This window comes from Hylobates moloch, unplaced genomic scaffold (genome assembly GCF_009828535.3).
Source record: "Hylobates moloch isolate HMO894 unplaced genomic scaffold, HMol_V3 SCAFFOLD_5, whole genome shotgun sequence".
Taxonomy (NCBI): Eukaryota; Metazoa; Chordata; class Mammalia; order Primates; family Hylobatidae; genus Hylobates; species Hylobates moloch.
The window spans coordinates 18,910,473-19,054,651 of NW_026652280.1; the positions used below are offsets into that span (position 1 = coordinate 18,910,473).

The following is a 144,179-nucleotide window of genomic DNA, read 5'->3' on the forward strand; positions in this document are numbered from 1 at the left end:
AGTTCATGTCATTTACAGGGACATGGATGAATCTAGAAACCATCATTCTCAGCAAACTAACACAGGAACATAAAACCAAACACCGCATGTCCTCACTCATAAGTAGGAGTTGAACAATGAGAACACATGGATATAGGGAGGGGAACATCACACACTGGGGCCTGTCAGGGGGTGGGGGCTTAGAGGAGGGCTAGCATTAGGAGAAATACCTAATGTAGATGTCAGGTTACTGGGTACAGCAAACCACTATGGCATGTGTATATCTATGTAAAAAAACTGCACGTTATGCACATATATCCCAGAACTTTAATAAAAATAAAAATTATTGTGGATTAGCTATTGTTAAGTGCAACACCATTTAAGTAAATGAGTGTGTCTAAAGGGCTTGTAAATACAATATTGTCTCAAGCATTTAGTCTATACACTTAACTCTATGAAGATTTATCAAAATTAAACAGTAATTCAAATAATAATGCATTCTGAAGATTATGACCAAATTAATGAGGTTTTGATGGTGTTGTATGTTTGCTTGTGTTCAAGTAATCCTTTCCACGTCTGTTAATGTTAGAATTATTGGTCTCAGATGAACACCTACCAGGGGACTCAGAGTCATTAATTGATTTATTTTTATGTTACCAAGAACATCACCCTCTGCAGATAGGAATATAATAGATGCAAATCAACATCAATAGCAATAAATACCATCATAATGAGAATTCTGAAATAGACATAACCTTTATAAATACCACATTGTGGCTTCTTTTATTCAAACAATATTCCAAAATCCATGCTTTAGTAAAGATGGTTCCTTGGTGCTTTTTTAAAGGAGAATGGGAATTCATATTACTATGAGGATGAGCACCAAATTTTATACTTTGAAATGTTATAGGGGCAGCCTCCTTACTGCTCAGTACACAAGGCTTTTATCTAACCAATCTTGTATTGATCAGTATGTTTTTGTTGTTAAAAAATATTAAAATTCTGTAGTGTTTAGATCATGGAGTTTATTTTCCAAAATGCCACTTTCTAGATTATTTAGTCAAAGGAAATTTTTGCTTCAGTGGTAAAACCTTTAAATGTCTGCTAGTTCTGTATTCATACTGTTACAACTTAAGAGGGTGAAGGTTGTTCTTAACAAGGACAGGCTAGGTGTAGAATTTTTACAAAATTAAATTTTTAAAAAGCATGTTGAATCACCCCAGACCCTAGCTTGAATTAACATGCATATCAGTTTCAGTTTCTAGTCCAGATATATTCTCCAAACATTCTAAAGATATTTCCCATCTCCAGTTCTAGATATACTAGGACTCTATTCCCTTCCAAAATTAATTCAATTCAAATCCTAATCTTGCCTTTGATGGACTTTTCAGTAACCTTTTCAGCTAGTCATAATCTGTCACCCTTTAGGTTTATCATCTAACATAGGAAGTATTTCTAATATTTTCATTAAGTAAAGAAATTATTATTCTTAGGAGGAAAAGAATAACTTGACCATTAATTTGCCAAGTTATATTCATGCTTATGAGCTGTGAATGATATTAGATTCAAATGAGATATACATTTACAAACATGAGTAGGTCAGCATATTTGGAAAAAACTAACTAGAAATGGTTTTGTTTAATATCCTAACAAAATCCCCTCATCTTTGATACAGACTTTTATCTGGTTATCTGGTCATTTCTCATTTCAATTTTTTTCACAGATTAAAGAGTATAAAATAAAATGCAAATCATAGGGAAGCACTCACAGTTGGAAAAATGTGCTTCGTGATTGATAAATTAGATATCAAATTCCAAAATAATTACCAGTAACTTTGGGTATAACAATTAAGAAATATAAGTGATAATGATATCCACATAAAACATTATCTTTTCTAAGATTTCTATATATTTAAAGTGCATGCTTGTGTAATTGACATGAATAATACTTTGAATGCAAATGGAAAAAGCAGTAAACATAATTAATATCTTTGCTTGGCTATTCAAATTTTAAAAGATACATCCGAATAAATTCCACGGATTATTTCTCATTCATACTACAACATTTCCCTTAAATGTTCATTAGCACTGTCTTGATTTAACTTTGTTAATTGATAACTTGACACCACTGTAGAAAAATAAAATGAAAAAGAGAACTAAACAGTAAATTATTAACAAAATCAGGAAGTCATTATGTTAACTTACTATATTTCGGCAGCAGATTTGTTTGTTTGTTTGTTTACTGTAGATCACCGAATCAGCATACACAAAAAGATGGAAAAATAAATACCTATGTCTATGTGGCACACACTTGGTGGAACCTAATTTAATAATGCTACATAGAACTGTATATTAAAAGATTAGCCTAGCCCAAAGAAAGATTTGGCCCTTTACCCCAAGCTGAGTTTATTTATTTATTTATTTATTTTTATTTTTTTAATTTTTTTTTGAGTCGGAGTCTCGCTCTGTCACCCAGGTTGGAGTGTAGTGGCATGATCTCGGCTCACTGCAAGCTCCACCTCCTGGGTTCACGCCTTTCTCCTGCCTGAGCCTCCCAAGTAGCTGGGACTACAGGCGTCCGCTACCACGCCCGGCTAATTTTTTGTATTTTTAGTAGAGATGGGGTTTCACCGTGTTAGCCAGGGTGGTCTCGATCTCCTGAGCTCGTGATCCGCCCGCCTCAGGCTCCCAAAGTGCTGGGATTACAGGCGTGAGCCAATGCACCCGGCTCCGAGCTGAGTTTTGATAAAAACTGCAGAGAAATAAGGAAATTATAATCTTTTCAATAAATGCTATTAAATCAATTGGATATGTACGTAGAAAATATCCTTGACCTCTCCCTCAAACTGTACGTATAAATCAATTCTAAATGGAATGCAGATGCAAATATAAAAGATAAAACAATAAAGTTTGTAGAAGAAACCAGAGAAAATCATGCAATGTCTGTGCCTAAGCAGCAGCTGATCACCCCTGCATATCTGTGCCACCAAAGGAGGTCTCTTCAGGCTCCTTTCATGCCCCTACACTCCCTCATGAGCATCTACAGGTGTCCTGTGCAAGACAGATAGTAAGAGGATATTAACCCTCCCTTTGTCCAGGGATTCTAGCTATTCTAACCTGACTTGCCAGCCCACATTAGTTCTTTCAAAGTGTGTTACAATTTCAGTCACTTTTTTCCCTTACTTCTTTGTATGGCATCCACATCTATTCTCTGTCTCAGGTGAAACAAAATTTCCTTTGTCCCATTTCTCACTGGAGAGGATTTTTTCTCTCTCTCTCTCTCAAATTCAGTTTACTTCGTTGACTTGTAATGTTAGCTTTCTCATGGGTTCAATAAAAAGTTATGATTTTGAAGATTATCTGGCTTTTTCTTTCACTGTTGTTAGTTTCAAAGTAATTTTCTTTTGAAGCTTTCTGCATCCTAAGCAGCAGCAGAACACCAGGGCATTTTTATATGTTTACTTATTCTAGAGGAAATAGCAATCTGTTGAGATGTTGTACAATCAAAGTGTATACATTCTCCTTTTCCCTGCTCATGTCCACTTGGGTGTTGCTAGAATTGAGCAAGCATTTCATAACAAAAAGAAGGGTGGTTGTGCACCTGGTCTAATCTGTATTTGTAAATAGTAGAGATAGATTCTGCAGCCCAGGTTCGTAATACATCACAAGGCCAAATTAGACTAGCAAGCATATACTTTCTTAAACTTTGCTGGACAGAAATATTATCTCCTATTTAATTGCATGTTTTTGTCATGATATGAAATAGCAGAGAATAAAAACAAAATGAAGAATGCCAAGCTCTTTCTTCTGCTTTCACTCACTTCTGTATTTTGACTTCCATGTTAAGATTAGTGCCCATCTCTCCTCTGCCCCTACAATGCGTGTGGACAGGTAACAATAACTACAGTTTTTGCCCTCTGTTTTTAGATTGCTGCAGTCTCTGGGAAGGTGAATATGACTCTATTACTATTGACCATCTCAGAAAGAACGACAAACTGCCCAGTTTTCTGCTTGACATAGACACTGTGCTTTGTAAGCCAAAGGCAGAAGAGTAGGGATAAAAACCTGAATCGTATTTCTACCTTTCTTTCAAGAAAGAACAAAATATCTGGCTTACAGTAAACATTTAATAATAAATGAATGAATGAATGATAACTTCTGATTATGATGGCTAATTGGGATCCACACATTATAATTAATGAATTTCTCCTCTAGCTCCAGATGTTAGTGATCACTAATTGCCACTCTCAGATTAATGTTAATCTCTTTTCCCTTTCCTAATTGTTTCTTTGGTGGGGAATTGGGAGAGGCTGCATTAGCAATCATTATCTCGATAGAATTTTTAACTAAAAATTCTCACTACTTTATTCTATTTTTAACTAAGAATCTGTAACTCATTCTGATTTTTTAACTTAAGTGTTTTTTGTTGAACTTTGTGATATCCTACAACCTATGGCCACCTAGTCTACCTCTATAATTTACAAAATTCTTAGAAGGGAAATCAGGTAACTTTTACTTTTAAAATTAATGCAATAACAATTCCTTTCCTATTTAACTTGTATCTTTTTCAGGATCAAATGAGATTATAAGCACAAAAGTTTTTGCTGAACCATGTATCTATTCATTATGTGTCTGACTCTAAATTGTGGGCTCCTGTCTTACCATGTAATATGTGCTTTCTAATTGTTGACAAAATACATTAAATATTTATAAAATAAGGACAATCATAATAATAAAACAATGTACAGAATAGATTTGTAACTTATTTGTTATTTCTTATTAAACTTAATAGGGAACCATGCATATAGTGAGAATTCCATCCACGTAGCTGACTGCTTAAGTAGAAATGGATGATGGGTCTTCATTTCCTTAGTCCTGTTTACTCCAGTTCCTAGCTATGAGATCTATGTAAAGTTATTTAATTTCCCTGATTCTTTTTTTTTTTTTTGAGACGGAATCTCGCTCTGTCGCCCAGGCTGGAGTGCAGTGGCGCAATCTCGGCTCACTGCAAGCTTCACCTCCCGGGTTCACGCCATTCTCCTGCCTCAGCCTCTCTGAGTAGCTGGGACTACAGGCGCCCACCACCACGCCCGGCTAATTTTTTGTATTTTTAGTAGAGACGGGGTTTCACGGTGGTCTCGATCTCCTGACCTCGTGATCCGCCCGCCTCGGCCTCCCAAAGTGCTGGGATTACAAGCGTGAGCCACCGCGCCCGGCCTCCCTGATTCTTTAAAATAGAAATAATATTCGTATTCTATAATACATTAATTTTATAATTTATAATCTACAGAAATTACATGTAAATATTTATATGTTTATGAAAATAATAATATTTGTTATTGTACTATTTTATCTTGATTCTATAGTTCCTAAGATAGGCTTGCTGTAGATCTTTACCTTTTAAATGTTTTTTCCTTTCCTTTTTCTACAGATACTTGAAATTAGTGAAAACTTTGTGCAATACACATGCTGTTTAGAAAGCTTATCAGGCCGAGCGCGGTGGCTCACACCTGTAATCCCAGCACTTTGAGAGTCTGAGGCGGGCCGAGCACATGAGGCCAGGAGTTCAAGAAAAGCCTGACCAACATGGCGAAACCCCGTCTTTACTAAAAATGCAAAAATTAACCAGTTGTGGTGGTGCGTGCCTGTAATCCCAGCTAATGGGGTGTCTGAGGCAGGAGAATCACTCCAACCTGGGAAGCGGAGCTGGCAGTGAGCTGAGATCGTGCCACTGCACTATAGCCTGGGTAACAGAACAAGACTCTGTTAAAAAAAAAAAAAAAAAAGTATATCAAACTTCAAATATTAAAGACATGTTTGACCAGGAGTGGTGGCTCATGCCTGTAATCCTAGCATTTTGGGAGGCTAAGATGGGCCAATCAATTGAACCCAGGAGTTTGAGACCAGCCTCAGCAACATGACGAAACCCCATCTCTACAAAAAATGCAAAAATCAGCAGGTCATAGTGGTGTGAGAATAAGTACCTATACTCCCAGCTACTCAGGAGGCTGAGGTGGGAGGACCACTTAAGCTGGGGAGGTTGAGGCTATAGTGAGTCAAGATTGTACCACTGCACTCCAGCTTGGTGTCACAGTGAGACCCTGTCTCAAAACAAAAACAAAAATGAACAAACAAAAATACATGACTATCATGTTTAATAATGAATTCAAATAATCCAAATGTATTACTAAGCTATTAGTATTAAGCAAGCTAAATGGTAATTTAACCCATAGATAACATAATTTAACATTTAATGTTAAACATTTGAAATAACCCACTAAACCAAGGAAAGGAAGAATAAAATAAATCTCTTCAACTTCTATTCATTCTTCAGGCTTCAGGTTATATTTAATATCTTCAGAGAAAATCCAGAGGACTTCTGGACAAACCCAGCTCGTCATACTAGCTATTTTCAAGCTACCCTATTCGACACATAGCAAATGATTTATGAATTTTTGGTCATCTCTTCCTCGTAAGCTTTGTAAGGGAAATGATCATTTTGGTCTTATCACTGGCTTTTCAGTCCTTAGTGTAGTATCTGAAATACAGGCCAGTGCCCATGCATTTATTCAACAAGTATTTATTGATTTTAAATGTAATTGAATTCACATTTTTTTATTTTAAATAGCACTCATTTAAAATGTTATGCTATTTTAACTCGAAGCCAAAAAATTATCATTCTTGATTCTAAGGTCATGCTACCAAATCTAATTTCCTATAATGAACTTGCTTTCCCAAGTTCCACAAGGAAAAAATCACTGGTGTCAATGATTTGAAGTTCCAATTCCTTGGTAAATAAGTGTATATAATTATAATTTTAAAAATTGCCATATTTTAAAAGGTACACAACATATTTCTTCTGGGAAAGCAGTTGATTGAGGAAGAATTACTATTCGCAAGATTCCGGTCAACAGAAAATGATATGATGTTTGAAAAAACAGATAAATTATATATAGACAACTAAATTAAGCCTTCTCTTTTATGTTTTTTTTTCCCATAAGTTCAGTATATTTTTTCTGCTGTTCTTCAAAATATTTTAATAATGGTGCAATTCCAGTGTCAGTGAAGAAAAAAAATTTTTTTTTTTGAGGAGTCTCGCTCTGTCGCCCCGATTGGAGTGCAGTGGCATAATCTTGGCTCACTGCAACCTCTGCCTCCCAGGTTCAAGTGATTCTTCTGCCTTAGCCTCCAGAACAGCTGGAACTACAAGCATGTGCCACCATGATTTTTGTATTTTTAATAGAGATGAGGTTTCTCCATGTTGGCCAGGCTGGTCTTGAACTCCTGACCTCAGGTGATCCGCCCGCCTTGGCTTTTGAAAGTGCTGGGATTACAGGTGTGAACCACCACGCCCAGCCCAAATCTTTTAAATAGTGTAGTTTCATATCACTTGAAAAGAACTAGTTAAGGATGTGTCAATTGTATTACTGTGTTAAAAAAAGAACATTTTATTTTTGTCCTTTATTAGAAAAAAATAAAGTATTTCCATATATACATTTTATGCATAATATTTTTATTTTTAAAAATTTTATTAATCACAAAACATTACTAGTGAAATTTATTTTCAATGTACTCATTTAAAAATTATTTTTATCTATAAGCATAAATATAATAATTATGAGTAAAGCAGCTCTGGATAGGATAATGGTGTATCTTCTCTGAAAGCACACTATTTTGCTATAAAAACATGACAACAGTATGGTTCTAATTACCTCCCATATTTTAGAGGGTGGCAGCTGGCCAATGAATTGCATTTTTTTCTCCTGAAAAGATATAATCAAATAAATAGTAGACGAAGCTTTTGTTGACTCTTGGATATGTAAATTAGGCATGCTATTTAACAAGTTATTTTGTCATCCTGATGAGTGGAAACATTGATTTGCAAGACTAATTATACTCACTATTTTTAGAACAAGCAAAGGGCTTTGCATTATGTAGTTCTGTAGGCCATCAGAATTAGACAGTCAGGTTCCCTGCAGGTCAGGCCTCTCCAGCAGACGCTGGAGATGTTTACAGAAAACTCATTTTAGTGAAGGAGGTGAGGTTTATAATTCAGTAACTCACTGTGGGTCCATTCTGCATCTTGAAGTCCATCGGCGCTGTCTGCTTAGACACAACTTCCCAAATGTCAACGAGGGTCTGTATCTGTAAATAAGCTTCTCATTACTAATATATCTTTAGTGATAAAATAAGTCTAGACCTTTATTAGACCTCCAAAAAGCACAGTGTACAAATATTTCTTTTTTGAGTTAGTAAAATGTCCTGTGAGTCTGTTGAGACTCATCGAACAAATTTGTTTTGTGCTATCGGGCTTCAAAAAGAGTCCCACAGGAGGAGTTAGCACGACGGTTTTGCAATTATCCAAAGAAATATTTAAAAAACTCTCCTTACCAGGGAAAGAATTATATAACTACTTTAACAAAAAATTATATTTTAGGCTTCTGATTTTCAACCACAGTGAAACTCAGCTTTTTCATGGAATGGAGAACAGATTTTCTGGACTAAAACTTTTGAAGTTTTAGTCTCTTAAACAAGTTTTGGGTGGAAATCTGTGAATTGGAATTTCGAGTCAAGAATAAGTGGAAAATATACATAACATAGAGACATGTGTTCAAGTTTCATATTTGTTTGTCAGGGCCTGCTTAGAGAACTAAATGTATTATCCAAAAGAAAACAGAATCTCCCTTCTTTGTCCCTTACTGAGATGTTTGCCAAGAAAAACAGTTTTTGACTATATAGCAACAAGAAGGGGGCATGCTACTAGAATTAATTCTGGACAAGGGCTATCACAATGCTGTTCAAATGAACTCTCTTCCTGATAAATCAACGTGTCTCTACAGTAGTTGATACATTGCTACTGGAGAAGAAGTAAAATCATGGAAGGAATTGCATGTTCGCATAAGCGCTTGCACAGTATTTTAGGGACTCAATGTCAGTCAAGGCACAGTTTGGAGTTGATAGTACTGTTCTTGCTAGTGGCAATAGCTATATTTGCAAGATTCAAATCTGCATCATTTATATTAAGCTATAGTGTCAAATCTAACCCTCCATCCCCTCGCTCCCACAGTGTGGGAATATATGTGGACAGTTAGCCACTAAATTAAAGATCACATTTGAAGAAGTAAAACTCTAGTTTGACAGCATTTATATATTTTTTAAAATTCTAGCCTCAATACTAGTTAAAGGCCTATTTTACCTGTAACTTTTAAAAGATGAATTAAGCATGACCTCAACTACATGTTATATAACTACAGATAGAGGTGAAGTAACCTTTGTTGAAGATCAGTTACATGGGCTAGGCACGATGATAGGAACTTGATACATGCTCTTTTCTTTAATCTCACAGCAATGCTGTGAGATAGTAATTATTGTTCTTGCTTCACAGAAGCTGAGGGCCACAGATGTTACTAACTCAGTCTTTTCCTTTGGTGTTTGAATGATCTCTAAAACAATTATTTTAATTAGTCATCAGCTAATACTTAAAGATTGCTAATAATGAAAAATTGCAGACAGTTTATCTAGCTCAAACATTTCTATAGTTGTCCTATCCAACATCTTAGAAACTAGCCCCAAGTGCACAAATGGCTATTTAAATTAAAATTAAATAAAACTAAAACTTCAGTTCCTCAATCTTGCCACATTTCAAGGATACAATAATCACATGTGGCTAGTGGTTATCATATTATATAGAACAAATTATGAAACATTTTCAATAATACAAAAAATTATATTTGAAAGTGCTGGTCTATAGTTTTACATACACATATAAACATACATACATATGTGTGTGTATATATATGCATACATATATACATATATGTCTATATATTGTGTTAGGCTGTTTTTGCATTGCTATAAGGAAATACCTGCAGCTGACTAATTTTTAAAGAAAAGAGGTTTAATTGGCTTATGGTTTTGCAGATTTTACAGGAAACATTCTGCCCGCATCTGCTTCTGATGAGGGCCTCAGGAAGCTTACAATCATGGTGGAAGGCAAAGTGGGAGCAGGCACATCACATGGTGAGGGCAGGAGCAAGAGAGTGCTGGGAGGAAGTGTCACGCTCTTTTAAACAACCAGATCTCATGTGAACAGAGTGTGGTTCATGGGAACTCATCACCCAGGGGATGGTGCAAAACCATTCATGAGAAATCCATCCCCATGATCCAATTATGGAGGCCCCACTCCAACTTCGGGAATCACATTTCATCGTGAGATTTGGAGGAGACAAATATCCAAACCATATCATAGATACGTATATCCATATTCTTTAAATGAATTCACACGCAGATGCCTAATATATAAAAGAAATCCAAGAAGACCTGCTCTCTGTAGGGTCTGAGCAGTCTTAAATCCAGCTTATTGATTAGCACCCTTCACTCTCCACATGATGGCTCTTAAGTACCTTGTAATACCCCTATGGCTTAAGAGCACAGTATGAAGATTTATTTTTAGATAAATTATTGTCATTATCATTGTAATTGTTACATGTAATTACAGAATGTCAGAGGTGGAATAGATTCCAAGATCATCTCATTCAATCACCTCATTTTGCCAAAGAGGAAACTGAGGTGCAGGCAGTTGAAGTCATTATCACCATTCTAACTTAATATCTCACTTGTTTTTGCTGTTTGCTTATTTCCATTCACTACACATAGAGGAGAAAAATAAACTAGAGTTTCTTAATTGAAGTCCATGAACTCAGTTAAAAGGGCACAGTTCCCCTGAAATTGTGTATATTATTTTTGTCATTTATTGTACCTAATCAAGGGGAATTATCTATAGATCTTTATAGACCTATAGAGATTCAATCAGCACCTCTAAGTATCTTGGGATGTTCAAAATTGTAATCATCTACTGTAACCTGAATAATATATGCAATTTAAATTACCTACAGAATGATTGCACCTCTGATTTTAAAAGACTTGCCTTATAGTACATATTGAGATCAAAAATAATAAGAAATGGGGAGGCATCAGAATTGATTCGCCCTTACAGGGATCACTTAATTGAATTAGAGCCACCACATTAAATTAAAATAAACATTTGCATATTTGATAAAGAGACTAAATATTTTGTTGCAAACAGTGTAGAGGAGATATAGTTGAGAACAACTTTAAATTTTAAGAAATAGAATAAATTCTTTTTATTTGCTTAAAATGAAAACAAGAAAACCAGAAACTCTAAAGCAATTATTGCCAATGATCAGAAACATTTTTGACTTCATTTATTCTGATTTTGATGATGTATAAAGCCCAGAGAACAAATAATGTCGTGTGAAAAATATGTAGGCTGGTCCTCATTTTAATTTCCATCCTTGTGGACATACAATAATTCCCTTCATATTTTTTAAGCTTAAGTTTTCATAATTTGTTATTTTGATTCTTGTAATCTTTTTTTGAATTTTGAAATATTGATACAACAAAAAATGTTATGGCAACCACAAAAGTGTTTTATTATTTCTAATGCTATTTAGCTCCTGTCCATCTATTTAATATCAAAAGATTGAGGCCTGTTAATGGTTGCTGGGTTTTTTTCTGTGTTTTAGATAATTACGATGTTTGAGCAATTATTCTGTAGGAAGTTAAATGCTGTTTACAAAGCATTCACATTCTTTTTAAATGCTGCTATAAAATAACTTCTCATTATACAACTCCTCTTGAAAAAATAAAGCTAATAAGGTGCAAAAAGGGACATTTCTGACCCAATGTCATTGGTGAAACTCTGTGTCTAGCAATGTGCAGCAACTGGGAAAGCAATGACAAGCACGCTGGTATTCAGGGATACGTGCTCCATAGCCCGAGACAGAAGTGCTGCCAAATGGTCAGCATCCAGAATGGCTTATGCCCTACTTCCCTTCACAGGGTTCTTTGATGTGGCTTTCTGTCTCAGAAAAATTAAAAAATGAGCAATTATCAAATTTTATACCCAGATGGAAGAAGACGTGAGCCTGGTCAGAATGATTATCGCATGTTGGGTTGAGCAAAGGACAGGCTTTTTATTAGCTTGATGGAATCAGGACCCTCTTGTGTCTGGCAGGGATGGACAAATGAGACAGTCCACAGGTCAGTAGCATAATAGTAATAATATATCTATTCTTGGCTAAAATTTGGGACTTGGATATTTTATCCATCCATCTATCTAACTATATAATCTGATCATACAGTAGAAATAGAATATGTGCATGTAGGTACCTACATATTTGTATGTGTGTGTTTATACAACCTAAAGTTTGCTTACATATTAAAAACATAGATTTCTTTAAATAACTAAGCAAACTGTGGAACATTTTTTCCCAAAGAGGTTAAACAGACTCACTGTCTTGATAAAGGTTTCAATGCAAATTCTTAGGGCCGACTGTTGGATTAAAAAACACATTACGGTTTTATACAGTCTACTTAATCTCTCACTCCAGCACTTAATGTTAATAAAGACTCAATACTTGCAACAGGATAGCTCCAAGAGACACAGACGCCAACTAGAGGTTGGCAAAGATATCTTACAAATCTCACACAGTGTCTTATATTAGCTGGTGTCTTTTAGTGACATCTGGATAGATACAATGTTCATAAAAGTTGCCATCCAAAATGTAATTTCCCTTTTCTGGCTCCTCGTTTTTTAATTTTTGTTTTTATTAACAAATATTAAATTTTTATGTCATTGTGACTGTATTAAATTTCTTGAATCGATAAGTATTCAGTCAACAAACATGTTATACCTAATGGCTTGAATGCTTGATTTATAACTTTTGAATATTTAGAGCCATTATACATGGACTTCTGTACTCTTCCTCAACCTGTAAATGCTACGCAGCAGGCTGCAGAAGACAATCATCAGAGCTTGTCACTAAGGAAATAATTACCATGTGTATCAAACTGTGTGTTTATACTCTACTTCTAAAATAGCCCTGAAAATTAAGAGTTTAATTTTTTTTCATTTTTAATGTAAAAGCAGTACCTACATATTTAAGGAAATACAAGAAGTAAAGTACTGAAAAATAAAAGGAAATGTAATATTCTAATAAAAGATGAATTTTTGCTGTATTTTCTTCCTTGATTTTCCTATATAGATTTTACCATTGTTACAAACCTATTATATATGTAATATGCATATACCATCCAGATTGTACATTAAAATTTTTATGCAATAAACATTTTCATATTAATACATAATCCATAGATATCACTAATATGGTAGCTTTATAATGCTTGATTTGTCATTCTATACATACTGTAATTTAACTAGTCATAATACAGAAGCAACCTAAAACCAAATAGTAAAGAAACATTGTTAAAAATATGAGTCAGGTCTCCACCCATATCCTTTAACGCTATTGTTGGTGTACATGTCACCACTGAATAGTCATAGAGGCATTCTCTTTGGTGTCCAGATCCTGTGGAACGTCTTTGCTAGGCTTTTCAACACATCAGAGAGTTAACATACCGTAGGAACAGGTCTCACCCCATGACTCACGGAAGTTGGTGATATATGTCCCAGTTCCTTTGCCCCTTGGGCAGGCTAGCTCGGAGGCACATGTTCTACTCTGCCTCCAGAGTTCTCAAGTTGTAGCTGGCTTAGAATGTCATTGTTATTGATCCTTTTCTGTCAATCATTTCCTCACTCTCCTACCAGCATTTCCTAGCACCATGTCCCAAATAATGAATGTGTCCTGAAAATCTGAAGTTTTTACTCTCCTATCATTAGAGTAACTGGACAATCAACAACTTTCTTTCTTTCTTTGTGTTGTTGTTGTGGTTGTTGTTTTGAGACGGAGTCTCGCTCTGTCGCCCAGGCTGGAGTGCAGTGGCGCGATCTTGGCTCCCTGCAAGCTCCGCCTCCTGGGTTCACGCCATTCTTCTGCCTCAGCCTCCCGAGTAGCTGGGACTGCAGGCATCCGCCACTACCCCTGGCTCATTTTTTTTGTATTTTTAGTAGAGATGGGGTTTCACTTTGTTAGCCAGGATGGTCTCGATTTTCTGACCTCGTGATCCGCCCGCCTCGGCCTCCCAAAGTGCTGGGATTACAGGCGTGAGCCACCGCGTCCGGCCCAATCAACAACTTTCATATCCTACTCTGTTTAGTACTGATCAAAGAATGATGTCTATAAATTATTTTAGGAAAATGTTCTCAGATTTGTTAGTCATCAAAGAAAATTAGACAAAACTAAAGAGGATACCAGGTTTTAGAAATTCTATTATTTGATACTCTACCAGTGTTTTCAAAACATAAACCAAGGCTATTAAACGAGGTATGTTGTTGAATCTGCTGTCATTTGAGGACAAATCGAGTGGAGAAATATACCAATTAGAGTTCATAAAAAAAGTATTTATAATTTGATAAATGAAAATAATCTCATTTAAAATAATTTTATTAATAAGAAGACTAAGCATCTCACCTTACATATGTGTGTCTTGGCTGAATCCTCTTTCTTAACCACCCTTTAATCGGGGCAGGCCGGTAGAGGGGGAGGCTTTCGAGTCAGGTCTAGTTTCAGCTTCCTCTAGGGGCTCTCACTCACTGGTCTTGTGACCTGAGGCACTTAACCTCTTGAAATCAGCTTCCTTACTCATAAAACTGAGATACTAATATCAACTAAACATTAAGATTTAGGTAATACGTCTAAAGCACTGAGCCCATTGACATATGATAAACATTCAGAAAATAGTAGATATGTTCAAATTATGCCCCCTTAAGGCATTTTACACTAACTTAAAAAAAAAACCACTATCATTTATTTACTACATAATGAGTTCACATACAGTTAACCATCTATCTTTTATTTGCATTTACTGTGTTTATCAAACATGAGTGTCATGGAGAATGCTTATGTACATGTAATCAAATTGGCCTATTTTATCCTTTCATCTAACATTTCTAAACTTATTTTTTTCTCTCATCCTCTGAGGTTAGACAGATGTTTAAACCATTTAATTACAAATATTTTGGATTAATATTTTCTCCTGAGGTTATTATCTCACTTTGGAGGAAAAAAACACAAATTATCCAATGAGCTTCTCCTTATATATCTTAACAAATATTTTTATTTGCAAATATTCCCTTTCTGTGCTTAAGAGTCTGTAGGAAACACAACTACGTTTCTCTGATACAAATTTGTGGAATTCATATTTTCTTGCTGGGGCAAAAGGACTCCCTATAGACTGACTCCACCTCGTGTTTGAAATTCACTTTCCCTTAAGCCTGTCTCCAAGCAGGGTAGTCTCACTTCTGTTCTTCCGTCATTTTTCGTCCGCTTCCATTTCAAGCCTTTGTTTGCTCTGTACACCCTCATAGATTTTGATCTCTTTCATACTCCTAAATTAGATTTATTTCAATGTCTTGCACATGATAGTTTGTTTCCATGAAAAGATTACTGACTAGTAGAGCCAATATTAAACCTTTTATTAATACCTTTGTCACTCAAGCAAAATTCCGGTAGGCGGAACTCTAAGATAGCCCCCAAGTTGCCTGCTACCCATATAATCCTCTCCCCGAGTGCAAATAGAAGCTATAGATATGGTGGAAATTTACTCCCTTGATGATAGTATGTAATATGGCAAAATAGACTTTTCAGATAACATTAAAGTTCCTAATCTGTTGGCTTTGAGTTCTCGAAAGATAAATTATCTTGGATGAGACCTAATCAGGTGAGCGCTTAAAAGATACAAGATGCAGCAGCAGACACTCTTGCTGGCCTGGAAGAAAGCAGACAATGATGTTGTGAACTGCTTCTGGATGACACTACAGGGGTGTCCCTGAGTCTTTCTACTGGCCATCCTGCTCATAGCCAGCAAAACAAACAAACAAAAAACCCAGGTACATTAGTTCTGCACCACAAGGAACTCAATTCAGTCAACAATCTGAAAGAGCTTGGGAGAAAACACTGAATTCCAGAACAGAACACAGCCCTAGCCAAAACCTTGATTTCAGCTTTTAAAATCCTAAGCAGGCTGGGCACAGTGGCTCATGCCTGTAATACCAGCACTTTAGGAGGCGGAGGTGGGCGGATCACCTGAGGTCAGGAGTTCAAGACCAGCCTGGCCAATATGGTGAAACCCTGTTTCTACTAAAACTACAACAATTAGCCAGACGTGGTGGCACATGCCTGTGGTCCCAGCTACTCAGGAGGCTAAAGCAGGAGAATCGCTTGAACTCAGGACACGGAGGTTGCAGTTAGCCGATTTCGCACCACTGCACTCCAGCCTAGGCGACAGAGAGAGAGAGACTCTGTAAAATCCTAAGCAGAGGCCTTACCTTTGCTGTGCCTGGACTTGACCTGCAGAAGCTGTAAGATGGTAAATGGTGGTGGTTTTAAGTTCCTAAATTTGTGGTAATGCAGCAATAGAAAATGAATACATCCTATATTATTCTCTGGCTCATGTAAAATTGTACAATCTTCCTCTAGGTCATTTTTGTTTTGCTCTGATGCACTTATGAAGACTTGCTCATTTCAATACTCTGTGTAAATTTCAGAAAATTTGCACAGAGAAAATAAGGCAGAATAATTTGGAACACGAACGTACCTGAGAGTTAAAAAATATATACATATATCAAATTGTAAGACTTATAGCCAACTTCTAGTGTTGAATCACAATTTGGTGAAATGAGGTAATAACAATAGTAAAGATAGCAATAAAATTATTAATGACAAACAGCTCACACTTAAAATGTGGTGGACTTAATATGTAAAAATTTTAAACTTCATAATTTTTCAATTATCCTGTTTCAACAGATGAGACAATACCCTTAGAAAAATTGAGTGACTTGCCAAAATTCACAGTCACTAAGTGGTGGAATTGGGTATTAAAGAAGGCTGCCTAACTCCATAGACAGAGTTTTGATCAATGCCTTCACATTTTGTGAACAAAAACAAACAAACAAATCAAAGGTCATTTTTTAAAAGGATGACTATTACATTTGGGATATACAGAGTGAAGATCATCCAAGAACAACCACATTCAATAGTCTTTAATATTTGAGAACATGATGCATTAAGATTCAGACCAAACTCAAATATTTATCAACCAGGTACCTAAATGCTTCAGAGATACCAAATTGTCTGCAACCACAAGCCTGAGAATCCTAATTCATGATGAAATATATTGAACTACTAATAATATTAAGTAGGGGTTACACAATATAGTATAACTTAATAGAACTTTACAGATTATTTAAATCAAGACCATCGTACAAATTAGTGATATGAATCTGAGAAAGACTTACTCAAGATCACCCCATTTTCCTTCTTAATTAACATTTTTCCCAAGAAACAAGAAAATCATAGGTGCAACGTAAATAAAGCCGTAAGAGTTGAAGTCCACTCATTGCCCTGGAATCACCCTTAGGTGATTTCTTGAATATGAAATGTGTGTTTTTCTTCTTTTTCCTGTGTAGAATCACTGGAGGTTGTAAAATCAGGTTTGGGGCCTGATTTTTAGGCAGGTTCAGGGCATCAGGCAGGTGATAACTGGGAGAAGGCCTGTAATATTTACAGAATTAACAACACAAAATAATGGCACACCAAAAAATGTGAGTTAGCTCCAAGGCCATAGAATATAAGCTTTCAGATGTATGTCAGTTGAATTTTCAAACTTAGTCATATTTTCAGAACCTCTTATAATTGTCATTAGTTCTATTGTTGTGTGTGGAAATCCAGAGAGTCCCTTATACTCTAATTCTCTTAGTGTCCTGGAAACTTTCTAACAAATTACAGCAACTTCCACAGTACTATCTCATATGCCACAGCTTTTGCTAAATATACTCTACAATACACCCCCACACCTATGCACAATTTCTATTCAGCCTCCCTGGAAATCCATCAGAAAATAACCACCAAAGATAGGTGGCTACAAGCCACTTCGAATATGCCCATCCACTGTATCTTCTTGCATGTACTTTGATGGGTATGCATTAAGTGCAATATTATGCATGTCTATTCAATAGGTCAGATATTGACTACAAGTCATAGCAAGCAAGTGCTAAATCCTTCCCAATATTTTTTCTGCTCAAATCAATGGGCATTGGCTTTAAAGCAAAAATCAGTAATAGTGACAGATTTCAATGCTCTTGCTAGAAATTTATGTGAATGCAAACAGCCTCTACATTATACATGACCCAGTGGCATAGGAGGCAGATAATCAATATCTTTGTATCCCTTCTTGGATTAAATTCTCTTCTTGGAATATGCTAATTAAAAGGGAACCATAGTGCAAATATTTTCTGCATAATTAAGATAATTTTATAAGGCAAAATGAATTATAATATAGTAACCATTTTTGTTTGAAAATTAGTACCAAATAGAATAACACATAAAAACCCAACTGCCAAAAGCATTTCTGACCATAAAAATTAGTTATTATAACCCCCAAAACCAAAACTGTGAATCACATTTGTTCCATTTTGCGTTGCTATTGTATCTTAATAATAAAGTTGTGTGTGTGTGCGTGTGTGTGTGTTTCCTGTGTTCAGAGATATCAGCTCAAAATGTGAAATATTGTGAGGTGTTTTTGTACCAGGATAATGTGTAGGTAAGGAAGCAATTTAAAGCAATAGAATGCTTTCTTTAATGTCAGTACAGCTTTCAATGGGACTAAAACTTAGTGATTTTTTGAGGGGAGAAATAAATGGGTTGAGCTCCATCACATGTCTACTCAATTTCACACTGTAGATAGTGTTTTAAGAGAACATTTGTGGTGGAAGTTGCAAAAGTAATTACTCTGCAATTACAGAACTATTGTTCTTTAAAAGATGCATCTATAATTTGGTCTTGACCTCGCAGTGGAGGAAAGATCTGCTAGCACAGAAATATCCAAATCTAAAGGAATGAGAAAAACAGACATTTGACATATACTGAATGAAGAATAAAATATTGCCATAGGTGCTATAAGAAATCCAAGGAATTTATGACATGAATTTGAAATACAAACAATCCATCTTACTCTTTCTTGGATTTCCAAGTGACAAATACCCTTGAAATGTCATTTATTATTTTAAAATATGCTCATTGATAAACCAGTCTTTTTCTCTTCCTTCCATCACTAGCCTCATGCTGTTTCTTCTTTGCCAATGAGTTCCAAATCATGAGCTCAATTGTTTATTTTCAGAACAGTGTGTTCTATCTCTCCTTAGGATAAGATAGAGATGGGAAGGACCTCGGCTGTCTATTTGCAATATGTGTGCAACCTCTGGAACATCCATCCCTAATCTCCTTGAAGCCATTCATTCATTATTAATTGAAGATAATTAAATAAAAAATGTAAAATAAAAATCTCCACCAGAAGCAAAATATATAAATGTAATAATAGTAACCTGTTTTATATGATAGATGACTTTATATTTTTAATATTTAACTGTAAATTGTGAAATATAACTAAAAAGTGAAGGTGAGAAAATATTAGAAATAAAATAGAAATCTACACTTAAAAGTAAATGTACAAAAAGAGACTATCAATGAATTCTTCTCTATGTGTTCTTTGTACGTCTTTTACTCCTGGGAGATTTGGGCACTCTGGTAAAATTTCTCTTATGTTTATGTTTCACAAGACAATTAATTCCACTCTAATTTCAGTGTAATGATTTCACTGTTCTGTTAAATAAAAGGAAACTCTACTTTTTGATATTTTAAACTACTTATTCTTGGCTATTCTTTCCTGTTCATTTTTTTCCTAGTAAAAATCAGTTATAAAACTCTGGGACAGAGTATTGTAATGGCCAGGGTCATATTTTTCACAATGATAAGTCTACATAAATATTTTATCCAATTCCCATTTCTTCACCTAGAATATCAAAATATGAATTTTCGTTCATTCATTTAACATATGTTAATTGCCCAGTGTAAGCCATGGAATGTGCCCAGGCCTTGGGGAACAAAAATGATAAAGAAAACAGTATATTAGGAGTTGATAACCTAGTGGAGAGCTTAGTCATAGAAACATGTATTTATAATAAAATATAATAATTTTACTAGAGGTAAATAAAGGTAGAGAGTCAGGGAAAAGTGGATTTTAGATTCAATATAAAAAATAAGAGAGGTGTTAACAAAATGAGGGTTTCAAAATTGTCAGCATAATTTGAAAGCTTAGGTGTGCTGTAAATAAATGTTGAAATACAAAAAAATACAAATCTACTCAATTTCTCACCGAATGAGTTATTCTACCTGTTAAACGTGGAAAGTTTAACTTAGAGAAGAATAAATTTTGATTTCATTTTTGTCGAAAACAAAAAAAGGAATATGAATGTTATAGTAACAATGGTAGTAAAGCTTAGCATTTTGCATTTTGTAATATATTTCCCGATGCCTTTAGTTTACTCCTGAACCTGGTCGAGCAATTTATTCTACTTAGGCTCATCTTGCTGCTTCTGTACCACCTTTCTCTTTGTAAGTTGTGATAACGCTTCCTCGCTTTCCCTGGTATCTCCCAGTATAATACTATCTCTAAAATACTCTTTCTAGCCTTCCTTTTCTATTCATGTTGGATTCACCAATTAGCCTGTCTGGCTGATACGCCTCGCTCCTTGCCACAGACAAATCTACCAGTGGTATTCCTGAGGGCTGCTGTGGAAACAGCCTCCCTGGGCACCATCACTGAGATCTTGCCCGGCCAAATTCATGGGTGGAAAAAGTGTGAATGCCCCACTTCAGGACCTCTCAAATGGAGAGCTCCCAGAGTAGAACTGTTTACCAGACGATTTATTCTGCATCGGAGTAGGGTCCCTTTCTGATTTTGGAAGTCCTGGGGGTATGATATAGACTTCGGCTACTGCTTCTGGGGCTTCAAATTTCAAGTTTTAATATATGTTCTCCTCTTTACCTGAACTTCTTATCTTTTCATTTGAATTTTTATGTCCCTTTGCGCTCTGAGTTTTTAATCATTTCGCTATCAGGATCCACAATATTTGCTTTTTATGATATATTACATAATCAAATCATTTCTGCTAACTATGCCATGATGGGTGTATTTGCCCGCCATTTTTCCAGGCTCTTCTTTAAAGTTTCATGAATCAAATATCATGACTTAAAGGAGCAAATCTTCACTATCTAGTTCAGCCTTTTAATTTTCTTCACAAGGAAGATAAGAGGCAGAGGAAAATGGTCCACACTGAACGGGTACAAATCCAACACCTAGGAACAGAAACTACCCAGACTTACCCTTCTCAGTCCCAAAATACTGCTTGACAAAAGTGGCTTTGTAGTCTCTGTCACAATTCCTTCATGAATATTTAGGGATGAACGGAAAGAGACTCAATTTCCAATAAGATAGAAAGCTCTGAGTGACCTTCATTTGTATGAAATATGAACAGTCTTGACACAAAACATAAATGATATCTACACAATATAGGGTTTTTGTTATTGTTCTTTTGTCTTTTGTTGATTGGTTGTTTTGTGTGGTCTTGTCTCAGTTTTGAGGTCCTGGCTAGAAGCTAGTCAGTTCCTTTCTTGAGCAGGCGACCTCCCTTGCTTTCTCACAGCCAGGTTCCAGATGTCAGGGGACAGGCCCTATGCCCCAGCGCACTGAATTATTTAAATTAGCCAACCTGAAACCTGTCTGTCCTGCCTTGCCCTTGCCTCTGGCAGAAACCATAATAACAGCTCTTGCCCACAACCCCTTCCTGCCCCTGCCTTGAGGCCAACCCAGCACCTCTCTGGAGTGGCCTGGGGTAGCTGTCTGTGCTCTCCCAGGAAGCTGGGTGCGACACAACTGTAAAACTGGTTAGTCTTTCTGGATCCCTGTGGAGTCTCACCATGCCACACCCAAGGTAATGTGGTTAAAACAACATGTTGCATTTTTTCAGTAATATTTCACTTGAGAATGGTAAAAGAAATATCAACACATATGGAAGCAAATGCAGTTAAGGCCTAAGTTTACTTCACTCACCTTGGATAAAAGATGTCAATGTTTTAGAACTCTTACAAGAGTATTTGACACCGTATGGACTCATAATGCCATCTAGTGGAACAATTATATAAATGCAAGGAAGGTCTGTGTGTGAGGGGTTTTTTTTTTTATTACTATACTTTAGGTTTTAGGGTACATGTGCACAATGTGCAGGTTTCTTACATATGTATCCATGTGCCATGTTGGTGTGCTGCACCCATTAACTCGTCATTTAGCATTAGGTATATCACCTAATGCTGTCCCTCCCCCTCCCCCCACCCCACAACAGTCCCCGGAGTGTGATGTTCCCCTTCCTGTGTCCATGTGTTCTCATTGTTCAATTCCCACCTGTGAGTGAGAACATGCGGTGTTTGGTTTTTTGTCCTTGCGATAGTTTACTGAGAATGATGTTTTCCAGTTTCATCCATGTCCCTACAAAGGACATGAACTCATCATTTTTTATGGCTGCATAGTATTCCATGGTGTATATGTGCCACATTTTCTTAATCCAGTCTGTCGTTGTTGGACATTTGGGTTGGTTCCAAGTCTTTGCTATTGTGAATAGTGCCGCAATAAACATACGTGTGCATATGTCTTTATAGCAGCATGACTTATAGTCTTTTGGGTATATACCCAGTAATGGGATGGCTGGGTCAAATGGTATTTCTAGTTCTAGATCCCTGAGGAATCGCCACACTGACTTCCACAATGGTTGAACTAGTTTACAGTCCCACCAACAGTGTGTGTGTGTTTTATATTAGGAAAATTGTAAAAGGATTGTTAATTTTATTTTGTGAAGTCACAGTAAAGTAACTTATGCTATTGAAGCTACAAAATTTTGTTCTAAGAGTCATGCTATCCAACACTTTTCCACATACAGCTAACAAGGTCTACTAATGATCAGTAAAATGGCCCTCATCTGTCATTTATTCAGGATAAATTTAAGAAAATTGCTTAATTTGTCTAAGCCTCAGATAATTTATATATATAATATCAGTTAATATTCTTATAAGAGAACACTGCAAGGAGTGTATTACTATTCTCATTTTTAAATGAGAAGTCGAATTCTTTTGATAGAAACCAATTAGGTACTTTACAGAAGCTAATTCTCTCCGCTTATCAACCCTTTAAATAATATTTTATTTATTAGAATTTTGGCTAAATGGCACACAAAAGTCCATGGTCTCCTGTTTACTTTGAAATTTTCACAGAAATAGAAAATGATTTCTATTTCGTTTAGTTTTATATATACAAAGTGTGTTACATATACACAAAGTGTGTATATGTAAAACCAAATGAAATATCTTTGTCTATAAACAAAAACATTGCCAAGTCAGATTTGAATTTCCTTTGGATATACTAGAAAATTTGTAAGACAGTAGGAAGGTACTCTAGAGAAAACATAAAATCTTGTTAAAATAAAAAACGATAAAAGGATGAGTGGGAAACAATTATTTGTTCTGGCTTAAGCAAGGCATTTGACACTATTTAAGTCAGTCAGTGAAACCCACATGGTGGACTGAGGGACTTCATCCCTTGAGTTGTGTATCTAACTGCTCTGTAGAAGGGCAAACATACCACCCCAGCTAGGTCACCATGAGTCATCCCTTAAACCCTACAGTGACATTTCAGCAAAGGATACGTTTCTTCATAGAATTTTTCTTCAGTAACTTCTTAAATTTAGATTTGTTGAGATATAATTCACCACTGTACAATTCACCCTTTAAATGTATGTTTCTATCCATTTTAGCAATTATATAGAACTGTGTAACCACAATTACAAATGAGAAATAGAGTATTTCCATTATCCCAAAATTTTCCTTGTGCCTCTTGTAGTCAGTCCCTTTCCCTCAACTTGCAGGCTCTGGTAACCATTTCTATTTTTGTGTGTTTTTATCATTTGGCTTTTCTAAAATGTCACACAAACAGAATTAGATGACATGTAGCCTTTTGTGTCTGGCTTCTTTCACTTATGATAATCCTTAACAGATTTATTCATATTGCTACATGTATCTGTGGTATGCCATTTTTATTGTTGAATAGTATTCCACTGTATGAATATCTCACAATTTATTTGTCCAGTCAAAACTTGATGTTTATTTTCAGTTAGGGACTGTTATAAATGAAACTGCTATAAACTTTTCCATATATGCTTGTTGTGGACATACAGTTTCATTTGACTTAGGTAGATATCTAGAGGTAGGATTGCTAAATCTTATGATATGGTTTGGCTCTGTGTACCCACCCAAATCTCATTTCAAATTATAATCCTCAGGTGTCAAGGGAGGGAGGTGATTGGATCATGGGCGCAGTTTCCCCCATGCTGTTATTGTGATAGTGAGTGAGTTCTCATGAGATCTGGTGGTTTTGTTAGGCAGTTTTCCATGCTCTTGCTTGCTTCTCTCTCCTGCTGCCTTGTGAAGAACGTGCTTGCTTCCCCTTCACCTTCAACCATGTTTGTAAGTTTCCTGAGGTCTCTTCAGCTATGTGGAACTGTGAGTCAATTAAACCTCTTTTCTGTACTTATAAACTCAGTCTCCGGGAAGTTCTTTATAGCAGTGTGAAAATTGACTAATGTATCATGTTTGATATTTTTTAATGGAAGGTTTGGGTGCAGGGGATCACGCCTATAATCCCAACGCTTTGGGAGGCTGAAACTGGAGGATCACTTGAGCTCAGGAGTTTGAGACCAGCCTGGGCAACACCATGAGACCTTGTCTCTATAAAATTCAAAAAAATTAGCTGGGGATGGTGACATGCACCTGTAGTCCCAGCCTCTTGGGGAGCTGAGGTGGGAGGACCACTTGAGCCCAGGAAGTAGAGGCTGCAGTGAGCCCTGATAGTGGCATTGCACCTCCAGCTTGGGCTACAGAGTAAGACTCCATCCCAAAACAAACAAACAAACAAACAAACAAACAAACAGAAACAAACAAAATAGAAAAATCCTGTGCAACCGTTTGCCAAAGTGATTGCTCTACTTTCATTACTACTAGCAATCTCTGAGAGTTCCTGTTGCTTTACATCTTCATCAGCACTTGATATTGTCAGTTTTTATTTTTAGTTATTCTAGTAAGTGTGTAGCTGTTCTTCATTATGTTTAATTTGCGTTTTTCTAATGACTAATGATAGTGACAGTCTTTTCATATGCATATTTGCTATCTATGTCTGTTCTTTTGGCATGGAGGACACCTCTGTTGTCAAGTGCATCAAATTGATTGCATGGTCTTTATTCTTGTTGATATTCTATCCATTCTCTCCATTTCTGGTATAAATTACTGAGAGAAAATTGAAGTCTTAACCTCTGGTTGTATATAGATTTAATTCTTTTTTAAATTTTATTATTTTTAGTGAAGGTGAATACACATAGGAAAGTGATATTTTCTTGATGAATTGAGTCCTTTATAATTGACTCACTCTTTCCTTTTTTTAACTTTCAACTTAAAATTGTCACATCTGTTTATTCCAGCATCATATTCTCTTACTTTCAATTGACTCCTTGAGAACATTGACGTTTCATGTAATTATCCATATGGTTGGCTTTAAAATGACCATCTTAATAGTATTTGCTCCATGTGGTCTATCTCCTATACCTTTTTGCTTCTATTTTCTTAATTGAGGGTTGTGGGCTGTTTCCAAAATTCCACCAATGGCTATTAGTTATATGTCTTTTTAAATTTTTAGTGGTTACTGTAGGATTTACAGCATAAACCTTTTTTGAGTGTCTCTCTTTCAACTCGTTGCTTTTCTTCAGTATCGTATTGGCTATTATGTGTCTTTTATCTTTTCATATAAACATTATCATCAGGTTTTGATATCCACAAAATAGTTTGCTGGAATTTTTATTGGAATTGCATTGAATCTGTAGATCAAATTAGGGAGAACTAACATCTTAATGTTGACTATTTCTATGCATTAAAGTAGAGTATCTCCTCATTTAATTAGATATTCTTTCTTTCATCAAAATTTTTTTTCCTCCCATAGATCTTGTATACTTTTGTTACATTTGTACCTACGTATTACTTTATTGTGCTAATGTAAAGAAAATTGTGTTTTTCATTTCAAATCCCAAGAGTTTTTACTGGTATACAGCACCTAGACATTAACAAAGTCAAACCATTGAGGCCTTGAAAACATTGACATTTCATGTAATTATCTTTTATGTAGTAAATTATCTCTTATATAGTAAGATTTTATATAGACTTTCATATAGTAAGATTGTATGCTGCAAACCTGCTATAATCACTTAGCATCTCCAGGAGTTTGTCTTTTGTTTGCTGTTGTTGTTTTTATCAATTGGTTTGGATTTTCTATATGCACATTTAGTTTGCAAACAAAGGAAGTTGTAAATCAGCATGCCTTTTATTTCCTTTTCTTGTCTTATTGTTCTATCTTGGATTTGCAGTATGATAGTGAACAATAGTAGTGAGAAGAGATCCTTGCCTTGTTCCCCATCTTAGGGAAAAAGCATTCAGTTTTATGATTAAGTATAGTGTTAGCTGTATTTTGTTTTGTTTTGTTTTGTTTAGATTTTTTTTTATGTTTTATGTTCACAGCAAAATTGAGTGGAAAATAGTGAGTTCCCATATACTCCCTGTGTTCACACATGCGCAGTCTTCCCCACTATCCATATCCTATGCAAGATTGATACATTTGTTACAATTGATGAAACTACATTAACAAGTGCCAATATCACCCAGTCCATAGTTTACGTAGGTTTCACTCTTGGTGTTGTATATTCTATGAGTTTTGACAAAACTATAATGACATTTATCTACCATTATAGTATCATATGGTACAGGTTCACTGTCCTAAACATTCCCTGTGCTTGGCCTATTCATCTCTCTCTCCTTCCCCACTAATCCCTGGCAACCACTGATCCTTTTATTATATACATAGTTTTGTCTTTTCCAGAATGTCACATAGTTGGAATCATGCGGTATGTATTTTTTTCAGATTGTGTTTTTCTTTAGTTTCCTGCATGTCTTTTTGTGACTTGATAACTTACTTTTTTAGTGCTGAATATTATTCCACTGTCTGGATGTAATACAGTATATTTATCCATTTACCTAGTAAAGGACATTTTGGTTACTTTCAAATGTTGGCAATTATAAATAAAGCTGCTGTAAACGTCTGTTTTCAGGTTTTGTTTCAACTCATTTGGGTAAATACCAAAAAGCATGATTGCGGGGTCGTATGGTAAAAATATATTTCGTTTTGTTAAAAACAAAAAAAGCCAAACTGTCTTCCAAATGACTGTATCATTTTGTATCCCCGCCAGCAGTGAATGAGAGTTCTTGTCGTTCCACATCCTTGCCAGGACTTGGTGTTATCAGTGTTTTGGATTTTGGCCCTCCAATAGGTGATAGCGCAATGGCATGGATAAACCTGGAGGACATTATCTTAAGCAAAATAAGCCAGGCACAGAAAGATACATACTGTATTATCTCATTAATACGTGGAATCTAAAACAGCTGAACTCCTAGAAGTACAGAGTGTCACAGGTGTGTGAATCAGAACAACCCCATCTTGAGTAGGGGCTGGGTAAAATAAGTCTGAGACCTGCTGGGCTGCATTCCCAGATGCGTAGGCATTCTAAGTAGCAGGATGAACTAGGAGGTCGACACAAGATACAGCTCATAAAAACCTTGCTGGTAAAACAGTTCGTAGTAAAGAAACCAACCAAAACCCACCAAAACCAAGACAGCGATGAGAGTGACCTCTGGTCATCCTCACTGCTACAGTCCCACAAGCGCCACGACAGTTTACAAATGCCATGGCAATGTCAGGAAGTTACCTATGTGGTCTAAAACGTGAAGGCATAAATAATTCACCGTTTGTTTAGCATATAATCAAGAAGTAACCATCAAAATGGGCAACCAGCAGCCCTCAGGGAGGCTGTGCCAATGGAATAACCATTCTTTATTCCTTTACTTTCTTATTAAATTTGCCTTCACTCTATGGATTTGCCTCAGATTCTTTCTTGTGCGAGGTCCAAGAACCCTCTCCTGGGGTCTGGATCAATACCCCTTTCCGGTAACAAGAGTAGAATTGTGGTTCTCAGGGGTTGGGGGTGGGATGGAGGTGAGGAGATGTTAGTCAAAGGAGACAAAATTTCAGTTAGATAGGAGGTAAATTCAAGAGAGCTATTGTACAGCATAACTATAGTTCATAACAATGCATTGTATTCTTTGAAAATTGTGCGGAGAAAAAGTAGAGTCTAAGTGTTCACACCACAAAAAACGAAAACTTATGCAAGGGAATGCATATGTTAACTAGCTGTATTGAGCCACTCCGCAATGTATACATATTTTAAAACATCATATTGTGCATGATATGTACAATCTTTAATTTGTCCATTTAAAATAAATTTTTAGAAAGTTGCCCTAATTGCCCCCCAAAATATCTCTTTTAGTCGGATTCTTTTATTTCCAATTAAAATTTGCACATCGTATTTAATCATTACATTTCTTAGTCTAGGATGAACAGTTTATGCATATTTATTTTCTTTCTTGCCATTGAAAGACTATATGTTCCTGGACTATCTTGAGTCCCCGGGATCTCAAAAAATTTTACCTAGGTCTCTTAGCTGGAGTGTTCTACTTGGCCCCAAGTTAATGCCAAGTTACTGAGAAATAACTATTCATACGTTTATCAGAGAAGTGACAGGGAATACTTTTTATTTTATTTTATTTTATTTTATTTTATTTTATTTTATTTTCTCATGGTTACCATATCCTATTTGGAAATGTTCAGTCCAGAATGTTTGGGAATTTGGAATTTGCTCTGGGTCTTATACTCATTGTCTCTGCTACTTGGTTACCTGGGACTGTCACAGGGATTCCATCCTCAAAACCTTATAAAAACCTTTGCCTGCTTAATTGCCTCAAAGCAATTTTTGAAGGCTGTTTACCTGCTGTGAAGAAGTAATAAAGAGAAGGCTTCCATTCCTTCCAAACTTCTTTATTTTAACAACGTTGACAAAAAAAAAAAAAAAAAAAGAGAGTCTAGGTCAGTTGCCTTACTCAATGTTTGACACTCTTATTAAGTGGTTTGTTTCTTAGAAGCTTGCAAACCCCACAAAGTGGGGTGGATGTCCCTGCAGCAGAATGTCTTATTGGGAGGAAGTTGATTAGAATCCACAACGTAGTTAGACATTCTGGTCACTAAACATTGCGTGCTGTGCTGCTGGTCTCTTATATACTAGTGATTACTTTCTCTTCTTTCCCTGCCCCAGATTCCACTAACCAAAGCTTTTGTTTTTACCAGACTTTAGTTGGAAGTATTTTGAATAGTTGCATTACAGAATAGAATGATTTTTAAATTTAAGGTCACATATTGCGATTCCTGTAAATTCATTGACCAGTGCCCACCACAGGAATTCAGTTGATAAGTTCTTCAGTAGGATGCAGCCTTCTCATAAGTACCTGGTTTTCCTAGCTCCCTAGACCCTTCCTTTTCCCTTCCATTTAGCTTCTGCTATCCCATCTCTAGAGGCATGAGCAGAGCACCACGCCACAGCCTCTTTTACTCTATTTCAGAGGAAACTGTACCTTTTATTTAAACCTATCTAAACTAAGTTACACATCTGGAAATCCCACCTTTAGTAGTCAAACAAGTATGCTAACTTATTTTCCAAGACAAAGAAGAGGTTGTCTCTTCTATTCTTTCAGGCTAATGGCACAAATTGAGTAGCTTTTAATTTATGTTTCTCCCTGGTGTAGTCTCAGAGTAAATATGTTGCAGACATAAATTGGACTTAGAGAAACCAATGCATTCTAAAGATATTTTACAACATCCAAAGCAAACTGTAATCTCCCAAATAACTAACAAAGCAAATCCTGATGAGCTTGAGGAGGCAGGGCTCATGAGTTCAGGTTCAGAGCCCAGCCTGGAGACAATGACCCCCAACTCTGCCAACACCCTGATGCTCACAGAATGTGCTATTTGCTGGACCACTCAGAGGGACTCTGCAGCATGTTGCTAACCTGACAGCATAGCTTCACCATTTACTTGGACATTCCTTCCCCAACAACAACATTCTTTACCAAGAAGAGAAAGACGAAGCTTTGGAGATAAGCTGCAAGCGGTGGAGCAACTTCATGTCAAATGGGAAATACATTGATGTTATGTGATCAGCTTTTGCAGAACTTAAAAAAAAATAAAATCCAAATATTCTGTTAAACAAACTTGCTTTTTACTCTGCTACAGAAGAGTAAGAAAAATAGCATTAGAATTTTTTTAAGCATCAACTGGGCACAGTGGCTCACACCTATAATCCCAGCACTCTGGGAGGACAAGGCGGGTGGATCACTTGGGGCCAGGACTTTGGCACCAGCCTGGCCAACGTGGTGAAAATCTAGCTCTACTAAAAATACAAAAATTCACTGGGCATTGTGGTGCCCACCTGTAATCTTAGCTACTCGGGAGGCTGAGGCATGAGAATGGCTTGAACCTGGGAGGTAGAGGTTGCAGTGAGCTGAGATTGCTCCACTGCACTCTAGCCTGTGTGACAGAACAAGACTCTGTCAAAAAAAAAAAAAAAAAAAAGGAACTTTTTGTAGGCATCAGAAGCTGGTGTAGGCTCATCAGTTAAATATACTGCAGTAGGTGCCGTCAATGTTCCACTTAAGCCCCCTCCTAATCTTCCCTTCCGCATACCCTGGCCTGACTCCTTGTGGCGAGTGCTTACATTTCTTTGCCTGAGGGCTTTATCTGCTGTCAGAGCCTGGTTCCTTGTGTGCACAGCAGACCAGAGCTACTGAGGAATTAACATCCTCCAGAGAAGCCTTCAACTAATGACTGCTGACTTTCCTAGAATCCCAGAGGGTTTAAGAGCTGTTCACCCACGGGGCCAGCTGGCTTGTCAAGACACCCTTTACCTGCCACCTGCCCTTTCTTGTCTTACTCCTCCCACCTCCTTACAGATGTTCCTTTCACCTTCCATATAAACTCAAATACTGTTCTCAGGGTTTGTTTCTGGGAGCCTTACATATGTTATATGCTCTCTAGTACTGTCTGATGACTTTAAATAGATTTACACCTGTATAGTACAAACATGAGTCTTCTCAGATTTTGTAAACCATTATTCAAAGCAGTTAATAAAATAAAAATTAGATATTCTTATTATATCTTTAGAAACCCTAAATAAATTCTCTCTTGTAAGTAATTGATATACTTTTTTAATTTCATTTTCCTGGAAGGAAAAGTAACACGAACCAAATTGTTCTTGTTATTACAATATTAAAATATGATTAAAAGTGTCATATTTTATACTCGTCCTAGGATAAACAACCAAAATCCAATTTATGTCTTCTGTATTATTTAATATTAATGTAGAAGAACACAGGGGATGACACTGCTGAATAGTGTAATTTGAGTATGGAAAACAGGGTATTAAATAGCATCATAAAAAGCCGGAAGCTAGCAAACCAGCTGGAAAGATTAGAAAACTCATTAGTTAACCATATTAAGGCACAAATTATATTTGCTCTTTTACATTTAAAAAATCAATAATACTGGCTCCCTGTTAATTTGTGACCTTGGGTATAGGAGAAGAAATGTTCATACAACTTTGGGACAACTCTAATAAACTTTACCCGGATCATATGTTTTGACCTTAGTCTAGAAAACAAGTTGGCAAACTCTGGCCCTTGGGCCAAATCCAGCTTACTACCTGTTTGGTAAATACAGTTTTATTGGAACACAACCATATCCATTTGTTTACATACTTTCTATAACTGTTCTCATATTACAACAGCACGCTGGAATATTTGAGACAGAGAACTTGTGGGCCTCGAAGCCTAAAATATTTACCAATTGCCCTTTACACAAAGCAGTTTGCTGATCATTGGTTTAGAACACTAGAGTATAAAGTATTTCTAAACATAAGCATCAAAAAACTCATGAATACATTGCATCACTATACACCCTGTGGCATGTTATTTTAAAATTTTTATTTAGAAAATGTAATTTTTATTTATAAAATTTTAATAGATAATTTGCAAAAAATAATATGGAGAGTTCTCCTGTATATATCATCAAGCTTCCCCTAATGCTAACATCTTACATAACTATAGTATAATTATTGAAATTATCTAATTAGTATTGATATAAAATAATCTATATGCTTTATTTGTATTTTACCACTTTCCGAATAACGTCCATTTTTTGTACTTTTTCAATCCAGGATCATTGCATGTGGGTGTCTTCTTGCTCTCCTCCAATACTGGACAGGCATTCAGTCTTCTGTTGTTTTTCACGTCCTTGGTTTGCTTGGAGAATACTACTCGGTTATTAAGTGCCTCCCAATTTGGGTTTGCTTGATGTTTTCTTATGATAAGATTGAGGTTATAAACATTTGGCAAGAATACCACAGCAAACAGAATATACCTTTCCAGTGAATCATATTATATTGTTGATATGTCCTATTGCTGCAATGTTAACTTTGATCCCATCACTAAGGTGGCATCTGCCAGGTTTCTTCACAGCAAAGTAACACATGAGAAATACTTTGAGACCACGAAATATCCTGTTTTTCTTCATACTTTTGTCCCCTAATTTTAGTATCCACTGATGTTACCTGCAACAACTATTATTTTGGTGTTTGTTTAATGATGACTTTATAGTTCCCTCATTTTTTCTAATGTAAGTAAAGTCCTTTTTCCCATTTAATTATTCACTTATATCAGAAGGGACTCATGTGGGTTTATCTTATTTTACAGGTTATAAACTAATACTACCAATGTTTATTTTGTTACCCAGACTGTCTCAGCTTTGGCCATTGGGAAGTCCTTCCAGTGGATTATTGGATCCTGTGCCCTTTTGACATGCTTTCTTCCCTTATTAATTTTTTGTTTGTTTTGGGTCTTACTTCTGGGCTTTCTGTCATCACAAGTTGTTCCAGGCTTGTATCGTACATTTCCTCTTCAAGCCCTAAAACCGGACATTTCTCTAAGCATTCATCATTCCTTTTATTGGAGACCGGTATTTAAAATCAAGCTTTGAGTACTAGGTATACCTTGTGCTATTAAGCTATCATTGTTTCTAGGAAGACAGAGCTAGGAAATATATTTATGTATTCTACTGTTTCCTTAACTATTTGTTTGACTTCTTAACCTTTTGCCTGAAGAGTAACTTCTGTGACAGGGAAACTTCCAGGTGTTGGGCTCCCTTCTCTATGCCTCCCTGTTTTCAGGCAGCTTGGCTCCTCCAGTAAGGATTTAAGCCCTAAGATCCTTGAACTCCAATTTTTGCATATTACTGCAGTGTGATTTGCTCAAAACTCTGATGACAAGTTAGCCATTCAATCCATTCCAAGAATCACCAAATGGTCCAAGGGTAAAAGTGGATTGCTAATTTTAATATCATTTCAGTGAGATTCTGTTCTCTCCTGAAGCGTGACTTCTGAATTTCAGGCTGCCTTAGCAGCTCCACAATGCCTCCAAAAATATGTTTTGTTGTATTTTACCCAGGTTTTCTTATTGCTCCTGGTAGATGTGTAGCATTGTTAGGCTGATATAAACTACTACATAATAGCTGAAAATAGTATTTTTTCTTATTTTTTAATGGAGGTAAAGCAATCATATAGAAAAGTGCACACAATAGAAGCCTATAGTTCAATGAATTACCACAAATGGAACACAAGCTTATATCTATCTCTCATGTCAATAAATAGATCTCTTAACATTTTAACAGTTTGTGAAAAGTGAGCCCTTTTAAGTTAAATATTCAAAAAACTTGTACCATTCATGTAGAAAAGGCAATAATATAAGATATAAAAGCAAGTTATAGTCTCCTGTGCATGCAGGTCCCCAGATGCTGCAATGTTAAAATGCTATTACTACAGGTTATTTTCATATGCTCTGCTATAGATATCAGAGAAATTTAAGCAAAGTGATGTACAAGGAACATATGTTAGTATGAAGTAAACTAAATCCCCTTTTATATTTTTATTTTTTATTTTACTTTAAGTTCTGGGATACATGTGCAGAACATGCAGGTTTGTCACATAGGTATACATGTGCCATGGTGGTTTGCTGCACCTATCAACCCGTCATCTAGGTTTTAAGCCCCACTTGCATCAGGTATTTGTCCTAATGCTCTCCCTCCCCTTGCCTTTTACCCCGTGATAGGCCTCTGTGTGTGATGTTCCCCTCCCTGTGTCCATTTGTTCCAACTGTTTAATTCCCACTCCTTTTTAAAGCAGGTGTTCAGCTCTACACCAGTGAATTTCATAAAATTTCCTCTACTCATCACAGGAATTTCAAGGACTGTCAGAGATGATATTCTTTTAATTTATTTAGATGTAGGAAAATGCTTTTTGAAAAGTTAAATTTGCCTCCTTCATGGAAGAAATAAATGTTGAAAAATTTGAGAATTTGTAGAAGTCAGGTTCAGATCTATTTAACAGACACAAAAGATTGCAAAAAAAAATTACATCTAATTAAAGTAGAGGTTGCCATTTTCTCAGGGCAAAATTTGGAAAACAGATTGTACCTCATTTAAAGCTTTGTCCAGTATATATGCAGATAATTAATGAAAGTGTACGTATTGACCTGGAGAACGCCAGAGAAGAAAATGTGTTTCTGATGCAAGAACTATATATAAGGTTCAGCTAATTAACAAATCTGAAGAAGAAAACCAAATTTGCTCCTCAATCTGATAGATGAAAAACGAACTAAAGAATGGGAAGCTAACCAAAGAATGAAAGAAATATCTACTGTTCAAACACACCAGTAATAGTAAGAATGGGTAGAGTCCATGATAGCCAGAGTCTCCTGATGCCAACTGGAAGGATCTCTAGAAAGGCTTTGAGAAGGGTCGGATGATAGGATGTTTATGCATGTGTCTCTCCGTGAGGGCTTTAATGAACAAAAAGGTGAGCGCCACAGACCAAAGAGACTTTGAGAGAGTTGGTAGAATGGGAGTAGAGATCATTGGTTATAAGAATGTTGGATAACTTGTGGGTCAAACTAAGTCTTAAATTTAGTTGAAACTGAGGTAATCATACAAACTTTTTAAGCTTATGTGCCAAATGACAGAAAATTATACATATACCATATACATTAATGTTGCATTTGGAGTGTTTGAGTTTTCATGTTTTTTAGATGTGCCAATAGTCAGCAGTCAGCTTACCATCACTCTGAATAAATGCCAACAGGCAGAGTGGCTGGAAACAATGCCCAACTTTGGAGTAAAATTAATCTTGACACAATTGAGTGGGAGAGTGCTAAACTATTTTGTAATTATCATTTCAACCTAAATATCAGTCAGAATTTTGAATACAACCTAGCAGGTTATTTTCATGGTTTATCTTCAAGCTATTATTAGAAACCTATAAGCATTTAAACCTGCATCACATTTCTTATTTTTTATGTTAATCTAAATAATCAACTTACTTTCATATATAATGTACATATTTCATATGTTAATACATAAGGTAAAGTGGTTTTGTGGAAGTTGATTAAACCTGGATTTGCAATGTATATGAAGTAGCAGAATTTTCTCCTTTTATTTAGAGTTACCTACCACCTGCCCTTAAAACGTCAACTGCCTTACACAATATCAACACATTGTTTTTTTAATTTTTTCTCTAATACAATATTTTATTTCAATAAAATGCACTTTTGAAATTTTAAAATGTTTTATAGCCCTTGAGACATTAAATGAACATGGCTTTTAATAGCTGGTTATATGGAATTGACTATTGGAAATTTAAAGAACAGCCTTTATCAAGTTGTAGTTAATATTTTTATTCTCACATTCTTTTACTATTTGTACAAATGACTGGTAGAACTGTCGTCTTCATCCAAACAGAATCAGTTGTCCTCTTTAAGTAGTAATTGTCCACTAGCTTGTTCAACACAGTTCTCAAAGTCAATTTGTCAGTTTTGTGACCCTGAGAATAGAACTCAGTATGGATGAAAAGAGAATATTTTGGTTTTATTTATTTAAATAGATGGTTACATCATTGTAACTGATTTAAGGAAATATCGTGTTCTTAAACTCATATTGTTTTCAAGTATGATTTCATTAACTGCTTAGGTATTTATGGGAAGATATTAAAATCTTAAAGTTTTGTGCTTAAGATAGGTATATATTTTCTATGGATTAGCAGTTTTATATCTAGAGTCTTTATCCTTAAGTGTTCTGTAACAAAACATTAATAATTATTTTTTAAAGATTTTAAATAGAAAAATTCCTTAAGAACAATTTAGCCACATTTTATTCATCATGATTAGGTAACAAACAAATGAGTCGACAAAAAGTAGTCATAGAAAGATGTATCTAAGTTAAGGTACATACATATGTTTATATTTAAATGTATATCTGGATATATATGCATATATATTTATATACACTGCATATTTATGCATGTATATACATACACACATATATACGTGTGTGTGTGTATATATATATTTGTATTCGTAAAAAATCACAAGAGTACTGTCTTTACTTACAATTAGAAAAAGGAATATAATAAATTCATCCAGATTCATTTTATGGCATAAGTGTTACATGGTTAAGGTGGTGAAAATCATTTTAGAATACTATTCAGTTCAAAGTAAAATAGTAACACAATAGCTTCTGCTGTACACAGGGTTTAGTGAATAAATTAATATATAACCATTAAAACTTTGATTTCAAAGTAAAAATTTAAGAGCAATTTCACATATGATAGACTCACTGCACACTTTTGCTTTTTTCCAGTTGCTTTTAACAAATACTTTATAAGAAAATAGCTATATTTTGGTTTTATTACACATGGAGGAATGCTGTATTATAAGGTGGTTATTATGAAATCTTGTGTATAACAAATGATTTCTACTACTAGACTCACAGTGTACAATAACACTGCTTTCACAGCATGGAGTCAATGAAATGTCCATAGCTTTTAGCAAAGATATATTTTAAAGCCACATACATCTAGCAATTATTAAGAAGAAAATATAATTTTTGCTCAAGTTGATCAGTGGTTCTGGGGAGTTCAAGAATCCTGTTGAGAAGCTGCTAAAGTTATGACTTTTTTTCAGTTTTTAAAAACACAATGTACTTTAAAGAATTGCTTAGTAAGCAAACTTCCTTAGCATGCATAATTAATTTAATTTTAGTCATTTTTAATTTTCACAAACCACTGTTTTATGAGTTGTATAATTATCTAAACAATGTTTTGAAAGCATTTGAAACATCTAAAAGACAAAGGAATCCTTTAATGTGTGAAATAACAACACAAACTATGAATTTTATTACCACTAAAAAAATTCCTTCTTTGCATTTTGTAGGCTTTAGTTTAGCTAACAATCACCACACTTCTTAAACGCTTCATGTTTCGGATACAACTGGCAGGGGCCAGCACTGTGGGCAGTAAAAGAATTTACCAAGACAGTTATGTGTAAAGAAAGGCAGGTTTATTAGAGAAAGTATCAAGATATGTTGTGAGAGTGCAATGGGCAGCACAGCAGAGAAGGGGCTGTCTGCAAGGAGACGGGCTGGAGGGAAGTTTTATAGGGTCATGCTGGAAGGGTTCATACAGATCAGTTAGTGCTGCTGAGGCTGTATGTGGAGTGAGATATTTGGGAACAGGATGTGCCAGCAAGTTGTTTGTGTTAGCCATCTCTCAGAACAATTGTTCACCACCTGGCTCCACTTCCTTTTTGTTGCTTACTTATTTTACCAGGACTCTACACTTTCTACCATTCTTTATTTTTTATTTTTTTGGCACTCTGTCACCAGGCTGGAGTGCAGTGGTGCGATCTTGGCTCACCGCAATCTCCGCCTCCTGGGCTCAAGTGATTCTCCTGACTTGGCCTCCAGAGTAACTGGGACCATAGGCATGCACCACCACACCCAGCTAATTTTTGTATTTTCAGTAGAGACGGGGTTTCACCATGTTGGCCAGGATGGTCTTGATCTCTTGACCTCGTGATCCACCCACCTTGGCCTCCCAAAGTGCTGGGGTTACAGGCAAGACGGATTCATTGAGATATAATTCACATATCATATTGTAACCCAGGGTCCCCATTTTCGGTTACACCGTATGAAGAATAACCCATTTGTAACTGTTGCACCTTAAGTTTTTGTTGTTTCAAAAATTCCTAGGAAGAAGCCCAACCTCAGCAAAACAAAAACCAGTTGGATTCAGAGATGCCTAAGTAGGAGATAAACCTTTGATGAATCCTCCTCATTACCATTTTAAAAACTCAGCCCAAGGAGGAGCTTATTTACCATGTCTATCCACAGGACATATGTAGAAGCATGATCAGCAACTGCTGCACCTGCACTGTCTTTACTGTACCTCTACATGCAATGATTCAGCTATTAGCCCAGTAAAAGCCCAGCTTCCACCTTTGTTTGGAGAGGTACTGCTTTGGGGAATTATTTCCATGTCCTCCTTACTTGTTGCAAGTAATAAATTCTTGTTACATCTTTCTTGGGTGTGGTAATTGGGTGGATGAACCCACCCATTGTGTGAGTTATAGTACAATTTACCATTTAAAGTGTACAATTTAATAGCTTTTAGTATATTCACTGGTCTGATCAACCATTATTATAGTCACAGAAATTTTTTGCAGGAACAAGGAATTCATACATTTTCACATACACAAATACTTCGCATTCAAAAACTCAGAGCCTATCTTGAACACCTGCGTAATATTAAGTATGCTGAATACCACACTTTTTTTTGCAAAGGATAACTTAAAGATTTTTAAATCCAGTTTTGTATGCTAGAGCCAAAGTTGCACAAACAGGTAAAGGAAGACTATTCAAGGCTATGGCAATACGAGAGAAAGTCCAAAACTCAGTTTGAGCTCACTTCTGCTGAAACAAAGGGCTGGAGACTCTTTAAGAGGTGGAGTAGGAAGATTATAGGGCATCTATGTTTGCTAATTGGTGTTACTCAAATGAAAAATAAACATTTCCATATCTTCATGGCAGAAGGCAGTTTTACAGCTTGGTGTCCACTGAAGTTAGGCTTCTCTCCTCTGACAGAAACTGGGAGATGAAGGAGCTATCTTCCCTTATGATTACATTTCAAAGGAATGGTCCCAAGTTTTTGAGAAAGTCCTGCAATATAAAACTGGCAAGAAAATTTTTAAAAGATTTATATCTCAAAGGGGCAGAAAAAGAACTCACATGTTTCATAAATTAAATGTAAGCAAGAGAAGGTCAGGCTAGAGACAGGAACATGCCTGTCTAAGGTTTAGTCAGTCTTGGGGGCACAGCTGCAGGCCACCACTTTATTCAGAAATCTGGTGTAATAGGGTACTGTCCCCTTCAAGATGGAACTAAAGAAATCACTGCTTAGCATTTTTTTTTTTTTTTCTGTGAATAGTCCTCTGGGTTTGAATTCACAGGGCCCGGTGCGACAGGTCAGAGCAATTGAGTGACTTGCAGGTCAATTGTTAATCTGGCAGATCAGATTCTTCTTTTCACTTCCAGCTATCCAACCCCACCCACCACCCCCTAAACAGAATTATAGGTGGAGTCATTACATGTAGAAAATTGAGATGTTTGACTGAACTCTGACTTTGCTAATTGAAGTTTTGACATCCACTACAAAAAGTTCATGTATCACTGCCTTGCCTTTTGCTGACATCTACTGGCACTTTCATGAAAATATACTGAATTTGGGCTACTTAAAAAAAATCACACTGGAAAAAGACGGTCAGATGTCCACTTCTAGCCTGACAGAGTGACAGGTACTGTTCTTGCCCTCCCGTCACGAGGGACTATAAAACTGGATAACATATGAGACAACGGTTTTCTCGCATCGAACAAAAGGCAGTGCAAAACCATGCTCTTTAAGAGAAAACAATGTATGAACCACATTGATCACCCTTTCTGCCTGGGCACTTTCAGGGCACATTGCCAGGAGGTGCAGCTCAAGTCAATGGGGTCTTGCTGAACTGAGATGACACAGTTGAAGCACTGACTGCTGAAGGAGCTGGGATTTGGGAAACCGGTATATCAGAGAAGAGGCAGTTGCACAGAGGGAGACTGGGGAAGTCTGAGTGTGGATTCTCAGCAGGTCTCCTGGGCTGGGTTGTGGTCTGCTGGCAGAGATCCTGTGAGGCTTAACAGTGAGCTATTGCTGTGAGGCTCCCAGGGTCTGTGACTCCCAGCCCAGGAAGAGTGAAGCAGCCCGGCTGAGCACCTTGGACATTCTATTGAGACTCCACAAAGGAAAGGTGTTAAAACGAAGGATCAAGCTCCAAAATAAGGATATATGCCTAAGGATTAAGTTAGAAACCGAAATTGATTACCATAGTGAAGAATAAAACCAAGCCTGACAAGCTCAAATGTAACCCCAGTAACTGAAGAGCCTGCCAGAAAAAAACTCAGCACCCTTAAATGGAGATGACATGATCCATTCTCCTTACACTCCAAGGCCTTGAGGAATTCAAGTTAATTTGTAAGGATTGAGGTTTAGAATGAAAAAAATATTTGAACCAGGGCTGATTTTACCCTCAATTAAAGTAATAGAATCTGTAAAGGATTGAGAGCCCATGATATGCTCACCCAGTTGTCCAGTTCCTGGTGGGGAATCTTGGGTCTTAAGTAACAATTTGAGTGAAGTGGAAAGTGAGTGGTATGCAAAGCACTTTAATTCTGCAAGGTATGGTACAGCTCAAGGTACAGTAATCCATGGGGGAATAAGGATGGTGCTATGAAAGGCCCAATGACGAAAGGAGCTTATGGAAATGCTGTATAGGAGGAGGTTAAAGAATGGGTTGACTTCCAAATTGGGTTGCATTACAAATAACTGGAGTGATTACCCTGAAGTCTCAGCAGCTTTACTAAAATGCAATACTGGAATGGATATAATGAGTGAATGGTCATGTTGTCTTTATTCTTTACATCAGGGATATTGTCTAAGCCTGTCCTTTTCCTAGTTTTAATTGATCATGCTAAGTAACAACTTACCTGGATGGCAACAAGAGATCACTCCTCTGGTTAAGAGAATGGTTATAGTAGGAGTATTATTTCCCACTAAATCCCCTTTTAATAGTCCTAACTGGTCATTATGCAAAGCAGACACTCTGGAAGTTGAGTAGAGGGTTAAACAAGATGGTATCCTCATTTGCTTCAGCTGTATTGTATATAGAAAAGACTGTACAGGAAGGGTGAGAGAATCAAGGAGGGACTGGCATGTCTTTACAGGCCTAGCTAATGCTTTCCTTTCAATATAGAATTGCAGTCTAGCCAGGCTCTGTTTGCAATGTTTTGAATGGAATCCAGTATACATTTGCTGTTTTCCCAAAGGGATATGTGAAGTTATGGGCATGTTGCTGTAATTAGATGAGGATAAACTTGGAAATGATAACCATTAAGGACCAGTTAGTGCATTACATTGAAGACGGCATGATAATTGCCTCCTTCTTGGAGGAATAAGCAAGGGGAGTTAACTGTAGTTACTTATTCGACAAATAAAGGCTGACTGATAAATACAGCTAAAAGTCAAGGCCCATTGAAATTCCTGGAAATTACATAGGTTGGAACAAACAGGAACATTGTCATTTGTGATTCAGGGCATGGACCATGGTTTTAAACTACAGATCTATTCTGACAGCTGTATTTTATAAATGATAAAAGTAATATTTAGACAGTGAAGTTTACAGAGATACTTGAAGGCCGAGGAGAGTCTAAAATTCAATTTCTGTTACTACCAGTGTAATAAATGAGTTTTTAATTTGTATTGTGAAATATTTCAATATCATGAAGAAAATATTTAACAAATATCCATTCACCCATCATGCAGATAAATAATCCTTAATTTTTTCATATTTACTTAAGATTACTTAAAGAAATATAACATTCCATATGCTATTAAAAATATCCTTTGAAATATTTACCCACTACTCACCTTCCTTCTCAAGAAGGAAATTGTTAATCCTAAAACTTATGTGTATCTTGCCTGTCCACATTTTCACTTTATTATATATGTGCATTCTCACTTTCAGTTCTAGTCATCTAGAGATTTATTGATCTACTATTGTGCCAATATCCCAGTATCTGGATTATTTGAGTTTTATGGTAAATTTTATTATTCTATAGGGCAAGTTATTCTTCTTTATACTTCAAAATGACTTGACTATTTCTGGTAGCTCCCTTGTAAGAAGTTTGAAATAAAATTGTAAAGTTTCAAAAAGTAAACTAAGAACACCTGTTGATAATTTGATTGAAATTGCTTTGAATTCCTAGGTTGATTAAAGGAACACTCTATTATAGATATTGAGTCTTGTTTGAGTGTAATCTGCTAACTATGATTTGAATTATATGCCTCAATGTCCACACAGGAGTGCGGTATTAAATATAATTTAATATTACTGTTTTTATTTTTATTTTATTTTATTTTTTTTGACATAGTCTCACTCTGTCACCAAGGTTGCAGTGCAGTGGTGCCATCTCGGCTTACTGCAACCTCCGTCTCTGGGTTTCAAGCAATTCTCCTGTCACAGCCTCCCGAGTAGCTGGGACTATGGGCACCTGCCACCACGCCTTGCTAATTTTTGTATTTTTTTTCAGTAGAAATGGGGTTTCACCCTGTTGGTCAGGCTGGTCTCAAACTCCTGACCTTGGGTGATCCACCTGCCTTGGCCTCCCAAAGTGCTGGAATTAAAGGCGTGAGCCACTGTGCCTGGCCTTATTCTGGTTTTATTGAAACAGAATACATACATAAAATGGATTGCAAGCTTTTCTTTTTTTACATGCTGTTTTAAAGTATAGTTTCTATCAAGTTGGGATTATCTTTTCCTTCAGGGTGTATAAAACCCATCTGTAAAACCACCAGGACCTGATGCATGTTCCTCTTGGCAGGGCAATAAAGTTACTTAACCAACTTCAGTTATTTTTTATTGAAAACTGCACTGAGTGCTAAATGTCCACCTATAAAATAAACAAGTATAGTAATGGTAACTCACACTAAAACAAAACATACTTCTGATAGCCATTATTTTTCTGTTTCGAACAATTTTAAAGTTTTTCTTTTGTCGCTAATATAGGAATGTACCTATACAAAGGCTCAAAATAGGCCATCTTTTTAAATAAAAAGACAGTGATCCACGAAGGACCTTGAATCGAACATGTAACTAGTTGATACAAATCTAATAGGATTTGTTAAAATCAATCACATCTAATACCTCCGAAGTGTTCTTGTGTAAAATACCACGTGAAGAAAAGAAGGCTTTATTAATGTCTAAAAAAAAGTGGGTTTATTTATAGATAACCTGACAAGTTACCATAAAAAGTGTTTCCTGAGACAAGGAAATGCAATATTATTCTTCTTGAACCCTTTTAGCTCAAGACTTTCCACTCAGTAAAATAGCAGAGGATCTGAAACTGAGAAAGTATATCTGAGTACAAACAGCTTGTGAAACTTAATACTTTTTTTTCACATCATCAGAAGGTTTTACTGAACTTAAACCAACTTGCCTGCTCAGTATGCAGTTCAGGTGTGAGAGACTTCTCTGTACAGAAGCCTGTACTGTCTTCAATCCTATGCTGCAGGTGTCTACCACGGGCAGTTTTCTCCCCATTTTGTAGTCATGTGATCTTCCTCTTAGCAAAAAGAGGTAACCAGCTCCTGTAGACGGATGGGGATTTCCTCTTAGTATTTTTTATTTTCATGTTTGAACTCTTGATGCAGCATTCTAGAGCAGGGTGTTCAGGACCTGCTGTGGCCAAAGGACTGATGAAGGAAAAAGCTCTGTGTATTCTTGGTGATTAAGGTGAAAAACTTAACACACAATGACAGAAGTAGGTCGTCAATAAATCACATCCTATTCTTTCAGCGCTTCCGTAAGCAGACGACATCCAATTTTCTAGCTCTTGTAGTTTTAACACTGCAACATCAATAATGCATATGTCCAGAATCAGTTAAAAAGACCGTCAGATTTGTTTTCTGAGTTCATCAATTTTTCACTGTCTCTTGGCCGCAAGTGGATCTGAATGATTACCTTCCGGCATTCTCTGCTTTTGCTCGTTGGGGTGCTCTCGATTGTCCCCGTGTTTTGTGGGCTGGTTGGGAGTGGGAGCTTGGGAAGGATGTGCCACTGTGGGAAGGTTGTGAGTCACTGAGATGCCTCCAGGGATGATCCCTTCCATGGCTGCGGGAAGTCCTCCTGGAGCCACGCCCATGATGCCTGGAGCCACGCCCACGATGCCTGGCAGATATCTGTATGTGGCACCATTGAGCTCGGGATGAATTGCTTGCTGGTCTATTACTGACCAAGGCGCTGATGTGACAAAGAATTCCCTGTTCACACAGTTTCTTAAGCTTTCTGGGATGCGACCTGTGATGGTTTCGTGGATCTTGGTGGCCGTCACCTCCCTCATCTCCAGCGACGCCTGGATGGGGGGGCAGTGTGAGGAGTGCAGATGACATTCCAGGCATCCTTCAAGGAACCATGAGCAAAGCTAAAGGGCTCCGACTGGTGCACGTCGAAAGCTGCCCTCTTATCTTGCCATCATTGAGGGCCTATGCTAAGGCTTTCTCGTCCACCAGGGCACCACGGGCTGCATTCACAAAGAATGCTTCCTGACTTATCTGGTTTATAGTCATAGTCACTGATGAGGTGGTGGTTATGTCTGTTGAGCTTGCAGTGCAAAGAGATGCAGTCACTTTGACACAGCAAATCCTGCAGGGTGTAGACCCTCTGCACGCCCAGGGACCGCTCTATCCCATCCTGCAAGTAAGGATCATAATATATGACGCTGAATCCAAAGGCCTTGGCTCCAACTGCAACCGCCTGCCCCGTGCTAGCAAAGCCGATGAGGCCCCAGCGTCTCCCCACCGATGTGAGCCCCTCCCGAGGCCACCTCTCGAATCTGCCCCATGCTCTAACACACGTGCCTTCCGGCCATGCCAGGTACAGCCACGTGTTCCTCCGGGACAGAATGAGGATGTGGCAGATGGTTGAGTTGGCTGTCTCTTCCACAGCTGCGGACGGGATGTTGCACACAGTAATCTCAAGCTCGCTGGCAACCTTGATGTCCATGTTGTCGTAGCCACTGCCTATCCCCACGATCACTCCCAGGGCCTTGAACTTCTTCAGGTCCTCCCTGGCGAGGGTGATGGTGTGGTACCTCATGGCGCCATGGCTTCATGTAAAATCTTCTCGTGGATCTCCTGCGTGGAGTGCGTATCACAGAAGGCCATGGTGGCCAGGTCCTTTGGGATGGGCATCTCCACGGTGCAGTTGCACAGTCCAGCAGCGCCACCCGGGGCAGGAGTGGAGGGCAGGGGGCCGTTCGTGACCTGGTGGCGGATACCTTCACAAATTCGGTGCACTCGCTGTCTCTTAACTTTGTGCTTATCCACACGGGCCATTCTTTATGGAACTTTGCAACTACCAGATCAAAAGGCAAGGCAGTCCTCTAAGAACTTGGGGAACTCGCAGGAGTCTGCGTGCATGAGGCCACTATGAACCCAGTATAAATCTGTCCACAAACTCTATAGTTCACACGATGGGTTGTCCTTCTTTTAAAGCAAATACGGCTTCATTTGTTCGAAATTTTGTTCGAAACCGTTTAAGGTGATGAAACCCGTTTGCTTGCAACTCGGCCACCATCACTCAATCAATGAACCTCACCACCACCCCAGGTCTGGAGTGCCCAGAGTCCGTGAGGGCTGGGGGTGGAGGCGGCTCAGGCCCGGTGCTGCCAGATCCCTGCCCCTGTTCCAAGCCTTGGGCACGGGCTGGGGGCCCACTCCAGTGTCCAGTGTTGTCTCGCAGCTCCTCCCCTGCTGGGACCCCGCTGACCAGAGGGGCGCCAGAGATCCCACTGGCATTAGGGGGTGGTCCGGCTGGACCCCTGCCACCCTGGGTCCGACCTGGCCAGCCCAGTACCACGTTTTTTACTTCTAATTTTATTTTCTTCTTGAGAAAAATTATGGTAAGATACTTTAAAAAATTACCGGCATTCGTTTTTTCTTTGAATTTTATTATAAAAAATAACGGCCAGGCGCGGTGACTCACAGCCTGTAATCCTAGCACTTTGGGACATTGAGGCGGGTGGATCACCTGCGGTCAGGAGTTGGAGACCAGCATGACCAAAATGGAGAAACCCCGTCTCTACTAAAAAATACAGAATTAGCCGGGCACGGTGGCAGATGCCTGTAATCCCAGCTACTCAGGAGGCTGAAGCTGGAGAATCACTTGAACCCGGGAGGTTGAGGTTGCAGTGAGCCGTGATCGCAGCATTGCACTCCAGCCTGGGCAAAAAAAAAAAAAAAAAAAAAAAAAAAAAAAAAAATTTAATTTTTTGAGTCTGTTTTGAGGACCTTTTTTTTGCCAGTTACCTTATTTTCTATGTTTTATGGGTGAAGGTGCAGACCTTCGCAGTGAGTGTTACAGCTCATAAAGGTAGTGCAGACCCAAAGAGTGAGCAACAGCAAGATTTATTGTGAAGAGAGAAAGAACAAAACTTCCACAGCATGGAAGGAGACCCCAGTGGGTTGTCGCTATTGGCTCCGGTGGCCAGCTTTTATTCCCTTATTTGGCCCTGCCCACATCCTGCAGATTGGTCCATTTTACAGAGCGCTGATTGGTCCATTTTACAGACTGCTGATTGGTCCATTTTACAGCATGCTGATTGGTCTGTTTTTATAGAGTGCTGATTGGTACATTTACAAACCTTTAGCTAGACACAGAGCCCTGATTGGTGCATTTACACTCCTTTAGCTAGACAGAAAAGTTCTCCAAGTCCCCTACCCAATTAGCTAGACACAGAGCGCCGACTGGTGCATTTACAAACCTTTAGCTAGACACAGAGCACTGGTGCATTTACAATACTTTAGCTAGACAGAAAAGTTCTCCAAGTCCCCACCCGACCCAGAAGCCCAGCCAGCTTCACCTCTCAATCCTCCTCTAAACAGGACACTCCAACTGCTGTTGGGAATTTGGCTGATGACCGCTCTAGCTACTTCCTGCTGGATAAGGGTGAAGAAGGGGCCCTGCAGTTGTATTGTCCTCCAGAGGGGAACTCTTTAGGCCAGTGGAAGGGCCAGCGGGTTGGTCCAGGGGTCCTTGGTAGAAGTTGTTAGTTGAACTCATTTGGGTTTCCATTTGCAAGACCATCTGTAGCTTGATGGCCTCAATTCTAGAGGAAACAAATTTGACAAGAAGGTTAAAAATACAAGGCCCAAAGGTGAGTAATAGCAAAATGGCTGTTACGGGACCTAGAAAGGGGAGAAGCCATGTTGCCCAACTCCAGAGGTTGGTATAAGAGTTTGAAAGGTGTTATCTGATTTCAGAAGCCTTTTCCTCTAAACGCTGGGGGCATCTTGTACTATCCCTGACTGGTTAGTGTAAAAACAACACTCTTCCCCTAAGAAGGTGCAGAGTACTCCTTTCTCAGTAGTGAGGAGGTCTAGGCCTCAGCGGTTTTGGAGAGTCATTGCTGCCAAAGAGTCTATTTGGGATTCTAGAGTAAGGGTAGATTTTGTTATTTCTTGCAAACTGTCTGAGAAATCCTTTGAGAATGTGTGGTAGTAGGATAATGAAGTAGATAAACTGGCTATTCCAGTTCCTGTAGCAGTAGCCATTCCTAACCCTATAAGTAGGCATATTAGTTGTATGGCTCTGCGCTGACGGACTTGAGCTTTGAGGGGTACTGATAGGGTCTGATTTCCACCAGATTAGAAGTTAAGATAATATATGTTTACACAGTTAATTTTTAGCAAACTTTACTTTTGTTGAAAACCTTGTAAGTTTGGGATTTCAATTATTCTTTGCTATTAATAAGACTTCGTTCAGTCCATGTTAACTTAGATTTGGTATAGATGGCTCCTTCCTGATTCTGTAAGTACTTTAAGGTTTGGCTGAGTGCATACAGCTCGCACATTTGAGCAGACCAATTATTAGGCAATTTTCCTTACTCTGCTTTTACAAGAGTTTCCTTATCATTTACTGAATACCCATTGTGTCTTTTTTCCTAATCGCCGGGGGAACCATCTATGGTCCTGTCCTGAAGGGAGTTCCTCCTAGATCTGGTCAGACCTTTGTATGGTAATTAATTAAGGTTTAGATCCCCTGTTAGGAAACCTGCTGGGTTAAGGATTTTTGATAGGAAGGCTGAGGGTTGTCAGTGGCCTCAGTGCTTTTGGGCTCCGCTCTGTTTACACTGACAACAAGGTGGTATTGGAGTGTTATAGAGTTACAGAGAAGACCTTCAATTATCAATTACAGGTTTTAAATTTACCCTAACTTTTAAAAGAATAGGGTACACTGTTTTTTTCTTTACTACTTCTGTCCCTTTCTCTTTGACTCCTTTGTCTCTTCCTCTCTTTCCTTGTCTTTTGACTTTCTGTCTCTCTCTCTCTCTCTTTCCTTTCTGCCGGTCTTTCTCTGCCTCTGCCACCCTCTTATGCTGCTGTTCTCCCCTCTCCTTCCCCTTTTTGATGGCTTCGGCAGTGTGAGACTGCCATCTCCTTGGGTTTTTGCATGAGTGCAATAACTCCATGGTTTCCATGTGGTATTTAATGGGGGTTCCTCCAGAGGTTAAGAACTCCCTTTCTTTCCATATTGCAGCATGGGCATATAGAATTAGATAAGCATACTTGCTATCTGTATACATATTTATTCTTTTTCCCTTTCCCAGTTCTAAGGCTCTGATAAGTGCCATTGGTTCTGCCAATTGGGCGCTGGTCCCTGGGGGAAGAGGCTTACTTTCAAGTATGTTTACATCATTAACTATGGCATAACCTGCCCTTCATATCCCATTCTCCACAACTGAACTTCCATCGGTATATAGGTTAAGGTCAGGATTAGCTAAGGGGACTTCTAAGAGATCATGTCGGGCGGCATAAGTCTGGACTATAATTTGGTGGCAGTCATGCTTGAGTGGTTCCCCATCCTCTGGGAGAAAAGTGGCAGGGTTGAGGGCCACGCATGTATGTATTTGAAGTACCAGTCCCTCAAGTAGTAGCACCTGGTATCTAAGTAGGTGGTTGTCTGATAGCCATAAACTTCCTTTGGCACCTAGTATGCCACTTACATCATGTGTAGTTCAGACAGTGAGATCCTTTCCTTGTATTATTTTGACAGCCTCTGACACTAAGACAGCCACAGCCGCAACCACCCTTAAACAGTGAGGCCAGCCTTTCACTACTACATCAATTTCCTTACTTAGGTATGCCACTGGTAGTGGGGTTGTCCCACAAGTCTGAGTAAGGACCCCAAGAGCTCTTCCTGCTCTCTCTGTGACATATAAAGAAAAGTTTCGTCCTGTGGGAAGGCTTAAGGCTGGAGCTTGAGTTTGTTCCTTCCAATGCCCAGACTTCAGGGTTGATTCCCTCCTAAAACAGGGGACAACAAATGGGTAACTTGCTCCCTATATTCATGTAGATAACAGCTCCAGCTTTGGCTAATATATCCCTCCCTAATAAGGGTATGGACTTTCAGGCATAACAAGAAAGGCATGTGAAAAGAGCAAAGTCTCCCAGTTACAACTGAGGAAGTGGGAGAAATACCTGGTTATAGGCTGTCCTGGGATTCCTCAGATGGTAATGGACCTTGAGGACAGTAGTCCAGGACAGGAGATTAACACTGAGAAGGCTGTGCCAGTGTCCAGGAGGAAGTCAACTTCCTGGCCTTCAATGGTTAAGCATACCCGGGGCTCAGTGAGGGTGATGACATGAACTGGCACTTGCCTTGGGCACCCTCACTCCTTTTGTTGGGTCATCTGGTTGGGGGCTTCTGGCCCAGAGAACCATTGCATTCTGGGGCAGTGTGCCTTTCAATGATTGCCTCGGCATAGTGGACATGGACGAGGGGGTGGCCTGTTTCTCATTGGACAATCTTTTCTAAAGTGTCTTTGTAAACCGCACTGATAACAAGCCCTGCTGGGCTATTGGCCTGCTCCATTTTCTGTCCTCTCTGAACCACAAGGTTTGTTTGTCCGAGGGCCATGACTAAGGCTGCGGCCTTTCTCTGATCTCACTTTTCCTTTTGGGCCTGTTCTTCTTGGTCCCTATTATGGAACAGCAAAGTTGCCAGGTTTAATAATGCCTCCAGATTTTGTTCAGGGCCCAGGGCTCACTTTTGGAGCTTTATTCTGAGATATGCAGCTGACTGGGTAATAAACTTATCTTTTAGGATCAATTGACCCTCAAGTGAGTCAGGCGACAAGGGACTATATTTTCTTAAGTGCTCCCATAGCCGCTCAAGGAAGGCAGAAGGATTTTCTTCCTTTCCCTGAGTTATGGTGGACATCATTGAATAATTCATGGGCTTTTTCCTAATTCTCCTTAGTCTTTCTAGAGCACAGGTCAGCAGATGTTTACTACTCCAGTCCCCATGATCTGAGTCGAGGTCCTAGTGGGGATCCATACTGGGGATGGCTTGCTGACTGGTAGGGAATTTGTCCCTTTCTTTGGCTGTCATCTTATCATTTACTTTACTAAGATACCACATATCTCCAAACTCTTGGGCTGCAGCTAAAGCCACATTCTTTTCATTAAAGGCCAAGGCTTGATCTACGAATAGCATGACATCTCTCCAAGTGAGATCAAAGGTTTTCCCTAGACCCTGTAGGACATCTATGTACCTATCAGGATCATCTGAAAACTTCCCCAGGTCTGCCTTGATCTGCTTTAAATCAGAGAGGGAGAAAGGGACATTCATCGGGTTGGGCCAAATTCCCCTCCCCCTACAGCTGGAAGGGGACGTAACCGATAGCCCCGGGGGTTTTTGTGGTCCTTTGGAGATTTCTTTGCTTATTTCCTTCTGGGCAGGGGAGATTAGAGGAGGCTTATCATTAATAGGAAGGGGAGCTATAGGGAGGCTAGGATATGGGGGTAAGCTGAAAGGTCCTCTTGTAGGATGTAAACTGCAAGCTTTGCATAGTTGTGTATTCTCCGTCAATTAAAAGAAAGCTTGGACATAAGGTATTTCACTCCATTTGCCCTCCCTCTTACAGAAAAGGTCAATCTGCAGGATAGTATTGTAATTTATATTTCCCTCAGGTGGCCATTTTTCCCCATCAGAGAGAGAATATTGGGACCAGGCCGTGGTGCAGAAAAAAAAATGAGCTGCCTCCTTTTCAGGGTTTGTGGGTCAAATTGGTCACAATGGCTTAGGATGCATTTCAAGGGTGAGCCTGTTGATGCCTGAGTGTTTCCTATCTGAAAGACAAAACTGCCTGCAGTTTTGCTTTGTTTGTTTTTCCCCCTGCCCAAGAACCCGCAATGGTCCATGGACCCTGCTGATTGGAATAGTTGCACTCACTGATGCGGCAGCAGAAACACCTCTTGCCCAAGAACCCGCAATGGTCCCTGGACCCTGCTGATCAGAATAGTTGCACTCACTGATGAAGCAGCAGAAACACCAGTTTTCCCCCTAGACCACATGGAGGACTGAGGAAGGTCAGATTTAGTGGCCCTTACCGACACATTCTCGAAAACCTGTACCCTTGCCTGTCCTCCTAGACCACAAAGAGGATCGAGAAAAATTGGATTTAGTGGCCCTTACCAATGCATCCTCGAAAACCTGTTAGAGTCCTAAGCATTCTCCTGTTAGTACTGGGACCTTATCTGTGTCCTATAAAGATGTTATACCCCAAAAATGAAGTGGAGGGCCATACCCTGAGGGAGGGAAGGGATCTCCAGAGTTGGAAGAGTGGTGCCTTTTCATATAAGTCCTCACTTATATGAATAGGAAGGATACAATTTCTGAAGATCCCCATATCCTAGCTTCAGAAATAGCTTTTGTTAGGCCTGCTCCTGCTTGTCTGAGGAGGGAAAATAAAATTCCAGATAGTTCTCCCCTACGATGGGGATTTGGGCAAAAATTATGTCTTTCTGATTGGTGACTCTGGATGCCAAAAGAAGGGAATAGAGTCCTGGAGTTTATACTAGAAATCATTCTTATAGGAGAAACTAGAAAAGCACCAAAGACAGGGAGTGGTTTTTAGAAGTGGGACTAGCCTTGGAAAAGAGAGGCAAGAGGAAGTTTGTCTGACAGGTATTAGGACCCAGGAGGCAAGGGTCAGGATAGATAGGATAGATAGGCGAGTCTCGCTTGGGCGACATGACTTTGAGAGTTCTGCTCATGGCCGTGGGGTCAACCAACTTGCCATCAGGACCCTGGAGCTGAATGGCTTTCCTCTCTGTTGACCCTTGGCTCAGCCCAGAAGTACAGGAAAAGCGGAAGCTAGTTCCAGGCAAACCAATGCTCCCAACTCTGAAGAGTCAGGGCTTGTTAGAGATGTCTCTCCCAGAAAGCCTGACACCTGTGTCTTTAGTCCGGTGGCCGCAGTAGTCGCTTTTAACTGGCTGACAGGTCCCCAGTGTTTATCTCCTGAATTCTAAGGAAAAATAGGACAGAATAGCAAGCAAAAGGGGTCCGATGGTACTCACCACTTGGCGATAAGGGATAGTCTCATCTGGATCACCAAAATCTGTCCGGAATTCATTCCTTCTGGTGGGTCCTTGGTCTTAATGACTTCAAGAATGAAGCCGCGGACCCTTGCTCTGAGTGCTACAGTTCTTAAAGATGGTTTGTCCAGAGTTGTTCATTCCTCCCAGTGGGTTCATGGTCTTGCTGGCTTCAGGAGTGAAGCTGCAGACCTTCGCAGTGAGTGTTACAGCTCTTAAAGGTGGTGCGTCCAGAGTCGTTCATTCCTCCTGGTGGGTTCCTGGTCTCGCTGGCTTCAGGAGTGAAGCTGCAGACTTTTGTGGTGAGTGTTACAGCTCATAAAAGTAGTGTGGACCCAAAGAGTGAGCAGCAGCAAGATTTATCGTGAAGAGCAAAAGAACAAAGCTTCCATAGTATGGAAGGGGACTTGAGTGCGTTGCCACTGCTGGCTTGGGTGGCCAGCTTTTATTCCCTTATTTGGCCCTGCCCACATCCTGTGGCTTGGTCCATTTTACAGGGCACTGATTGGTCCATTTTACAGAGTACTGATTGGTCCATTTTACAGAATGCTGATTGGTCCGTTTTTACAGAGTGCTGATTGGTGTGTTTACAAACCTTTAGCTAGAAACAGAGCACTGATTGGTGCATTTACAATTCTTTAGCTAGACAGAAAATTTCTCCACCCCACCTGATTAGCTAGACACAGAGTGCTGATTGGTGCATTTACAAACTTTTAGCTAGACACAGAGCGCTGATTGGAGCATTTACAATCCTTTAGCTAGACAGAAAAGTTCTCCAAGTCCCCTACCCAATTAGCTAGACACAGAGTGCTGACTGGTGTGTTTATTAACCTTTAGCTAGACACAGAAAACTGATTGGTGCATTTACAATCCTTTAGCTAGACAGAAAAGTTCTCCAAGTCCCCACCCGACTCAGAAGCCTGGCCGGCTTCACCTCTCAAGACTATCTGGGAAATACTCAATTTGGTAAGAGGATTTCAATTTCTTAAAATTAAATATTAATATAAATTTGATATTAAACTTATGTCAGCAACATAATAGTTGTATATTTTTGGAGGTCAGAAATTTCATACAAGTATTTCTTTTATCAGTGCATGATATTAAATTGTTACAACGTTTTTTCTTTTTAAAAATTTTATGTGTATAATCTTAAGGGATAAATGGTCAGTTTTGTTACATGGATATATTGTATAGTGGTAAGGTCTTGGCTTTTAGTGTAACTATCACCAAATAATGTTCTGTTAGGTAATCTCAGAAAACCTCACACCACTTCTTCCTCTTAACAGACAAGAAAGTTGATTCCATTACAGCTGAGTCCTGGTCTAGGAAAAGTTATTAACTCTTTGGTTGTTTTCCTTGTCCGTGGAGAGGGAGAGAAAACTCAATCCCAAGTTTACCCATTGAATGGAGTTCTAGAGAGAAGGGGCTGTTACCAGTTTCTTATTCTTTCTCTGAACTCAAATAGATCAATCTCTTGTGGGTTCTTTTAAGTAGCTAACTTTATGTTTTGTCAATTTAGTTGATGCCATCTTTAGACTATGGAGAAATAAAATAAGCTATGGAGAAATAAAATAAGCTCTTTAACTAAAATATAAGTCATTTACATTAGCTCTTTAAGTATCCTTAAAACAATTTTTGCTTATATAGTCAGCCCTCTGTATCTGCAAAGCATGCTCAGATTCAACCGACCGTGGACTGAAAACATTTTTTTAAAATGAAAAATAAAACAACAACAAAAAAATTAAAAAACAACAGAGTATAACAACTATTTATGTAACATTTACATTGCTTTACGTATCATAAGTGTCATGGTGTCCTGGAATCAATCCTCCTCACATACTGAGGAATGATTGTATCATAAGTATCATCATATTGTATCATCAGTATCATAAGTATCATAAGTATCATCATATTGTATAATAAGTATCATGGGTGTCCTGGAATCAATCCTCCTCACATACTGAGGAATGATTGTATTCTGTAGTTCTAAATTACATGTTTTTTTGCTCAGGGAGGGATATGATTAAAACAGATTCAGAAATTTTCATTCAGGAATGAATACAGATGTTCCTTGATATGGTTTGGCTATGTCCACACCCAAATCTCATCTTGAATTGTAGTTCCCATACTCCCCACGTGTCCTGGGAGGGATCTGGCAGTGGAAGGTAATTGAATCATGGGGCAGTTACTCCTATGCTACTGTTCTCATGATTGTGAATGAGTTCTCACGAGATCTAATGGTTCTATAAGGGGCTTTTCTCCCGTTTGCTCAGCACTTCTCCTTGCTGCCACAATGGGAAGAAGGACGTGTTTGCTTTCCCTTCTACCATAATTGTAAGTTTCCTGAGGCCTCCCCCACCAATTAACTGTGAGTCAGTTAAACCTCTTTCCTTTATAAATTACCCAGTCTCGATTATGTCTTTATTAGCAGCATGAGAATGAACTAATACATTCCTCTACTTATGATGGGGTTGTATCCCAATAAATCCATGGTAAATTGAAAATATCATAATTGGAAATTAGATTGAATATACCTAGACTACTGAACATCATAGTGCTGCACAGTCTACCTTAAAAGTGCTAGGAGTGCTTATATTAGCCTATAATTGGGCGAAATCATCTGGCAACACAGTACCCAGCAGAGTATTGATTATTGACCCTGCTGATTGTGGGGCTGACTGGGAGCTGTGGCTTTGTTGCCCAGCATTGAACAAAAGGATGGCATTGCATATCGCTAGCACAGCAAAAGAACAAAATTCAAACTTTGAAGTTTGTTTTTTTTCTGAATTTGTATTATTTTTGTACTATCATAGAGTCAAAAAATTATAAGCAGAAACTTCATAAGTCAGAGATCATCTGTAATTGCTTCTCTAAACATTAGATGGCTTTCTTCAACAGCATATTTTTCTATCTAAAACCTATATCCAAATTTCATAGATCATAGCGTTAATGTATTCATTGCTCAGACAACAACCTCTTTCGGTCATTTGGATACTTTACTCAAGCTCAAAGTAAATATTTAATCTTTCACCAGTTGTTGTGGTAGAACAAAATGTTGTATCCAATAAATGTGTAGTATGGTGACTTCTCTTGATCTAAATATGTACATTCTTTGAAAATGTTTACTTATATGTTATATTATTGTATTTGCATTTCAATTCTTCATTTATATTTATGTTAAACTACTTTAATTTTCATTTATCTACAAAATTATAATATGGAAGGAGTGGTTCATTGAAATATCCATTAAAGTTTAAGCCTATGTAATTTGATTATTATATTTAATTTTTACAACATAACATTTACTAAAATAGTGAAGACACACACACATGTATATGTATATGTATATATAAAACTAAATTTATTGTCTCTAGAAAGTAGTCAATTCCTTGATGGCTATTCCAGGGATAAAATTCAATGAGGCCAGGCTTTACTATTTAATTTTATTGGCATATAAACCAATGATTCAAGTTTTTGAATCAATAGCAATACTTTAAAAAATAATATTATGATCACACTCTTAAAAATTCTGACTTAATTTGTCTTTGGGGAGTCCATGAATTTGTACTTTTAACAACTGCCCTAGAAAAAAACACTGGACTCGACCAATATACAAGTATCATGACCCAGAGTTAAATAACTACCAATAGAAAAACAAGGTCAGAACACCCAAAGCACTGAACCTCAGCCAAGTAATCTTTGTCTAATTGAATACAGCAGAAAACTGCTAAATAATTGAGGAAAATGTCATTAAAACCTTGGCACTATAATGTGCTAAAGGTAATCAAAGTAGTTATATTTTAAAATTCTGGTTTTGCTTTCTAATTATACAACCACTTAAAACCTTGGAATTTAGTATATTACATGACTTCTTTAGGGCCATAGCCAATTAATGAAAGAACCACAATTTGCCTCCGATTACATGTAATTATGCTATAAGTGTAGTTTATGTACTGTATGTTCTTTGTATTAGACTATCATGCATTCTTTACCATTTATCTTCTTTACCATGAACAGGAGATGAGAAATGTCACCTGTTGTATAAAGAAATGCAAATAATAACAATTCTCTACAATTCTAAATTTTAACATCCTATATTATTATCAAAACCTTGAAGCATTACCTTTATATAACTGAGCACATAATATTCATGGATATACTAGGCATCACTATACTCCTGTTATTACCAGAAATAGAGTAAAACACCATCCCCAACCCAGAAGCAATTATTGTCTAGTTAGAGAAGCAGATAGCCAAGCATATCATTTCAATGCAATGTATTCACTACTATCAGTGAACATATGTGAATTATATTTTTGATGGTCATGTTATTGGCACTAGTTACAAAGTGAAATTCCAGAAATAGTCTCTGCCATTGTAGAGTGGAATATAAGAAATATATTAAAAGAGGAATTATGATTTGGGAGGAAATTCTTATGAGTGGTCTAAACCAGTAGTGGGAATATATACGTAAAGACGGGAGTCATAGCTCAGATGACTGCCTCCAAAAGCCAACTGAGCAAGAGCTTTCTCTTCTGCTTCAGGTAAACAAACCATCAAACTGGTAATAATTGTGTACTGAGCATGACAGTAGCTTCTCAGTGAAGAACATGGTAGGAATTTTTGTAGCCCGAAGAAACAAGAGCCTAGGAGGATCATTGGATCAAGGTCAAGTTGTTCACTAGGGTTTGATATCATAACACTTGATGGGATGATTTGAAAGACAACATACTTTAAAGGAGCACTCAAATTGAGTCTTTTGGGGCAACATGTTGCACTGCCATTTTCTGTTAGGTACATCTTATTACAAAATATGTAATTGTGTTTCTTAAAAGCCATGGTTATTAGTTTCTCTCTTTCCACTTTTTTGTTGTCATGGCAACAACCATAGAAGGCCCAATGATTGACCAGTCATTTGAAATTAAGGAAAGAGGCACTTATATGAGCTTGTCTATTTTCCCTTGCCTGAGAAGAATCAGTCAGAAGTCCATGAAATGAGATCCTATTAACACTAATTTCTCCCAGATTTTTGTAACTCAGTTATTTTCATACTTCAAGATCTTCTGCCAAAACAGTTGTGAAATTTTCCATGTGGCTCTTGTTTGTAAAATATCAGATCCTTTTCATCATATCTGTAAAATCACTTTTCTCTTACTCTCTCTCCTTCATTTATGTCTAACGAGCAGCTTCATGTATTGCTTTCCATATATTTTATCATTAATGATTCTACTGTGATGGAATATCTGTAGATCAATAGATCATTGTAAATTTCATGCTCAGCAGTATAAGTAATTACAAACAGCTATGCCTTGAACACAATGGAAACAGCATCTAAACCCCATTCTTGGATAACTTCCTGGAGAAATCCATCATGAATTTTTGGATTCTAACATGTTAGTCATCTTGGAGTTTCTGCCTATGGTACATGGTAAACACAAAGTCTGTTTATGTTATAAGCCACGACAATGGAAACGTATGGTGTAATAACTATAACAACTGTACTTTCCTCTAATTTGATGTTGGGGTCTCTGTCTCTGGAGAGTGGCTATGATCTCTATCCCTGCCTTGATGGGGCTCCAGGGATTTGGTCATGGGTGCTTCCAGTATGCCTTTCACTGGATACTTATTATCCAGGCAGGTGGCCCAATGCCTATGTGTCTGACCTGTGACCAGGTGCTCCTCTCAAAGGAAACTTGTATACATTGGCAGGGATCTTCGTGGGTCTTGTCTGATCTATGTCCAGTTTATTCCTACTGAAATATCCACTCTCCAGGAGAGCCCTAACCAGGAAAGAAGTTAGCTTCTCTTTATGTCAGTCAGGTGAGACAAGGAAGAGGCAACTCAGCACAACACTTAAAACAACAGAAGCAGCTTATTATTTACAGCTCCCAGAAAGTAAAGGACAGCATAACTCGTAGGACCAATGGGGCACAGGGAGGGCCATCAGGGACATGCCTGCTGAACCACCAGGTGGAAAGTGAAAGAGAAAGAGCAAGGGTCCTGTGGGCTAAAGCCTTTTTTGGGGTCCTGAGCATTACCCAAGCAGGTTTCCCTCAGGGACTTCTAATTGGTGGGTTTATAACAAGCAGGCATGAGTGCTCTGGAGTCATGCTGTGACTGAGACGTGGTCACTGTGGCATATCTGTGCAACCCTTGCTGAGCGTGGGGGTCAGTGAGGTTGTATCTTGCTGTCCCATAGGGAAGTGGTCACCAGGAGGCAATTGTGTAAGGTAGATATCTGTTATCAGTCACATTGAGGAACTGGGAGGTGGTGGAGAACTAGAAATTGTCAAGGGTGGAGAAGTCCTGCCTCTGGCATGAGAAAGTGAAACTTTATTTAAAATCGATGCTGAGGCAATATAAAATTACAGAAATGCACTGTAAGCATGGCGAATCCCCACACTTCAGTAACATAGCAGCAAGATAATATATTTGAAATATTTACCGGTATATGTTATTTTGTAAATTTTGGTGTCTCTAGTTAACCCTCTAACCACTGAATTAAGTCATTATATTACTTCAGAGAGACGGAGAGTACAGCCTAGGACAAAGTAGTCACTACTTTGAATTTTCCAAAGTGCTTTTTATTTAATTTTAAAAATTAAAACAATGAAATTTACTTTGTGGAGTACAGTTTCATGGGTTTGACAAAGACATCGAGTAACATATCTGTCGCCCCAGTCCTGATACAGAACAGTTCCATCAACCTCCAAATTCCTTCAGCCTGCCCCTTTAGATACAACCGTTTACCCTCAACCCCTAGCCCCCAGAATCCACTTATCTGATACCTGTCCCTATAACTTTGCCTTTTCCAGAATTTCATATAATATAATCAGACAGTATGTAATTGTTCACATCTAATTCTTTCACTTAGCAAAATGCATTTGGGAGTCATCCATGTTGTTCCAGGAATCAATAGTCTGTCCTGCTGAGAGTATACAATGGCATATGTACCACAATTTGTTTATCCTTTTACTGGTTGAAGAATATTTGGGTTGTTTCCACGTTTTCTGTGATAAGAAATAAAGCTATGATAAACTAACATTTGTGTGCAGGATTTACATAAACATAGCTGTTTATTCTAATTAGCTAAATATCAAAAATGGGATTTCCGGGTCATATAGTAAGCATATGATTAACTTTATAAGAAAAGGTCGAACTGCTTTCCAATAGAGCTGCACTATTTTGCACTCCTACCAGCAGCATGTGAGAGTTACAACTGGTCTGCATTCTTGTCAGTTCTTAGTATTGCCAATTTATTTTTTATTCTACTAACTATGCAGTGACATCTCATTGCGATTTTAATGTTTTGAGCTAATTAATATGTTGAGCATATTTTCATACTTTATTGCTATCCATACATCTTCTTTGATGAATCTGTTAAAAATAAGCATATTTTCATACTCTTATTCCTATCCATACATCTTCTTTGATGAATCTGTTAAAAATAAGCATATTTTCATACTCTTATTCCTATCCATATGTCATCTTGGATGAATTGGGTCAAAATCTTTTGCTTATTTTTAAACATCAGGTTGCTTCTTTTCTTATTGTTGAGTTTTGAAAGCTCTTACATAATCTGTAAACAAGTTTTTGTCAAAAACAGTATTTGCAAAATATTTTCTCCAGTTAAGTGGCTTGTCTTCTCATTCTGACAGTATTTTCTTACTTTTTTCTTTTTTCTTTTTTTTTTCTAACAGTGTTTTCACAGAACTGAAGTTTTTAATTGTTATGAAGCCTAAATCTGGGGGAGATTCTACTAAGAATTTTTTTTTGTCTGACCTAGTCTTTTTTCTAGATTTTCTTCTAAAAGTTTTATAACTTTTTATTTTTCACTTAGATTTATGACTCATTTCAGTTTGTTTTTGCATACATTGTGAGATATGGATCAAGATCCCTTTTCAGGCACCTCTTATTTCTCAGTTAATATATCTTTGAATCTTTGTCAAAAATTAATTTACTATACTTGTGTAGGTTTATTTCTAGACTGTATATTCTTCTCCAGTGATCTAAGTGCCTATCCTTTTGAATGTATCGTTTTGCTTGATTAGTGTAGCTTTATGGCAAGTCTTGCAATGGGATACCATGAATTCAGTCAAAGCAGTTTCAATTGGCAGTAATTATACAATTCAGAGAAGTCTGGAGTACTCAGGGTATAGAATTGATAGTATGGACCAAAAAGTCTGAAATAAAGTTAGGTCATGTGATAAAAAAGGGCAGGAACAAACCTCTTCTGGGCCAGAGGATGGGCTGTAAAAGGGATTGAAAATGAGTAAAGCTCAGACACAGAAGAATCACCCAATACCTTATCCATTCCTCCACCACAAACTAGGATAACACTGAAGGCAGAATGGCAAATGGAGAGAACAGAAAAATCCCACCTGGCCTAGGGGAGGGCCCGAAAACCAAAGCTGTTGCGTATTTTGTTATGTTGTAAATCTTGGTTTTAAAACCAGCACCCCTAGTGTGGTGCGGGGAAAGCAGCTGAGACTTCCAAAGAGGTCTATGAAGTGTTGAGTGACACAAGGACACAGCATGAGGGGTTCTTCAGTAATAGGAGGCACACCCAAGTGAAGGTATTCACATTACTTACCAATGCAAAACAGAGGGGTTCAGGTTATGCAGAATGAGCAGAGCCTGAATTATTTGCTTTCTACCGCCCCCCGTAGCAGTGTGATTAAATATTATTTCTACCTCTGTCGAGATTACCCTCAGAATAAATACGCAAAGAAGAACGAAAATGGATGTAGAATCCCAGGATAATCAGTTTTTACTTGGAAGAGGCAAAATTAAATTTTCAAGCTTACATTATTTGCTAATGTAAAAAATAAGATACCAAAGAAAGTTAAAATATAAGAATGTTAAACAAATTACATCATGCAACACAAATTTCTGACTATTAAATTTCATACTTAATAAAATATTATGTCTGGATAATCCATGATAATAATAGGAAAGGAGTGGTTAACATGGAATATGTCCATTTTTTTTTTTTTGAGACAAGTTTCCTCTGTCACCCAGGCTGGAATTCCGTGGTGTAATCAAAGCTCATTGTAACCTCAAATTTCTGGGATCAAGTAATCCTTCTGCCTCAGTGTCTCCAGTGGCTGAGGGCTGAGACTTTTTTTTTTTTTAACTATTATTACTTTTTGTAGAGACAGGATATCATTATGTTGCTCAGGTTGGTCTCAAACTCCTGGCCTCAAGCAGTCCTCCTGCCTCAGCCTCCCAAAGCACAATATGTCCATGTTTACGGTCGTGGTATGCATGGAAAAAGCAGCTCTGTGTTGGTTAAGATATGGTTCTGCTTGGAAGTAGAAATTCTGATAATTTGAGGTTACAGAAATTATAAATTATGGCCATGATGAGGACTTTATGATGGTTCTTATTTCTCTATTGGTGTCAGACCACCTGAAAATAAGATTTTCTTTCTTCCATTTTGTAAAGGAGTAAAGAAAACACCATCAAAGTTGCATTTCTGCTTAATTTCATCAAGCATTTGGCAAATTAAATAAAATTCACATTCTATTTTCATATTCATTTAGAGTTATTTATACAATTATGTAGCATGCAGATGAGTGACAACTTGGGCAATGAATGAAGGACTATAAGAACACATAGGCATCCCTCTTAACAGAGAAGGAGATTCTATGTAGGTTACCCAGTGTTCAGTTGTCACGGTGGTTGGAGGCAGGAGGAGTTTGCATTGGCCTAGGTAGTGATTATGTCGGAGACCCTCTTGGACTCCAGACCTGCTGAATCCTGGCTAGTGTTCCCAATCCTGCCTCTGCAATGGGGGTCTGCAAAAACATCAAGCATGGCAAAGCCCCGGAGAACCCATGTCAGTAGATCCTGGACTGATCCCAGCAGCTCAGTCACTTAAAATCTTCACAGATTATTTCATTTGAGCCAAGACTGGAAAGGATTATGCCAAATTCTAGGATGTGTCAGCAAACTTTAATTGCAGCGATGGATTGTAATGGGAGCTAAAGAAAGCACAAATTGAAACTTGTCTTGACATTGATGTATATGCTATATCCTATTATCTGCTCAAGAACCTTCTATTGTTCCCAATATTCCATAAATAAAAATGTTCAGTCTTCTCTAGTTCTTGAAAAATTTTTAAAAAGGCCATTAGGTAAATTCAGATTAAAGCCACAATGGGATACCACCTTACACATATTAGAAGAACTGAAATAAAAAGGACTGAAAATTCCAAGTGTCAGAAAAGATATAAAGCAATGGGAATGCTCATGCTTTGCTGTGGGAATTTAAAATCGTACAGCCACTGTAAAATGGCTTGGCAATTTTTTATAAACTTAAACATGTATTTATTAGATGACCCAGGAAACCCACTTCTTAATTACCCTATAAAAGATAACATTTTTGTTAATAGGAAATCTGTACACTAGTGTTCATATATAGGCATGGTAAAGTGCTTTTATATTTGTTTTGTCATTTTTACATAGTTTTAAGTAGTTGGTCTATGTTCTGTACTGCCATTTTAGCTAACTACAAAACTGGGCTGTCTTTCATAAGAAAATTTTTGAAGTTTTTTTTCTTAAATAACAGTTGTGTTGCAGTATAATTTACTGTTATAACACTCACCTTTTTAAAGTGCACAATTATTGGTTTCTAGTTTATTCAAAGAGCTGTGCAACCATCATCACTATCTAATTTTACAGCACTTTCTTCATCACCAAAAGAACCTCTGTACTTATTAGCAGCTATTCCCAATTCTCCCCTAACCCCAAGCACTTGAATACACTAATCCTCTTCCTGTATTTATGGATTTGCCTATTCTGGACATTTGGAAATCATATAAGATGTGAACTTTTGTGCTTCGCTTTTATCACTTAGCATATTGCTTTCAAGGTTTATACACGTTGTAACATGTATCAATACTCTATTCCTTTCTACCGCCAAGTATAATCCACATTACTATACCACATTTTGCTTGTTCATCAGTTGATGGAAACTTGTTTTTTTTTCCACTGTTTGGCCATTACGAATAATGCTGGTATAAACATTCATGTCCATGTTTTTATGTGGACATAAGTTTTTATTTTGGAAGTGGAATACCTAAGAGTGGAATTTCTGGGTCATATGGCAACTCTATGTTTAACATTTTGGTGAAATGCCAACTGATTTTCAAAGTCATTGTACCATTTTATTTCTCTGCCCCAAATATAGGAGGATTCCAGTTTCTTCTACATTATCATAAACACTTGATACTGTTTGTCTTTTTATTTTAGTTATCCTAATGTGTGTGAAGTGATATCTCATTGTGGTTTTGATTTACATTTCCTTAACGGTAATGATATTGATCATCTTTTCCTGTGCTTATCTTGTGTATCTTCTTTGGAGAAATGTTTGGTCAAATAACTTTCAAATCCTTGTCAAATTTCACCCAAAAAACATAGCTGAACGGCCGGGCGCGGTGGCTCACGCTTGTAATCCCAGCACTTTGGGAGGCCGAGGCGGGCGGATCACGAGGTCAGGAGATCGAGACCATGGTGAAACCCCGTCTCTACTAAAAAATACAAAAAAAATTAGCCGGGCGTAGTGGCGGGCGCCTGTAGTCCCAGCTACTCGGTGAGGCTGAGGCAGGAGAATGGCGTGAACCCGGGAGGCGGAGCTTGCAGTGAGCCGAGAGCGCGCCACTGCACTCCAGCCTGGGCGACAGAGCGAGACTCCGTCTCAAAAAAAAAAAAAAAAAAAAAAACATAGCTGGGATTTTGATGGAAACTCTGTTGTGTCTGTAGATTAATTTGGGGAGTACAGAATTTTCAAGAAATTTGTCTTCTGATAATGAACATGGATTTATTTCTGTTTCCTTAGGTCTTTAATTTCTTTCAGTGATGTCTTGCAGTTTATTGTGTGCCTGTTTTGAACTTCTTTTGTTAAATTTACTGTAATTAATTTTATTGTTTTTGGTGCTATTGTAAATAGAAAAAAATTCTTAATTTCATTTTCAGATTGCTAACTATGAGTGTTTAGAAATAAAATTGATTTTTGTATTTTGATTTTGTATTGTCTTTAAATACTTTTAAGTCTTTAGTCTTTATTTGAACAAGTATTGCCTTCGTTAGGTCTGAATCCCAAGCTTCTGTTTGAACTAATATTATACAAAGAATTATGAGGAAATTAAGAAAACAATAAATAAACATTAGTTCTTTTGACTATGATGCCTGCAATACTTTGACAGTTTTCCTGTGCCAATTTTAGATTCCCTAAGTCTATAACACATGTATTGTTCCAAAGAAGGAGAAACAGCTTAAATTTCTATGATTTTTACAGTAAGTTCTAAATGTAACAAGTAAGTAATAACATTTAGCCAGGTCCTTAAAGCTACTCTTACTTAGACACAATCACATTTATTTGTGTGCATTTTTGTGAGGTCTCGTAAATGTGTGAATGAATCAACAAGTAATATAGCTTCACTTGTTCCCTGCTGTATTTTAGGTCCTAGCCTGAGTCCTTCCTTGCTCAATGAAGAGTCTAAAGACCTTTCATGGCTTTGGAGTTAAGAGGGTGAAAGGTAAGCATAAAATCAAAAGCAAAGTGATGCAAAATTGTGCCTCTTTTATGAGGGACAAAATCACAGAACTATAAATCATTTTGGAAATCAAGAAATGTATAGGCCGCATTTAATAAAGCTATAAAATATCCTTCTATAATTGGCATTTTCATATATTTTCATCTTATTTCTTGGTAGCATTTAGTTGTTCAATACAGTTATGGTAACAAAAATTCAGCACTGTTGAACTATCACAGTAAATCATCTGTTCAAAGGAAAATTTAATTTATAACACAGTTATTGAATGTACTTGCTGTAATTATGCAATAATCAATCCATAGGATTTGAAAGGGGCTGAATCATGTTGATTTTCAAAGTTATCCATAAATCACTGAAGTGGAGTGCATGTGCTAAAGTTAACGATGTTGAATGAGGTTATTGCACTTTTAATTATGTCAATTTTTCCCTGAGATGTGTGATCTGGGCAAAGAGAATTAACATAAAGTCTGCACTATGTCCCTCCAGCTCTTGACTAAAGCAAAGGATAATTTGGATACAGCTCTACTTCCATTTCTATTTACCTCTAAATGATTTGAGGGACGAGAATAAGAGAACTGAGACTTGGAACTGCTGAGTGTACTATCTGTGAAAGATTGAACGTGTCATAAAATGCTACCAAGGCACAGCAGCGGTAACATGGCCCCAAACAGAATTTCAGGGTTGCCAGGAGAAAATTTCAAAGCTAATAGTTCAATTACTGTTTGTATTGTGAGCTCTCTGCTGCAGCCAAGATGATTTGGTCTGCCTGGGAACACAGGACCCAGCTCCGCAAATGTAACATCCATTGTTTTGATCCAAATGTATTTCTTGCTGTCTCCAAAATCTTCCAGTCTCTCATAGATTTCTCCAAATATATCTTTATATTGGTAAATACAAGGAGTAGGATGCACAAAACATGACCTTTATTTTTGCTGTTAGAAAGGTAGACACTGAGTTTACAGGATATGTTAATGTAGTCAGGCAACTTGACTCTGAATCAAAAATAATTCATGGCTAAAATTCTTATAAAATTTCTTTACTTGACAAAAATACGTCTCTTCCTCCTAGATTAATATCACATTTTCTGATAAACTCTGGTCATTTTATCAGAGAACTGACATTTTTTACACTTTAGAAACAAAATTATAGAACCAAAGTATAATTTTAAAATGTCTCTTTTTCGAGTTTTGTTGAATTATTTTAAATATGTTTCATTCTAGTGACAAATTCATAATCTTTACGTTTTGCTTCTTTAAAGAGCTCCAGATCTTACGTTTCTTACGTTTCTTGACATTGTCACCAAACAAATGTCTAACCATCCTTCCAGGTCCAGCTGCTGTCTCTGTTCTCCATTGTGCCTCTAACACAAGTATTTGCCCTCAGAAGAGCAGAAAGACAAACTAGAAAGCACATGAGCTTTGAAACAGAACAGTGAATTCAAAACCCTACCACGAAAAACAAAACAAAAACCACCTTTAAAGCGCGTGTTCACAGTTTGTCAAATTGTGATATTAATAACGCCAACATGTACTGTGGGCTTACTATGTGCCAGACACTGTTTTAAGAACTTAAAATATATAAACCAATTCACTGAATTTTCATACAACCTGTGAATAAGTACCATTATTATTCATTATAGTGATGGGGAAAGTGAATACAGAGAGAAATTCTTAGTAAGGAGCAAAGCTAGGATTTGATCCCAGGAAGGCTGATTCCAGAATTTGTGTTCTTAACCTCTTTGTTATATTTTTTTGTCTTTTTTTATTTTTATGTACATCTTCACTCTTTTATTATACTTTAAGTTTTAAGGTACATGTGCACAACGTGCAGGTTTGTTACATATGTATACCTGTGCCATGTTGGTGTGCTGCACCCATTAACTCGTCATTTAACATTAGGTATATCTCCTAATGCTATCCCTCTTCCCTCCCCCAACCCCACAACAGGTGTGTGATGTTCCCCTTCCTGTGTCCATGTGTTCTCATTGTTCAATTCTCACCTATGAGTGAGAACATGCAGTGTTTGGTTTTTTTGTCCTTGTGATAGTTTGCTGAGAATGATGGTTTCCAGCTTCATCCATGTCCCTACAAAGGACATGAACTCATCATTTTTATGGCTACATAGTATTCTATGGTGTATATGTGCCACATTTTCTTAATCCGGTCTATCATTGATGGACATTTGGGTAGGTTCCAAGTCTGCTATTGTGAATAGTGCCACAATAAACATACATGTGCATGTGTCTTTATAACAGCATGATTCATAATCTTTTGGGTATATATCCAGTAATGGGATGGCTGGGTCAAACGGTATTTCTAGTTCTAGATCCCTGAGGAATTGCCACACTGACTTCCACAATGGTTGAACTAGTTTACAGTCCCACCAACAGTGTAAAAGTGTTCCTATTTCTCCACATCCTCTCCAGCACCTGTTGTTCCCTGACTTTTTAATGATGGCCATTCTAACTGGTGTGAGATGGTATCTCATTGTGGTTTTGATTTGCATTTCTCTGATGGCCAGTGATGATGAACATTTTTTCATGTGTCTTTTGGCTGCATAAATGTCTTATTTTGAGAAGTGTCTGTTCATATCCTTCGTCCACTTTTTGATGGGGTTTTTTCTCGTAAATTTGTTTGAGTTCATTGTAGATTCTGGATATTAGCCCTTTGTCAGATGAGTAGGTTGCAAAAATTTTCTCCCATTCTGTAGGTTGCCTGTTCACTCTGATGGTAGTTTCTTTTGCTGTGCAGAAGCTCTTTAGTTTAATTAGATCCCATTTGTCAATTTTGGCTTTTGTTGCCATTGCTTTTGGTGTTTTAGACATGAAGTCCTTGCCCACGCCTATGTCCTGAATGGTATTGCCTAGGTTTTCTTCTAGGGTTTTTATGGTTTTAGGTCTAACATGTAAGTCTTTAATCCATCTTAAATTAATTTTTGTATAAGGTGTAAGGAAGGGATCCAGTTTCAGCTTTCTATGTGTGGCTAGCCAGTTTTCCCAGCACCATTTATTAAATAGGGAATCCTTTCCCCATTTCTTATTTTTGTCAGGTTTGTCAAAGATCAGATGGTTGTAGAAGTGTGGTGTTATTTCTGAGGGCTCTGTTCTGTTCCATTGGTCTACGTCTCTGTTTTGGTACCAGTACCATGCTGTTTTGGTTACTGTAGCCTTGTAGTACAGTTTGAAGTCAGGTAGGGTGATGACTCCAACTTTGTTCTTTTGGCTTAGGATTGACTTGGCAATGCGGGCTCTTTTTTGGTTCCACATGAACTTTAAAGTAGTTTTTTCCAATTCTGTGAAGAAAGTCATTGGTAGCTTGATGGGGATGGCATTGAATCTATAAATTACCTTGGGCAGTATGGCCATTTTCACAATATTGATTCTTCCTACCCATGAGCATGGAATTGTGACTATCTATTCTTTAGAAAAAATAATCAGCTAAAATAAAATGAATTATGTCAAGGTGATTTTGAACTGGAAAATGGCTGTTAACAATGAAGTATTTTTAGCTACAATCAGATTATCAACAAACATTTAAGTAGGAGTTTCATAATGAAGCTTACCAGCAGTTTAAACTTAGAAGGTTTAAAACCCAATTATTCATTTTCTTCAAAGTGAAAATAGCAAAAATATTCATAGCCATTAAAGGACCTGTAGTTTTATAAAGGATCCGCTAGAATTTATTGAGCAAAGCTGTCCATGAATTGCAGCAAAGCAAAGCATTTGGCAGAATTTTGAAATCCACACTTGAGAAGAAACCTAGCTAGCTTCAGATTTTGATTGTATTACTTATCAACAGCATGATGTGAGACACATTATTTAAACTTTAAGCCTTAGTCTTCACATTCATGAAATGGAGACAATGTCAATCGAGAATTAAATGAGACCATGCAAGTTAGCAAACTATGTGATACATGAGAAGTGTTCATGTAATGTTGGTTATGGTTAATGTATTTTTGGATAATTACAAAAGGGTGTCACTGCAGTTGATCTTTAGGGACATTAAAAGGATGTTGCGGAAAAAAATGAGTTAAATTAGGAGCTTGATGCAAGCTATAGTCACTTCTAAATAAATATGCAAGGATCAAAAGGCAAATATGTCAGCCCAGTTATTCCCTTCCCTCTATACATCGTAATTGTTTAAAAAAGAGAAACATCTTTCTTATATATTTTATTCTTGACAGAGATGAAATACTACAAGAGAATACTGAAACTGATTACAGGAAGTCTTTATTCAGTTAATTCAAGCACATAAAATACATGTAAAGGTATTAAATGTCCACAATGGAATTTCTCTTCTCTTCACAAGAGGACAGGTTTTTGTCTCTTATTTACTGGTGTATCCTAAGCACACCAAGAAAGTACCTAACATTTAACAGGTGCTAAGTATTTAAACAAGCGTGTGTGTGTGTGTGTGTGTGTGTGTGTGTATAAGTTTGATTCCCTTTCATCTTACGTAGTATAGAATAAGAATTAAAAGTCTTATTCATAGTATTTTTATAACATTTTCAGTATTCCTTTCTTATTATCTTTAGGAATAGAATTGTTTACCAAGCCTTTCAACTTCATCAATAAGATAGTCAACATCTTTTTTGTCTTGCGGCAGGATTAGAAAAAACCATTCGAAAAAAATTTACTTTTCCTCCACATGGCTGGTAGCTTATGATGACTGTGCCTTAATCTTTGGAGCAATCTGTGTGTAAATGTAAATATTATTATAAAGAAGTTTTACAAGTAAATACTCTTCCATATTCCAGATGGCTACATAACTATCATTAGCTTCAAGTAAATTGTAGGCAATTTAAGACCATCAGGGATAATTTTTAAGTAGCAGCTTAGTACAAAAAAGCAGCAAATTCTGTATTCATATTGCAGCTGTCATTACCCCGTGATTTACAATTATCAACCATAAAGTAATATAAATTTGCTAGACTGCATTAAAGAAAGGCATGTGCCATTTCCTCATATTTATATGGCAATTCAAATAGAAGTACCTGGGAAAGAGGTAAAATGAAATAGAGAATGGAAAAATAGTATCATGTTTCAGTAGTATTTGCATGATTTGACTCATCATTGTATATCTTGAGTTTTTCTACAAGGTCACTATTTTGCAGCAAATATAGTTCTTTGTAAATTTCACAGAGACAAGCTCTGTTTAATTATCTTGTTCAGCTCCTAAAATGGCATCATGCAGGTGGCGTTAGAGCACGTTAAAGCAACTTTGGCTACTGTTATAGGGCAAAGTGACACCAACACTCAGAAAAGCCAAAGATGGCATTCTATAACTACTCAATCTGCACCTATTCATGGCCTATTTCTGCAAACAATTTACCTTTAAATGCTACAAATGCTATCCATATTTAACTTTCCTATAAGACTGTCTGATGGCAGTACAGAAGCGAATATACGTTTATACATATATATTTATGCATATGTAAATATATACGCACATATAATTATATATATACCCACACACAATACAATCTCATATATATATGTATACACACACAATTCTATCATTCAATAGTCAGGATTTTTATTTTGTGTCGTTCTCTAATATTTTATTCAATATAACAATACTATATTGGGTATTTTTTATTATCTGCAATATTGTGAGAAATTGTTTGTTTAATAGTCTTGGCTTGTCCTCCAGTCAGGAACATGTGTAGAACTCTAAGAGGTTGAGTGGTTTTGGTGTACCTCTAGAAGCTTTCTTGCTTCTGACTAACTCAGTTGGTAGTAGCTACCCTCGTGGAGGGTGACATTTATATGCTTAGAAAAAAAAATAAGAGTTTCACTTAGTCCTTGCCTCAAACCATAGCATATTTACATAAGAGTACTGTGAAAAGCAAAAAGGAAAACAATTTTCTCTTACAGGCCCAGTGAAATTTACTAATGATGATAGAAAAAGTTGAAGGCCTTAAACATTAATGTCAGACAATTTTTGTTCAACTTACTTTAGGGCAACTCAAATTATGTAAAATACGTGGTTGAACTGTCAGCATAATTCAGAAAGGGGTGGTAATATTATAAAATTGCTGTCCCTACAATTATTAAACTCTTTTTCTATTGCAATACCACTGTCTCAGTGCATTGGTTTTATCTGTGAAGCAAGAAAGAAGTGCCTGCTGGGCAATTACAATACGTATCCAACAGAACTATTGGAAAAAAAAGCGAGATAACACACATAAAGGTCCTAGCGCAATAGATGTTCAATAAGTGGTAGGTCCATTTTGGTGAGTTAATGTATTAATGTTTTCAATCCTTATTACCAAAAGTATTCAAAGTGAGTTACCAGTGTATATATATATACATATATATGTATGTACATATATGTACATATATGTGTATATATTTGTACATATATGCATATATTTGTACATATGTATGTATATATTTAGGTATATACACTGCTATTTAAGCTAAGTCAAGCTGCCTGCTTTGATTAGCAGCTAAACTATTATATAGGAGAACTGGTGACCTCTTACAAAGTTGAAAAACTTTATAAAAATATTTACAAAATATAATCTGTACAGAAGTGGCTTGAGAAATACTGGGATTATCAGTGTCTGAAATTTATACAAGGCTGCATGGGTGCAAAAATTTGAGCTTTAAACTGTTATAAGTTTACCCAAAATTCTAAATTGTCCATTTAAAAATCTTCAGGAAAAGAATTTACAGAATGCATATCTTAGAATAATAAAAATTATCTACGAAACTTCAAAGTTTATATAATTGCTAAGTGTAATCCTGTGTTACTGATTATATAGATATCTGTATCAGAACATTGGCTACCTAATAGGCTGTTGATGGATGATTTCTATGAAAAGCATTGTCTTTGCTTTGGGAATACCAAACTTCTAACAAAAGAAATGACTTCAAATCAAATAGTAGAGCTAATAATATATCAAAGATGCTTTTAGTTCATGTCAAACCTTTGATCTACACAGAACCTAATGTCCATCTTTCTATAGAGGAGTAGGAAGGGGGTGAAAGAAATCGCTTTATAAAATCTTGTTGGTTATTTCAGTTAAACATAAATAATGGGCAAGAGGAAGGTGCAGAACATACAATTTTTGTTGTATAATATTTGGAGAAACTGTATCTTCAGACTCTGACCCTGATTGATCTTTCAGGCAATAAGTAAGTATTCACATCTGAGATTCAATATTGACTTCAGGTAGCTTGACCCATTATCACTTTCTATTAATAAAGGTGAAAAAGAGGCCTAAAAAGGTACTAACACGTTTTTATGTTTCTAACATGTTTTTTATTCCTGAAATTTCATAGAGTACATGATAATGGTGGGACTGCCAAATATTCTTGTCACCTCAGTTAGAATTTTGACTTGAGAAACCACTTGCAATTTGCAGTTAGAAAGGCGGCAGTTTTCTTGAGAGGTATTTAGGAAAATAATGGAACTATAATTTGGGATTCATAGAGTTCTAAAAATCAGTGGAATCATCTAAACATTGGATGCAAATAACGAGGACCTAAATAACTACAGATTGAATAAAGGTAAACACACTGGCAATGGAAGTAGCTTACATTTGGAACAGTTCTTAAAAATTCAAGAGCCAAAAAATCTTCTGCAGAATTTAGATTATATTCCTTCACTTAGTCGTTTATATTTTCCTTGTGACCAGAATCATGAAATGTGAGACGAGTTAAAAGATCAGTCTGTGGCTTTGGCCATTTTCATATGATTCACATCATATGACAATGACCATAATCATAGATAATCATGATTGAATTCTTGACTCCACCATAAGCTTTTATATAATAGGTGTGAGACATGAATATGCAATGACTATCTTCATACTGATCCTATAATTGTGAGAAAATAATTATGCTGGACATTTGACCACATTCTGATGATTTTCATAAATGTCTCCTTTCATATTATTTTCTCTATTGTCCTTTAAAAATAGCATTACATAATAAACTTTAATACCATTAAAATCATTATTAGTAATTTTGACTCAGTATTTACTGTCACCTTTTCTGATAGATTTGGTACAGTTTCTGAAATGATTTCGTCTTTAAATTCTGAGTTGTTTTCTCTTAGCATTTACGAATGAAAACCATGCATGCTTTCATTATGTTGATTTGTTTTTTTCAGCTTGTAAAGCTAAAATTTATAAAGCTTGTGAAGCTACAATGTGTCATAAAAAAGTATCAAGATGCTCCAAACTCAATAATCTAAAAAATTGTATTTTATCTTAATTGAAATTGTGACAATAACTCTTTAGATTATATGGTGAATTATAGCAATGTAGTTAAGTTTATATGTAATATTTTATTTAAACTCAACTATATCTGTATAAAGAGGTAGGTACAACGTAATTGTACAAACGAGGAGCCTGAATCTGAGAGAATTTAAATTACTTGTTTAGGTTCTTTGCATATTACAATATTCTTGTGATATTTCTCAAATTTCCCCTGCTATTAGAGTCAATGAAGAGTCAAAGACACCTAAGCTCTACTTATTTTAAATATAACATCATACGTTTATGTTCATTAGGACTATAGAATATTAAATATGAGTCTATAATGTGTTTATACTTAGTCAAAGTTACATGTTGAAAGTGTTAATAGAAAAAGGAAGTGTTGTGTAAATCTCTTTAAGTACCAAGGAAAGGTCACTAATTGACTGTTTCCTAGCCTTATTAAATCAATATTCTGTCTACTCCGTTTTTGTATTGGGCAGGTGAATACAGATGGGGAAAAGCAAGTTGGAGAATTGGTGTTAATGTAAAGTTACAACCACAAATCTCAACTGGACCTTCAGCACCTCTCCACAGTCTGACTAGAGTTCCCTGGCCAATCCTCCATTGCCTAGATGATTTTTCATTCAACTCACTAAATCTCCAGTTTCCCTTCACTCCTCACAATTTCAGTAGATGATCTTGTTTCTTGCTCTTTAACAAAATAGGAAAACTCAGCAAATAACATTGCAGAACCAAGTCTACCATCCTGCCTATTTGTATACGGTCTTTCCTCTAGTTATTATGTTGGTGCAAAAGTAACTGTGGTTTCTGCCATTTTTAGTGGTAAAAAAATTAATAGCAAAAACTGAAATTTCTTTTGCACCAATATAATACAACAGATGGATTGCACCTGACTCCAGATAGGATGAGCCCATCTAATTGTAAACTACATCACTTGCTCACCTTTTGCCTAAAACAAAGCACCCATTCCAGTTTTTCACTTTCTTCTTGCATAATGATATTTTCCATCTATTAGACTATGACAAAAAGTATATTCGTATGCTATAACAAAGCTCATCTATAACAACAAAAACAAAAATTCCTTTGGATGTGAATTTCCCTCCAGCTACCACTGTGTCTCTCTCGCCCTTTATAGTCAATCTCCTCAAAACACTTTTCTACATTCGCTTTTTTCATTTCCTTACTTTCTATTCTCACACAACTGTTCTGAGATCACTACTAAACAATAATGAAGTATTTAATTTTCAATTTCCAGTTCTCATTTTAGTCAAGGAATACACAGAATTTGATATAGTATCATTCTTTGTTTTCTGAAATTCTTTCTTCCCATGGATTTGGTGACACCTCACCATCTTTTTTTTTCTCTTTTTTTTGGCGGGGGGGTGTTTGTTTGTTTTGCTCTGTTGCCAGGCTGGAGTGCAGTGGCACAATCTCGGCTCACTGCAACCTCTGCCTCCAGGGTTCAAGCAATTCTCCTGCCTCAGTCTCCCAAATTGCTGGGATTACAGGCATGCACCACCACGCCCAGCTAATTTTTGTATTTTTAGTAGAGACGAGGTTTCACCATGTTGGCCAGGATGGTCTCAATCTCTTGACCTCAGGTGATCTGCCTGCCTTGGCCTCTGAAAGTGCTGGGATTACAGGCATAAGCCACGGCGCCTGACTGATACCTCACCTTCTTAGTTATCCTTTTATATGCTTGGCTACACTTCACAGTGCCCTTGGTTGGATCTTTTCTGCTTCTCCCTGATTTCCATGTTTTAAGTTTCATTTCCCTGGCTTCTCTTGTTTCTACCTACAGTCAGTCCCATGACTTCAAATACTATCTACATGTAAATAATTTTTAAATGTATATTATCTTCCACAACTTCCAAATTGAACCTCAATTCACTATCCAACATCTTCACTTTATTATCTGTCAGTCTTAACTTAAAAAAAATGATATTTCCATGATACAAATCAGTTCTTTCCATCACCTTCTTAAATTCAGGATATAACTCTTTTCTCCTAGTTGCTCAGATCAAAATGGTTGGACTGTTCTTTCACTCCCTTCTTCTCATACCCTACATCCAATCCATTAGTAAATCCTATTTATTTTACCATAGAACTACTCTAGGATCCAACTACTTTTCACTAGTTTCACCGCTACCACTTTAGGCCAATCCACTGTCATGTCTTGCCTAGACCACTGGAAGAACCTCCTAACTAATCTTATTGTTTCTCTTCTCTTCCCTGCCATGTATTTATCATAAGAAGCCAAAACAATTCCCTTTAAAACATAAATCTGATTCTGTCTCTCCTTGGATCAAACCAGTTAGTGATTTTACGTAACACTGAAAACAATATCCAAAGTCCTTGTTTTTAATGATGACCTGTCATCACTCTACATTCTCTAAGCTCCCTTAGTTTTTTTAGATATCATTTCTAGATAACTTATTAATTATTGTCTATAGCACCCGAACCCTCCACAACCCTCCCAAATGTAACTGACATGAGAAAAGGAAATTTGGTTTCTTTGCTCACTGCATTCCCCGGCACCTAGACTGCTGCTTGGTTAAATAGTGCTCAACGAATCGTGAGAAAATTGTTAAACTTCATCAATATAGATGGTGCATTGCTACAGAGTAATTTAAATGTGAATGAGTCAGACTGGTCCTATAGTCTCCAGTTTCATTGTTCCCTCTTTTCTTAACAACCTGTGCATTTCAGACACTTATACATCTGTTTGGTGCCTGACAACATTGAGAGGTTCTCATCTTAGGAACACACCTGAGGTTCATATATTCTCTACTCTCTCATGGTGTAAAATGTCAAAATCCCAAATAAATAATGAAAATCATTAGATTGATTAGTTAAATTTGTTCTTGTTAAAAACCAGATTATTATAGCCCTAAAACTTTAAAATTTTGGTGTTTTTTTCCAAATATGTATATTAATATGACCCTTACCCCCTTTCTTTTCTACTCCAATAAAAAGTAAGATGAGTGAAAGATGACAAATTCCTACCTTTGCTTTCCACATTAACCATAGCTTGAAGATATCAACAAACATGTCGGCCACGCTGAATAGTTTTATCCCCAGTGTCAAAGTCAACATTGTAGAGTTTATCTGACCGGAAAAGATATTCAGCTTGCATCTGAGTACATGCATCTAGAAGACCCTAAAAAAGGAAAAACATATCTAATATGTCAGTCATATACATTTCAATAAGAAACCACCATTATTTATTTCACTTAACTATTACCACTTTGAATGCAAATTTAAGTAGAATTTTGCATATTTAATGTAGAAATATATCCTTTTTTGAAAATGAGCATATTCAGTTTTTTGGATTTATCTGGAATATGGTACAATTTGGTGAATACTTGTCTATTTTTTAATACTTTTCTTAAATGCCTTGAAGTCTTGCTGCTCTTTTGAAATTATGTGACTGTCATTTAATAATGTTAATGAGAACTGACTGCCTAGTCCACTTTAACTAAACTCTCCTGTGAACCAACGGTGTAGATGCCAAATAAACAGCTCTGATGACCATAGTAGATGAAGAATAAAATAATCCACACATTTAATCCATTCGTTTAATTTTGTCTTTTTCTAGCCTTTTGTCTCATATAAAAATGTGGAAAACATTCCTCCTCAGTGTTAAAGACTTCAGGAAGCTTTACTTTGGAAGATTAAGAAATAATCACTAGAAAAGGACATGTTACCCATCATTGTGACAGAAATGCTTTTCTCAGTATGTATGTTGCTTCAGCACAACAAAACCTAAATTTATGTGCATTGATGGGGTATGATTTAAATGTTAATTAAGCAGAACTATTTGTACAAGAGGTAAATAACATTATATGTATTTATGTGTTTGCTATATGCTTTCCATTTCATCATTTAATCCTCATGGAAAACTGATGGTGTAGGTACTATAATGACAACATTTTTATAGATTGAAGAAACTAAAAATGTTAACATGTTAAGTAATTTTCAAGAACATATATCTATATAATGATGAATTTGGGAGCTGACAAAAGGGCAGTTTGACTTGAGGTTTGTGGAAACACAACATCCTAAGGAAGATAACTCGCTTGTGGATCTATAGGAAGGACCACAATGTGATGGTGAGTGTTGAAGTATTTGAGGGAAATAGAATAGAAATTATAAGTCAAAAATGAAAATATTTTATGAATCTGTATTTTGGGTGTCCTATTTACACATGTAAATATTTTCTTCTTAGGCTCTTTTGAACCTAAGAGTAGATAACTCTACTCTTAATCTTTTGTTAGAGCTGACCTAGAGACTATTGAAAACACTTTAAGACAGTATCATCAGGATGAGCTTCTGCATGGCAAAACAAACTACCATCAGAGTGAGCAGACAATCTACAGAATGGGAGAAAATTTTTGCAACCTACTCATCTGACAAAGGGCTAATATCCAGAATCTATAATGAACTCAAACAAATTTACAAGAAGAAAACAACCCCATCAACGAGTGGGCGAAGGATGTGAACAGACACTTCTCAAAAGAAGACATTTAGGCAGCCAACAAACATATGAAAAAAAGCTCATCATCACTGGCCACCAGAGAAATGCAAATCAAAACCACAATGAGATACCATCTCACACCAGTTAGAATGACGATCATTAAAAAGTCAAGAAACAACAGGTGCTAGAGAGGATGTGGAGAAATAGGAACACTTTTATACTGCTGGTGGGACTATAAACTAGTTCAACCATTGTGGAAGACAGTGTGGCGATTCCTCAGGGATCTAGAACTAGAAATACCATTTGACCCAGCCATCCCATTACTGGGTATATACCCAAAGGATTATAAATCATGCTGCAATAAAGACACATCCATACACGTTTATTGCAGCACTATTCACAATAGCAAAGACCTGGAACCAACCCAAATGTCCAACAATGATAGACTGGATTAAGAAAATGTGGCACATATACACCACGGAATACTATGCAGCCATAAAAAATGATGACTTCTTCATGTCCTTTGTAGGGACATGGATGAAGCTGGAAACTATCATTCTCAGCAAACTATCGCAAGGAAAAAAACCAAACATTGCATGTTCTCACTCATAGGTGGGAATTGAACAATGAGAACACTTGGACACAGGAAGGGGGACATCACACACCAGGGTCTGTTGTGGGGTGGGGTAGGGGGGAGGGATAGCATTAGGAGATATACCTAATGTAAATGATGAGTTAATGGGTGCAGCACACCAACATGGCACATGTATACATATGTAACAAACCTGCACGTTGTACACATGTACCCTAAAACTTAAAGTATAATAAAAAAAAGATGAGCTTTATCTGGTGTGATGATTGAGCTACACTTAGTCATTAAGCAGCATATATTTATAGCACCTGTCATACATGGTGCTGAGACAGTGGATTTGTGGTGAGAAAAAGGGTAGAGAGACTCTGCCTTCATAGAACTTATAGTCTGAGTGGCAGGAGGCTGGGTAGGTAAGGGCGGGGCTGGACACTAATCACAATGTCACAGATATGAGTGTCAAATTATACCCATGATAAATGTCATGAAAGAGTTTTCATGGTGCTATAGAATATTCTGGTCTAAGGGTCAAAGATTCCATGTAGCCTGGAAGTCAAGGAAGGCTTCTGAGTAAAAAACATTTTTGAATTCAGCAGTTTAGCAAGAAAGATGCTGGGGGAGAGAGCTGTGGGAGTGAAAGTTGAGTCAGACCATGACAGGTGGAAGGAGAAAGAAAGATGTACTGAGATCATAACGGAGAGAGCTGCACTACATCTTTTTGGAACTAAAAGGAAGCCAATTGATGTGAATAAAACAAAAGGAAACACAAGAGGAAGTAAGAGTTCAGAGAAAGCCACAGACTATACCTCCTGGGCCTTTGTGCATTGTCAAGGATTTCAATCCCCATCTTAGCGACAAGGAGAAGCTACTTAATGAGTTTATATTTTGCATTATGAAAAGCTTCTTCTGAATAAATGAAATTGATGTGGTTGGCATTTTGTTTGAAAAACATATGGTATTTTCATTCCCTTGAGTGTAAAAATGAAGAATATTTAAAATCAGTTTAAATATATTTTATGTACAATTATACAAAAATGTATATATTTACTTCCTTATACTCAATTCCTTGTCGGCATTGAAAAATATGTTAAATATTGATATACTCAATTTGTTCTACTCATTAAGACATGAATTAAAATTGTCTGCCTGCAGCCCTGGACATTCAAATGGTTAATAGATTAGATAAGAATCAAACATTCCTCTTAATTCAAGGCTACACCAAGATAGACTTGTTTTCCAGAAATGACCTTAAAAATAGTAAATGCTTATTGGTTTGGCAATTCTGCTGTACTTCCATTGACCATCCATCTACCTTTAGGAAAAGATAAAGTACAAGACAAAATATAAAAAACAATTTATTTGAAAACTCATGATAGGTACTTATGTAGAATAAAGTGTATTACTTCAACATACTCATGGTGGGCTGAGAAATCAGAGAAGACTGCAGAAAATTTGTATTTGAGCCATAAAAAGAAAGGTATCTGAAGTCTGAAAGTTAAATAGAGACCTGTTAGCAAGGTAGGGGTTGGAGACAAATTTGAAAACTTCTCAAAAAAAAAATACGGTCAAACAATAATGTCTAGGTTCTGGCCACACACCAACGCTGAAGAAGGATCAGTCTGCTAACCTGCAGGCTTCGAGCATGAGGTATCTGCCATTTTCTGGACGGGATATTGCTGCCATGCAGGCAACTTAGCAGGAGCTGAAGCAGAGCTCATGTTACTAGTTCCAGTCAGCAGAGCTGATAATGCACTAGGTATGAGAGAATGAATAAAGATTCCCTCAGAACTAGGGAAGATGAAGTGAGCATTAAGTACTCAAAGAGTAGGCACGAAGGCTATAGTAGGAAGACAGATTATTTTTATACCCAAAGCCTCTGGATTGCTTGCAAATAAGAGAAGATAGAAAATGATGTCCCCAAAGGTAGAAATTAAAGTTAGGTAAAATGTGTTTGCAACTTGACACCTCAATAAAGAATATGCAAACTTTATAATTGTATTTCTACTTGGAGGAGATTATGACCTTAAGTCCTTATATACTGTCACATTTACTATGAAGGGAAATAAATATACATGTAAACAGAAAATAATGTCATACTACACATACATTTATGCCTTTTTTTTTGAGATGAAGTCTCACCCTGTCACCCAGGCTGGAGTGCAGTGGCATGATCTTGACTCACTGCAACCCCCACCTCCCAGGTTCAAGCGATTCTCCTGCCTCAGCCTCTTGAGTAGCTTGACTCCAGGCACACACCACCACACTGGGCTAATTTTTTGTATTTTTAGTAGAGATGGGTTTTCACCATATTGGCCAGGCTGGTCTCAAACTCCTGACCTCGTAATCCACCCGCCTCAGCCTCTCAAAGTGCTGGGATTACAGGCGTGAGCCACCACACCTGGCCACATTTATGTTTTTTGTGCCAAAAATATATTGCAGTTACTCATTGTCTTCCACGTGAAAATATGCCCTATTTTTGGCTCTATACTCTAAGATTACAAATTGGCCAGTGGGCCAAATTGATCTCTAAGAGATATTTTGCTTGGTGGCTTTTTTAAATTATTATTTCCTTTTATTTGTAAATTGACAAATAGAATTTTATTTATTGTGTGTACAACTTGATGCTTTGGTATATATGTATGAAGTATTGCATATATGCATGTTTCACACACACTATACATTGTGGAATGACTAAATACAGTTAATTAACATGCATTTCCTACATAGGCATTGTGGAATGTGTATATATATGATGTATATATGCATTGTGGAATGACTATATCTAGTTTATTAACATATGCATTGCCTCATATAGTTTTCACTTTTGTGGTGAGATCATGTAACATCCACTCTTTTGACAATTTTCAAGAATACAATCTGTTGTTATTAACTGTAGTTTCCAGGTCCTACAATAGATCTCCTGAACTTACTTCTTTTACCTAAATGACATTTTGTATCCTTTGATCAACTTTCCCTTGAACTCCCTTCCCCAACTGCTTCAACCCCTGGTAGCCACCATTCTGCTCTCTAGTTCTGTAAGATCAATGTTTTTAGATTTACTTATGAGTGAGATCATGAGGTATTTGTCTTTTTTGTGTCTGGCTTATTTTACTTAACATAACGACTTCCAGGTTCATCCATGTGGTCACAAATGGTAGGATTTCCTTTTTTTTTCTTTAAATGGACGAATAGTATTCCACTGCATATATACACCTCATTTTCTTTATCCATTCATCCATGAATGGACACTTAGATTGATTCCATAATGTGACTATTGTGAATAATGCTGCAGTTAGCTTGGGAGTATAGCTATCTCTTAGGCATTCTCATTTCATTTCCTCTCCTTTAGATATATACCCAGTAGTGGGACTGCGGGATTGTATAGTAGTTCTATTTTTAGTTTTTGGAGAAATCTTCATACTTTTTACCCATACTCTTTTCACTAATTTACATTCCCATCAAAAGTATACAAGGGTTCCATTTTTTCTGCATTGTCACCAATGCTCATCTTTGTGTGTGTGTGTGTGTGTGTGTGTATAATAGGCATCCTAAAGTTGTGAGGTTATATCTTACTGAAGTTTTAATTTGCATTTTCCTGGTGATTAATGATGTTGCACATTGTTTTCATATATCTATGGCCATTATGTTTTGTTTTTTGAGACAGGGTCTCTCACTCTGTCACCTAGGCTGGAGTGCAGTGGCAAGATCTTGGCTCATTCCAACCTCCTCCTGGGCTCAAGCTATCCTTTCACCTCAGGCTCCCGAATAACTGGGACCACAGACATGCACCAACATGTCTGGCTAATTTTTTGTATTTTGGGTGGAGATGGGGTTTCACCAAGTTGCCTAGGCTGGTCTTGAACTTCTGGGGTCAAGCAATCCGCCTGCCTCAGCATCCCAAAATGCAGAGATTACAGGTGTGAGCCACCGTGCCTGGCTGGTCATTATGTTTTTAATAACTGGGTTATAAATAATCAGGTTTTCTATAGATCTTCTCACAATCTTTCATCTATACCACATCTTTCCACCCACAGGTAGCTGGTTTACTACCTATGCACTATACTCACTTGATTTTGTCAAATGACTGCTACTTAAAGATCAAGGGAGGAGAACAAGTTCTCCTCCATAGGGCAAATTGCGCTGCAGTATGTTTAATTCAGTGATGTCATATTTTTGTTAATTTAAAACATTCACAATGAAGCTAGTCATTGTTAAGCCATCCATTATGTCAGTAATTAAGAACAGAAATCATTTACTTTTTCCCAGATCAAGATAGCAGAGCATTGAAGAGGGACACCCATTAGTTTGTGTGGATTCCAGGTCACAGAGTTGGCCCTAGGTGATAAAGCAGCTCTGGTCAGCACTCACAGTCACTGGAAAAGGAGTCTAAATGGGTTCTTTTGCTTTCACAAGCAATGCCCCAGGTCTTACCTTTCAATGCCACTGAGTTTATAGGAATCGTTTCTGGATAGCAGCAGTCCACCTCCCCAAGCTGCCTACGACAAACACAAAGAACATGTGCTCTTATACTAATTACTTTTTTTTTTTAATTACACTGACTACTTTTTCTATGTTAAATTTATTTTAAAACATGATGAAGATTTAATTATTATGCTAGATAATTATCAAGCTGGCTATAATTATTCTACTTAAAGAAACAATGCATTAAAAAATTTCCTACCATGAATTTTCATTGTCTATTCATGACACAGTGAAGTTGTAAGTTCCTAATTAATTCAAGAAGGAACTTTCTTTATAATTTCCAAAGACAGATTTTAAAAGTTGGCATCAAATTAGGCTATACTACAGAAAAATTAAAATCTCCATGGTATGCTATAACTTTAATTTTATTCAACTCTAATCAAAGCCAAAGGAATTTCTGTTAAAAGTTATTGTACTAAATTAATAGCATCAAAAGTTATTATTTATTTAATAGATATTAATAAAGAAATGTATATTAGAGTAATGGGCTAAGTCTTCTTTCAATTTCAAATCATGTTTGACTTTAACATTCATATTCTAAATTTGGGGTTGAATATTAATAGAGATTAAGGTTTTTAAATATAATTTGGTATATTTTTAGCCCTTTTCATGATGTATTAAGTCTATTTAAAAATAAACTTAGGTAGGCCAAGTGCAGTGACTCATGCCTATAATCCCAACTCTTTGGGAGGCCAAGGTGGGCAGATCACTTGAGGTCAGGAGTTCAAGACCAGCCTGGCCAACATGGTGAAACTCTGTCTCTACTAAAAATACAAAAAAAAAAAAGCGAGGTTTGGGCTGGGCATGGTGGCTCATGCTTGCAAGCCCAGATACTCAGGAGACTGAGGCATGAGAATGGCTTGAACCGGGAGGCAGAAGTTGCAGTGAGCTGAGATCATGTCACTACACTCCAGCCTGGGCAATAGGGTGAGTCTCTGTCCAAAAAAAAAAAAAAAAAAAAAAGGAAAGAAAAAAGAAAAATAGATGTAAATAAGATTATTCTTTATCTGTATTTTCTGTATTTATTCATTATAAAATCTAGGTACAGAGAAATTTTTGACTTGCCTGAAATGCCTGTTAGGAATCTTTAAGGATTGTAGGATTTTTTTTCTTAAACAAGAGACATTATAAGCCAGACTAAAGGAGATGACTTACATCCACATGCATCCAGAGTTTGTGCTTCTCACAAATATCAGTGATGTCAGGGAGAGGGTCGAAGGCTCCGTATGGAGTTTGGCCCTGGTGATGAAAAAACGGAATCATTCTTACAATCTCATGAAGTCCACAGGAACTATATACAATACTGGTACCCATTACGCTTCGGGATATCAGAAATCTGGATACCTTTGATTAGGGATATTGAATAGCTAATGATTTCAAATATTCTGAGGTACATAATCACTAGAGGTAGTAACATAACTGTAAGGTGGATTTATACCTTTCCCTCTCAATTTTATTTATTGTTATTTCTGTTTACACTTATTTTAAAGAAAGTAACACCACAAACATGGAAATGGCCAAATTCCATTATACGAGGAAGACCCTGATAAATTTGCCTTTCATATTTAACAGAACCAATAATATTAGAAATACTGCAATGCTACTTCATTACACCACTTCAGTTTTATAAGAAATTTCCCACATTTTGTGTTTATTCTATTTTTTTAAGCAATTCTCTTATCAATTATTTTTCACTAATAAAAATATATAAAGATATTTGCATGTTAAATATAGAACCGTAGAACATACCTTCTTTTTAGCTTGTAATATATTTTTCTCTAACTCAGCTGGAATCATCTTTCCCCACAAAAATGCAAATACGCATTGATTTATTATAAGTATATAAACATACAAATTCTACCAATTAGAATAAGAAGTGTTGTGCAAGATTTTAAAACAATCAGTTTTTAGTGTCTCCTAAAGACATGTATAAGTGTATGAATAAGTAATAAATGTTCAGTTAATGTAAGCCACGTTTAAGTTAGAGAATGCTTCATCTACTATTCAGTCACCTTAAAATCTGCACGCTTACTAATCAGAAGATTTTGATCATTGTAAGGAAGATACAAAATAATAAACTCCCTTTCGATCATTCTTTGTTTTTCTTTCCTTATTTTGTTAAAGTAATCAAACTTTATTTATTTATTTATTTATTTAATTTATTTAGAGAAGGAGTCTCGCTCTGTCGCCCAGGCTGGAGTGCAGTGGCGCGATCTCGGCTCACTGCAAGCTCCGCCTGCCAGGTTCACGCCATTCTCCTGCCTCAGCCTTGGGAGTAGCTGGGACTACAGGCGCCGCCTGCCACCGCGCCCGGCTAATTTTTGGTATTTTTCATAGAAATAGGGTTTCACCGTGTTAGCCAGGATGGTCTCGATCTCCTGACCTCGTGATCCGCTCTCCTCGGCCTCCCAAAGTGCTGGGATTACAGGCATGAGCAACCGTGCCCAGCCCTTAAAACTTTAGTTATTAAGATCTCTTGATATCAAGATTAAAAATATCAGGCATTCAAATTTGAGGGGGGACGGGGGTGGCATAAATTAAGGTGGCCTCACATTTCTTCACAGCATGTTTCCATGAAATAAATTAAAGCCAATATTTTTCTACTCCTTTCAGCTATGAGACTAACTGCCAGCAGGCTTAGAGATAATTCATTGGAAACATTTTGATTAAAGTTAGTACCAAGATAATAATGCTCACTATCTTCAATATTCTATTTTCTTTTTGAAAAAAAAAAGAGACAGATAATAAAATAAGAAACCTAATTGGAGTACATATGTTTGTATACCTAGAATACCTAAGGTTGTTTATAAAAATAAAAATGTTGAGGAAGTTACATAAGTAAACTATGGCTCAATTTCGTAATACTAATTATTGAAAATAAATAGTAGAAAAATCCTATTAATAATAGTAGAAGTGATGTAAAATATCTTTAGAGTGGTAATTCTCAGGAAACGTGCAGGGACAAACAACCTGTGATAAAGTTTATTGGATAATAAACTTATGAAAATATTTGCAAGATATATTTACATATTTCAGAATTTCATAATATATAAATGTTTCTTATAAGGCAATAAGAAGTAATAAACTACCACTAAAAGCATAGGCAAAGGACATGTACAGTCAATTCACAGTAATATACAATTGACAGGTCAGTATATTAAAAGATTTCTATTGTTTTGAACAACAATAGACATCATTTCTGTCAGATTTTCTAAGTATAAAAATATTGATAATATTTTAATATTACGTTTCAGATAAGAATATAATTAACTAAAATGTTTAAAGGGCAAATGGAAAATTTATATTGAGTTATAAATTCACACATAATTTGAACCTATGGGCATTCATATGAGAGATATTCATACAAGACAACTCAAAGGTGTTTATTAAACTCAAATATGTTTATTACATTCATTTAAGCATGCTCTTAAGTACTAAAATCAAAGGGAAAACCTATAAATGTCTTTTTAAATAGGACTTGTAAAATTATGCTGCATTTATAAAATTGGAAACTGATGTAACTTAAAAAAAAGTCTGTGAATTCACGAGACAAGATTTCGAAGCTATACCATAAAGCCAAAGGAAATAAAGCAAATAACAGAACATAACACAGAATTGATGTATGAATAAGTTTGATATTAATAAAAATTATATCCAGAATCTGTATAAAGTTTGTAATATTGCTTATTTCTGAAGAATTGGATCCAAAGAAAATATATTTTCACCTTCTACTCTAACACGGTTGAATTTTTAATTTCCAAACATCACTATGTTGATAATTTAATGTATTTAATAAATATAAAATAGGGAACAAATATATGGCAATAGAATTTTCATAAGGCCATAGTTAGTAAATAAATGTCAACAATAGGGTAAATAATTTTGGTGCTTCTTTCATAATGACTCATCTTTAAAACATAAATAAAATGAATCTGGGAGAGGATTCTTGCCAAAGAATGGAACCACAGGCAAATGAAATCTTAATCTGTGAAGCATAGTAATAATAAAACTTTGAGAATGTATTAAGAAACGTACCTTTCATCACACTTTACTTCAATTACATTATCAATTCCAATACCCAGAATTGCTGCAGCTTTTTTTTATTGAGTAATGACCCTTGGGCAAAAATAAGACAAGACAAGACATTACTTCTCCTACATGAAATCCCCATTTACACACAAGTGCACTTGGGGCATGTATGCATAGCTTTGAATGGGTCTGTGGATGTATATGCACACAGGTATCAAGGCATATTTCCAGGCCCCCATCTTGACATTTGTTGGGATCTAGAATGTTGTAGCACCTCTTTCCAGAAGGCACTGTCACAGAATAGAACTCTACATGCTTGAGTGGGAGCTTGAATATTTTAGTTCCCTGCATACACACGAAGATACATCATTTATAAAGTTAGTGACAGTATCCTCCAGGAAAATCTTTTTCTGTTCTGGACAGCTCTAGCTCCTGCATTTGAGATTTTTTTTTTTTTTTTTTTTTTTAAGGCATGAGGTCTTACGAATGTACTGAATATTCCAGTGCCTGTAATTCTTAATTCTGACTTTGACACCCACTTTGATCTCTTGCCTGCTAGTTTACTTTGTCCTTGTATCATCCTGCCTTATGTAAATAATACCAGCAAGACAGAGGTGATAGCAGCTCTAAAGATAAACTTGGCCCGGATTATTTTTAATCGCCAGGAAAAGACCAGATATATGAGATTAAAAAATACAGAAATTAAAACCTTAACCATGTTTCTATTTCAATAAAGAATACACAGATTAAATAAAAAACTGATTTCTTAAAGATCAACATTATGGAATTTCAGCTTATTTACTTATTATATATATTTTCAAATTATATTTCAAACGATGACAATTGCATTTGTAAACAAGCATGTTCAGTTGTATAAAGTTCTGTAATACATTGCATTGAATATAAAGTAGTAGTTTCCAACTTGATAATATATAGTAAGTACTTACTTAACGTAGCCATAGGTTCTTGGAAACTGACTTTAGCCGAAAAGATGTCTAACGAAACCAGTATTTTTTTTCTCTTTGACATTATAATAAAGCAACTGATGTAATCCAATGATCTATTGTATATTGCTTCTCTTAAAGTCACAGTTTCCAAGAACCTGTGACGTTAAGTGAGGACTTACTATATAGACGTGTAATGCCAATTTGAGTGTGGCAAAGGGAGTGCACTGCAAAAACAGGAATATTTCAATAAAAACTCTTTGTTTCTAGGTACTTTTAGGTAGAACTCTCAAACTGGGATGGCTACTACATTTTAAGATCATAAATGTTGCCATGACAGATAAGAAGAAATCAGATTACAGGTTTAAACAGTTTTGATTCTATGCACGAGAGTGGAATACTCAATGTAAAGGAGATATCAGTGGAGATACTGTCAATATCAGAAGAGCTTGGCTGAGGACCTAGTCGATAAAAAATACAGTTTTCTTTTAACTGATTCCTTTGGTCCGAACTGGAAAGAAGAAACAGTAATTGCATTCTTTTTCTTTTTATTCAGTGTGAAAAAGAACTATGAAATCTTTGAAATTTTTAAAACAATTATTTTGGTAAAGTTAGCAGAATGTTTTATATTTATAATCACATCTGCTTTCTGTTTGTCATGCTGAAATTAAATTTTAATCCTGAATTATTTGTATTGCTTACCTATAGAGCCTATATTTCCTGGAAAGTTTTTTCCTTTTCAATATCAATATGTAGATCCAGACTCAGAGATTATCTGAACATATTTGATATAAGCATAATGCCAATATTCTTAGTCTATATTTTATCAGGTTATCTTTGATGATTCTTAAAAGTCAGAAAAAACCTACACTTGGTACTTACTTGCTCAGAAACAAATAATACAATGCATGGGAGTGCAGTCATGCCTTTTGTTTTTATCTCTGGATATTGTTTGTAGCGAGCTACTAAAATACCATAGAGGTTTGATATACTGCCACCTGTGGAAGAGAAATAATGACCGTTAAGCTAATTTCAATCCCAATAAATGTTTATTGAAATAACAATTTGACAGTTTCTGAAACTAATGAGGTGCTAAATCATTGTTATTTTAAAATTATCCTTCCTTGAAATTGGTGAAAGGTCAAAGAATGAAATTCCCACCTTTAGATTTCTGGAAATTTCATTTGCAATGATAGCACAATGGCTTACAAATGTCTGTCAAAAATAACAATATTAGTTGGAATACATTTTGAGTGTCTCCCGATAGGTATTTTATTTAGCTTACAGAAAGTTGCTTTTTCTTACCAGGTGAAAATATTCCATCTGCTTCTGTTTCTCCCCAGCCAATAATTTCATACATCTTCTTGAGAAGAATTGTCTCCATGACAGTAAAAACTGGGGCTATTTCATATGTAAACCTATAATACATATAGATAAATTCAGCTGTGACTTATATTACACAGAAGAGGCAAAGTCAAGTCATGTGTTAACAAGATCATATACTTTTTAATTCTATATTAGACTATGCAAGAAATGGTTACCTTTTATATATTCTAAATTGCTTATTCCAGATTGAGTATATTAGTTCTACAAAGAAAGCGCCATGACTTCCATTGTTTTGGGCAATATCTGAAAATTTCTTTCCCACCTGGAGGAATTTTGAAAGCAGCTCCCATCCCTTCAGAACACACAACATAGTTTAGGATCAGAAAATGCCCAGTTATTAAGAAAAAAGCCTATGTATTTCTTAATAGGCAAGTTAAAAAGGCACAGATCTGGAGTTGCAGACAATGTTTTGCAGAACATGAAAAGGGTAGAAAATGCCTTTTCTAGAAATTGATTGGTCAATATCCTTTGTGTAAGGATTGTACTTTGAGGAAACACACCAAAAAACAACTAAGAGTTATTATGTTTTCAATAATAACAGCTGTAAAGCAAGAAGATAGCACAAGACAAGAATAATGTGGGAACCCAGGGAAAAGGATTCAGAGATGACCGTGATGGGAACTCTCCCTCTGTTGTCACACCGTGCAATTAGAGTCAGCTCTTCAAAAACCGAAAGTTGGAATTCAAGGCTATAAGCTTTCCTTAGTGCACACTCTGTATAATAAACAGTGAAATATTTACAGTGGGTTCTGAAACCTGAAGGTGGCTTTCGTTAGTCTCAAGAAATCCTTTTATTTGTCATCGAAAATGTTTAAAGTCTCCTTTAAGTGTCCTTAAACATAGATATTGACATCAGGCACTATTTATATGCTGCTTTGGATGCTCTCAGCTTGCTCTGCCTCTAAGGCCTTTGGACAATATTCAGGCCCAGCCACTCACACACAGCCCCTAACAGTGAGTCACCTCCTCTCTTGACAGCAGTCACTGGCCTCCTGCCCAGAAGTTTCCTTTTCAGCCTGAAACCAAGAATGCCCATCCATCAGGTAGGGGGAAGTCAATATATCCTATGGTACAATCCTTTGGCCCTAGGAGACCTGGTGGAGTGTAAATTCTTTTCCCTTCCTCCCCACAGATGAACTGTCCTGAGAAGCACAAACCCCGGGGGATCAAGCACTCACTGTACTTATATTCATGCTTAGACCCAGGTCTCTAATGATTCCTTATACTGTTCTTCTGTCCTTTCCTGACTCACTTCATTTCTTCTCAACCTTGCCCTTTCGCATGGCATACCCTAAAAATAAAGTAAGACAGAAGCTCTTGCCTCCAGCTCTGTTCAGAGATGCAGACTAAGAAAACCCACTGACTATTAGAATTAAGATTTTAGTTCTAAGAGGAACAGAGTAGGAAGCAAGCCTTATTCACTTCTATTTCAACAGGGCTTAATTCCGCCAGAATGTAATGTGTCAATTTCAGCTTCCACATATGACCTTTGTGATCCTATTTCACCTTTGTGTAATAGGTATTACTATTTTCAGGAAACAGTGACTTACTAATCTTCACAGCATTGTAGAGTGGTAGAATTAGGAATCCAATTTGATTTTCTCTAATTCCATCTTACATGCTTTTGTACCATCTAAAGATTATGGTAAGAGATATCCAGTCATTAAGAATGAGGAAACTTTTTGAAAATAAAAAACCATCTATCTCTTAAATTATTTCTCTTTGCATCTACCACCTATGCTTTCCACCATTCCTCTATTTAAGCTCAATAATATGTATTTTCTTCACATAGAGAATGATTAAGTCTCATAATAATGGGATTCCAAACTATGGAATATAGTTTATAAATTTATTTTGTATAATATATAACATATAAAATATAGCCTATTGTCTGGAAAGACAGTATTGCTCTATACAGGTTTAACTAAAGAGCCATTACAAAGCAAAAAAAAAAAATTAAAAATAGCAGTAAGCGAAGTACACTATTTTTATTTGCATTTCATATTTACAAAATACTAATTACCACAATGGACTATGCATCATTAAAATCTCAATGATAACTAAACAGTTAAAATAAACCTCAGTTTTCCCACATAACAGAGCAGGCTCTTATAAATATTTAGTTCTTGGTTTTAAAGTTTGAAGTTCTACCAGCTATCTCTTTTGATTGCTAAATTATATTAACATCTGACACAGACTATTCCTTTCAATTTAATATCCAATCATCTCTCTATTCTTTTTTACTTTGAAAAATATTGCCCTAAAATTAACTTTACTTCAAAACACATCAGCAGTATATCTAATTTTCTTATGGCCACAAGTTTTGCCATGGCAAAAGTCAATATTTTAAAATAATATGTCAAAGTTAAATCTAACCTTTCTTTAAAAGTGTATTCAATACGATTGAGGTTCTAATTTATATTCAGAGAACTTTTCATATATATGTGTATGTGCTTTTTTTGTTTGTTTGTTTTGTTTTGTTTGTTTGTTTGTTTTGAGACGGAGCCTCCCTCTGTCTCCCAGGCTGGAGTACAGTGGTGCAATCTTGGGTCACTGCAACCTCCATCTCCAAGGTTCAAGCAATTCTTGTGCCTCAGCCTCCTGAGTAGCTGGAATTACAGGGTTGAACCACCACACCCAGCTAATTTTTTTGTTTTTAATAGAGGCGGGGTTTCACCATGTTGGCCAGGCTGGTCTCGAACTCCTGACCTCAAGTGATCCACCTGCCACGGCCTCTCAAAGTGCTGGGATTACAGGTGTGAGGCACCGTGCCTGGCCTCTATGTGTGTGTATTTTTAAACAACTACATACTGTGGGCTGTTTTGAGTAGTGTTGAAATGATTCCACTCCTAGAACTTGACTCCCAGTCCACACCCTAACATCTGAGGCTAATCAAGTAAATTCAGGCCCTGAACACTGCCAGAGAATTTTCAGACAACCATGTAAACTTCACACATGTCACACAGGAAACACATAGCAGCTTCTTTGCATTTCTCCCAAGTTTCAACTATTTGTTTTTGACACAGCAAGCATCGTATCCAGCAAAATGGAACTTCCACTACCTACATCTTCACTCTTGCTTACGTGTGTCTAATAATCTCACATTTCCTAGGTACAGAGGGCTACTCACAGGTTGGTATTTGCAGTGGCTGTCAACCATTACCCTGCAAGTCCAATCATATCTAACCCACTGGACAGCTGGTTAAAATAGCGAGGACGTCTTGGAGACAAAAACAAAATTGCAATAGGCCAAAATAAAAACTAGAGTTAAAAAATACTGAAATTTGATAAGTTTTTCACTTACCAGGTACTCATGTATCAAGCACACTTAAATTATGTTATTCAGTAAACATTATTGAGGAGCTATCCTATACAGAGACATTCCTAAGTATTGGAGATATGGTGGTAAACCAATGGGCATAGTTGCTGTCATGCGGATTTTACAGGCTGGTCGCAAAGAAAGAGATTAAACAGATAATGACAGAAATGTGTTTGATTACAATTGTAAAAAGTGCTACATAGGAAAACAGTGGTTGTGGTAAGTGCATTCCTAGGGGAGTGAAAGTAGCCAGGGGAGTGGGCCGAGGAAATCTCCAGAGAAGTCTTCTTGGAGGAAGTGATTTTTAAGGTAAGATCTAAACTTCAGCATTGCCAGACAAAAAGATTTGGAAAAGGAGCAAACTGAAACAGATCTCAATATGCTCAAGGGTGAGAAAGGTCCTGCATCTGAGGAAGGAAGGTCAAGGATGGGGGTGTGTATAACTACTTCCATGGACCACTTGGGCAAAGTGGGGAGAAGCCATCTAAAACATTAAATTTTCACTGAAAAGCTGCTTATATGTTTTTGGGGGCATAATATTAGATCCTTTTACAATGATTTTTAAAGATTTATATTAGTAAGTAATCTTTATTAGTTGTCAAATTGAAAAATCTGTATTTGATATAGTTTGGGTATTTGTCCCCTCCAGATTTTGTGTTGAAATGTCATCCCCAATGATGGAGATGGGGCCTAATGGGAGGTGTTTGGGTCATGGGGGCAAATGCTTCATGAATGGCTTGGTGACATCTCTGCTGTAATGAGTGAGTTCTGGTTCTATTAGTTACTGGGAGATCTGACTTTTAAAAAGGCTTGCACCTGTCCTCCTCTTTCTCTTGTTCATTCTCTCACCATGTGGCATGCTGGCTTCCCTTGGCCTTCTGCCATGAGTAAAAGCTCCCTGAAGCCCTCACTGGAAGCAGAGGCTGGCGTGTTTCTCGTACAGCCTGCAGAAATGTGAGCCAAATAAAACTCTTTTCTTTATAAGTAATTATCAGATGTAGGTATTCCTTTATAGCAAGACAAATATATTCACACAATATCCAACTTAGTTTAAAGTAATCTTCCCTGGGATTCCTGGCTTAATGCGTGCAATCCCAGCACTTTGGAATATAATTTATAAATTTATTTTGTATAATAATGTATACAACATATGAAACAAACCATATTGTCTGGAAATACAGTATTGCTCTATACAGGTTTAACTAAAGAGCCATTATTAAGCAAAAAAAAAAAATTAAAAATAGCAATAAGCTAAGTAGGCTATTTTTATTTACATTTCATGTCTACAAAATACTAATTACTATCACGGGCTATGCATCGTTAAAATCTCAGTGATAACTAAACAGTTAAAACAAACCTCAGTTTTTCCGCAGGGCAGGGGGCCGAGGAGGGCAGATCTCTTGATCTCAGGAGTTTGAGACCAGCCTGGGCAACATAGTGAGACCCCTGTCTCTACAAATGATACAAAAATTAGCCAGGTGTGGTGGTGTGTGCCTATACTCCCAGCTACTTGGGAGGCTGAGGTGGGAGGATCGCTTGAGTGTGGGATGTCAAAGCTGCAGTGAGCCGTGATCACCCCACTGCACTCCAGCCTGAGTAACAAAGCAAGACCCTGTCTCAAATAAGTAAGTAAATAAAAATTAATCTTCCCCTTCTTATCCCCTAGATTATCTTTTGCACTTCTTTCATATTTTACAGACGACTTGTGTCACAGCTCTTTGTGAGTCCCTCTCTTTTTTCCTCTAGTATGTTACATTATCCACGTTTCAACAGTGTCCTCTCCTAGAGCACCTTTGTGGGTTCTTAACAAACAGGAACTCAATACGTACTTATCACGTGGATGAAATGTAATGTCTGGAAGGTGTGAGCTGTGTTAGCCAAGTGTTCCTTTCTGTTATTTATCACTTTCTTAGCATCTTTATTTTTTCTCTCTGCTCTTCAGATGTACAGAAATGGAAATGGAAAAGTGGAGGGTGGGTCTACAGATTTACCCTACATTTGCAATGCTAGATAAAGTAAAAAAAAAGGAATTTAATTTATGTAAGTCAGAAATGCTTCCCAATTGCCCCACTATTTTTCAGAAATACCATTTGCTATTTTTATTTCTAAGCTGAATTTATTTTAATTTCACATTTACTTTATACGGTTAAATTTGAGTCTACAACAGGGTATTTTTTTTCTAATCTTATAAAGGCTTTCTTTTTATTTTGTTTAAAAATGGTTTTCTAGTTATAAATATACTACACGTTTTAGAAATACACAAAATACAAACTATACATACAGAATAGTGATTTTTTATGCATGTATAGGAGACAACCTGCCTACTTATCAATTCAACTACCTATTTATAATAAATACATTCTACAAATGATATTTACAGATATCCTAAAATTATACAAAGATAGTTTACAAATGTGTTTATTATAAATAGGTAGATATAGACACATATATTGTGTATGCATACACACATGGAATTAACAATATAATTAAATATAACTGAGATATTGAACATATTATTTCGTGGCATACCTTTTTATAACGATCAATATCCTATGAGAAATTCCCCATGACTTCTCTAAAACTTTAAATGGTAATATTGCATAGTATTTATCTCAAAGGATATTCTCTGTTTATTTAAGATAAATTTAAAGACAAGCATCCTTTGTTTTCTGTTATTAAAATACAGGCAGCAATGAGCATTCTCAAATGTAAATCATCTTTGTGCATTAGCATGGCAGATCAGTTTGGTCTGAAAATAAAATATTAGTGATATTTAAAGTGCTGGGGTGTAACAAATGTCATAACAATGTCCATATATTTGATATTTATCAAATATAAGGTATCCATTCACAAACGATTTCTAATTATTAAAATTATACATATTTTTCAAGATAATATAATAAAAAATTAATAAGCCCAAGTAGGGATAATGTATTTAGAGCCACTTTGTTGGTCCTTTTTTTCAAAGACTATGTTCATTCCAACACACTATTTAGTTTAAGATTTTAGAAAAAGGGTTCCATAGACCCTATTCAAACTTCACTTGCCCCTGAAATTATGATCACTTTAAATGGCTAAGAATCTAGTTACAGTAACTGGGTGTGGTGACTCACACCTGTAAAGCCAGCACTTTGGGAGGCCAAGGAGGGTGGATCACCTGAGGTCAGGAGTTCGAGACTAGCCTGGCTAACATGGTGAAACTGTGTATCTACTAAAATTACAAAACATTAGCCTGGCATGATAGTGGGCACCTGTAATCCCAGCTACTTGGGAGGCTGAAGCAGGAGAATCACTTGAAGCCGGGAGGTGGAGGTTACAGTGAGCCGAGGTCGCGTCATTGCACTCTAGCCTGGGCAACAAGACGGAAACTCACTCTCAAGAAAAAAAAAAGAATCTAGTTACAGTAAAGCTAATTTAATCAAAAAACACAATTTCAGAAATGTAAGATATATATATATATATGGTAATTTTGATGCTATGTATTTTACTGGTACAAAGGGTAATCAATTTGGCATCAATATTGAACATTATAAAACTAAATGAAAACTGATAAAAATTACACATTTACTTGCCATTAAAATGTAATTTCCTGAATCAAAACCATTTACTTTCTTTTATTAATTTTTAGAATTTTAATTTTAAAATAATTTTGTTAATTTGAAAACAATTTATAGATGATAATCGAATCTGAAAAAATCAAAGTTAAATATTTTAAATAAGAATAAATAAAACTATGATCATTTTTCAACACAAATGTAAACTCAAAGCTATTCATCCAATTTACATTTCAAAAACATCAATCTGAAAAATCACCTGTTTTAACACTGTATTTTAAGGTATCTGTGCAATCAACAAGTAACTGTTCCAGAGATTCAGGGTGGTCAGGCAGTTCTAAGGTAAACCCATCCAAACCTTCAAGTAGTTGATGAGGATGATGGGAGTCCAATATTTTACTCTTACCATCAAAGGTTTTTTTTTACATACTGCAAAAGAATATCTACCACTTGCAGCAGAAAATATTTTGTTAAGTCTTTGTCATTCTTGGATGGCAACAAATCTAGAGAACAGAGATAAACTACAAAGTCAGTAGCTAAATGGCAAAGAAAATTTCCAAGAGATATAATTGTAAACTAAAGATCATCATTGTAAACTAAAGATATTAAAGTGCCATGTCAAATAGCAAGTAAAGTAGCATTTTCCCAAATCTTATCAACAATCTTCATTCAATGTCCCATTGGACAACCTTTATTTTTCACCAAAAATTAACCATTTAAAATTAATGCCATTGGAGCAGGTGTCCCTTCAAGATCTCCTAGAGATGTACTTTACTTTATTTGACTGTACTGCCACAAAATGATCTGGTCATTCTACTTCTAAAAGTAAATTAAATGGTCAGATCTTAAAGAACATTGCTATAAAGACACACGCACACGTATGTTTATTGCGGCGCTATTCACAATAGCAAAGACTTGGAACCAAGCCAAATGTCCAACAATGATAGACTGGATTAAGAAAATGTGGCACATATACACCATGGAATACTATGCAGCCATAAAAAATGATGAGTTCATGTCCTTTGTAGGGACATGGATGAAGCTGGAAACCATCATTCTCAGCAAACTATCGCAAGGACAAAAAACCAAACACCCCATGTTCTCACTCATAGGTGGGAATTGAACAATGAGAACAACATGGACATGGGAAGGGGAACATCACACACCGGGGACTGTTACAGGGTAGGGGGAGGGGGAGGGATAGCATTAGGAGATATACCTAATGCTAAATGACGAGTTAATGGGTGCAGCACACCAACACGGCATATGTATACATATGTAACAAACCTGCACATTGTGCACATGTACCCTAAAACTTAAAGTATAATAATAAAATTTTTTAAAAAAGAACATTGTAATTGCTTTGATAAACATGTAAAGCACATGAGATTTATGTATTAAAAATAACAAAGGGATACATTTGTTAATGGCATTCGTACCTGAAGCATAAGCATTTGATAAATTAGTCATTACATTCCCAGTGTGAGCTTCTTTTTTTCTCGTCTTTCTCAGTTGACTGAAAAGTACAGATAGACATTTTTCCCATCTGGTTCTTACCTAAGTTAAAAAAGTTAATATTTTGGGCTTATTAAAATGTGTTGATAATGTGTATTTCCTTCCTTATCTGTTATTAAATAGATGCTTCTAACAAATCCATAGTAATTGCAACTCCTATTTCCTTTCTCATGTAATCTCTGGAAGACAGATATGAACTGGAGAGAAAATTCAATTTTATTACAACAATATAAAGAACAAATGATACACTTATTGTTAGTTTTGTATAAGTTTAGAGTATAGCATTAGGAATATAATAATGAAAAAATATGTTATCCATAAATTACAATGCCCACTACAGAATAAGATTGTTATATTAACACTTAACTTCTTATGACAGTATCTACTGTATCTTAAGTGGGCCCCAAATGCCTTGCACACATTTTGATCCTCACAATAAACTTTAAAGGATTTTTTATGCAAATAACAAAATAGATAAAGAAGTTAGATAATAGTAACAGCTTTCTGAGCACTTACTATGGCTCAGGCGTGTTTCTAACCATTTCATATGTATTATTCAATCCTCATAACATACAGTTAGTTAGGATGTAGGCACTACTATTGTTAACATGAATAGTGATATATGGTTGATTTTGGATTTATAGGTAGATCAGATTAAATCCAAGGGCCATTGCAAATTAATAGTTTAAAATATTAAGTTCTAAAATTCTCTTTAATAAAACCATTGAGCCAAACTTCCACTCAAACACGTCATTCTTAAGTGTCTTTTCGTGTTCTGGGAAATGCAGTGGGGGAAAGGAAGTACAAACTATCGTTCCTGAAATCAAGGTAATTACCCATAGCTATATGTAGAAAATATAAGGTAGCTAGAAAATGATGTATGACTACATTTTGTACTTTTGATTTTCATAAACTTGTAGTATTGTTTCCAGGTTTAACGAGATTTTTCTTAAATAAAATGAACTATTTTCCTTTCCAAATATTGCATTTGTTAAGACTATAGCAAGATTAACTTGGTTTAATTTTTGAAACTGATACAATGTTTAGGCACCTTGAAATGTTTATTCATTGTAAATGAAATTTTTTATTATAGTATTTTGATAAATACAAATCCAATATATTAAGAAATTGTGCATAAATTGTACAGATTACAGTAACGAGATGATTTACGCATCATGAAATATATTTAAAAATAAATTTTCATATTACACATTGACCCTATAGACATATATTAGGTTAATTCTACGTATTTTTTTTCTAGAAGATACGGGTAGTTTTACATTTCCCTGCTATAAACAATAAATTCTGAAGTGACTAAGAGTGTCACTTCTTTTAAATAATCAATGGAAACAAATTCACAAGTAAAATTTTTTTAAAAACCCTTTACATGAAGCAATATTGCAGGAAGTTTGTATATAAATTATGTAGAAGCCAACAAATTTTGTATATTGGTGTAAGAATTACACTCCACTAATAGCTTCACTACATATTGGATCTACAATCTAAACCTATGTTAAACTTTATATTTAATAACAAAATAGTTAAGTGCACAAGTAATATGAAGATTGCTAATATACTTCTGTCAAAATATTTTAATAATAATTATATAAAATTAGACTGTCATTTTACAGTCTTCAGTTTTTAACAAGTTGCAAAATATTACTCAATGTTTTTATAAAAATGTGCTCTCTCACCTACTAGTAATTTCCATGTCTTCTTACAAAATTTCAACGTACTTGCCAGGCTATATCCACATTTCTTGAAATCCATGTGCAGTGAAAAAAATTGCTGTCTGCTTTAAGAGAACATTTGGAGCCAGAGAGTGTTTTCTTGCAGTGAAAAATAACTCAACCATTGAAGATTTTTTACTGCTGTAATTTGTAATACAGACTCTTTTAAAGTCTTTTCTTTGAGTTCATAGGAATAATTCTATTATTTGTAAAATGGATGGGGATTCAATGCTTGTATTTCATTAGAGAATTAATTGACAGATGGTTGTAATGTATTTGTATTTAAACATCACTTGCTTTAGTGCTTTTTAAAAATATAATTTAATGTTAAAAAAAAGGAATGGGCTTCAACTTCCTTTAGACAATTACAACTTTTATCTGCAAGATTGTGTTAGTTACGTAACATTCTAGGGTAGAAATTTAAAAAAATGCATGGGACTATTAATAGCATGAGTCAAATCCTTGTAACACAAGAATCACTTTTTACTTTTGTATTAAAACTCTAATATTTAAAATAATCCATAATGATTATCACTTTGAGCCCCATTACCAGGTGTCTATTTTCTCAAGAATTTATCAAGTATCAGCTTATCTCTGTCGAGTAATGTGCAGGTCAACATTATTCGTATTTATTAAATAAGTTTTACATATGTTCCTAAAGGAACATGAAAATATTGATAATTCACATAACAAAAACTTCTGAAAATATGTTAGTCTCTACCCTAGGCATCTAGGTGCAATTTATAAACAGATTAAGTAACTCTTAATTCACTCTAATAATGATAGAAAAATATTGTAAATTGTAAAAATCTGTTGACAACTTTCAAACATGATTTGGGCCCATTGTTACAACTTTTTTTCTTTTTTATTAAGGAGTTCACTAGAGCCTCTAACAGAAAACAAAGCCAAAAAACCCCACTGTATTTGATGATTTAAAAAACCACTTCCTCCTTTGCTTTCTTCCTGCTTTCCGTGGAGTTGATCCATGATTGTGGAAATGGATAGAACTAGGAAAATAGGGAACAAAAGCTCCATGTCCACAACTATGTTCTCTTTTCTTCAATGACCTACTTCTTTGCTCTAATAGTGTCACTATGTCTCTTTTGAAAGATTATCGCATTATCTTCATTCAGAAAAGAGGAGCTCAGCCTCATGACTCCTGGACATCTACTCATCTCTGTTAATAAACTCACCCATGTTATTCTAGCATATGTACTACCTGTGAGTTAACCCTCCACTCTCCTAGGCACTGATAGGATTCTATCCTGCAAGGTTTCCTCCTTCCCTCCTCTATTCTCATCCTTACCTGTTCCTTGCCCCCCAACATTATAACCACCAGCAACCTAGCTTCAAAATGACTCAAATAATCCCACTTCAAAGGAAATGGATTTTGAGCCATAAAGTCTCTTGAGCTATTATTCCACTTATTTCCCTTTATGTCCTAGCACTTGGTAATTAGATCTTTGTTTATAGACATCCTGAGCATGAAACTAACCCTCTCAAGCCTCAAAGGGAAAGTAGTTTTTTTTTAATTTTTACTTTAGCCTAATTTTACACATTTTTAGCACACATATAAATTGAAATTGAGACCACTCAAAAATTTTCTCTGCAAAAGGCACCTAAGTGCTTTCTTACATTATGCTACATTAGATAGAACTAAAAAAAATAAAAGAGAGTAATACTTTTCTCTTAGGGTTGATAATAATAAAACCTATAGATTTCTTTTTGGTTGGTGTTTCTTCTTTTTCTTATGTATTTCTTTCATTGGCCCCCGTCTGTGTTTCATACAGTGTTAACAATTCTCCAAATGTTGAAATCTGAAAGAAGGTGTATGAATTAGGTATTACTATTGTCTTGTTCTGTATCATGTCTTCTTTTACCTCAGTTTCTCCGTCAATACAATGGACATGGTAATAATATCTACTCATGGATGTGTGCTATCAAAGGAGATAATAGCTCTAAAGTGTTTGTTACAATCTTTTCTATATATTTCTCTGGCAGTACTGACAGACAAAACAAAAGCAAAATAAACAAACAAAAAACAGTTTTGATGATGCTACCATTCTGACCAAAAACTTTTAATAATTTCCCATCTACTAATATTATAGTCTTAAAGTTGACCCTTTCCTTGCCCTACCTCCCACCACTCATCTAGAGAATGTCTGTGTCTCAAAAGTAGGACCACTCACTCTCTTGCACACTTTACCTTTTCTTACTTCCCTTTATGATATTTTGTGTAATTTCTTCTACTATAAATAACTTCTCTCTTTCTTCTAATCCAAAGCCCATATATAATATATATTTACTGAGAACTTATTATACACGAAGCACTCTTCTAAGCTAGATTCATATTTGTTCACTTAATCATCCTTGTAGTCTTGTAAGATTTACTGCCATTTCCTCTGTCCATTTTACAAATGACAAACTTAAGGCACAGGGAGATCTTATAGCTTGTCATGGATCACACAGCTAATAAGTGGCATGTCTATGATTCAATTCCAGATAGTCTGGTTCTAAAGTCCTCTCTTAACCACCAATCTGACTTCTGTCTTATAGGGTTCAAGTGATATCTTAGTAACTCTATAAATACTTCTTTATCTCTACCACTGAGATGAAGTGATATTTATTTTCCTCTGAATTATCACACCAAATATCTGTCAATTTTTGTAGCGCTTACCTGGCAGTCTAATGAATTTATTAGACACTCTGCCTTCATGTTTGAAGGAGTTACAAAATGTTCATTCAGTATTGTCCTCAAGGAAGTACAATTTGGTAGAAAAGAGAGTAGTGGGAACAGAAAAAAAATATTTTAATAATGTGAAAGGTGCTACATTTATAAGATTATAACCATTGACTCTAGTAGAGACATGGGACAGGATGGTTAGGGAGGGTGTTACCATGGTGTTCTAAAAGCATTTAGCAGAAGAGTTAAGGCAATCCGGAAGGCCATCTAAGGCTCTCTAAAGAGGTTGATATGGCACGGTAATTGGCATTTATCTAGACGATGCAGAAAGAGAAGCATACTCAAGGAAAAATAAAAGAAATGCATAAGGTCTTGAGAGACCAATTAAACAAATAAGAGAAAGCTACAGTATATGGTATGGCCTAGAAAACCAAAACCAAGAAATCATCCTACAGGGTGGGAAGGATACATGAGTGTGTTTGGTATTCATCCTCTACAGCCCAGAAAACCAAAAGGAAGAAATCATCCTACAAGGTGGAAAAGATATGTGAGTGTGTTTGGTATTCATCCTTAGAGCAACAGAAAACCAGAGAGAGGTTTGAACTATGGAGGAATGACATGATTGTGGTTTTCTTATGGTTATGGAAACAATGGTGATGGGATGATTGTTGAAAGTATTAACTAAGTGTTTCAGTAAACCTTTGTGCAGGAATTCTGCATTTACCTAAGAGATTCACAGAGACTAGAGATAGAGACACATGCTAGCTGGCAAAATTCTTTCAAGTGAATTCCAATTCAAGTACATAAAATTATGATGGCACTATATAATGTAAATTATAAAATAATATGGAATTATGGGGAAGAGAACCACACTTCAATTCAGAGAATAAGAAGGAAAATAATTGATGGGCATTGAGCCCTTAGTATGTAGCAGGCTCTATTTTAAACCCTTGATAAGCAGTAACTCATTTAATACTCTCAACAACTTAATGAAGTAGTTTAGTAGTTAAAATAGTGTACAGGTGCTTTAATAGAAACCAAAGTAATAGGGACTTCAGTCAATGTTAAGATTTATTTCTCTTCTGTATAGAAGTCTTGACTGGTAGGTGGCTAAGGGCTGTCACACTGTTGTCCTCCATAAGGTCATGCAGAGCTCTGGGTACCTTCTTTCTTGCCATTCCTTAGATCAATTCTGTCTGATAGAAATATAAGTGAACTAAATGTGTAATTTAAAATTTTTCTGTTAACCACAATTTTCAAAAGTAAAAATAAACAGATTAAATTAACATTAGGAATATATTTAATTTAACCTAATAGGTCCAAAATGTGATCATTTTAAATATGTATTACCTCTCAATTAGGATGCTAAATTTCACTGGAAATACTTGGTCATATTTAGGTTTCACAAAAATTTTGTTTGGAAAATGTTAATATACACAAATTGTTTCAACATACAATTTTTCAATAGCTAATTTGTTTTTAAATTTAAAGTAATTAAAACCAAACACAATTAAAAATTCTTTTATTCAGTCACGCCAGCCAATTTCAAGTGCTCAGTAGCCCCATGTGGCCAGTGGCCACTGTACTAGACAGCACAGGTCAAGGGTATAGCCTTCAATCCACTCTTCATCTACTAGCTCACTAGCACTGTACCTGAATTCCAGAGTAAGAAATGGGGGAAAAGGGGGATAAGAGAAATTAGCCTAAGGCTTAAGGTAGGAGGCTAGGATAGAAATCACAGTCTCATGCTCGATGGACATCTTCCTCCCTTTGTTTATAGGCAAGGAGGAAGAGAATAAGGGTAAGGATGTGCTACCAACACAAAATTGAAAAAATGGATATTGGAAAAACTAGCAGTCCACGTCACTTTTGGATACTCTTGAAGCACTATTTTTCAGACAAGAAAAGGGAGACACAAAAATTTATGTTTCTACTTTTATATATTTGTTAACTAGTAAGTTGAAAAAAATAATATTTCTACCATAATATAACGGATGTTTGAAATTTGAATCCAATGTATCAGATTTTGACAATTGTTATCTAACGTTTATTTTTTTGCTTTACCTGTGTTGATACTCTAGCTCTTAGATTGCATGAGCTTTAAGGAAATGAAAAAAAAATGTCATTCAATTCTTTTTACACTTTCACGGTGCCTAATATCATTCAATTCTTTACACATTTGCAGGATGCTTAGTTATACTGTAAAGTCTAAAAAAGAACTGTTATTCTTTCACCTAAGCCATATTTACTAGGCTTTCTTTCCACATAATTTTTGATTATCTGAGTTCAAAAGATGCATGTGAAGACAGAAAAAGTAACTACAACTAAAAAACATAAACAGCAGCTTAATAAACACTCAGAAGTCTTATTATATGTTTACTTTGTGAGGTTTGACTTCATCTGTTTTCTTAAGTCACTGATCTCTTCTGGAAGAACTGTTTTCATCTCTGGGGAATTGCTCTTAACAATATAATGAAACACAAAGTACAGAGAAGATCGTGCAGGCTTTGTGGGAAGGTCTGGTTTTTATATTCATGTGATTATTTTCATTGTTCATCTCACTGTAATTTTTTTGTAAGAATTTGTAAGCTTTTTGTTTACCTATATTGAAAGAAAAAAATGTCACGATCCTGTAATAACATCAAAACTATGTTGTTCTTTGTGGGTTTTGTGTCTAGAATGCATCTTTATTTCATTGATCTTGAAAGTGAAAAAATAGTTTTGCTATGTTTTAGTTTTTGTAAATCACATTCACATTATTCTGATATATAATTTGTACCATGTATCTACAGTGTAGAAACTCATTCACAGAAGGTGCAGAGATAGAATAAATTCATTCTACAAAATGCAACTCACAACTATCAGGGCAGAATTTTTACCCCAAACGAAAACCAGATCATCCAACCTTAATCCCTCCATTTTGCTGAAACAACGTTAACATACTAATTCTGCCGTCCCACCTAGCAGCTTTCTAAATAAACTCTAGTCATTTTTTGAGTATTTTAAATTATTTTCAGGTAAAGTATGGTTTTTACTTGAACATAAAATATCAGTATGTAAAGCAGGCCGGGCGCGGTGGCTCATGCTTGTAATCCCAGCACTTTGGGAGGCCGAGGCGGGCGGATCACGAGGTCAGGAGATCGAGACCACGGTGAAACCCCGTCTCTACTAAAAATACAAAAAATTAGCCGGGCGTGGTGGCGGGCGCCTGTAGTCCCAGCTACTCGGGAGGCTGAGGCAGGAGAATGGCGTGAAGCCGGGAGGCGGAGCTTGCAGTGAGCCGAGATCGCGCCACTGCACTCCAGCCTGGGTGACAGAGCGAGACTCCGTCTCAAAAAAATAAATAAATAAATAAAAAATAAAATAAAATAAAGCAAAATGATTTTTCAGGTTTAGTTTCATCTGAACTGAACCATACCTAGAGCATCTGTGGTAACTGGCTGATGGCAGCCAAGGCAAATGTCACGTGATCCTAGGTATGTAAACCAAGAAGACAGGGAAACAGTACCCAGTTCGCTACAGGTAACCGTTATAAGGAAACAACTTAATCCATAACTCTGAATGAAATATATTTGGAATGGATAGTAATTAAACCAATCAACTTTCTTTGTATTTTAGGATTTAAGGTTTAGCAGGATATATCAGGTCATATAACATGTGTTTTATCTGTACCTCCCAGCCTACCCAAATCCCCAAATCACTAAGATTTGCTTTGAAGATTGCAACAAGAACTGGAAGAAAAAAAATTAAAAATGGCCATTAGGTAAATTTTTTGCCAATTAAATTGGCCAAACAAAACATGTTACAGAGTTGGTAGTGTTTTTTTAAAAAGAAAGTCCTACAACCTTCACAGGAATATAAATTCATATGGCCTTTTCAAAGAGTATTTTCTTATTTAAAAGTAAAATTCTCCCTTGATCCTATAATTTTGCTTTGACAAATCTAAATTAAAAAACTGTGTTACTTGTCATTGTGAAGAGAATGAAAATAATCTAAAATATCCATCTACTGAAAAAAATTAAATAAAATATGGCATACTATTTTATTTATTGTAGAAGCACATATCTATGTAGAGTCAGAAAAAGACATCCCAATACTTTAAAATGTAATATATCCTAGGATATGTGTAAGAAAATCCCATTTTTGGTTGGGCGCGGTGGCTCACGCCTGTAATCCCATCACTTTGGGGGCCTGAGGCAGGTGGATCATGAGGTCAGAGATTGAGACCATCCTGGCTAACACGGTGAAACCCCGTCTCTACTAAAAATACAAAAATTAGCCGGGCATGGTGGCGGGCGCCTGTGGTCCCAGCTACTCAGGAGGCTGAAGCAGGAGAATGGTGTGAACCTGGGAGGCACATTTTGCAGTGAGCCGAGATGGCACCACTGCACTCCAGCCTGGGTGACAGAGCAAGACTCCATTTCAAAAGAAAAGAAAATCCCATTTTTATGAAAAAGTACACGTACACACACACAGTACATTCAGTGAACAATATGTGGTAACTTAGAGACAAAAAGAACTCGAATGAATACACCAAATTATCTATTACTAATAGGGGAATATTTGAGAATGGTAGTGGTAAAGGTAGTATTTACTTTTATGTATTTTTTTTAAGATTATGTTTCCTTAAAAACATGTAATAAAATATATGGCTGTGCACTGAACACCAAGCTGTGAGTGCTTAGAGATTTCATGAGGTTAGGCAATGAATATGTATAGAGGAAATAAAACTTACTAAGTAAGCTGAACAATACCCAGAGCTCACATGGTTGATATCCATATCCCAGTTTTGAAGTAGGAGAATGGAGAGACCAATTTGAACACATGGAACATTCAGTAGAGCTCTCAGGAAGAGCCAGAAAGGCTACAAGTTAGGAGTAGGCCTAAATTAGTTCTAGAATAAAGGCTACTCTAGGACTAACAATGCTTAAAAGTCAGAGTTGCAAGGATAATGTGAACTGCCTACCTAAGCAAAACTCATACTCTTGAAGGATGACATCTATATACAAAACAACATAAAATTCACAATGTCCAGCATCCAATAAAAAATTTAAAATATGCAAAGAAGTGGAACAATGTAACCCACAACCAGGAAAAGAAAATTAGTAAGTGGAAACAACCAAAAATAACAAAGTTGATGGAATTAGCAGAAAGGAATTTTGAAAACATGTACCACAAATATATTCAAAGATTTAAGGAAAACATAAGTATAATATAAACAGATATGGGAACAATAAAACTAAACTAAATTGAATTTCTAGGGCTGGCTGAACAAGTAAAATTTATAAAATGAAAAATTTACTAGATTGATCTAATAGAAATTTAGAGGTTACAGAAAAGGAAAAAGATAAGACTAATGAATTTGAAGGGCATTAAACATTAAAGACTACCTAAACTAAACTAAAGGGAGAAAAAATACGGTCAGAGTCTAGTGGCACATGCAGTAAAATAATAGAGTTTCATATACGTTTAAATTAAGTTCCAGAAGAAGAGGAAAAAGAAAACTATTTGAAGAAATAGTGGCTTAACCTCAAATTTGATTAAAACTATAAACCCACAGATCCCAGAAAGTTCACCAAATCCCAAGGTGGATAAACAAATGAAAAACCACACCAGAATGTATTTATCAACTTGCTGAAAGCAAATAAAAGTTTAAAAAAATTTACAGCAGTCAGAAAAAAAAAATGTACAGGGGACTAAAGTTGTAAGAATTTTTAAAGTGCTTTAAAAGTTTAAAGAAAATAAAATCACTGAAAACTAGAATTCTATATTACATTTTACATCACAAACAATAGTGAATTTTTAAGTAGCACTACAAGAGACATTAAAGAATGTTATTTGGGCCAACTCAAAACAGTAAAAAAGATTCTTCTTAAACTTTGCTCTACATAAAAGAATTAACAATGTTAGAAATAATAAATGTATGGATAAAATTATCAGATTATTTTTTCTTATTTTCAATTTTTATAAAACAAAAAGATTCTTCTTCAACTTTGTACTACATAAAAGAATTAACAATGTTAGAAATGATAAATATATGGATAAAATTATCAGATTATTTTTTCTTATTTTCAATTTTTATAAAACAATTCCTCATTTGAAGCCCTAAACCAAAAGGTAACTGTACTGTCTTTCTCTTCAGATGCATCAAAGAAAACCAACAATATGAAGACGTAAGAATGAGGAATGCCTGTTGGATTTGGTAGGATGGCGAGTATTGGTTGTATTTGCCAGAAAACGTTTCAGTGAATTATTAAGAGCAGAAGCCAATCTGTGGTGGGTTGATAAGTGAATGATGGCAATTTCCAGACATACATCTAATTGTCAGCATGCATTTCCCACCTTACCTTTCAAAATCCTATCATCATTATATTTAATAGAAAATAAAGTAATATTAGATAACATTAAAAAGATTGCAAAATAGAAAATGGAGGAATGGTGATGCATAATCTCCATACAGATCTGTAGAGACATAAAACAACTGTCTGGAGTAACTCTGGAAAGGTACAAGTGGAAGCACCAGATAGTGCAGAAAGTGAGGGTATGGTGTGACATAGAAAACAGATGATTGATTGAATATTGAGCCCCAATATTCAATCCCCAATATTGAACCCCAGATGATTGAATATTGAATATTGGTAGATAAAGATTGAACCCCAAGATTCTCCTCCTTGTATAACCAAGCAATCACCGTTCTCTTCCACTCTCTACCTCTGAGTTCCCAATTCCTACAGAATACTGAAGTTTTATGCCTTTAGGAAGTGAATTTGGGAGATTTTAAAGTGACCAAGCATATTAAAAGCAAGGGTGAAGCAAGGGGCTACAAACTGAGGAATTAAGTGTAATTCATACTGAAGTCTAACTCTTTCCACTGATATGCTTCCAAAACCACCAGCAAACATACTTTTCCTCTTTCCTCAGGAACCTCCAAAGGACCCAAAAGCAAGAGAATATAAGAGGCCTCCTCATCACAAATAAAAGAACTGAGAGAAAATGTTTCAAGATGCTCCACTGGAAAAACTCACCAGGTGCCTATAACTAATTTCTCTAATTGGCATTCTCACTCTTACATTCAAAACTTTCACAATGAACATACAACACAATCAATGATGCCCAGCCAATAGGGAAGTGGGTCTTAAATAATCAAATAAGAAACTGAGAACATGCTTCAAATAGAAAAGAAAGAGAGAAAACACAAAAATAACTTATAATATTTCCAAAGAAACAAGAGGTGATCAAATATCCACAAAACAAGAACCATAGCCAAAGCAAATAAGCAGAATAAGAAAAATTTCTTAGAAATTAAAACATGGCATGTCAGAATCACTTAAGCACCTAATGACAATATATGTTAAAGCCCCAAATACAGTTAAACAATACACTACTTATCTGTAGGAAGACTTATGAGCAAAGAATATATAGAGAACTAGCATGTTGAGTTACAGATTAGCATCCCAAATGCAATTAACTATTGTTTTAATTTAGAAACATAATTACAATGCAAAAGGTAATATTTTAGTTCTTGGAAACGTAATAGGCAAAAGATGAAAAAGATACATACACATGCATTAGGCTATGTAGATGCCTTAACGTTCCCTTTCAGAGTAAAATTCAAGATAATTTAAACAATGAAATCCACCAAATGGCCATTTAAATAATTGTGGAAAAAATTTTATATGCCTGCTCATATTACAATTGAAATTATCTTGGAAAGTGTTTTCAAATGAAGAAGACATTACTATTTTTAGAATCTTTATTCTATTTTATCAAATGTCACTTATATTGGTCTTTCATTACTCTTCAGGTTAGACCCTATTCAAGAGTATTAATGTGAGGAAATTGACCCATTTTTCATTTACTTACATGTTACTTAGAAATTTGAAGTAATTTCTCATAGAAAAATATTCATGTCATATATTGTCTATAAAAATCACTAAATGTAAGTGCTATATTTCATTATTTTAAGTAATATTATTTATATCATTGGATTCTTCATGAATTTAAAATAAACCTTTATTTAACGTGTTGTTTAAAAGTGACATTGGGTAACTAGCCATAGACTAATTTGATTTAATGTAGAAAGAGAAAAATAAAACTTTGAAATTTGAGAAATGTAAATGATTGATTTTATATCACTTCAGTTTTGTATCATACACATTAATAAAAGTTTAATATTCTGTGCCATGAAGTTGGAAGTAAGGATAAAACATAAAAGTTGCATACTGAAGGAGAAAGATAGGTTGACTTGAGGGAAAGCACTCATCTACTTGTTAGAGATGTAAGCTAAACTAGCCACTTTTTCATGGAATACCTTTACCTCAAAAAAACAAAAAACAAAAAACTATGAACATCTAGATTTGTGTGTTTGCCAGACTGTTTTTTGTTTTTGTTTAGAAATGAACAAAGTGAATCTTTCAATATAAGGGAAAGAATTTATATTTGATTATAAAATTTGGACTTTCAAGCAAATTTAGGAAATTTTGTTCGGCTATTGTGAGCTTGACAGCTTCCCAATAAATATTTTCTTTGACATAAACAGTAATACTAGAAGATCTCCATTAGTCATTAAACCAATATTTTCCAAATGACCAATGCATATTACAAGTCATGCATTTCAAAGCGCAAGGTGAACCAATGGATTTTAATATAAAAGAGAACAAAAAGTTCAGTGATATACTTTCAAATTCCACACTTCAATTAACTGTTAAGAAACTGCCACTTCTCATTTTTTGTATGTATCAAAGAAAAATAACCACAATTATATTAAAAGACGATTAAAATATGCCTGCCTTTTCCAGTTACACAAGTGTTCCAGCTGGATTTTCCCTGTTTTATTTTTGATAAAAAATAGATGTACATACTTTTGGAGTACATGTGATATATTCACATAATTTGTAAAGATTAAAGGCCGGGCGCGGTGGCTCATGCCTGTAATCCCAGCACTTTGGGGGGCCGAGGCGGGCGGATCACGAGATCAGGAGATGGAGACCATCCTGGCTAACACGGTGAAACCCCGTCTCTACTAAAAATACAAAAAATTAGCCGGGCGAGGTGGCGGGCGCCTGTAGTCCCAGCTACTCAGGAGGCTGAGGCAGGAGAATGGCGTGAACCCCGGGGGGTGGAGCCTGCAGTGAGCCGAGATCGTGCCACTGCACTCCAGCCTGGGTGAAAGAGCGAGACTCTGTCTCAAAAAAATAAATAAATAAATAAAAAGATTAAATCAGCATAATTGAGATATTTATCACCTTAAATATGTCTTTTCTTTATCATAAAAACATTCAAATTATTTTCTTCTAGCTATTTTGAGATATAAAATAGATTATTGTAAACTCAAACACTAGGTCTTATTTCTTCTATCAAACCATATGTATTTTTTAAACTATTAATAAATGTCTCTTTATCCTCCCCTACCCTCTACCCTTGCTGGTGTTCCGTTTCCACCAATCCACTCTCTATCTTCATGAGATCCACTTTTTTAGCTCCCACATATGAGTGAGAACATGGGATATTTGGCTTTTTATACTTGGCTTAATTCATTTAACATAATGACCACGAATTCCATTCATGTTGCTACAAATGATAGGATGTTTTATGCATGAATAATGCTCCATCATGTATACATACCACATTTTCTCTGTTCATTCATCCATTGAGGGACACTCAGGTTGATGCCATGCTTTGGCTATTGTGAATAGTGCTGCTAGAAACATGGAAGTGCAGGTATCCTTCAATATACTGATTTCCTTTCTTTGGGGTATATATTCATTAGCAGAATTGCTGAATCATATGGCAGTCCTGTTTTTAGTTTTTTGACTAAAACGAATCATATGGTAGTTCTGTTTTTAGTCTTTTAGTTTTTGTATGGCGTATTCCAAAACTCCATACAGTTTTCCATAATGGCTGTACTAATTCACATTCCCACCAGCAATGTACAGTTGTACACTCGTTTACATTATCACCAACAGTTCCCCTTTCTCCAGCATCCTCACCAGCACCTGTTATTCCCTGTCTTTTTGATAAAAGCCATTTTAAGTGGGGTGAGATGGTATCTCATTGTGGTTTTAATTTGCATTTTTCTGATAATTAGTAATTCTGAGCTTTTTATTTATATACACCTGTTGGCCATGTGTATGTCTTCGTTTGAGAAAATGTCTTCTTTTACCCATATTTTAAGTGGATTGTTTTATTCTTTAGATGCTTCCATTGACACAACATTTTGAACCATACAGAACCCAAAAGCAGATATAAAAATTCAAATGTTTTCTATTAAGCCAAACATGCAAAAATCTTACATTAAGCCAGATTTACCAATGTATAACATTGTTACCTTTCTTACTATTTTTATTTTTGTTATAGGAAATAAAATATTTTATAAAACCATAGTATTTATGTATGTCACCCAGGCTGGAGTGCAGTGGCATGATCTCAGCTCAGTGCAACCTCCACCTCCATGGTTCAAGCAATTCTCCTGCCTCAGCCTCCCAAGTAGCTAGGACTACACATGCACGCCACCACACCCAGCTAATTTTTGTATTTTTAGTAGAGACAGAGTTTCACCATGTTGGCCAGGCTGGTCTTGAACTCCTGACCTCAGGTGCTCCACCCGCTGCAGCCTCCTAAAATGCTGGGATTACAGGAGTGAGCCACCGCACCCGGTCAATTTTAAATAAATAAATATATATTTTTTAATTATCAGTTGTAATTTGTAATATTTCTAACATAGCCGAAATTGTTAGATGTAACTCACATACAACAAAATTCTTTGATATCTTAAATAATTGTTATGAGGTAAAGCATTCCTGAAACCAAAAAGTTTTAAAACTATTGCTTATAAAGTGCTGCCTTCCTAATATAACTGTTGTAGATGTAAAAGTATTCTGAAATGGAAATTTTAATGATATTCTTATTTAAAAGGAAACAGTAAGTTAAATTTTTTTTCTTATGGAGTCTTATAATTCATTTTTTAATAATATACAGATGTAACAACTCTGCCTAGTGTTTGCATTTGAATCTCAAATAACAATCATTGAACATAAAAAGGAAAAAAAATAACATCTGAATATCACAAAATAACTCAATATCACAAACTGGCTCATGAATATTTAATTTGTACATTAATTGATCTACAGATAAGTAAGGCTTGCAGAATGAATGAATAAACTCATAAATATTTCCTGAATTATTTATCTATTTGGTCTTTTGTAGAAGGCAGTAGGTGTATTATGCAAAAAAGTTGCTCCATAAATATTAATACATGACATATTAAAAGTCAAGAAAAATGCCCTTTTCTTATAATCACTGGCCACTGCTACTCTAATAATAAGCAAAAATGAAAGATGGAGATTTACATAATTGAACATCATTTGAAAATGAGATATTAGCTTGATTCATGTTTACACATCCAAAACTTCAAAACTCTTGGACATGATGATGATTAACCAGAAACAAGCAGATTATGGCACATTTATTTTTCATCTCTCTAGTTTAGATGGAAGTGAGGATGCAGGTCTATTCCCCTATTAACTGTCACTCACTGAGCCTCCTATGTGATGTACATATACAAGATGACATGGTCTTGTATATATGGGCAAAATATATGTATTTCTTTGTGAAAGTTTACTTTATTGAATTAAAGGGTGATTAAAAGTAGATTAAAGAATGTTTCTTTATTTTGCTATTTACACACTGTGCATGCCTCCCCCAAATAGTCTTTTATTATTTGAAGTACTACGTATTCCTACAAGGCTTCCTTAAATAATCCCTAATATCATAAGGTTAAATATTTTCTATTTCCTCAGTATTGGCATAGAAAATCTTAATTTTTTTTTTGTGGGGGTGGGTGGTTGTCAAATATCTTACAATCTTTTCTTGTTTATTTATTTATTTTTCGTAGAGACAAAGTGTTATCATGTTGCCCAGGCTGGTCTTGAACTCCTGGCCTCAAGCAATCTTCCCACCGTGGCCTCCCAATGTGCTGGGATTACAAGCATGAGCCACCTCTCTCAGCCTGATTTTTAATATACATTCTATCTCATTAACTACATTGTAAGTTCCTTGAAGTAAACTAGCAGTGTACTTGGCTTTGTTCATATTGATATGGTGCAAAGCTGATAATTTAGCAGATGACTATTTTTTGTTAACCAAAGTGACTCAAATGACCCAAGCAAGTTCTGTCAGCTTAACTCGAGTATCCTGGTGAGGGAACCCAAAAATAAACTTTACCTGAGGAAAGCTAGGAACCAAGAATACCATATTCATATTTTGTATTATTGTTACGAAAGAACTTAAGTACCTTATTTCCTATTGGAAAAGAAAATATATGTCTACGTTCTATAGCCTTAATCACCAAATATTACATTATATGAAGAAATAAACTATTAGCAATGAGACCCAGAATGAAATTTCATTAGCGTTTCAAGTGAAATCCTTCAAAATCTCTCCCATTTCCTCTGCCTATTTTTTTTATAGTGAGTGGTATTAATCTCTCTACTCTAAAAGGATGAAATGTGTAATGAAAGGGCATGTGCCACCCTAAAAAATGCTTTAATATTCAGTGATGATGTTTTTTGCTGTAAATTTAAAAACATAAAAATTATTTGGCTAAATTTGTGACGACAGATACTTTTTATTATATTCTAACAAAAAGTAGTTGCAGGCCTTCTAACATGTTTATTCTTGTATCTTCCTCACATCTATTAATGACAACTCATTCCCCTCATCATCATAAGTACTAGTTTGAGTTTCCCCAAAACAGACCCTGAGACAAAGACTTGAGTGCAGGTAGTTTATTTGAAAGATAATCCCAGGAAGTAGAAGTGAGGGAGCAGGGAAAGTGAGATGGAACAAAACCCAATAAACAGTTGATACTGTGGAAAACTGGGACCCATTCCTCTTGATGATGCTCAAAGGAAACATGAAGAACAAACCTTGGCATTGTCCCATGTTGACCTACTGCCTATTCTCCCTCATAAATCGAAGGTTACCCACCCTGGGCATATTCAATCCCTGGCTTTCAGGGACGTATTGATCACAAATTTGGCTCACAAGATTGTACCCCCATCAAAAAAGCAGAGTCCATGGTACTTAGATGCTTTCATTATATAGGATCTTATTGTAGGTGAACGCCACTGTGGACCAAGCAATTAAGAGGTGAGGCATCTACAACATCTGCCACATCAATGTTCCCTTTTTAGAGTCAATTTTAATGATGTCTTTACCTCATTCATCTTATAAGTTGTCAACAATATCTCAATAGCTTCCTAACTGAATTCCTCCTTTGCAATTATGTTTCTGTCTAATCCTATAAGCAGACAGGGAGGGTCTGCAGGGATTATAGGAATTAAATCAACTTGAGCAGTCAGCCTGTTTTACAGCTTTGCAGCCTGTTTTTTTTCCCAAACCCTGCATGGAATGTGGTCACCCAGTTGATTGAAATCAGCTTCTCACATATCCCAGAAACTTATCCAGACAAACATGAGTGAACGTTCCTCAGTACCACGCTGAGATCTCCACCCCAGGAGGAGCTATAGATTCATCACTATAACGTGTGATGCATGTGCTGGCAAGACTCACTGCATTGTGCAACTGGGACCCCTTCTCTACATGCAGTGACTCGCCCTTTCCCCTCTCCATGGCCCCATGGAACCCTCCTGTCACTTGTCTTCAGGGAGACAGGGGTTTGAAGAATATTCCCAGGGCTCTGTTTACTTGTGGCAAGCAATAAAAGTATTGATCAAACCTGTGTTCTCGTGGAGAGTTGCCTATTACTCACTGGGCGAATGAACTCCTATTTTTCTAGGTAACAATCCCACAAACTACACCAAGTTAGTGATACTTACATTCATGTATTAATTTATCAAAGGACATTTATTGGGTGCCTGTAATGGATCAAACACATAGGTCCGGAACTGGCCATTCCAGACCTGGCCAATCATATGCCCTGTGATCATTGTCATTCATCCAGGATTGATATATACCACCCAGAATTTTTTAAACTGGGACACGTACTGAAACCTTTTTACTTCACTAAGCTACAATTGTCTGACCACCCCAGACTGCTGGTATTGTGTCCCCTGCCACATGAAGTCTGTGGAGTGAGTGAAGCTGAGGATCGAAGATCAGCGGCAGAGAGAGCAAAGATCCAATCGATTCCTGGTTCTGATTGCTGAGGAACTTGAGAATGGACTTTTCTTCTGGAATGTTTCCTTCTGTTCTGTGAACTATCCTTCCAACATCATCTCAACACCGCTTATTTCTTTTTATTATTATTACTAAGCTAATTAAAATGGAAATTATGCCATTTACAAGCAAAACAATCCTGCTATGCTATAGAATTTAAATTAACTTGAAAGTCTTTTCTCTAAAGCTGAAAAGAGAAAAGAAGAAAAAGCAAAATGTTGATGTTTGGAAGGAGCGCTGTATCACGTACATCTTTATCATGAAATGTACTCAATCGTGGTATTAAACAAAGAATAATAAAATATCAGAATACAAAATGTGAGAATAAAGATTAAACTAGATGCTAAATTAAAATACAGTGTCAACTCTCCTTAATTATATAGTCTAAAATCAATAGCCAAAATGCACCAGCTCTTTACCCACTAATCAATGAGATATTAATGACTTTCTTCTTATATGATTATAAATAAATACATTATCTTAAAGCAAGCACCTTATGAATAGAGTCTAAATCTACTGGACGAATTATGACAAAATAGAATATGTAAGTACTTCTGAAATCCTAAATGGTCATATAAGCCTTGGTTGTCAAATCCTCCACTGCATCCTTTTCTCTCTCCAGAAGTACTTTGGTAGAGAACCTTGAGAAGACTGCTACAGGAAATAAACTCTCATGGAATTGATATCATCAGATTTATATTGCAAAATTCTCAGGGTTGCAGGTTTATAGAGGATAGAATAAGAAGAGGCATATAATGATGCTAACTACTATTAAAAGAGGGTACTGGGCTACACTGCAGGTTCCTTTAAGATTAATCAATCAATATGCCTGCAGCAAATATTGTGCAAACTTGTGAGATTATCTAAATGCCTATTATGTTTTAAGTTACAGCAGGGCTGTAACTTGCTCCTTTTTGTTGTCACTGCACAGCATTGCCCTGAAAATATTATATATTTAAGTGTAAATTATTTTTCTACACCCAAAAGGTCTAAGTTCTTTGAGGGCAGAGACTTAAAATTATTGCTGTGGCCTTATCACTCAAAATCGCTGCTTGGCAGATAACAGATTATACATACATATATGTGCATATGTTTGGTATATAATAGAAAATATATATATTTTTATATATGTACCTGTGCATAGCCAATTATTGAAAGAATCAATGAACACCAAAAAGTTCCTGATAAAATTATAAAGAAAATCATTTTGGATATTTATAAAATAATACAGAGCTCAAGGGATGAGATGTTTTACTTAATCAAATGTGGAATTTTTGAGACAGAGTCTTGCTCTGTCGCCCAGGCTGGAGTGCAGTGGCGCAATCTCGGCTCACTGCAAGCTCCGCCTCCCGGATTCATGCCATTCTCCTGCCTCAGCCTCTCCGAGTAGCTGGGACTACAGGCGCCCGCCACCACGCCCGGCTAATTTTTTGTATTTTTAGTAGAGACGGGGTTTCACCGTGGTCTCGAGCTCCTGACCTCGTGATCCGCCCGCCTCGGCCTCCCGAAGTGCTGGGATTACAAGCGTGAGCCACGGCACCCGGCCGGAAAATTTTTATTTAAAAACTTGACTTAGGCAATAATTCTATGCTATTTTATTTTCTGGATCAAAGCTAATCATGCTTAATTATAATTTTATCTCATAAAAATTTTCATTTCCTCCAATAATGAGAAAAAGATTTGAAAATGTTACAGTAATTTGAAAGTTTATTCGTGTATTGAAAATTATAATGAACTTAACTATATAGAATGAAAACAAGAATAAAAGATATAAAAGAAAACTGAAAATGTCCAAATATAATATTTTGACAATATTACATTTTCATATTCTACTTTGATGTAAATAAAATAGACTCCAGCTTACTGTTTTAAAAGCAAAGAAGGAGGGAAGGGAGAAAGGGAGGGAGGGAGGAGAGAAAGTACCAACACTAGACCAACTGCTTATGGATTCTTAGACATGTCACTTTAACCTATAGGGGACTTGCCAATCTGTGAAATGGGCTGTTTTCTCCTTCACAATGTAATCACGAGGTTCATATATAATAATGGGAGTGAAAGTTATTGTTAAGTAATGTAAGACATATTAATTCCCTGCTCCAGTCCTCAGGTGCAGGGCCCCTTCATTGGGATAACTGCCCATTCAGAGAGCCCCACCTTCCTTCCTCATGCCTAGTCCCTATCACTTGATACTAGCCATTAGTTAATTTTAAAGTATAGAGGAATCTTTTTCAGGAAATGTCAGAGTCTTTAGAGGAAATAATCATTAACTCTTATAAATAGAGCATGTGTTTCCCACCTCTGGTCATGTTCAGATTATTGCATGTCCTACCTATTCCTTCGTTTAGAGTGGTTATGACTATCCTCTGATGCAGTGTTAATGTCCACTTCTGTCTAGACTGTGACAGGAAGCTATGGATCCACAGCTAAGCATCCTATACAAGCATAAGTTGAAGAAACACAACTGGATCTAACCTACTCTTTGAAGTTAACGGACATTGCACTGTATAGACCAACTAAAAGAGTTCCAGTTCTAAGACAAGACCTAGAATTTCCAAATTTTGGTGTCCTTCAGAGCAATACCACAACAGTTGGCCTGTCTCCGCTTCAATTTGATTATACAGTAATTTAAATGAGGCAAAGACTCTGAATATTTTTGTTTGAACAAGGAATTTATCAGAGTAATAGCAATATTATACCTTTAAGGTTGAAGTGAAAAGACGATTTACAAGTACCTATACCCTAAGAGAACAGAGATTTTAATTTATTTGTATTTATCTGACAACAGATTATGAAGTAAGGAATCAGAGAGGCAAATTTTTAGAAGTTAAAGGGACATACCAACCATCTCTGTAGTTTTTATAATGATCAAAAACAGAACAGAATTACTATAGTTGCACTAAATAATATGTCATAGGCATCTCAATGTCTATATATAGAGTTAAATGTTAATTTTAAAAGAAAAGACAAACATTTAAACATCATAAAAATCTAATATGCTAAAAGTAGTTAATTATTCTACACCTGTATTTAGCAATTGTTAACATAATTATAGAGATAATGTAGAAATATAGGTGGCATTTTTCTATTCTGGTTTATTTAAAAGTCAAAAATTATATTATTTTTGAACATTATTTCAAGATTTTAAAAAGGCAGAAAGTGAAAATAATTAGACAATAATTAGAATGGTGTGTGGTGTGATTCGGTTTGATGCCTAATCATTTAGAAGTTGTAATTTTCCATATAATTTTGTCATATATTTTCAAATATTCCTTAAAATGGCAATTTTAAACAAAATCAGTAAAGCAGTATTGTATAAATTATTTCTATCATGTATGAAATTGAAAGGATAAATTAATCTTTAAAAATAATTGGTTTTGCCTATAGAGGAAAAGGTAGCAGCTCCCTCTTCTTGCCTCCTTCAAAAGATCTCCTTGAAAACATAATTGGCTTGAATCCCTTCTCTAAACCATGGAACATAGATCAATCTCTTCAAGCAATAGAATAGCCCAGACTTCATGTTTACAATGTAGATTTCTCCAGGTCATGGGACTCTCATCTCTTCAAATATAAAACTACATCCTCAGAGTTAAAGTAGGAGCCCATCTCAAGGTGGAACCATTGGTTTTGGAGGGAGGTAAGAAGTGTTATTCTTTTGGAGGAGCTCAATTAACTAAACAAATAGCTGTTTGAATTCTCCAGTGAACTTTGTTCTCACTTTGCTATACAAATTGTGCAGAATTTTATCTTGGCTCTGTTGTCTCCTGTGGGCTACCTAAATGTGTGTATTCTCTTATGCTAATTCAGTAATAATGAGTTTTATTTCTATATGGACATAGGGAGGTCTCTCTTTGTCAGTAAGATTTTTAATTCCCAACAAGATAAATGGCTGAAAATAACATTTGTTTCATACAGGAAAAAGAATTGAATCAAAATACGCTTCTTCCTCTCATTTAATGTTTAATGTTTAAAGTCCTTGTTATAAACTATGCAGATTTGAGGTCAAGGTATAATCGGATATTAGCAGTTGTGGCCTATGGGAAGGAAGAGACTCCTGGGCCAAGAAGAAGTAGAACTCAAGGGGCTGGGGTAGTTACAAGGACAAAAATAAAGGAGGGGGTGGGGGCCTTAGGCTCAGTTCAGGCAGGTTTCAATAACAAGAAATCAACTAAAACAGGTATAGTGGTAAACAGTCCCTTCATTTAGTAACCCAGTCACTTGCTTCAAATATAAGGAATATAATCAAATAACCTGAAAGGATAGATAAGATTCACAATAATGAGTCCAGATTTAAAGAAGGGTTTCAGCCCAGTGCAATTGTGGTAAATCTAATGAATTGTGTTATCCTATTATTAAAAATAATAGTGGCTTCTGATCTGAGTAATACCTAGATAACTTGGAAAGTCCCCTATTCACAACTATCTAAATTCTGGATAAAATACCAAATTCATACCTTTCATTGTATAGCTGACATGAAAATTAGAGAAACTTCCAGGAGTCAAAATAGCCAGCCTGTGGAGACACAGTTGATTTACAGAATAAATGGAAAAGCTCTATGTTTATTTCTGGAGAAGACTAAGTATTTGATTTTTTACTCTGAGCCAAAATCAGGCTAATGGAATTTGAGCTGCATTATTTAAGATGTCCTGTTGAAGGTTCCTTCGTGACTTCCAGGGTCAGCCTCTTTAACCATACTTAGCAATTGGCCTAACAGAGTTGACAAGCCTGGGTTGAATACTTGAAAGACCTCTTTGAAAGTTTATCTCTGAACTCCCAGAAAGCCATGATTCCTCACAAAAATCCTTGTGGTTCAACCTGAAGACATAGTGTGATTTGTGTATGTGACTGAGACTTCGTGGGCTTTGTGCATGGGTATCTAGGGCTTCCAGTGTTTGCCTGCATTCTCTTTTTCTTATTGCACCATATACTTTGCCTTTAAGTATGAGCCTTATATAAGTATGGACGGTGGAGTCTGATGAGTTCTTTCAAAAAACTGGGAAAGTCTTTGCAGATCTGAAAAAAAATAGTGATAAGGACATGACTTAGCTGTGATGTTACTGGAAATGAAGTTTAGAGGAAGTGATCTTTGCTTATCTCAGAAACCAACAGCTTGGGTGTTAACATACTGGTAAGGATAGAGTCTTGCTGAGATAACAAGTTGAAATAGACACCAACTTCTAAGCCTGAGACCCTTAGAAGCCTTTACTCTCAATAAAAAGATGAACTAGAAATTATTTGCCCCCAAACTTTGGAAGACAACAGCTTATCTTTTTTCAGCATGGGGTCTTGGTAAGAGAAAAGAAAGTGTCTTCTCTGAGAGTTCCAGAACCACAGGCTTGGCTTATTTTGGTTTACGGTTTAAATTCACACGACTGTAAAAGCAATCAAAAAAAAAATCTATATAATAATATCCCCTAGACAGAGACACAACTGAAAAGGACTTGACAGAGGCAAATGCAAAACTCCCCAAGATGGAGATAGCCTAATCAGAGCCATGCAGTATTCCCAAATTAAGCTTCACAGAAGATGAGTCCCTGTCTCAAATTGAAAAATATATGGGGAAACAGTCCAACATGAGCGATATTATTCCACAATATATAAATATATATAAATATAGATTATAAATATATAACCTATATTTATATATTAGATTTATATATAACACATTTTATATATTATATAAATACACATTATATATTATAAATATATAAATATATCATAATATATAATATATAATAAACATATATAATCATATATGTATATATAATATGTAATATATGCATATAAATATATACTTATATATAAATATTATACAATGTATAAAATGATTATCTCCTAAGAAATTTAATAATTATTAAATATTTTTGAAAAGGAATTAAAATGATTAAACTCTACCAAAAATAACCAGATAACCAGAATAACCAGAAATGAATCTACAGTCATTGAAAACCAAGTGGAAAAATTCAACAATCTATTCAATACAGTTTAGCAAATGATAAATTATCTCAAAATAGGTCTGATGAATTCACTCAGAAAAGGTATTACAGAGACACAGAAATAAAAACTACAACTGCAAAATAAAGAGGTATAGAAGGTAAAATGTGAAATTTTAAATGTATCAAGGAAATTAACTAGAAGACTAAAATAAAGAGAAAGGTGAAAACAAAATATGATAAGAGATCATGGCTGTCATTCCGGAAAGGAAGTGAGTATGAGTTCTCATAACAAAGGACATCTAGTCATAAGCAGGATTTAAATCAAGAAGCAAGCAAAACTCACAATTTTCTAAAAGTCATATGGTACAGTAGTTCTCAAGCTTTTTGGTTTTAGTACTATTTTACTCTCATTGAAAAAAGCACTAATAAGCCCCTTCCATGTTAACACAAGCAACACATTTATATAAAGAGTAACTACATTTTCCAAAACTATTGAAAAGGGTGATACTGTTTTACATTTTTGCACTCTTTAATATATGGATTAAGAGAAGGTATGTAGATTCTCATCACTGTTCTGCCTTCAATCTGTTGACATATACCACAGTCATATGACTTCAGAAAACTCTCCACTGTCCTCTCATGAGAGAATAGCAAAAGACATTCTCTTACTATTATTATAAATGTATTTTTTCAACTCATGACTCCCTTCACTCCTGACAAAGTGAAACTAAAGACTAAAAAAGATAAAAGGTCTAAAAAACAATCTGACAGAACAAAACAAAACAAAACAAAACAGGTGGACTAATTAATCTAATCAAAGGCAATGATTAGAAAGCATAGGAGAACATTTTTGTGACCTTCAGTTAGGCCAAAGCTTTTAGATATTTAACATCAAAAGTACAATAAAGAAAAACACTAATTTCATTTAAAAATTTAAAACTTGGCACTTACAAAGACAATATTAACATTTCAAAATCCCACTTATTTGAAATATTTGCAAATTCTGTCATATACAAATAACATTTGAAAGTATAAAGAATACTTACAACTCAGTAAGACAAAATTTAATACATAAAGAAAATATTTGAATAGATATTTCTCTAAAGATACATGAATGGTGAAAAAGCACATAAAAAGATGTTCAACATAGTCATTACAGAAGTTCAAATTGAAACCACAAGCCATATTACTTCACAAGTACTTGAATAGCTATAATTAAAAAGACAGACAATAACAAATGTTGGTGAGAAGGTAGAGAAACAGAAACCCTCATACATTGCTAGTAGAAATATAACACAGAGCAGCCACTTTGAAAAACAGTTTATAGTTTCTTAAAAAGACATAAATTTACCATAAGACCTGGCAATAGCACTCATAGGCATTTGCCTGAAAGAAAAGAAGGCTTATGTCTACATAAAGATATATGGCGTTTATTGCAGCACTATCCATAATAACTGAAAAGGATTTTTTAGGGGAAATGAAAATATGCCAAGACTAGATTTTGTGGAAGTTACTCAATTCTGCGAATTCACTGTACTCATGAATTATACACGTAAAATGGGTGAGTTTTATGGTATAGAAATTCTACCCAATGAAGCTCTTTTTTTTAAAAAAAGTTAATGGTTTATCCAATTTGATTAAATTGAATAAAAAGCAAAATCCAGATGTGTTGTTAACAAGATACATACCTAGAACGTAAGAATACCAGATATTGAAAGTAGAAGTAAGGAGATGGAAAGCTAGGGAGGACAGTCATAAGTAAGCTGGTGTAGTTAAATTAGTATCAGAAAAGCAGATTTTAGGAGAAAAGAAAATTTTAGGTACGTTTCTAGGATTTAGTTTATCACTGTTTTCATTCATAATTTTCTTCTGGTCCTAGAGTACATAGTAAGACAAAGTAAGTTATAAAATGTTTACTACTCACAGACATTACCATTGTCTATCTGGAAAATAAAATCAAATATACTGAAAAACTATTAGCACTAATACGAGAGTCCAATAATTTTATTGGGTTTAAACCAATCTATAGGAATCAATTATGTTCCAATGTGCCACAAATAACTTAAAATATATATTTTTTAAATGATATTATTTATAACAAAAAACTACTGCTACTTAAGAAGAAAACTAATGAAATGATTCAATTACTCTAAACAGAATATGATAAAAATTTATCGAAAGCCATAAGAAAAGATCTAAATAAATAGAATGATTCACCACCCCCATAGGATGATTTAATTTCATAATGATAGCAAGTCTTCTTAAATTCATCAACAAATTTATTGCAATTATTATCAAAATTGTAATTTGACCAGCTGATTTTAAAATGTTCAAAACAAAAGATCAACTATGGCCAAGGTAATGTTAAAGAGCGAAAAGCCAAGGGGATTTATCCTGAAATAAATAGTTATAAGAAAATTACCATTACAGAAGTGCATACTGTTGCACAGACACACAAACCAACGGAACAGGACAGAAAGCTTAGAACTACACCTATGTGAAAACTTGATTCACCATTGAAGTCACACTGCACGTCAGTAGAGAAAAAAATCGACCACTTAGTAATATGATGCTGTGACAGTCATTTATACAGAAATATTTTTAAAGTTTAATCTTTTATGCAACACACAAATAAAACAGAATTAAGACTTCAGTATAAAAGAAAAATGGTATATTTTATTATAACTTTTATTAATTATATTGAGATAATCCACAGAACAAAAAATCTAATGGCCAATAAAAGTGTAAAATTACTCATTCTCATTAATGATCTGGCAAAGGGCAAGTGAAAACAGAGAGATGATAAGTCTCTGCATTCTAATCAAATAGATAGAAATTTTAAAACCTGGCAATACCAAGTGTTGGCAAGCAAAGACAGAAAAGGGAATTTTATGCACTTCTGCTAGAATTGTAAAATGATATACCCATTTGGAGGAACATTGTAACAATACATCATAAACTTGAAAATGTTTATACACATCTTCTATGACTTAGTAATTCTCTTTTAACGTCATTCTCAGTAAACTATCTCAAGGACAAAAAACCAAACACCACATGTTCTCACTCATAGGTGGGAATTGAACAATGAGAACACATGGACACAGGAAGGGGAACATCACACTCCGGGGACTGTCGTGGGGTGGGGGGAGCGTGGAGGGACAGCATTAGGAGATATACCTAATGCTAAATAACGAGTTAATGTGTGCAGCAAACCAACATGGCACGTGGAGACATACGTAACAAACCTGCACATTGTGCACATGTACCCTAAAACCTAAAGTATAATAAAATAAAATAAAAATAATTCTAAATCAAACTAAATTCACTTGGGGAACTTTAAAATAATGCTAATGCCCAAGCCATTCTGTAGAACTATTAAGTTAGAATTTCCAGAGCAGGGGAGAGATCCCAGCACCAGAATTTTTTAACACTACTTCCCAAGTGATTTCAGTACGCAGTGTAAGAACTTCTTAGAGAAACATCAACATTTGTGTGCAACTATATAAGAATGTTTATAGGAGCATAAATGGAAATGGTATAAATATATGTAAGTATAGCATTATCCACACACCATCTACAGAGAATGAAATAAATAATACTGATATGTTCGTCTCATGTAGATAAAATTAATCAATTGTAATTCCAAGTATCCTCTGAATAAATGTAATGCAAAATAAGTATATATTCACAGTTTCCTATATTTGTTTCCAAGTGGTTTTCTTCTTTTGTGTGTGTGTGTGTGTGCTGTGGGAATTATAAACAACAAATGCTAGAGAGTGAAAAAGGAAGGATGAAGGATGCAGAGAAGCCCATAGTCAGCATCAACTAAATAGGAAATATTTCATTTCTTAGAAAAAGAAAGAGAGATCTGAAGCAGGTGGATGGGACAAGGTAAGAGAATATGGGTAGGCTGGATTTATGGGTGTTTTATATTTTGCTTCTTAACTTACATTTGTGTTAATTATATTCTTTTTATGTATCAAATACATTATATCAAAATTGCAAAAGGCATTAAACAAACATGATCAGTGTTAAGATTGGTAGTGTATATGTAGATATTCTCTATAATAGTCTGTATTTTCCCATATGTTTAAAGTGGGATATATTTTAAAAATTACTCTTCTTAAACAAATAAACAGGAATGGGAGGCCAAGAAACTGAGTCATAAGCTATTTCCCTAAGATTAAGCCCTCATGTTGGGACTGCTGTGGACTGATTGTGAAAAGGTAAATTCCACATTCTCAGTTTGCATATAGGACAAATTGTATGTTAATTGAGATATCAATCCACATACAGTCCTCCCTTGGTATCCAGGGGGTATTGGTTCCATGACTCTCAGGACACCAGAATTTGAGAAAGTTCAAGTCCCTTATATAAGATGGCCATTTGACTTTCTTCACAGAATTAGAAAAAAATACTTTAAATTTCATGTGGAAGCAAAAAAGAGTCCATATAACCAAGACAATCCTGAGAAAAAAGAACAAAGCTGGAGGCATCATGCCACCTGACTTCAAACTATACCACAAGGCTACAGTTACCAAAACAGCATGGTACTGGTACCAAAACAGATATATAGACCAATCGAACAGAACAGAGGCCTCAGAAATAATGCCACACATCTACAACTATCTGATCTTTGACAAACCTGACAAAAACAAGCAACAGGGAAAGGATTCCCTATTTAATAAATGGTGCTGAGAAAACTGGCTAGCCATAAGCAGAAAACTGAAACTGGACCCCTTCTTACACCTTATACACAAATCAACTCAAGATTGATTAAAGACTTAAATGTAAGACATAAAACCATAAAAATCCTAGAAGAAAACCTAGGCAATACCATTCAGGACATAGCCATGAAGAAAGACTTCATGACTAAAACACCAAAAGCAATGGCAACAAAAGCCAAAATTGACAAATGGGCTCTCATTAAACTAAAGAGCTTTTGCACAGCAAAAGGAACTATCATCAGAGTAAACAGGCAACCTACAGAATGGGAGAAAATTTTTGCAATCTATCCAGTTGACAAAGGGCTAATATCCAGAATCTATAAGGAACTTAAACTTACAAGAAGAAAAAAAAAAAATCATCAAAAAGTGGGCAAAGGATGTGAACAGACACTTCTCAAAAGAAGACCTTTATGCAGCCAACAAACATATGAAAAAAAGCTCATCATCACTGGTCATTAGAGAAATGCAAATCAAAACCACAATGAGATATAATCTCATGCCAGTTAGAATGGCGATCATTAAAGAGGCAGGAAACAACAGATGCTGGAGAGGATGTGGAGAAACAGGAATGCTTTTGCACTGTTGGTGGGAGTGTAAATTAGTTCAACCATTATGGAAGACAGTGTGGCGATTCCTCAAGGATCTAGAACCAGAAATACTATTTGACTCAGCAATCTCATTACTGGGTATATACCCAAAAGATTATAAATCATTCTACTATAAAGACACATGCACACGTATGTTTATTGCAGCACTGTTCACAATAGCAAACACTTAGAACAACTCAAATGCCCATCAATGATAGACTGGATAAAGAAAATGTGGTACAAATACACCATGGAATACTACGCAGCCATAAAAAAGGATGAGTTCATGTCCTTTGCAGGGACATGGATGAAGCTGGAAACCATCATTCTCAGCAAACTAACACAGGAACAGAAAACCACACACCACATGTTCTTACTCATAAGTGTGATTTGAACGATGAGAACACATGGACACAGGGAGGGGAACATCACACCCTGGGGCCTGTTTGGGGGGTGGGGGTGTAGGGAGGGATAGCATCTGCAGAAATACCTAATGTAGATGACGGGTTAATGGGTACAGCATGCCACCATGGCACATATACAAATCTATGTAACAAACCTGCATGTTCTGCACATGTATCCCAGAACTTAAAGTATAATAAAAAATAAAAATAAACAAGATGGCCATAGTATTTGCATATAACCTATGCACATCTTCCCATATATTTTAAATCATCTTTAGATTACAGATAATACCTAATGCAATGTAATATTATGTAAATAATTGTTATACTTCATTTTTATTTGTGTTACTTTTATTGCTGTATTATCTTTTTGTTATTTTTTCAGATATTTTCAGTTTGTTGAATCCACAGATGCAGAACCCACAGATATGTAACTGTCAACTCTACTCTTAAATTTTAATTTATACTACAAAGCAAAAAGCAAAAGCAAAAGAAAATTATATATTACTCAGTTATTTAAACTTCTTGTACTTAATACAAGTTCAGTGCAATAAAAGAATTAAGAACAATTCCTTCATTTCCTCAATGGCCAGAAGATTTTGATTTTCAAATGTATATTTCTGCAAGCTATTTGGGTCAATAATTCATACGAGGGATTAATTCAATACCATTGAATAGGCAAGTTTAAAGTGCTTTCAATATTCTGTCACCAGGATGGCCCCATCTTTAACAGTTTCTCTTTATTCTTCTCTTAGTCCATAAGCGCAGCTGCTTAAGGAAGCCAGATGGCCCAGATGCCACAAAGCAGCCTTGTGACCCTATGCTGGATTACAAAGGGATTCTAGACCTGAGCAGGTGACCTCCTGTTACCTTTCCATCATTAACATGTCATTATAATACTAAAAACCCCTCCCCTAAGGGAAGCTGGCTATTTTGTGTACATGAGATATATGAAGAAGTATGCTCATGAACTGTGCCTCTGCATCTGAAACTCCTCCCTGTGCATGCCTACAGACCTTCCTTGCCCAGCAGCAACCCTCCCTTCAAAACTCCCATCCCTCCGATTGCCCAGAGAGAAGGTGGCTTTAGATCATGAGCACCCTTGCTCCATTCTTTGGCAACTGGACAAAACCTGATCGCCTCTCCAAATGGACATTCTTTCTTTGTGGCTGATATAAAGAAAAAGCACAGTTTACAGTGACATTATTATTAACTATATAAAGTGGATCATAGTCAGTCTAATTTATGAGTGGAAAAATAAGGCTCCCAGTGACTTCAGAACCCAGAAAGTCTTTGGAGTCTTTCCTGGTCTTCACCATTAATGGATAGAGTAAGGGTGGAACAGGCTGAAGATGGTCCTGAAGGAAACGTTCTTATCTATTCTGAGTTCCGTAACTCTTATCACAAACAAATTGACTTATGAGAGTCAGGATTTAACTCAAACATAATTTTAAAAGTTGTGATGGAACATTTTCCTGATTACTGTGAGTAACATTAAATGAAATTGAGATGGCGTCTGTAACAGAATAATTAAATGGAAAAATGACTTCGATTAATTAGATGTATTACATGGTGAAAAGAAAAGAAAATTATACGAGCAAATAATCTGTTCTCGAGTCTAGGTTAAAGGATATAGTCTGTTATTACAATTTGAATACTTAATTTTCTTCTTAAATTTTTGAAGAATTATATGTCACTGTCTTTGGAAAAAATTAAAGTGGAATTCATCTTGTCTTCCTGTTTCTTTTATGCTCTATTGCAGCTCTCAGGAACTGAGATATCTGATCATAAAATTGCTTTCAATCATTCTACCATAATTAGTACCATGACTATTTATTTGCAACCTATAGAGACACACACATACACATATATACACATACATATATATATGTATACACCTCTCTATATATACACATATACACACACATACAAATACATATATATACACCTTTCTCTCTACATACATATATACACATACACAGACATATATATATATGTACATATATAGACAGACGGCATATATGTATATAGAGAGAGTATATATATATAGAGAGAAGTGTATATGTGTGTGTGTGTGTGTGTGTGTGTGTGTGTGTGTATTTTTTAAAGGCGTTCTTCATCCTGTTATCATCCTTCTGTCTCATCTTTTTCAAGCTCCCATGGGAAAACATTTCTACTTTGATACTTTCCTGTTGACAAAGTTGTCAGACTTCCTGTGCCAATTTTCACTTTCACAGAAAGTAGCAATTAGAAATTCAGAAGAGAACTCAACTTGGATTTTATTCAGAGTGGAATGGTTATTTTCCTCTTGACGAGTTATAGATTTGCAAAAACAGAGTGATTCGCTTTTTTATTTTTTCAAAATCTTAAAGTAAACAACATAAAATATGTAGAGTTCCTTGCTGCTGCTGTAAACCAGAAACACATTAATCAGTGAAATGCTGATATTTACATTTGCCTTGATTTTCTCTTGATTACCCATACCTCATGCAATCATGTAGTCTAGAAGTTCCCACCCTACATATTGCTTTTAGATTAATTATGGCTTTTTGTTGCCATCCAAGTTTTATCAGAAAACATACAATAGTAATTAAAATAAACACAGTTTAAGGAACTGTGCTATAAATGAATTAGTAACTATATTTTCTTTATATTTAGGAAAGAGAAATTTTAAAAAACAGATTATATTTTATAATATAGAATACATAAATATGCACAGGATAAAATCATAACTTATTGTAGCAGAAAAGTCATCAGCTTGATTTTTTTTCTAGGTTAGTGTTCCTCAGTCTAGTGTAGTATATCTACCAGTTTTATCAATTTTCCTTTCCTGCTGTGTTTAATTCTTTTTACTGTTGCCAGGCTGGAGTGTAGTGGCATGATCTCGGCTCACTTCAACCTCTGCCTCCCAGGTTCAAGCGATTCTTCTGCCTTAGCCTCCCAAGTAACTGGGAATACAGGCACGTGCCACCACGCCCAGCTAATTTTTTATTTTTAGTAGAGACGGAGTTTCACAATGTTGGCCAGGATGGTTTCGGTCTCTTGACCTCGTGATCTGCCTGCCTCAGCCTCCCAAAGTGGTGGGATTACCGGCATGAGCCACTGTACCTGGCAAAATCTTTAAAATGGAATCATTTAAGAAAGTATTTTTATTTACAGTATGTAAAAGGCCACATAAGGATTACTTACTTATTTCTGGATAAAAAAATCATTAAAAAATTATTCCCTATTTAAAGCAGATATCAATCATGTTTAAACAGTTAAATATTTTTCTGCATATCCTGGTTCAGGTTATTCCCAGTGTCTGGAATACATTTTTCTCTTTTTCTTACCCAACCAACTTACTCACACTTCAGAAACAGTTATACTCTTCTCACACATTTGTGACATTTCCCTACCTCTCTTACAGTTAATTTTACCTTCCCTACCCTCCCAAAGAGAACTTCAAACCATTATGATCATAATGAGTTATGGTAACTAATAAGCATATACCAAGTGATACCTCCAAAAAAAATATGATTTTTTTTCAGAATTGGGAAAGGCACTTGTTTTATTCTGTATTTCTGACCTGTAGCATATGCCTAGCACATAATGTGTTAAGACTCATTCAAAATAAAGACAAGAATTAATTCAGCCTCAGAATTGAATCTCTGACAGTAAGAATCTCTGCTTTTCAAATAAGAAGTTGGAGGGGATTACTACGTCATGCTGTTTTGATGAGTTTTACCTGGCTTGCTTCATCTAGCCCACAGTGAATTTCCCTTCCCCAAAACTGGTGATATAATGCAAGTGTGAATGGGTCTAGACTAATTTGGACTGAAATCTTGAACCCAACTTTAAAATTAAGAGATGGCCTTCAAAAGGTACTTAATTCTGAGGCTCAGATTCTACATATGTAAACTTAGAATAATGGTATTTTCTGGCAGAGTTGTTGCAAAAAAAAAAAAAAACCACAAAAACATATTTTAACGGCTAGAACAGTGCTAGGCATATAGCATGTTAGCATAGCAATAAAAGTTTCCTATCCTTTTTTTTTGCTGCTTCTGTTGTTTCTGTTTCTTCTCTCCAGTATCCTTCAATGCTGAAGAATTCTGAAAGTTAGTCTGATTGTCAATATAGATCAACCTAATCTAAAATTTAAAATGTATATGAGATTTTTTTACTTAGAATGCATAGCAAATTATCATTTGCTTTCAGTCCAAAATATAAGACTACAGAATTCTTTTCACTTTTTAAATATCTTGTGATAAATTCCATAAGAGATATAAATATTCAGAGATGATATAAGTTGAGGAATAAAAATTAATTTACTTGAAATATTTAGAACATATGATTTTAATTTCAGAATTTCATGTCATTCCTTTTAAAATTATTTTTGCCTGGATAAAACTTTACATTTTTAGCAATACTTCAAGTTTTATTCTGGTGAATGAAAATTTGAAGAAAAATTGTAGAGGAATTTTCTTAAGCACTATAGACAAAGCTAAGGAAAAATATTCAGAAAATATTAAAAATAAAACTTAGGGGTATTATCTGTTAATAATATAATTGTACGTGCACCCAATAGATAATAAGAACTGACAATACTTATTTTGTCATGGTACTCTGCATTTAGTAGTACTCTGACAGTCCACTGAGTCTAGTCAGCTCTTTCCTTCTGTGTAATTTGGTAATAAATTTTACACAAGCCTCATCTCTTTTTTTTCTCCTTGAGAACTGACTGGACCAAACTTGCACTCACCCAAGTTTCAAAAAGAGCAATTACTCTCTTTCAGAGTTACTGTTCTCTTACAATTTTCATACATTTGGTTTCACCATGGCTTCAGCTGAGTTTTTCTGCAATTGTAGCAAGAATCCAGTTCTTCAAATGTCCTGCTTAAAGGTTAGATGCCGTGTATGTTTGGCCACAGAATCACTAAACAGTTCTGAAAAGTCAAGCTACAACTTTAGAGCGGAATAACATGCTTTATTCTACCAACAGTGCAAGACATAATTCATAGATAATGAACTCTGAGGGGAAAATTTCTAATTTAATGGAAAGTTTATTATAGATTATATTATTAACTGTATAGAGCTAACTTCACAGTATATAGTCTACGAGAATTTTCTTTCTATTGAAATATTGAGGCAGGAGCTAACTTCACAATATATAGCCTAAGATAATTTTCTCTCTATTGAAATAGAGGCAAGCGCAGCAATGTGTGTCAAATTTGTAATAAGAATTTCTTAAGCACTATGAGAAAAGCTAAGGCGAAATATACAGAAAATATTAAAAATGAAGCTTAGGGTTGTTGTCTATTAATAGTAAAATATACATTAAAGATAAAGGAAAAATTGAAAATAAAAAACCTCACAAAATATGTTATTTTGTAGGTTATATTTTAACTACCTCTCCCCAAAATATACTCATTTAACAGTCCCTAAAATTATTCTTTCTTAAGGCTTACACTTCGTTGCTGTTTATTACGATTTAGTTTTGCTTCCAGGTTGCTGGTATTGATTCCTCAGTTCTAATTTGTCTCCTATTGTCCACCAAAGAGAAGATTCTTCAGAAAGTTTTCTAAAACAGTGTTAGGAAAAAAAAATACAACAGCATTCTATTGACTCCTTTTCCAATAACAGTTAATGATGAAACCAACACTAGGCTTTTTGTGTCATGATATTGGCATCAACAGCCATTCTCTGCTTGCTATAGAGCTAAATACTAATATTGTACCCTACAAGTCAGAGAAGGTAAAAGGACATTTGGTAAAACTATTTTTTTTTTTTATTTTTAAAAGAGAAGACGGGTACCCCATATAGGGTACATACTGACTTTCTAACAAGAAATTACCTGGACTTCCTAACTCCCTTTCCTCTCTCCTCCAGCTTTTCTCCATATTGATGATCCAGCAATCCTTCTAAAACACATATGCCTCTAGCCTCCTTATTAACAGGATAAGACCTGCTTACCTCCTTATTCGAGCATAGGTGGCCTTTCAAAATCTGACCTCTGCCTCAATTCCCATTTATATTTCCCACCAGGCAGCCTTGCCCAGCCCGACCAGTAGAGCACGCTGTATTTCCCTACACTACTAGAATGCTTTGTACTATGAAGTTCCATCCATTGTAATTGTGTGTTTGAACATGTGATGCCCATTCCTAGGTATAAATTCCCTTCAAGGTAGGGGCCAGGTATCTTCATTTATTATTATTTTTATATTTAATTCTGCCTCAGCACAGTGCCTGACTCATAATGGTACTATTTCAGGCCGTTCTTGAATTGCTGTAAATACCTGACAGTGGGTAATTTATAAAGAAAAGAGATTTAATTATCTCACAGTTCTGCTGGCTTTATGGGGAACATGGCGCTGACATCTACTGGACTTCTGGGGAGGCCTCAGGAAGCTTACAATCATGGCAGAAGGCAAAGTGGGGACAGACAGACATGTCACATGGTGAAAGCAGAAATGAAGCTGAGGGGTGGTGCCACAAACATTTAAACGACCAGTTCTTGTGTGAACTCAGAGTGGTAACTCACTGATCACCAAGGGGATAGCCCAAGCCATTCATGAGATCTGCCCCCATGGTCTAAACACGTCAGCTCCGCAGAGCAGCAGCCCCAGCCACGCCTCCCCTGCTGAAGCTGATTAGCGCCGCTGCTGCCATCACTAATAGTGATGATATTAAAAGAGATGTTGTTTTTTCAGTATCTGAGAATCTTTAGGAAAGCTTTGTATTTGAATTCTTTAATAATAACAGCTGTAATTGAATTCAAGTTAATTTGGTGAAATAGCTGGTCAATATTTGGTTAAACAGTTGCTCTTTACTTAACAAATTTCTGATAAGGAAGATTAGTTTTGTATTTGGGACTTGTCCAGATTCTCTCCAGCCCACAGAATTGTTAAAGTTTGGCTCATGTCTCTTTAAACCAGCAAATTATCTCTCCCTGTAATAGGTCTACTCCTCTAACCTGTCTGAACTCATACCCTTGAAATTAAGTAAACTGTATTTGCACACATAAAGAGAATGTGCTTCTCTCCAAAATTCAGGGTTTTTTTTTGACTTGTGTGTATGTGTGTCTGTGTGTTTTCATAGTTTTCTCATTTCTTTAAAGGAAAAAATGAATTTTTTTTCAGTTTATTAGGTCTTTTGTAATGTGGAAGCAACATTTTTTCGTGACCTTCTGTATCCTAACTTAAAACAGAACTACCAGTGAATCTTTAAAGTTGTTTATTAAATATTTTAATTTTTAATTTTTGTGGGTACATAGTAAGTGTAAGTATTTGTAGGGTACATGAGATGCTTTGACACAGGGATGCAATGTGTAATAATCACATCGTGGAGAAAGGGTATCCATTTCCTCAAGAATCATCCTTTATTTTTCCAACAATCTAATTATACTCTTGGTTTTTTTAAAATGTACAATTTTTATTGACTATAGTCACCTGTTGTACTATCGAATACTAGGTCTTATTCATTATTTCTAATTTTGTACACATTTACCATCCCCACCTCCTGCCCCATGCCCGCAGCTCCCCACTACCCTTCCTACCCCCCTGGTAACCATCCTTCTACTCTCTCTGTCCATGAGTTCAAATGTTTTGATTTTTATGTCCCACAAACGAGAACATGCAATGTTGGTCATTCTGTGCCTAGCTTATTTCACTTAATGTAATTATTTCCATTATCATTAACATATCATGATCTCCAATTCTATCATGTTGTTACAGATAACAGGATCTCATTCTTTTTGTTCTCTTATTCAATTATGTACATGAACCACACGTTCTTTGCCCATTCATCTATTGATGGACACCTAGGTTGCTTCCAAATCTTAGCTATTTTGAACAGTGCTGCAACAAACATCGGAGTGCAGATATTTCTTCAATATACTGATTTCCTTTTTTTTTTTTTTTTTGACACAGATTCATGCTCTGTTGCCCAGGCTGGAGTGCAGTGGCGCAATCTCTGCTCACTGCAAGCTCTGCCTCCCAGGCTCACATTATTCTCCTGCCTCAGCCTCCAGAGTATCTGGGACTACAGGCGCCTGCCACAACGCCGGGCTAATTTTTTGCATTTTTAGTAGAGCTGGGGTTTCACCGTGTTAGCCAGGATGGTCTCGATCTCCTGACCTCGTGATCTGCCTGCCTCAGCCTCCCAAAGTGCTGGGATTACAGGCATGAGCCACCGCACCTGGCCCTGATTTCCTTTCTTTTGGGTATATACCCAGCAGTAGGTTAGCTGGATCATATGGTAGCTCTATTTTTAGTTTTCTGAGGAATTTCCAAACTATTCTCCATAGTGGTTGTACTAATTTGCATCCCACCAACAGCGTATGAGGATTCCCTTTTCTCTACATCCCCACCAGCATTTTTTATTGCCTGTCTTTCGGATGTGAGCCATTTAAACTGGGGTAAGGTAAAATGAGATGATATCTTTGTGCAGCTTTGATTTGCATCTCTCTGAGGATCAGTGATGTTGCGTACTTTTCATATGCCTGTTTGCCATCTGTGCATCTTCTTTTGAGAAATGTCTATTCAAATCTTTTGCCCATTTTTTGATCAAATTATTAGAGTTTTTATTATAGAGTTGTTTGAGATCCTTATATATTCTGGTTATTAATCCCTTATCAGATGGGTAGTTTGCAAATATTTTTTCCCATTCTCTGTGTTGTCTCTTCACTCTGTTGATTGATTCCTTTGCTGTGCTAGGGGTGGAAAAGGGGTGGCATTAGCGATTCGGGACTGTTTTTACTATCTCTTTGATGTCTCTTTCAGTGATATGAAGTTAAAACCAGGAACTTTGAGTGTTCACCTGATTTTTGGCTCTTCTGAAGGTGATTCTTTTCTGGGTAGATGTTAAATGGTGTCTTTGCAGCGGGGATGATCAGTGGAGCCCTCTATTTCATCATCTTGCTCGCCTCCTCAACAGGAAAAAATCTTTAAAATTGTTTTAATTTGGAAATGGTATCATATGGTTGAAATCTATGAAATCATGTTAAAGAAAAAGATTTCAGCTACTTCAAAATTTCAAATATAAACAAATATATTAATAAAATTAAAAATGTAAAATGAAAGAACTCACAACTAGTCAACAGTGATTAGAAATAATCCTACAATATTATGATGACCTTGTGCCAATGAATTTGACAATTTATATAAGATGGGCAATTTACACATAAAAATTAAACAAAATTGTCTTGACAAGAACACAAGCTTGAATGAGTTATAAGTATTAAATAACTAAAATGATACATTAGATATGTAACTACAAAAAATACTTGGAGAATAGGGTTTTACTGACAAACTACTAAAACACAAGGAAAAAAAGTCAAGGAACGCTAATTTTAAACAAGTTACTTTACAGCCTACATGATGGAGAAACAATGTTGAATTTATATTATCACAACTCTAACTTTGATACCAACACCAAACCAAGGACTCAAATGGATTAAAAACTATAAACCAATCTCACTAAAAGACATGTAATATGACAATATATAATTAACACATAATTATCTGACTTGTTTAAAATAGGGAAAATATTTTGTCTTATCTTCTTTAAAAATCCTCAGATATTATTATCACATTAACAGAGTAAAATATAGAAGTCATATAATTTTCAATGGATAAAAATAGCTGACAATATTTAATACCCATTAACAATAAATCACTGAGCAAAGCAATGACTTTATTATTATATTTTAAGTTTTAGGGTACATGCGCACAATGTGCCGGTTTGTTACATATGTATACATGTGCCATGTTGGTGTGCTGCACCCATTAACATCATTTAACATTAGATATATCTCCTAATGCTGTCCCTCCCCCCTCCCCCCACCCCACATCAGGCCCCAGTGTGTGATGTTCCCCTTCCTGTGTCCATGTGTTCTCATTGTTCAATTCCCACCTATGAGTGAGAACATGCAGTGTTTGCTTTTTTGTCCTTGTGATAGTTTGCTGAGAATGATGGTTTCCAGCTTCATCCATTTCCCTACAAAGGACATGAACTCATCATTTTTTATGGCTGCATAGTATTCCATGGTGTATATGTGCTACATTTTCTTAATCCAGTCTATCGTTGTTGGACATTTGGGTTGGTTCCAGGTCTTTGCTATTGTGAAAGTGCCACAATAAACATACGTGTGCATGTGTCTTTATAGCAGCATGATTTATAATCCTTTGGGTATAGAACAAACAACCCCATCAACAAGTGGGTGAAGGATATGAACAGACACTGCTCAAAAGAAGACATTTATGCAGCCAAAAGACACATGAAAAAATGCTCATCATCACTGGCCATCAGAGAAATGCAAATCAAAACCACAATGAGATACCATCTCACACCAGTTAGAATGGCCATCATTAAAAAGTCAGGAAACAACAGGTGCTGGAGAGGATGTGGAGAAATAGGAACACTTTTACACTGTTGGTGGGACTGTAAACTAGTTCAACCATTGTGGAATTCAGTGTGGCGATTCCTCAGGGATCTAGAATTAGAAATACCATTTGACCCAGCCATCCCATTACTGGGTATATACCCAAAGGGTTACTGGGTATATACCCAAAGGAATGACTTTAAGTAGATAAATTGCATGCCTCAAAAACCTATAGCAACTCATATAGTGGGTCATAAGAAGAATTTTTTAAGTGACAAAGTAATTAAAATTTCTGTGATCACTACATGTATCAGTTTTGAACTGAAAGTCTGGTTTCAGCAAAGATGCTAGACATTACATCACTATCATATTTTAAAATATCTAAAAACAATATGCAAGACCTGTAGGAGAAAAAGTGTGAAATTTGACTGAAAAATGTTTAAGAAAACCTATGTAAAAGTCACATATAATGCATTAATGAATGGAAAATCAATATCATAAGGATGCCAATAATCTGAGCTTTTGCTATTTCTTATCAATATCTCAACAGGACTTATAGAAGAAAATTAGGAAACTTGATTCTAAAATTTTTATTCTCTACTAAAATATGGAAATTCTAGGTGGCCAGTCTCTCAGAAATCATCTTTATTGACGATAAAAATTGAACACTTTAAGAAAAGAGATAAAGAATAGAGAATAGGTCCCCAGTCCAGGCTATTTTCCATTCTCCTCCCTAAATATTTGTTAAACAAATAAATGAATGGAATCTAACCATCAAAAATTAAGATATTAGCCAGGTACGGTAGAGAACTATAATCCCAGCTACTCAGGAGGCTGAAGCAGGAGTACAGCTTGAGCCCAGGAGTCTCAGGCTGTATTGCACAATAATCAGGCCCATGAGTAGCTAATACATTCCAGCCTGGGCAAACATAGTGGGATCCCCATCTCTAAATAATAATAATAATATTATTAAGATGCTAAATCAAATAATACTTCTTACACCCAGACATTTTATAGAGGTGATGAGAACTGGGTAATCATGTCTTTAATTATGTGTTTGGGTAAAGAAAACACCATCTCAACTGTAGTAAACAGTCATTTTCTTTTGCTTTGAGAAAAAAAATTAAATAAGAAAAGACACAAAAGAAAGCTCACAATTATGAGGCAAAATGTGGAGAATGGGTTCCGTCTGAATGTATCATATTTACCTGATAGATATATGTATTTCAGGGATGGAATTGGTAACAATTTATTGTGCATATTGAATAATATAATAATAACATGATGACAGTAGAGAGGACAACTCAAATAAAATGGAAGATAAAATTACAAAATGTTTCCTGAGAATGGTAGAACCAAGCCTTATTTTGTAGGTGAAGCGTGGGTTGTTGTGTTCCTTTTTTATAAAAAGAACTAGTAGCAAAGACTTGAAGAAAATTGCATTTGTTTTAAGAAGCAATGCAAATTAATTCCTTTGACTTTTCAATTTTTAATAAGCAAAAAAGAAAGACAATTGGTGGAGGTAACCAGTGAAGGGAAAGATTGCATACAAATAAAGATGTCAATTGAGTATGCTCCTATCATCAGTTGCACTTGTAGTATTCAATTGATTATGTTCATATCAGCAGTCAAATTTGAAGAACCCTTGAATTTCAGGAAGGCTGAGGAAAGGTATCAGAGAAAATACAAGAAAAAAGAGATTTGAAGGAAGGTGTAAAATATGACAGGAAAACTTTTTGGGATGGGAAGGCTCCAGAGTAAGCACGAGCTTGTACAATTTAATTCATTCTGTTGTTTAAATCAAGAAAATAGCTTACTTTTTTAAAATTATAAGTCCATAAAAGCAGGATCTGAGTTGCTAAATCAGTGGGTGAAAGGAGATTCTACATTCCTAGACAGGCAGAGCTTCTGAATTTACATCTCAACCTGAATTTACAACAGCACGAGTGAGCAATAGGTGCAAGTGGTAGGAGCGATGGATAATCAATGTGATTTTTGTACCACATTACTGTAATATTAGCTGTAATGCTTTCGGAAAACAAAGACTTGATTTTCGAAAAAATAATAATAAATTCACCAGTTACTTTTCTGCTTTAAAAGACATAACTTTTTTAAAGACTTGCATAACAGTTCAGTACTAATTTATGCTACAGGGAATGATAAACATTTTTAAACACATGAAGCAGATTTAAAACAGACATTAACTCTATCGTAATTGTGATCACTCTTTTTGGTTCTCAATTTGTTCACCTTGGTGCCTTTGTACATAAGACTTCGCCTACTCTGTCACTTTTTTTTTCCACACATTTCTCCCAGCATTATTCTTTTCTGCCCTCCACTTCTAAGTTCACTCCACAATCTATCCATTTTTAGCAGCAATTCTCTAATCATTAGTCATGGGCACTTTAGCCCCCAGTTCTATTCCTTCAAGATAAGTAGTATATTCTTAATCCGAAGGGCAACATCTTACATCATCAGATGGTGAGTATATTTGTTTTATGCTACAAATTAACTTCACCTGTGTGATAGAATGTACTAGGTGATTGTATCGGCCTCTAGAAGAGAATAAACAACTTTCTTATGTAGAGAGTTAAATGATATTAGGGGAAGATAAAACACTGACAAATTTAACTAATACTTAAAAAACAATCATCATCTCTTAGGTTTATATTTTTCAAGTTAATCAGTCCTAAATCTTGAGACCTCTAGAGATGTGACACCTGTATTAATTTTTTCCCATTAACTTCTTCCTATCTTAGTCCCTTCTCTACCCAGCATAGGTTTGATGGTCGTTACTTCAGACACTCTCTTAACAATATTCTCAACTTCCTTTTTGTGGTTTTCTGGCTTCTTCCATTCAGTGAATCATCCTTAAAACTCCACCCCAACAACTACCATACTTCATCGCCCCGCAAAGATAGAAGCCATCAGACCAATTTCTCTCTAAGCTTAGACACGTCTGCGTCTGTCTGGGTTTAAAGCCCTCCTATTACCAAAAGCAGTATCACTCATCTGTGGCTGATCCTCTTCTCAGTCTCATTTCATCCTATCTGTTTAAGGATCTCATTCCCTCACACTTTCCTTCTTTTTCCTATAACTTCCACTTCTTCCTCTTTAAAGGAAAGAGTGCATCAACAGATTTTGGTATGGGTTGAATTGTGTCCCTGCCAAAATCATATATTGAAGTCCTAACTCTCAGTATCTTAGAATGTGACCAAATTTGGAGATGGGTACTTTTAAGAGGTAATTAAGGTGAAATGAGGTCATTAGGGTGGGCACTAATGAAATATATCTGCTGTCTTAATCATGAGAGGAAATTAGGACACAGACACACACAGAGAGAAGACTATGTGAAGACACAGGGAGAAGATGATAGTCTGCAAGCCAAGGAGACAGGTCTCAAAAGAAACAACCTTGCCAATAATCTGACCTTGGACTTCAAAGCCTCCAGAACTGTGATAAAATAGATTGCTATTGTTTAAGCTGAGTCTGTGGTTCTTTGTATGGAAGCCCGTACAAACTAATACAGAGTTCATCAGCCTTTATAGAAATTTAAGTCTTTTTCATCTTCAGAAATTATTCCATCTTTTGAACCTACATGCCTCTTTTTTATCACACAATTTCCTTCTTCTCCTAAAGAGTCAATATGCTTGACTTGTATTGACAGCAGTATTCCTTAAACTCTATATTCTGTGACATTCCTTTTCAATTATTTTTATCTTCAACCCAGAACACTATGTAGATAAGCATAAACATTTTAATCCTATGTCAGTTGCTTTCGAGTATCCCTTCATACCATATTATATTTCACATTCTTGAAACCATCAGTAACAGTTACCTTGAGAGCACAATTACAGCTCTGCTGAATTTTCTACTCTTTTTACCTTTTTATTTTAACATGATTTTAGATGAACAGAAAAGTTAGAAAAATAGTGCAAAGATTTATAATATTCCTTTCACTCAGATTCCCTAAATGTTTACATTTTAATATGTTTGCTCTAGAATTCTTCAGCTCATATTTACATTCATACTATATATGTATATAACAGAAAGTAACTTTTATACATATTATTAATATTATTTTTTGAACTACTTGAAAGTGAATTTCAGATATAATCCCTTTTTAGCCCTAAATTCTTCAGCGTATGCTATACAATCCACACCAAATTATCAAAATCGGGGTATTAACAATGATCAAGTATCATGATCAAAGCTATAGACCTTATTCAAATTTTGTCAATAAACTCACTATCACCCTTCTAACATACAAATTAATATATATCTATATCCCTATATATCATACACCTTGACTTTGGTTGTTACGTCTTTTTAGTCTCCATTCATCCGAAACTGTGTTTTTTCAAATTCAGTCTTGATATTTATTAGCTCATGAATGATTGCATGTTAGTGTTTTAAATCTTGGTCATTTCAGTGAGTTTATGTCTTCTTCTAGACCGTATATCCCTAGTACTACATCTTTTCATAAGTGCAGTAATATTATAGATTTATGGGCTTTTATTCTGAGGTATTTAATTTGTACTCTCGAGCAGATGCTACTGTCAGCAGCTACAGGGTGTATTTTTAATTTTAATGCTTTTTCTCAGGAGGTACTATGCTATGGTTTATTTCAAAGTCTGGACTCCAAGAAGTAAGTGAATTTTTCAGTAGCTGAGAGGAGTTTGAGATGCCAGAGTGTGGAATTCCCCTCCTGTAGAAATAAATATAACATAGAGCACTTCTGGTTAAAAAAAAAAAAAGCACTGCACTTCCTTTATAAAGCCGGGCACTAACTTTTTTTCTCCCCCTGAACCACAGACAAGGAGTTTTTTTCCCACAGAAATTGGATAATTTAAAAATGGTCGTTGAGCCTGGATTTAGGGCACATTCAGTTTTATTTTGTTGCTTACGTATTTGCTCAAAAAACCTGTTCTAGGGTCCCTATTGCATCAGGGCAGGAAACTTGGTGAGTTCAAATTAAAAAGAATGCATGTTGGTTAATGGCTATCCTCAGTTGTTCATGAAAGAAAATTGGGATGTTCCCAACTGAGAATTATCTGAAGTCTTCTTCAACAAATTATTGAATCTATGAAGTCCTGAGTTTAAGAAAAATCTAGATATATTAAAAAGATACGTGATAGGTAGGTAGGTAGATACATACATACATACATACATACATAAATATACATACATACATACATACATACATACATAGCTCTGTACTGGAAGGATCCTATTACTCTGAGGATTCCATTGGTCAAAATGTATGAAATCTCAGAAGTTATCCTTTGAAACAAGATATACTTTATAAGGCTTATCTTTGCATGTTCCCTATTTTTTACCTAAGGCCTCACAGCCTTTTCTCTAAAAATCAATAAAAAAAAAGTATTATATATTGGCCTAAATAAGAATAGAATGTCTGTTTTTGTTTTTTGTTTGTTTGTTTTTTTGAGACGGAGTCTCACTCTGTTGCCCAGGTTGGAGTGCAGTGGTGAGATCTCGGCTCACTGCAAGCTCTGCCTCCCAGGTTTATGCCATTCTCCTGCCTCAGCCTCCCTAGTAGCTGGGACTACAGGCGCCTGCCACCACGCCCGGCTAATGTTTGTATTTTTAGTAGAGACGGGGTTTCACCATGTTAGCCAGGATGGTCTCGATCTCCTGATCTTGTGACCCAACCGCCTTGGCCTCCCAAAGTGCTGGGATTACAGGCGTGAGCCACCACACCCGGCCTAAAATGTCTGCTTTTATATTTTGAGATTATACAGACTTTTATCTCTAATTTAATGATAGACTTCAGCTGGCCTGGCTTTTGGAGGTCATGGAAATCTCCTCTTATGCTGTTAATCTGACTTGCCAAAAAATGAGATCAGGTATAAATAACAGGCCTCATCCTAGCGTTATGATGCTTTACCCAAAGAGATCCCTAAGGATAATGCAAGTTCTTTGGCAGAACCTCACATTTATGTATCTGAAGGCAGATACATAAATAGATGTCCTCTTACAGAAATCAAAACTCTGTGGCGCTCTTGAGCTGATGCCTACAGAAGAGCTGTGGGGATCGGGGGCTCCATGCAGTCTCAGCAAGAGAAAGCTTGGTGCCCTGGAGAATACTGTGAGCCTTCTCTAATGATGCTGAAGAGTGACTGACCCCAAAAGCTCCTCTGAAGGCCACAAATTGGGCTCCATAGAGTGCCCTATTCAAGTGTGACAACGAGTGTCCACAGACAGTTCATTCAATCATCTTTCACAAGTAAGCCAGGATTGGGTTGC

General features: G+C 35.9%; 2 pseudogenes; both read right to left on the minus strand.

Annotated features, from left to right (window-relative positions):
- Nucleotides 1-43,769: 43,769 nt before the first annotated feature.
- Nucleotides 43,770-45,180, minus strand: LOC116467773 (C-terminal-binding protein 2-like; annotated as a pseudogene).
- A 244-nt stretch (nucleotides 45,181-45,424) lies between these two features.
- LOC116467774 (glutamate decarboxylase 1-like) lies at nucleotides 45,425-97,265 on the minus strand (annotated as a pseudogene).
- Between the last annotated feature and the right edge of the window lie 46,914 nt (nucleotides 97,266-144,179).